Source organism: Capra hircus, chromosome 20 (assembly GCF_001704415.2).
Source record: "Capra hircus breed San Clemente chromosome 20, ASM170441v1, whole genome shotgun sequence".
Lineage (NCBI taxonomy): Eukaryota > Metazoa > Chordata > Mammalia > Artiodactyla > Bovidae > Capra > Capra hircus.
This window is the reverse complement of record NC_030827.1, coordinates 27,437,597-27,581,775: the sequence shown is the minus strand read 5'-3', so window position 1 is coordinate 27,581,775 and position 144,179 is coordinate 27,437,597.

Below are 144,179 nucleotides of genomic sequence, written 5' to 3'. Positions count from 1 at the left end.
ATTTATTCCATCCCTGACATATTTGTTTGTGCAGATCCAAATTTCTGGTTGGAAATTTGGAAATGGAAATTTTCTGTGCCTGCAGAACTTTTGATGTTTCTTGCAAGGCAGATCTGCAAGCAAGAAAGTGTCTACATTTTTATAAGTTTTCAATTACAGTTTATATTTTTACCCTGAAACTGGCTCCCTCAGAAGTTCCTATTCCTGGGCTTCTTCATCAAGCAGTTTGCCTTGTGACTTCAATTCTCTGATGAATTTAAGAAAAGTTTGGAATTTATTCAACTTTTTCTCTTGTAAGGACAGAAGTGATGACTTCAAAGATTTCCTTATATATAGAATTGGAAGCCAGATGTTCAATTAAGTAATTTTCCTTAATATGTAGGGTTAGCAGGTGGTTTTGAATTGAATCTTCTTTATATTTAAGAAGGAACATTTTTCCTACTTTTTCTAAACACACAGTCTTTCTTACGACCTGGATGTAATGCTGTATTATAATTTCAGTGAGTTTTGCCACAGTTTATTGTACTTTATGACTTTGCTGAAATCAATTTTCCAACTATCAAACCTCATATGTGTACATAGTGTATACATAATTGTAGCAAAAATCAATTTTGTACTTCAGATTTCTTGGCACAAATTTTGTTTCAGTGGCAAATCAGTAATATGCCATATAATTGGGTAGAGAGTAAGAAACAAAAGTTTAGTGGTTTGGACTCCACACTATTAAAGTTTCAAGAATAAAAAGGAATTGTGTTTTAATTTACCTGTTTATCCCTGGGTTGATTTCTTTACTTCTCTCAATTTCAATTTATTACCTCAAAAATGGGAATAATAAAATCTAACTTGAAGTTTCCTTGAAGATTAGATGAGATGATATGTACAGGGATAACTATGATGTTCAGCAAATAAATGGCTCTCAAGGGATTATTATTGTTCTGCATTGATGTGGAGGAATTTGGGGACCAGTGGGAGATGGATCCCAGAGCAGGGTATGGAAAATTATCACATGTTGCCATTCTGTAGTGGCATGGACTGCTGAAAGGGCTACTAGCTTTTTGTTCCTGGCAATATTTAAGTTAAGGAAAGATATTCTCCCTTTAGGGATGTAGGAAAAGAGATTTTGGGTTGGATGAGAGTTAGCTAGATGACCTATAAGAGCTCATACAATTTTAAATGATTTAATTTTAAAAAGCCATTGTTAATGTTCTATTTATATTTGAGTTGTCAAATTTAATTACTGGTTTCAAGAACCATTTTTTAACTTTATTAAGGCTATTAGTTAGTGCTTACCATGCTATCAGGGAATATTAATTGATTTGAATTTTACAAGTAGTATCTCTAGACTCATAACATCATTAGCTGGCCTATCCATTTCTTTAAAATATAGAATTCTTCTGAATCAGATGTGTCAGGAATGTAATTTTGCCTGTAAGGATTTTTTTCTTTCTTTAAATGTAAGTTATTTGAAGCTTTTAAGAAGCATCAGTGTAAGCATGTAGAATTGATACTGCTAAATTTAATTGGTTGGGATGGAGTGTCAGTGGTTCTCTGGATAGAATTTGTGTTCTCCAAATAGCCACAGTCCCTACCACTCCCTAATGTTCCACGTAGAGCCTCTGTTCATTTGTGTTATTTGTGTTAATCATTTTCTTAACTATTTTAGTTTTTAACTTCTGCTCATATTTATTTGTCCCATCAATTTCTTCCACCTACTCAAATTGATTCCCCAATGTTTGAACTCAGTATGTATGTTCAGAAGAGGGAAAAAGGGGGTTACAATCAAAAGTTGCTGAATTTCTAGTTGTGTGTTTTGACATAACTTTTTAAAGAATGATGAGATAAAAAGAGTAGTGGGCCTACATGTTCCAAGAGTGAAAGCTGGCAATTGTGAAGTAGGAAGGATCTAGAAGAAGGAAAATATAAGTAGTATGATATATATATAGTATGAGTCAACAATAACCAAGAGAAAGTTTAAAAAGAGTATAAATAGCCTAAAAAGTCAAATCTATCATTAAGTATGGAATTCCCAGGTGGTGCTAGTGCTAAAGAACTTGCTTGCCAATGCAGGAGATGTAAGAGACTTGGGTTCGATCCCTGGGCTGGGAGGATCTCCTGGAGGAGGGCAAGGCAACCGACTCCAGTATTCTTGCCTAGAGAATCCCGTGGACAGAGGAGCCTGGTGGGCTACAGTCCCTAGGATTGCAAAGAGTTGGACAAGACTGAAGGAAATTGGCATGCATGCATGCATCATTAATTATACACATCAAGGTGGCAGAATTTGGCATCAAAATGATTTGACAGAGGAGAAATATATTTACGAGTGCTGTCAATTAAATTCATGGATGTGAATGTGAATAAAGTTTAAAATAGTAGATTTAGCACAGAAACATCTGCCTTTGAGGATTAGGTTTCAAATTAAGCAAACTAATTGCACATTTAGAAAATGTCTTTAAAAACATATTTAGTTGCATGCCTTAAAAACAAAACAATACAGATATGGAAGAAAGTCTTGTTTAAAAAAACCAATATGGTAAAATGTATCTACCTTGCATGTTTTAAATTTGTTAACATTCCATAATGTCATCTACTATTCTTTGTTCAATTCATGTGACATTTGGACTAATTAATAGTGAACTCAATTATTAATTTTATATTCTTGGCTCAAAGCATGATACTCACTAATTTTGAATATTCATTTTCTTATTTGTATAAACATATCTTTCAAAAAAGAGCAGATTTCTCAGTAACAGATAAACATTTACATTAAATACAAGTATTTGAAATACTGATGAAAATCTGGAATACTGTTTTAACTCTTAAATTCTCTGGAAGGGGGTTGACTTATGGTTCATGGAAGTAAATTTTACATAAAACATACATAGGATATGAAATGATGCAAATATGTTTGTGCTACAGTAAGAACTATATTTTTTATTACTACATGTTATGCTATCAATACTCACATTAAATCCTATTTTAAGAGGCTAGTTCTAGTGTATGTACCTATTTTAAATGTAACTTCTTAAAACTTTATAGGCAAAGTCCTTCAATGAGCAATGAAAAGATGATTAAAAAAAGACGGTTGAATAGAAAAACAGCCGGCAACAGTAATTCATTTTGGATACAGTTTTACTTTTTATGAATAAGTCTGCACAATATCAACATAAAGAGTATATTTTTTTCTTTAAATGAATACAGCCTTAATACTGAAAGCCAGTTCAAATAGTGAACATTTAAAAATTCTTATGACATGGGATTACACCCTTGTGGTTCATGTAGCACATGGTGCATTGGTTTTGATTTTACAACTCAAATCAGGGGAGAGTAGAAGGTAAATAATTTAGTTTCTTTGAAAAGACCCTATGTAATTTTATTTTTCTGTGCTAGTTAGGAAATGATGAGGGTATTGCCATACAAAAGTGGTATCTGTCTTTATGAGCATTCCAAATTTCATGTGTATTAAAATATCATTGTCATTAAATGCTCACATTATAGGAGGTACTATCCAGAACCACTAGAAAGCATAATGCTTGACAACAAAGAACTTTGTTATTAATGCAGGAATAATATAAGGAATATTGACTAGCTCATGTAAACATTTTACCAGCTTATTATGCCTCATGGGACTAAAGTGAAAAGAATCAGCTTTTGTTACTGCTGCCAAGTATAGTGAATATAAGGGAGGTAAGCAAATGTTTTGTTTCCTGTAGCTTGAGAAAATGAGAAAATAGAACAAACAAATTAAATACATCAGACTTTTGCCTTCTTTCTTACATCCTCAGGCCAAGGAACCAGGGCTTGGTGGAGAATCCTTCTTTATACTGTCAATTAGTCAAACAAACATGCATTCTAAGACAAGCAAACAAAAAAGCCTTCAAGATATATCCTGCAGTGCCTGCTGTAAAGAAGTTCCAGAGCCATTACTGACACCAGGAAAGAGTAAAAAGACATAGAATGTGTTGCCAAAGGAAAATGAGTTCCAAAGTATAGGTATTTGGGTAAATAAGTAAGATTTCACCAAATGAAAATCATAGTAATAAGCTTGTTGAAGCCAAACTTAAACAGTTGTAGCTATACAAGTTGTATAGCTGGAATCATTACTAAATTCTTATTAAATTTTTGGTTTAGACTATAATGACACAAGAGAAAATGTATTGATGTTTATTAAAAACTAAATTTAATTATATTAGTGAAGTGGTACAGGGGAAATTCTTTACTGAGAGAGAGCAAATTCTGATTGTATTTTTAAGAATATTTAAATTTGATAAATAACAGTTCAAAATTGCATAGTCTTAGTTGTAATAGGCAGTGCTTTCTTGTGTAATTCTTATTTCCAAAATGTATTTGAATTAAGGCCAGGCATAATAAGCTTCAGTAAATAGCTTACGTAAATATGGTCAAAAGACTCACTTAAAATAATGGCACAGTGGGATTTAATTTGTCTCTTATTTGTGGCTTTACAAAAAATATTATCTATAAATTATAGTAAGTGAATTAAAAAATACAAAAAAAAATGGACAGAATTTGAGATTACTTGCAATTTCAACCTCTAGAAAGATGTTTTATTAGTATTTTAGTGTGTTCTTTTCCATTATTTTAAAGAAGCTTGCTTGTGCTCATTCTCAGTTGCTGCCTTGCAACCCTATGGACTGCAGCCCACAAGGCTCCTCTGTCCATGGGATTTCCCAAACAAGAATACTGGAGTGGGTTTTCATTTCCTTCTCCAGGGCTCTTTCCTACCCAGGAACTGAACATGCGTCACCTCCATTGGCAGGCTAGTTCTTTACCACTAAGTCACCAGCAAAGCCTATTTTAAAGAATATATTTATATAAACAAACATGTCATATGCCACTTTTTTCCCTTTTCTTAAAAACTCTATTTTTATCTTCTTTAATTTTAAAATGATGATGTATGCATTACAGAAACTTGTAAATATTCTTAGAAGTTTAGTAAATAGAAAGTATTTAAAAAGTTTTTAGTTGGGCCATAAAGAAGGCTGAATGCTGAAATATTGATGCTTTTGAACTGTGGTGTTGGAGAAGACTCTTGAGAGTATCTTGGACAGCAGAGATCAAACCAATCAATGCTAAAGGAAATCAGCCCTGAATATTCATTGGAAGGTTTCATGCTGAAGCTGAAGCTCCAATACTTGGGCCACCTGATACAAAGAGCTTACTCATTGGAGAAGACTCTGATGCGGGGAAAAATTGAAGGCAGGAGGAGAAGAGATGAGACAGAGGATGAGATAGTTGGATGGCATCACTGACTTGATGTACATGAGTTTGAGCAAGCTCTGGGGGTTGGTGAAGGACAGGGAAGGCTGATATTCTGCAGTCCATGGGATCACAGAGAGTCGGACACAACTGAGACACTGAACTGAGCTGAACTGATTGGAGTACAGTTGATTTACCATGTTGTATTAGTTTCACGTGTATATCAAAGTGAAGTGGTGGGGAGGCATGAACTAGGTGATTGAGACTGACATACATTCACTACTGTATATAAAATAGATAACTAATAAGGACCTAGTGTAAAGCACAAGCAACTCTACTCAGTACTCTGTAATGATCTATATGGGAAAGAATGTATATGGGAAAAAAGAGTAGATATATGTATATGTATAATTGATTCACATTGCTGTACACCTGAAACTATTAAGACTGAAGTCATGCTGCATTAATAGCATTGTTGTAAACATTGTCTCATAAATATTTGTTTAAGCATAGTTTTGATGGTTCCATGATATTTTTATATTTTGGATGAATTTTTATTCATTCTTCCATTTAAGAACATTAATGTTGGGTTCTCTCCATTACAACTAGCTCTACCTAAAATGAATATTCTTAAACATAAACTCTTGACTAAATCTTTGGCAATAATTTTGGGGAAAAAAGGGGGTTATTGGGTAAAACAGTGTGACAATGTCAAATGTCTTGATCCGTATTTCCAAATTGTTGCCCAGAAAGTTTGCTACATCTAGTAGATATCCAAAGTATGTGAAACTGTCTATTCCATTTCACTTTCACCAAAATCAAGTAGCATCAATTTAGTCTTTATCTTTTAAAAAGGCTAATAAAAGATAATTAGTTAACATTTTCCCATGCATTTAATATTTATTTTTGTGAATTTTTCAATTTCTTTGTGTTTCGGCTAATTTTTCTATAGAATTGTTAGTTATTTTAATGGACTTAAAGGCATCTTTATATTTTTGGGATATTAGAACTTTGCCATATATGTAACAATATTAAAAGTAAGTTTGTAGTGTACTTTTAATTTTGTCAATAATGGTGGTTTTTTTTATGCACAAATTTTCAAATGCAGAACAAACACATTTTTTACTTTTAATTTCTTCTATTTCTTCATATTTAGAAATTTCATCCCCTAATGTAAAACAGAATAACTACTTTTAAATTATAGCTGCAAATTGACCAGAAAATGTTTAGAAAAAAGATTAAGAAAGAGAATGTACGTTATATCAGAACCTAAAGCAATATACTACTGATTTTAAAATTTCTATTATAATTCTATATTCTGCTACATTATAAATATTAGATATTTAATACATTTGGAATTTATCTTCATATATTATATTGTGTTTACCATAGTTATTTCTCCAAGCAAGAATAGTCAAGTGGGTAGCCATTCCCTTCTCCAAGGGACCTTTCCAGGTCCCTTGAACCCAGGTCTCCTGCACTGCAGGCAGATTCCTTACCACCTGAGCCACCGTATGCAGGACAAGAAGCAATAGTTAGAATTGGACATGGAATAACAGACTGGTTCAAAATTGGGAAAGAGGTGCGACAAGGCTGTATAGTGTCACCCTGCTTACTTAACATATGCAGAGTGCATCATGTGAAATGCTGGGCTAGAAGAATCCCAAGCTGGAATTAAGATTGCAGGGAGAAATATCAACAACCTCAAATATGCAGATGATACACTCTAATGGCAAAAAGTGAAGAGGAACTCAAGAGCCTCTTGATGAGGGTGAAAGAGGAGAGTGAAAAAGCTGGCTTGAAACTCAATATTCAAAAAACTAAGATCATGGAATCTGGTCTCATCACTTCATGGCAAAAGAGAAGGTGAAAAAGTGGAAACGGTGGCAGATTTTATTTTCTTGGGCTTCAAAGTCACTATGGATGGTGATCGTATCTAGGAAATTAAAAGACACTTGCTCCTTAGAAGAAAAGCTATGACAAATCTAGACAGCATGTTAAAAAGCAGAGACATTACCTTGTCGACAAAGGTTCATATAGTCAAAGCTATAGTTTCTCCAATAGTCATTTATGGATGTGAGAGCTGGACCATAAAGAAAGCTGAGTGCTAAAGAAGTGATGTTTTCAAATTGTGGTGCTGGAGAAGACTCTTGAGAGTCCCTCTGACACCAAGGAGATCAAACCAGTCATTTCTAAAGGAAATCAAACTTGAATACTCATTAGAAGGACTGATGCTAAAGCTCTAATACTTTGGCCACCTGATGGGAAGAGCCAATTGATTGGAAAACACCCTGATGCTGGGAAAGATTGAGGACAGAAAGAGAAGTAAGTGACAGAGGATGAGATGGTTGGATAGCATCACCAACTCAATAGACATGAATTTGCACAAACTCTGGGAATAGTGAAGGACAGGAAAGCCTGGCATGCTGCAGTTTATGGGGTCGCAAAGAGTCAGACAGGACTTAGCAACTGAAGAATTATGTTACGTGGGAAACCTTTTTAATGCAACAACTCATTAATGTCAGGAATTAATTTAAGTTCTGAGGATGGAGCTGTGACTAAAATCAACAAAAATCTTAACCTTGGTAGTATTTATTTTCTAGTAACATCTAAGTTTTAAATCACAGACTTCACTAAAATTTCCAGCATTAATTTTACCAACTTTCTTTCTGCATTCATTTCAATGATTATTTCTAAATTGTTATAAGAAATAAGATCTAATTCTGGGTAACATTTTCCTTCCATTATCTGACTATTTGGGCTTCCCAGTGGCACTAGTGGTAAAGAAACTGCCTGCCAATGCAGGGGACATAAGACATCCCTGGGTCATGATGATCCCTTGGAGGAGGGCATGGCAACCCATTCCAGTATTCTTGCCTGAGAATCCCCTGGACAGAGGAGCCTGGTGGGCTATGACTGCAGACATGAAATTGAAAGATGCTTGCTCCTTGGAAGGAAAGCTATGACAAACTTAGACAACAGTTGATTACAGAGATCAAACTGCTAACATTCATTGGATCATAGGAAAGTAAGGAAATTCCAGAAAAACATCTTCACTGACTACTCAAAAGCATTTGACTGTGTGGACAGATGAACTGTGGAAAACTCTTAAGGAGTTGAGGATACCTGTCTCCTGAGAAACCTGTATGCAGGTCATCAAGAAGCAACGGTTAGAACTTTACATGGAGCAATGAACTGGTTCAAAATTGAGAAAGGAGTATGACAGGGTTGTGTATTGTCACTCTGGTTATTAATTTATATGTAGAGTACCTCATGCAAAATGCCAGGCTGGATGAATCACAAGCTGGATTCATTTTGCTGGGGAAAATATCAACAACTTTAGATATGCAGATGATACCACTCTAATGGCAGAAAGTGAAGAGGAACTAAAGAAAATCTTGATGAGGGTGAAAGAGGAGAATGGAAAAGGTGGCTTAAAACTCAGCTTTCACAAAGCTAAGATCATGGAATCTAGTCCTATCACTTCAAGGCAAATAGAACGGGAAAAAGTGAAAGTAGTGGCAAATTTTATTTTATTGGGCTCCAGAATCACTGTGGATGGTGACTGCTTCCAGGAAATGAAAAGTCTTGCTCCTTGGAAGAGAAGCTATAACAAACCCAGTTGTTCAATTGCTCAGTCACGTATGACTCTTTGCAACCCCATGGTCTAAAGCATGCCAGGCTTCCCTGTCCATCACCAACTCCCAGAGCTTACTCAAACTCATGTCCATAGAGTCAGTGATGCCATCTAACTATCTCATCCTCTGTCATCCCCTTCTCCTCCCACCTTCAATCTTTCCCAGCATCAGGGTCTTTTCCAATGAGTCAATTCTTTGCATCTGGTGGCCAAATTATTGGAGCTCCAGCTTCAGCATCAGTCCTTCTAATGAATATTCAGGATTGATTTCCTTTAGGATTGACTGATTCAGTCTCCTTGCTGTCCAAGGGACTCACTTGTTTCATCTGTTTGTCGTAGCTTTTGTTCCAAGGAGCAAGTGTCTTTTAATTTCATTGCTGTAGTCACCATTGATTTTGGAACCCAAGAAAATAAAGTCTCTCACTGTTTCCATTGTTTCCCCATTTATTCATCATGAAGTGATTGGATTGGATGCCATGATCTTAGTTTTTTGAATGACAAACCTAGATAACGTATTAAAAGCAGAGACATCACTTTGCAGAGTAATGTCCATATAGTCAAAGCTATGGTTTTTCCAGTGGGTATGTATGGATGTGAGAATTGGACCATAAAGAAGGCTAAGTGACAAAAAAGTGATGCTTTTGAATTGTGCTGGAGAAGACTCTTGAAAGTCCCTTGGACATCAAGGACATCAAACTAGTCAATCCTAGAGGAAACCAACACTGAATATTTATTGGAAGTACTTATGCTGAAGCTGAAGTCAATAGTTTGACTACCTAATGGGAAGAGCCAACTCATTGGCAGAGAACCTGATGCCGATAAAGATTAAAGGCAAAGGAGAAGAGAGTGGCAGAAGATCAGATGGTTAGGTAGTATCACCAACTCAATGGACATGAATTTGAGCAAACTTAGGGAGATAGACAATGGTACCCCACTCCAGTACTCTTGCCTGGGAAATCCCATGGATGGAGGAGCCTGGTAGGCTGCAGTCCATGGGATCGCTAACAGTCGGACACGACTGAGCGACTTCACTTTCAATTTTCACTTTCATGCATTGGAGAAGGAAATGGCAATCCACTCCAGTGTCCTTGCCTGGAGAATCCCAGGGATGGAGGAGCCTGTTGGGCTGCCGTCTTTGGGGTCGCACAGAGTTGGACATGGCTGAAGCGACTTAGCAGCAGCAGCAGGGAGATAGTGGAGAACAGGGAAACCTGACGTGCTGCCGTCTATGGGGTTGCAAAGAATTAGACATGACTTGGCAACTGAACGACAACATGATATATTTATGGACTTTCTAAGTGACTCTGGGCAAAGAATCTGCCTACAATGAAGGAGACTCAGAAGACTCGGGTTTGGTCTTTGGGTCAGGAAGATCCCTTGGAGGAGGGCATGACAACCCACCCCAGTATTCTTGCCTGGAGAATCCCATGGACAGAGGAGCTTGGCGGGCTACAGTCCATAGGTCACCAAGAGTTGGACGTTACTGAAGTGACTGAGCAAGCAGGTATGCAATAGTATATTTATAGTACATTTATAGTACATTTAAATTTCTGATACAGCATATGTTGCCTTCCTCAATCTTACTTCCTTAAAAAGTTTTCTGAGCTATTCAGAGCCATTTTTTCCCCTAAATATAATTTAAAATTACTAAATTCTACAAATACTAAAATGCTGAAATTTGAATTAAAATTATATAGATTACCTTGAAAGTATTGACATCATTGGTTCTTCTCAACCAGAAACTTGTAAAGTTTTTCTTATATTGACATCTCCGTTTACAGTTCTTAGTAAATTTTTAATGACTTTCTTTTTTTAAGTTTTGTATACTGGTTTCTGAAGTTTTACCTTTTATATGCTTATTACCATGATTAGAGCATTTTATATAAATTTAACTATTTATTGTTACAATAGATAAAAGACTTTTTCTTTATGCTGTGTCTTGTCAGTTTACTAACCCACCTTACTAGTTCTAAGTTTTCAATTCAATTTGTAGTATTACATTTTTCTATATAGATATTTTTGTATTAGCAAATAAATGTCTTTCTTCTTTCCTGTAGTTATGTTCCTTTTTTGTACTTATATATAATATTGACTAAAATGTCTACATTTTGAATATCCAGTCTCTTTCATAGACTTATTTTTCAAAGTCTTTTATGTTTTGCCATGAACCATGAGGCCAGCTATAAGCTTAGGCTAAGTGTTCTTGATTATGGAAAGGAAATAGCTATTTTGCCCAATGGTTATTAAGAGTTTTAGTTGTTGTTGTTGTTCTTGGGAAGAAATTAAGGTAAATAAATATTTTTTCTTTTAATGTTTGTTGATTTTTCTGCTTTGAATAATTGACAGGTTATATGAATAAATTTTCTTCCAGTTTTGTTGCAAGTTCTATTTAGCTATTCTGAGTGAATTAAAATATTTACTCTCAATATTTTCTTTAGGAATTTCTGTATATATAGGCAATAAGTTAAAGTATCTGTAATATTCTTTACCTGTTCATGTATGTCATATTTTGGATTTATAACTACCATTCAGTTAATTTGAAGGCTCTTAAATGTGTGTGCTGTAGAATTATTTTTATTATAGCATAAAACATATTCAAATGCCAAAGAATGTTTAAACTACTGCACAATTGTACTCATCTCACACGCTAGCAAAGTAATGCTCAAACTTCTCTAAGCCAGCCTTCAACAGTATGTGAACCATGAACTTCAAGATGTTGAAGCTGGATTTAGAAAAGACAGAGCCAGAGATCAAATTGCCAACATCCGTTGGATCATCAAAAAAGCAAGAGAATGCCAGAAAAACATCTATTTCTGTTTTATTGACTATGCCAAAGCCTTTGACTGTGTGGATCACAATAAACTGTGGAAAATTCTGAAAGAGATGGGAATACCAGACCACCTGACCTGCCTCCTGAGAAGTCTGTATGTAAGTCAAGAAGCAACAGTTAGAACTGAACATGGAACAACAGACTTGTTCCAAATTAGGAAATGAGTACATCAAGGTGTATATTGTCACCCTACTTATTTAACTTCTATGCAGAGTAGTACATCATGAGAAATGCTGGACTGGATGAAGCACAGCCTGGAATCAAGATTGCTGGGAGAAATATCAATAACCTCAGATATGCAGATGACACCACCTTTATGGCAGAAAGCGAAGGACTAAAGAGCCTCCTGAAAGTGAAAGAGGAGAGTGAAAAAGTTGGCTTAAAACAACATTCAGAAAACTAAGATCATGACATCGGGTCCCATCACTTCATGACAAATAGAAGGGGAAACAATGGAAACGGTCAGAGACTTTATTTATTTTTTTGCTCCATAATCACTGCAGATGGTGACTGCAGCCATGAAATTAAAAGACAGTTGCTACTTGGAAGAAAAGTTACAACCAACCTACACAGCATATTAAAAAGCAAAGACATTACTTTTCCAATAAAGGTCTGTCTAGTCAAAGCTATGGTTTTTCCAGTAGTCATGTGAAGATGTGAGAGTTGGACTATAAAGAAAGCTGAGTGCCCTTCATTAGAGAAATGCAAATCAAAACTACAATGAGTTACCATTTCATGCTGGTAAGATTGGCTGCTATCAAAGTCTACAAACAATAAATGCTGGAGAGGGTATGGAGAAAAGGGAACCCTCTTACACTGTTGGTGGGAATGCAAACTAGTACAGCCACTATGGAGAACAGTGTGGAGATTCCTTAAAAAACTGGAAATAGAACTGCCACACAACCAAGCAATCCCACTTCTGGGCATACACACCCAGGAAACCAGAATTGAAAGAGAGACATGTACCACAATATTCATCGCAGCACTGTTTACAATAACCAGGACATGGAAGCAACCTAGATGTCCATTGGCAGACTAATGGATAAAAAAGGTGGTACATATACACAATGGAGTATTACTCAGCCATTAAAAAAATGCATTTGAATCAGTTCTAATGAAGTGGATGAAACTGGAGCCTATTATATAGAGTGAAGTAAGTTAAAAAGAAAAACAGAAATACAATATATTGACACATATATATGGAATTTAGAAAGATGATAATGATGACCCTGTATGCGAGACAGCAAAAGAGACACAGAGATAAAGAACAGACTTCTGGACTCTGTGGGATAAGGTGAGGATGGGATGATTTGAGAGAATAGCATTGAATAATGTATATTATCATATGTGAAAGAGATCGCCAGTCTAGGTTCGATGCATGAGACAGGGTCCTCAGGGCTGGTGCACTGGGATGACCCTGAGGGATGGGATGGGTAGGGAGTTGGGAGGGAACTTCAGAATGGGGTACACATGTACACCCATGGCTGATTCATGTCAATGTATGGCAAAAACCACTACAATATTGTAAAGTTATTAGCCTCCAATTAAAATAAATTAAGTAATTTTTAAAAAAGGAAGCTGAGTGCTGAAGAATTGATGATTTTGAACTGTGGTGTTAGAGAAGACTCTTGAGAGTCCCTTGGACTGCAAGGAGATCCAACCAGTTCATCCTAAAGGAGACCAGTCCTGAATATCCATTGAAAGGACTGATGCTGAAGCTGAAACTTCAGTACTTTGGCCACCTAATGCAAAGAACTGACTCATTTGAAAAGACCCTGGGAATAATTGATGGCAGGAGGAGAAGGGGATGATAGAGGATGAGATTGTTGGATGGCATCACTCACTCAATGGACATGAGTTTGAGTAAGCTCCGGGAGTTGATGATGGACAGGGAAGCCTGGTGTACTGCAGTCGACGGGGTCAGACACAACTGAGAGACTTTGAACTGAACTGAACTGAACTGAAAACATTGCTGATTACCAAAGTTTGGGAAAATGTCTTCTGTAAGTCTGCTTTGTCAAAATCTTGTTGGAAGGTGGTTCTTTGACAACTTTTCCTTTTCTTTTCTGGGTTTGTTATACTCTAGCTGATGCTTGTTGGTAAAATCAGTGAGACTATCTTCAACAAGTAAGTGAAAGGATTGAAGAACTCAAGGATCCTTTCTCTGAAATTATTTCAGTAATTATATCTCAAATGCTGGCCAACTGGGTTAGGTAAGCTCTTCCAGTACTTTTAAAAATTATATCTTACATTGGCAATCAGAGAAGAACACAGACAACAATTAACTCCATGGCCAAGAACTCGAACTAGGTAGGTAGATTTTAATAAAGATCTTGCCTGGAGAATCCCAGGGACAGGGGAGCCTGGTGGGCTGCTGTCTATGGGGTCACACAGAGTCGGACACGACTGAAGCGACTTAGCAGCAGCAGCATAGACAGTGAGAACATGAAGCTGTACTTTTTTTTTTTACTGGCAGTGTAGTTAAGTGCAGAGCTAATTTGTGGGCCTGCTAAAGTAAAATGAGGCCAGTGAGTAACTGAAAAAAAAAAAAAAAAAATGGGACGGATCACCAAAGAAAGCACTTGGGTGATATCCAAGAACAACTTTCCAATTATGGCTTGTTTATATTTATCATTTAATTCATGTTCATTATGTGTTCTCTCCTCCCTCTTTCCTTCAACATCATCCTCATCCTTCTCAACATATTATCATGGCAATTTACTATAGCATCACAGTTCATGTATGTTAATTAATGTGTCATAAATTTAAACAACTACTTACTATGCAAGGCATTATGAAGAATAGCAAGGAAAATGATAATCACAATAACATAATATAAAGTATATTATAGTTCATTAGATTCATCCATTATTGAATTACAATTTGGAATTGGGTTAAGCAATACATCCTGAGAGCATGCATGTCACTGTGAGCTGGTGAGGCCCAGCAAGGCACCACAGAGGAAGCAGAATGGAAACACACCTCTGAAATGCAGCATCCCATGAGGAAGAAAATATTTTGCTTTGACTCTAGTGTATCATTGAAAGACATGGGATAAGAGAGTGTCATGATCAAATTAATGTTCAGGACTATTCAACAAGAAGTCATGTGTAGAGTGAAATATAAAAGGAGGAGATCACAGAAAGACAACCTACTTGAGAAGCTACTTTAGCAATCTAGGTAAATAGTTCAGTGTCTAAAATATAAAAGTTATGTGATAGGGTAGACAAATCACTGTTCTGGTGAGTTAGAATATCTGAAAAGTTCTGAAATATCTACTCTATAGGAAATGTAGAGTTTGGATTATCTAGAAACTATTTTCCATATCTAAGACATGGTGATAATATGATTCAACTTTCAGTCTTTCCCTTCATCTTCAACTGGAAAACAACGGAGGAAAACAGTTAATTTTAGCCTTTTTGCTGCTGTGGGTTTTGAGCTAGACTTTTGGTCTTAGTCTCTGTGAACAAGATGTCAAAGCTTTCAGTTATTACCTTCAGCTCAGTAAGAACCCCAGGCAGTAGCAGTCATACGGAGTGGCCAGAAGTCTATTTATGATCCAACTGGTTATGAGGTTTAACATCGTAAAGAGGAAGTCTCAAACACTTCTGAGTACTGCAAAAAAATATTATATGAGGATTTTTACTTTTAGATTCCTAAAGTTTTTATTCCTATCTCAGACATTAACAAGTATTTAGGCAATAAGTATTTGGATTTTAGGAACTAAAAGTAGACAGGAACTAAATAGTATTTTAAAAACAATTTTCAATTTGCTCCTCATTCCACTAGGAACTCTACCCCTCACCCCTACTTCAGGTGGCCATAGCAATTAAGAAACAAATAAAAGCAGTAGGGGATGATAACCTTATTTTCCTGGAAATAGATACAAATAAGATACATTATAAAAAGAATGACTGAAGAGAAAGAAAGATGTTACATTAAACTATTTTTATTCCCCTTCCTAGACTCCCTTGTCTCTTGCTTTTACATCACAATTATTATATTTTTCACTCAAACCACAAGAAATATTTCCATAATGAAAACATAAATCAATTTTTGAAGACCTTTTAACAATTAAACTGCATGCGACCTATGAGAGACAGAAGGAATGACACGGATTTCCAGGAACAACAAGAAAGTTCCAGGAATATTATAAATTGTGAGCAGAATTATCAGGTCATACTCTTTAGAAAGAAAGGGGGTTATTGCTCGTGGAAATTAGAAGAAAGGAAATGTTTGCAGTAGACAGACTGGTCAGAAAATATCAAGAATACTTTTTTGAGCTGAAATAAAATTTCAAGCTAAATTGTCCTCTTTTATTTTTTTTAACCCTGACTTGTAACCATTTCTCCCCTGAGACTTGGCAGAACCAACACTCATAGTTGTCCTTAATTGAGAGATGTTCCAGAACCTGAATGTAGCTGGGTGCAGTGAAGTGCATAGTTTCACTGATACAGAGATGTAATAAAGATTTGAAGGTAGCAGCTGGTTCCTTGGGAAAAAAATAGACCTCAGGCAAAGAATTGTAGGGCAAGTGTTCTTATGGCAAAAGAATGATGGTAGACTTCCAGTTATACAAAGGAATATTTTATAGGAGGCTTTTATGTAGACAATTATATGTGGGGGAGGTTAACTTTAAAGAAAGGCAGACTTAGAGACAATGATAAAATACAATTAATTATGACAGGTTTTGTCACACTGTTTTTCTAAAGGTTAAACTTAATCGAAAAATGCCACACCTGATGTTTTGAAATTCTTTTCGCCTCAAAATCAACAATACATTATAAGTCAAGATATGCAAAATTACTAATTTACACTATTTCCTTGCCTTAGATTATCAATAGAGTTGGCTCACTGCTCCACACAAGAAATATGTCAGTACTTACATGTTGCTAGATGCAAGATTTGATGCCCTTTCGACAAACATTTGAGCTTATTTTAAAAGAAGGCATTTGTATACTGTGAAATTCACTCTTTTTCTGAATCGGTGTTAGTTCAAAGGCTTTAGGAAAACCATAGCGGTCTTTGAAGTGGTTTGAAAGATTTTAAAAAACATCTTTTGCAAACAAATATGTTTTTTACAGACTGCCCTGCTCATTGACACACCAAGACACCACTTCAGATGTTACAGCTGAGTTGAGGACAGGCAGGCAGCATCTGCAGCCACCAGGGCAGTTTAGACACATAAGCTGCGATTCAGGGAGAGAGACTTGAAAAAAAAAAAAAATCTCAAGAATCTCTCAGACCGGAGGTGGAAGTCATTCACAAAACACACCAGGTTCTGTAACCAGAGCCTGTAAGTCCAAACCTTGTGTCACAGAGAGTGTGAAAGACACTGCTGGACACTCCTGAACTGCTTGGGTCCTCAAAGCAGAGCATGAACTCTTGCCATGCTGTCTTTGAACTTGAACATTAGCAATAGCTTTGCTCATCAGTAAACATCTATTTTCAGGAATATTGTCTGCATCGACAGTATGAACTTTGAATAAGTGATTCAAGCTTTCCAAATAAAAAGAGCTCTTCTTAAAATAATAATTTAAAAGATCTCATTTGATTCTGAGAAGTTCATAGCACCTATTGAGAAAATATATTAAAGACAAAACTGTGAAGAATGTATAACATCGTCAGTAAATTTCAGTTTTATTAGTCATGAGGGTATTTACAGTCCTTTGATGCATACATGATAGAATTATAGTTTTGGTCAAGCATTGCTTAGTGCAATGGACCTCTTGCAATGACTCTGAGATCCATAGTATGAGAACAACTACATAAGTCTTTATTTTCTAGAATTTTCTTTTTGGCTCTTTTACCAAAATTCTACTTGGAATTTTCAACTGGGGATATGATTCAATTTACAAGTTTCTGCACAGTGGTTTTAAAAATAAAGTAAGTTAAGTTCAACTGCAAGGGGAGAGTTTGATACCAGCAACTTTCCATGTAAAACCTTTGGAAAACGAAGACTTACTTTGTATTTCCAATGGTTGGCATATTGTATATTTGGTAACAGATGACTTAAAAGTTGGTCTGTATATGGAGACATTAAACAGTAAGAATTTTTAGAAAGACCTTTAAATTGGTAATAATTGATTGTATGGTTAGGAGGGTATATGATGAAATGATCAAAGATTAAATGCCAGTTTAGATATTTTTACCATGCCTGTAAGTACCTATTTGAAAAAAATTATCCTAACATTTAGGATAAAAAGATTGGGGATCAGAAGTAAAGATTAGGTTACAGAACTGGTTCTCCTTCAGAGGAGAGGATATGAAATATATTAACAACTAAAAGAAGTGGATGAGAAAGGATTGGCAAAGTTTGTATTTGTATATCTGAGTCACATAACAGGTAGGGAGAGTTTGGTTTTAAATTATCCAATTATGATATCTAGTTTTAGGGTCATGGAGATCTTTACAGTCAAAACTCTCCATATTATTGAATACATGAATAAGAATGACAAATCTTGGTATAAAAATTTGTCTGCCCTCCTAAAAATCTACAAAGACTATAAACCTACTTACTGAAAACTTGTTTAGTTGACTCATTGACATTGTGAAATATTTTGCAACTTAAAAACTAAGTGATATGAAATATAAAAATTTAACCCTTAAAAATCAGAAAACAAAATTTTGTTACATCAGTAGAAATATAACTATCAACTGTAACCATCAAAACTGAAGCTAAGAACTAATATTGACTTTAAAACTTAGGGGAATGGTAAACAAAGGAATATTGAATATTACATGGTATAAAGATGAATCCTTTATAATATTTATATCCAGAGTATGAAATCTTTCTTTCTTGGTGTTAATTTTTAAAATGCTATTACAGTTCTTGGATGTAAAAGAGCTGTAGAAATATCTGTAAGCATCTTATGATTTCTTATAATAGTGAATTAAATAAAATGTGTCTTAATCATCCTCAGTTGCTACTTATTGTATTCCTAAAAATACATTTGCCTTCAAGTCTTTTGATAAAGGATATCAATATATTATGAACATTAAATAAATCACTAACTAGAATACAGTACGCTATGTTTCTATACTAGATTGCTTTTTTGTGTTTTTTCTCCTACAAATACACACATTACCCACTCCAGTGTTCTTGCCTGGAGAATCCCAGGGACGGGGGAGCCTGGTGGGCTGCCATCTATGGGGTCACACAGAGTCGGACACGACTGAAGTGACTTAGCAGCAGCAACAGCAGCAATATACACATTAAGGTTCACGTAATCTCTATTTAACTTTCTTGATATTTCATCTTTTGTTATCCAAACTAGAACTGTAGAGGAGAAAGATAAAGTGCTATGGGATGATAGTTTAGGCACCCACTAGGTATTAAGAGTACTCCAACTACTTATTTTCAAAGAGAGATGTCAAAGATTTAGTTTTTTTTTTTTAATTAAGAGGCTCAGTTAAACAAAATATCTGACTTTTTATGTTATGAATTATTTGATTTTTATACTTTCCAATGGGAATGGAATAACTTAGTTAATATAGAAGCTGTTGCTTACAAGCTCTTGTCTTCCTAGGAGTTGATTGTTTTTTCCCACATTTATTACTAATAATGGCTATCAGAAAAGACTCAGCCTTTGTGACTCTGAAAAAAAGATTTTTGTTTGTTTTGGTTTCTAAAGACTGGGGCAAAAGCATACATGTCTATAAACAGCAAAGACTCAAGTTGAACTTGGGATCTTGGGTGAAATTTACACTGAGCATCACAATAGAGGGGCAAATAGGAAAAAAAAAATTGTGAGGAAGAAGCAGGAAACTTTTTATATTGCTGACAATATACATAGAGTTCTCTATGAGAAGATTTGGCTTATAAGGAAAAGTCTGGGAAAAATTTCAGGATTTAAGAGAATACCAATAAAGTGAAGATTGACATTAACCAGACCAGGCTATAAATACCACACAAAGAGACCAAACAAGTCCTCCCCTGACAGGTCTGGCCACCTCTCTCCTTCAGAAACAAACCTATAATGAACAACACTGGAATGAGACCTGTTGTTCTTTTAGGATCAACGAAACTTAATATGTTGGTTAGAGCACTTTTGTTTTTGGATGAGTTCACATTTGTGTACTTACCTGATTAGTCTGTTAAGTATAGATTAAGCCAGGCAGCATAACGGTGCAGTCAGGTCTCTACAAGTGTCATCATTTAATCATCTCTCCTGTCTTTCTTGCCTTATCACTCAAACTAATATGGCTTCTTTTCTCTCAACATCTTTTTGATGTGAAAGAGGAAACCACTTTCATGTTTAAGAAAAACTTCTAATTACCTGTACTGAGAAAAAGGAAAATATTAACATGGAAGTAAACACAACTTTTTCTCTGCTCCATCCTATACTCTTGGAAAATAGTACTGCACAGTTTTTTATATATTAATAGCACTGACATATATTTTTATTTCCCTTTAATCTTTTGAAACATGCATTATGTGACTATTATGTGACTATTATATTCTTATAGGGATACCATATTCTGCAACTGTCTGTTACAAATGTTAACTAATTAGCTAACTATGTGTTATATAATAATAATCATAGGTTTTTTTTTATCTTCTGTTCAATATTTCAAAAATTGTTTTAGTGGTACAATTTCTGAGAGAATGCTTCATCATTTATATCCTTCAAGATGCTAGTTATCTATAAACAATCAAGATATATGAGCAATATATGAAGTGCTGATTATTTCAATGTCATTTACAACTAATTATGATCTAAAATAGATATTGCTTAAAATGTCACTCGATTTGATGAGGAAATATTCAACAAATGTTAAATTGAAGAATTGCTGTGTAAGACCAATAGGCAAAGAACTGAAGTTCTCATGTGGTCAGAAAACAAAAGTGACGTGCTTATATGTAACTTTCCAATTAAAATAACTATTCTCCGACATGAATGTTTGTAAGTAACAGATTAATGAATACATCTATTTTCCTAGTGGCTCGAACTGCAAATGTTGCTTCCTAAAGAAAATAAAATGATATATCCATCTGAATGCAAAGTTCCAAAGAATAGCAAGGAGAGACAAGAAAGCCTTCCAAAGTCATCAACTCAAAGAAATAGAGGAAAACAATAGAATGGGAAAGACTAGAGATCTCTCCAAAAAATTAGAGTTACCAAGGGAAACTTTCATGAAAAAAATGCGCACAATAAAGGACAGAAACAGTATGGACCTAACAGAAGCAGAAGGTATTAAGAAGTGGCAAGAATACACATTAAGAATGATACAAAAAAGATCTTCATGATCCAGATAACCACTATGGTGTGATCACTCACCTAGAGCTAGACATCCTGGAGTGTGAAGTCAAGTGAGCCTTAGGAAGCATCACTATGAACAAAGATAGTGGAATTTCAGCTGAGCTATTTCAAATCCTAAAAGTAGATGCTGTGAAAGTGCTGCACTCAATATGCCAGCAAATTTGGAAAACTCAGCAGTGGTCACAGGACTGGATAAGGTCAGCTTTCATTCCAATCCCAAAGAAAGTCAATGCCAAAGAATGTTCAAGCTACCACACAACTGCACTCATCTTATATGCTAGCAAAATAATGCTGAAAATTCTCCAAGCTAGGCTTCAATAGTACATGAACCAAGAACTCCCAGATGTTCAAATTGGATTTAGAAAAGGCAGAGGAACCAAAGATCAAAAGCAACAGAATTCCAGAAAAACATCTACTTCTGCTTCATTGACTATGCAAAAATCTTTGACTGTGTGGATCACAACAAACTGGAAAATTCTGAAAGAGATGGGAAAACCAGACCACCTGACCTGCCTCCTGAGAAGTCTGTATGCAGGTCAAGAAACAACAGTTAGAACTGGATGTGGAACAACAGACTGGTTCCAAATTGGGAAAGGAGTATGTCAAGGCTGTATATTGTCTTCTTGCTTATTTAACTTATATGCAGAGGAAATCATGTGAAATGCCAGGGTGGATGAAGCACAAGCTGGAATCAAGATTGCCGGGAGAAATATCAATAACCTCAGAAATGTAGATGACACCACCCTTATGGCAAAAAGCAAAGAACTAAAGAGCCTCTTGATGCAAATAAAAGAGGAGAGTGAAAAGGCTGGCTTAAAACTCAACATTCAAAAAATGAAGATCATGGCATCCGGTCCCATCACTTCATGGCAAATAGATGGGTAAACAGTGAAAACATTGACAGACTTTATTTTCTTGGGCTCCAAAATCACTGCAGATGGTGATCGCAGCCATGAAATTAAAAGACATTTGCTCCTTGTCTTGCTATGACAAGAACCTAGAAGAAAAGCTATGACCAACCTAGAGAGCATATTCAAAAGCAGAGAGATTAATTTGTTGACAAAGGTCCATCTAGTCAAAGCTATGATTTTTCCAGTAGTCATGCATGGATGTGAGAGTTGGACCATAAAGAAGGCTGAGCATTAAAGAACTGATGCTTTTGAACTGTGTTGTTGGAGAAGACTCTTGAGGGTCCCTTGGACTGCAAGGACATCAAACCAGTCAATCCTAAAGGAAATCAGTCCTGCATATTCATTGGAATGTTTGAGGCTGAAGCTGAAGCTCCAATACTTTGGCCAAGAACTTTTGCGAAGAACTGACTCACTGGGAAAGACCCTGATGCTGGGAAAGATTGAAGGCAGGAGGAGAAGGGGATGACAGAAGGTGACATGGTTGGATGGCATCCCTGACTCAATGGACATGAGTTTGAGCAAGCTCCAGGGGTTGGTGGTGGAAAAGCAAGCCTGACGTGCTGCAGTTCATGGGGAAAGAGTCAGACTTACAAAGAGTCCAACTTACAAAGAGTCAGATACTACTTAGCACAAAAGTGAACTGAGAGAAAAAACCCTTCTTTATAGATAGTTGCTTAATACAATGAAAATTATCTATGAAGTATGATGTCTGCTTGATATCCATGTAAAATAGATGAGAGAGTTCAAGCGAGGTGTAAGTGAAATGATAGATTTAAAGCAGTGATTTTCTAATTGTTCCATAGATTCCTAGAGGTTTTTAGAATGTTGTTTGAGATGGGAAAGAGGTATAGGCAGGAGGGATATCCATTAGAAGATCTAATTTGCATATTGGCTTTGGTAATTTTCTCTGAAGAGCAAGCTGTGCTTTGAAAGAAAGATATGGAAAATCCTTTTTGATAATTTATGAAGATAGTTCACAGGTTGCACATGCACTTTATTTAAATTAAAATCCTCAAGATGAGAGCTGAGGCTGTTCTTTTTTGTTGCCTGTTTTATCTCTGTTAGGAAGCACAATCATAGCACATGATAGGTGCTCAAAAAATATATTTATTTTTATCAGTGCTGACTATGACAAGTTGGCCAATATTCTATATATACACAATGTCATTTATCCCTAATAAGCTCAGATAGTGATAGTACAAAACTTACTTTTAGATTTTACTTGTCTCTTTTCTATGTTTGAGTTAAAGTTGGTATGCTTTTGCATTCAATTTGAATTTTAAAATTTTACATGGATTCAAAGTAAAGTGAAATTGTATTATTTGAAACTATATATTTTAAAGGAGAAGTTTAAAACAAGAAATAAAATAATCAATTTGATTAGATAGTTTTGGTTGAAAAATGAAGTAACTAGTGAGACCATATTTATACATATCAACTAAATACACAGCTATTAGAATCTATACTCACCAGCATCCAACTAAGCAATGTTCTAAAAACTCACGCAAAATAAACTGAAGACACAAAAGTCTCCATAGGGTCATTTTTTAATGGAGGATAACATTTTACAAAATTGCTTTATGTTTCCAGTTAAATCATTTTAAAGTATAAACAAGCATAAAATAATAGTGTCAATTTAAGAATATGTTGAACATAATACTAAAAAAGTTTATGCAACAAAGTTTAACAACATCCATTGAAATGTATCATGGATTTTTTTTCAAAAGAACTTAATTCATTATATGTAAAGTAGAATCACACGCTATTAGGAAAAGTGTTCATCAAGCCTCCACTATAGATATTGCAATACCCATGAGGGTAGACAGGCGATGATGAAAATATAGTTGGTACTATTGTCTCATGATATAATCTAGGGCCAATCCTAGAGTGCACATCCAAGATATTAGTAAACAGAAGTCTAATAGCACATGAAATCTTAACAATATAACTAGGTAAGAGGAGGGAATATTGCAGATTTTCCATTAAGTTTTGTACAATTTATAGCAAAGTATAATATAAAGTATTTAACTTATACAACATTGGAAAAGTATATAAATATATAAAGAATAAAGTTTTGTCACAACATTAAATACATTGACAAAGATCTAATGATGGCTGTAGTGACAGAAGATAAGGAATTTAGGAATAGTGGGTTTTCTAAGAGATGTTGCAGGAAAATGTATTTATTTATTTATTTTGTCAGGTCACATGGCTTGTGGGATCTTACTGCAGTTGGCAGTGAGAGTGCAGATGGATTCCTAACCACTGGATTGCCAAGGAATTCCCATATTTAGGGTTTTTTTTTTTAATCTTCATTTAATACACAGATAAATCTAGTAGTTTTTAAGATGCATCACTTTTCATAACATAAATGTCATAAAAATTAGTATATTTAAGATTTGATCTTTCAATTGCAGATTTTCCAGAGCTATTTCTAGTGATACAGCAATATTTTAAAACTTTCATTTTTATAAAAATGGAAATTGACTATTCCATGGCAAGGTGTTAGTGCAAATATTTCAAATGAGACAAGAAATAATACTGTTTTCTAGCAAAGAAACTTCAGTAACTAAATCAGCTCAAATATGGCACGCCTTCCTGATCATGTATATCTTTCTAATATTTAGGGTAAGCCGAAGAAGCTCCATTTAGCCATATATCAATGTCATTGTACATACTGAAAATTGAAGACAAAGTATAAGCAATCAAAACAGATTTTTAACGTTTTTATTAGAAATTAAAACTATATATTTATATATACATGCATATTGAAACTTTGATAGAATCATTTGATTAGCTTTAGAAACTGTGGATAACAGATACACTTGAAAATTATTTTCCCAAGAATGATAATTTAAAACGAATAAGCAACTGCCATTAACTAATTTCAACTTGAAAATTTTGCAGTTAAACATTGAGAGCAAAAAAAAAAAAAAAAAGATTGAGAGCAGATGTTGGATAATTTTAATGATTTAATATTGAAACAATTTTCTACTATCCTTTTTAGTCTTCCACATGAATTAAATTGAAGAATACCACAAAGCTTCAGGATGAGTTGTTGAAAAACTGTTGCAATTTGCAACTGTTTGTGTGACACAAGATTGTTTTTATGTGATGCAATCCAAAATAAAACACAGTAATTAGATGTTAAAGCTGATATAAGCAGTTCCTAGTTACATGTGCAATCTCTGCAGTGCGTGCATGCATGCTAAGTCACTTTAGTCATGTCTGACTCTTTGTGATCTGATGGACTGTAACCCACCAGGCTCCTCTGTCCATGGAATTCTAAAGTCAAGAATCCTGGAGTGGGTTGCCATGCCCTCCTCCAGGAGATCTTCCCCACCTAGGGATTGAACTCCCATCTCTTATGTCTCCTACATTGGCAGATAGCTTCTTTACCACTAGCACCACAATCTCTACTTGCAAATTTTTGTGTTGAAGATAACCTTAATATTCTCATTGATTGACTATACATATTAAAACTTAAGAAAAATGCTTACATATAAATTATGTTCTCATGTATTTGTTGCTTATGGTCCTATGTTAATTTTCATCTGGAAGAAAAAGTTCATCTGCTTAAAGTGTTTGAAAAGTAGGTTCTAAATGTCCTATTCAAGTATTGCTGTAAGAATTCACCACTAATTTTCTCAGTTAAAATATGGGTGATCATAATACTTAACTGCCGGAGTTGTTGTAAGATAATATGTGAAACGTTTACAGATAATTTATGAAGCAAAATTTAAGCACTCAGCACAGTGTCTATCCTGGAATAATCATGGTATAAATTTTGCTATTTTTATTACTCAAGGAGATATGCTCTTTGTGAATGAAAGAAAAAAATTCCTTGAGAGCACACTAGATGGTCCAGGAATTTCTGGCCTCCATATCACAGCTTAGCTGCTAATATTTCTTAACTTGGATTCTGTGATAGTTCCTTTTGAAAATCTGACAGAGATTCTACACTTGTTTCCACTAATATAAATTTTGTACTTTTCCAGTCATCACAGATTTCCTATATGATAAAGTCTATTCAGAGTCCAGATTAAGGCTGTTTTCTCAGGGATGCTTAGAGATTGTAGTAACACCATTAATTCATCAATAAAATAAACCCATGAAATTTTCTCTCAGGTATATATCTATGTATCTATCTATATAGCTCTCCATATAGATGTATTATCTATATATAAAACAATTACATAACTGTAGAGTTCAGGATTCACCTTACTGATGTGTCACTTTGTTGTTTGTAAAGAACATTATTATGGCCACTAAAGTGGCTTCTCATGGATCCAGGTTCAGAGTTTTGCATGGTCCCTGGCCTTAGAATGGAGAAGATAGCTGTAAAAAAAAAAATAACTGACTGACTTTTCTTTCATAATAAGCCTGTCATTTTGAAATATGCTTTCCTCAAGCTAAGAACTGATTTTCATAAAAATAGAAACATGTATCATTGATAAAAGCTAAAGAAATAATGCAATGATGAGCTGAAATGCTGTAATTTAGATGACTAATTTCTTCTCACCAAAATTATAAATTTAGTTAAGTGGGCCACAGGGAATGTAACTCACTCCTTTTATATTTGAATATTTTTTAAAGGTTTCTTTTTCTTTTTTTGGATTAAAAGCAAAAGAATTCCCCCTTTCCTTTCTTTTAAAGAAATAAAAGATGTGGCTGATTAGGGTTACAGTACATCGGTTAGTGTCTCTGTTCTCTTCATAATAGATCATATGTCAAAACTTCTCTCTTTAGAATAACAAAAATGACCTTTTGGTGCCATAAGCTCTGGCTGACCTTTTAGTAGCCATAACAGTGGCAGAGAAACAATAAAGATACATCAAGCAAGAGTTCCTTCTTGCCACTGGGGTACTCAGGGCATGAACCAGAACGCTATATGGAATTTGCGCTCCTAAATTTGTAAGTAAAAATTAACAAAAGAACTTTCTATTATGAGAATCAACTTCATGACCTTGAAGTGGTATTTAAGTATTTCAGTTAACATAAAGTTTACAGCAGTCTGCACTTTAGAGAAAGTGCCATTTTCAGAAAATACTTTAGTGAGTGATATAAATATCAACACCGTGAAAGCTACATCTATAACTTAACGTAAATTTATTAATGGAAAATATAGTTTAAACATAAGTGTAATGTGACTTAATTTAGAAAAATTTAATAGAGAATAATTGTTTTTTATTGTACTTCTTCCCATTAATTAAAATGTTAACATCAGCTTGTCACAGAGAAACTCTTTCTTTTCAAAGGACTTGGAACCACACACTGGCTGATGTTTGAAATCTTGTATCTATATGATTTATCTGTAGGGCACCATTTGAACATTTATTATCATTGCTGTCCAGAAGTTCTAATTTTGTTTATGTTTTTCTTGAAGTGTGGAATCGCAATTATGAATCTATATAAACCCAAGCTCAGTACTTAAATAAGATGAAAGGCCTGTACTACTTCAGTACATTCCAGTGTGTGCAAATTGGGATTCTGGTTACAATGAAGCGCCAGCTTCTAGTTAAGTTGTTTCGGGGGCAGGAAGCGGAGAGGAAGGAGGATGAGTTCATGAAAAGAACTGGGTCTGTGTAAGGGAATTTGGCTTGTTCAAGAACAATGAGTTCGGCTTTCAAATAAGGCTTTAGTAACTCTTGTTTGCATGGTTATTTGCTTGTTGATACACATCTCTGATCATTTTTCTTTTGGTTAGTTTTGCTATAACTTTTTAATTTTTAAAAAAGATTATCTGGGTTTAAAAAATATCCAATCTTAAAGGGAATAGCAAAATAATTTGGAGTCTCTCTCAAAAATAATGGAATAATTCTTCAATTCGCTCTTGAACATTAGGGCTTCCCTAAGTGGGCCTTAGAAAGCATCACTATGAACAAAGCTAGTGGAGGTGATGGAATTCCAATTGAGCTGTTTCAAATCCTGAAAGATGATGCTGTGAAAGTGCTGCACTTAATATGCCAGCAAATCTGGAAAACTCAGCAGTGGCCACAGGACTGGAAAAGGTCAGTTTTCATTCCAATTCCAAAGAAAGGCAATGCAAAAGAATGCTCAAACTACCTCACAATTGCACTCATCTCACATGCTAGTAAAGTAATGCTCAAAATTCTCCAAGCCAGGCTTCAGCAATACGTGAACCGTGAACTCCCTGATGTTCAAGCTGGTTTTAGAAAAGGCAGAATAACCAGAGATCAAATTGCCAACATCTGCTGGATCAAGGAAAAAGCAAGAGAGTTCCAGAAAAACATCTATTTCTGCTTTATTGACTATGCCAAAGCCTTTGACTCTGTGGATCACAGTAAACTGTGGAAAATTCTGAAAGAGATGGAATACCAGACCACCTGACCTGACTCTTGAGAAATCTGTATGCAGGTCAGGAAGCAACAGTTAGAACTGGACATGGAACAACAGACTGGTTCCAAATAGGAAAAGGAGGACGTCAAGGCTGTATATTATCACCCTGCTGATTTAACTTCTATGCAGAGTACATCATGAGAAACATTGCACTGGAAGAATCACAAGCTGGAATCAAGATTGCCGGGAGAAATATCAATAACCTCAGATATGCAGATGACACCACCCTTATGGCAGAAAGTGAAGAGGACCTAAAAAGCCTCTTGATGAAAGTGAAAGAGGAGAGCGAAAAAGTTGGCCTAAAGCTCAACATTCAGAAAACGAAGATCATGGCATCCAGTCCCATCACTTCATGGGAAATAGATGGGGAAACAGTGGAAACAGTGTCAGACTTTATTTTGGGGGGCTCCAAAATCACTGCAGATGGTGACTGCAGTCATGAAATTAAAAGACGCTTACTCCTTGGAAGAAAAGTTATGCCCAACCTAGATAGCATATTCAAAAGCAGAGACATTTCTTTGCCGACTAACTTCCGTCTAGTCAAGGCTATGGTTTTTCCTGTGGTCATGTATGGATGTGAGAGTTGGACTGTGAAGAAGGCTGAGCACCGAAGAATTGATGCTTTTGAACTGTGGTGTTGGAGAAGACTCTTGAGAGTCCCTTGGACTGCAAGGAGATCCAACCAGTCCATTCTGAAGGAGATCAGCCCTGGGATTTCTTTGGAAGGAATGATGCTAAAGCTGAAACTCCAGTACTTTGGCCACCTCATGAGAAGAGTTGACTCATTGGAAAAGACTCTGATGCTGGGAGGGATTGAGGGCAGGAGGAGAAGGGGACGGCCGAGGATGAGATGGCTGGATGGCATCACCGACTCCATGGACGTGAGTCTGAGTGAACTCCGGGAGTTGGTGATGAACAGGGAGGCCTGGCATGCTGCGATTCGTGGGGTCGCAAAGAGTCGGACACAACTGAGCGACTGAACTCAAGTGAACTGAAGTGGCTCAGATCTGAAGGAGAGCATGGCAACCTCCTCCAGTATCCTTGCCTGGAGAATCCCCATGAACAGAGGAGCCTGGCGGGCTACAGTCCAGAGGGTAACAAAGAATTGGACATGACTGAGCAACTAAGCACAGTGGCTCAGATGGTGAAGAATCTGTCTGCAATGCAGCAGACCTGGGTTCAATTCCTGGGTTGGGAAGAACCCCTGGAGAAGGGAAGGGGCAACCCACTTCAGTATTCTTGCCTGGAAAATTCCATGGACAGAGGAACCTGGTAGACTACAGTCCATAGGATCACAAAGAGCTGGACGCTGCTAGGCGACTGACACTTTCACTTTCTCTTGAATATTATTTGTATTTAAAGAAGCTTTTAAGGCAATATGTTCTTATTCACAGATATTTCCTTATATACTTGAAATTTGGTTTTAAGTTTATAGTAATTTTCATTATGAAACTTCTTGTCAATAACTCTTGGCTTTATTCATTTATTCAAAGGGCGTTCTGTTAAACATCTGCCATGCACTAGGCTCTATATTCTAAGCTTTCGGAAACAAAAATGAGTTTTAAAAAGAAAAGTGCTCAGAAAGAACAAATCTTGTTGAATTTTTGTTGCATCTTTGTTGCATCTTTGTTTCCTCTCCAGTTCAGCTGCCTCATGTTAAAACAACTGATGGATCTCACATCACACACACACACACACACACACACAAACACACACACACACACAGAGATTCTTTCAAACACAGCATCTGTAAGAGGGTAATGGGGAATGAGAAAGAAAACAGTGTAAAGCAGTATATTCAGCAGTTTTGAATAGAAACAACTTTAAAGGTGTCGCTAGGCTTCCCTGTCAGACTGCCTCTTCTTGCTATTACCCTTTTTCTTCTTCTTTTGTCTTCCTTTCAAGGTCTTGGGGAGATGACCTCTCCCAAGCAGCAGCCTTTTCTCCAGTCCTTAGTCTACATGTGGAAGCTTCTAAAGAACTTGTTGCCATTATCACTCACCCATTTGATAGATAATATCAAGAATTATCTTTATTTAGTATTTGTCCTAAGTTTTTGATTATGTTTAATTCTGCAAGGAAGTAGCCTTTTCTTCTGGAGTTTTGCATTCTCCATGAGGTGCCCTAAGCATATGGACCACTTAGGAAGTGATCGTGATGACAGTTTTTTATTATATGAAGCCAAATGCATTGGGTTTCCCAGGTGGTGCTAGTGGTAAAGGACCCATGTGCCAATGCAGGAGGCATAAGAGATATGAGTTCAGTCCCTGGGTTGGGAAGATCTCTTGGACGAAGGCATGGCGATCGACTCCAGTATTCTTGCCTGGAGAATTCCATAGACAGAGGAGCCTGGCGGGCTACAGTCCATAGGATCGCAGAGCTGGACATGAGTGAAGAGGCAGCATGCACACACTCAGACAAATACATCACCTCATTTATTGCTGACTATTAACAAGTATTATGTTATCCTAATGAGTAATACACATGATCATTAGAGGGAGTGAAATTAGTAAATATCAAAATCTCAGGAAGTCTCAAGTGACAAAAATAATGATAGATTCTACCTTTCAGGAATCACTGAAGGAATGACACAGGGAGTAAAGTAATAAATTGCTGGATAAGAAATTTTAAGTGGCATTCAAATTAGAAACTGTTTTTCCTACAATTATTTAGGCAGGCTTCAGAAACCCATCATGCTACAGTTGCAGAAGTCCCAAGTTATGTCTTGCTAATCTGTTTTCCAAATGGTAACCCCTTTAAGGCAGAAATCTGAGACTCATGCTTCTGCTTAAAAATCATTTTTTGACCCACCTTGAACTCACTATGAAGCCAAAACTCCTTAATATACCATATACAAGACAATTCATAATTATTTCCTGACCAACTTTGGGTTTCATTTCAGTATTTTTTCTCCATAATGAATTATTAGCTCCCTGTAAGATCGTGTATCTTTTCTTTTGAGCCTTTATAGGTGTGCTTTCTTTTGGAATAGCCTTCCTCTTTTCTCTTTTTGGATAGATAATTTCTTAGGTCTTTTGGGAAGCCTTCTCTTCCCTGCTACTAGTTGCCCTCTGTATCCTCACAGCACCCTATGCAAAAAATATGCTCAGTATGACTCAGTTACCCAACTTCAGGGTTATGAATGAAATTTTAATCTATTCAAATTGTACTGTGGGAAGCCACCCACCTAGAATAAACTGTCAATTTTATACAACTCTGAGGTCATGTCTGTGTCATAGTTCTCACCTACTGCATGCCTTCTGTCTTGTTTCTAGCTTCCATACCACCTATCCTGAGATCAGGCTTCCTAGGTGGCTCAGTGGTAAAGAATCCACCCTTCAGTGCCGGAGCTGCAGGAAATACAAGTTCAGTCCCTGGGTTGGGAAGATTTTCTGAAGGGGGAAATGGCAACCCACTCTAATATTCTTGCTGGGATAAGCCTATGAATAGAAGGACCCTGACCTGCTACAGCCCATGCCTTCACAAAGAGTCAGACACAACTGAGAAGGCAGTTTTTCTAGAAGGGCTGAGACCAGTGTGTCTAGAAGGTCTTGGGGTGCCATATAGGTGTACTTATAAAACCTGAGGACTGTCTGAATTGGCCCTATAAACTCAGAGTTGCTAGTCATGGGGTCTGGATACCTTGTTTTTTAAGAATGTTTCTCAAGATATTTGTTTGCCACTTAGAGTCTGATAACTATGTCAAACTCCTTGAAGGTACCAACTGTGTCCTAGTTGCCTTCCTATCCCCAGGACATATTCTGGAATACAGAATCATTTAGTATATTTTAAGTGAATATGTATTCTAACTATGGAAATAACCATGTATTTTGCAAACTTTCTATAATTGCTTGTTAGTTACAGGAGATTATTTTTTGTCAGTCCTTTGAGATTTTCTACATGCATGGTCATGGCATCTGGGAACATGGTTTTATTTCTTCCATCCCAGTCTGTATACTTTTTTTGTCACGTTACCTTGGCTAGGACTTTCAGTGCGATGTTAAATAGAAGTAGTTAGAGGGGAAATCCTTGCCTCAATCTTAGGGTGAGGTATCTCATTTTTCATCATTAAGTATGATGGTAACTGTATGTTGGTTTCTCGTAGATAATCTTTGTCAAGTTGAGAAAAATTTCCTCTATTCTTAGTTTGCTGAGTTTTTTAAAAAAAATCCCAAATGAGTGTTGAATTATGTCAAATGCTTTTTATGCTTCTGCCAATAGGATCACATGATTTTTGTTCCTTAGAATGTTGGTGTGGAGGATTACATTAAGTTATTTTCATTGTTGTATCAGTTTTGTATGCATAGCATATACCCCATTTGGTCCTGGTGTGTAATTACTTTTACACACTGTTTGCAAATTTGCTAATATTTGCTAATATTTTCTGAAGGATTTTTTTATGTCCATATTCATACGGCATATGCATCTGTAGTCTTCCTTTCTTTTAATGTCTCCACTTGATTTTGGTATTAGGACAATATTGGTCTCAGAATGATTTAGGAAATATTTCCTCTGCTTCTATTTTCTGGAGCAGATTGTACAGAATTGGCGTCATTATCCCACTAACATTTGGTCAAATTCACCAGTGAACTAATCTGTGCATGATGCTTTCTTTGTCAAGGTTATTAACTATTGATTCACTTCTATTAAAAGATATAGACATTCAGATTACCTATTTTTTCTTTGTGCAAATTTTGATAAATTGTGTCTTCAGGGAAGTGGTATATTTCATTTAGGTTTTCAAATTGATAGCCATGAAGTTATTGGTAATATTCTTTTTAAAGGGCTTCCCTGGTGGCTCAGATGGTAAAAGAATCTTCCTGCAGTGCAGGAGACCTGAGTTCAATCCCTGGGTCAGGGAAGATTCCCTGGGTCAGGGAGGATCCGCTAGAGAAGGGTATGGTTAACCAATCCAGTATTCTTGCCTGAAGAATTCCACGGACAGAGGAGCCTGGAGGGCTACAGTCCATGGGGTCACAAAGAATTGGACATAAGTCAGTGATTAACACACACACAATTTTAACATCCATGGGATCGGTAATAATGACACCTTTATAGTTTCTGATACTTGCAATTTGTCTTCTCTTTTCCTTGGTTAGCTTGGCTATGATTTTATCAGTTTTCTTTAAGAAAAACTAGCTTTTGGTTTCACTGATTTTCTATAATTGATTTCCTTTCTTCAATTTCATTGATTCCTGTCAATTTTAATTATTTATTTTCTTCTGTTTACTTTGTTTTACTTTACTCTTTTACCCTAGCTTATTAAGATAGATGCTATAATTCTCACTGTCACAAAATTTGATAAGGTGTTTTTTATTTACCTAAAAAATATTTTAACATTTAAAAATATTACCTCAGTTCAGTTCAGTTCAGTCGCTCAGTCGTGTCCGACTCCTTGCAACCCCATGAATCGCAGCATGCCGGGCTTCCCTGTCCATCACCAACTCCCAGAGTTCACTCAGATTCATGTCCATCGAGTCCGTGATGCCATCCAGCCATCTCATCCTCTGTCGTCCCTTTCTCCTCCTGCCCCAAATCCCTCCCAGCATCACAGTCTTTTCCAATGAGTCAACTCTTCTCATGAGGTGGCCAAAGTACTGGAGTTTCAGCTTTAGCATCATTCCTTCCAAAGAAATCCCAGGGCTGATCTCCTTCAGAATGGACTGGTTGGATCTCCTTGCAGTCCAAGGGACTCTCAAGAGTCTTCTCCAACACCACAGTTCAAAAACATCAATTCTTTGGCGCTCAGCTTTCTTCACAGTCCAATTCTCACATCCATACATGACCACAGGAAAAACCATAGCCTTGACTAGATGGACCTTTTTTGGCAAGGTAATGTCTCTGCTTTTAAATATGCTATCTAAAAATATTTTAATATTTATTTGCCTAAAAATATTTTAACATTTCTTTTCAGCCTTCGTTTCTCCATGTATCACTCAGAACTGTGATATTTAATCTCATAATATTTGGGGATCTTCCAGCTATCTTTTTGCTATTGATTTCTACCTTAATTTCATTCTGGTCTGAAAGTAAATATTGTATGATTTCTAGTCTTTGAAATTTGTTAAGATGTGCTTTATGGCCTTGAATATAGTCTATCTTAGTAAATGCTCATTATGAACTTGAGAAGAATGTGTATTCTACTATTATTGGATGGAGTATCCTGAGTATTCATTGGAAAGACTGATGCTGAAACTGAAGCTCCAATACTTTGGCCACTTGATGGAAAGAGCTGACTCATTAGAAAAGACCCTGATGCTGGGAAAGATTGAAGGCAGGAGGAGAAGGGGATGACAAAGGATGAAATGGTTGGATGGCATCACTGACTCAATGGACATTAGTTTGAACAACCTCTGGGAGATGGTGAAGAACAGGGAAGCCTGGCATGCTTCAGTCCATGGGGTCGAAAAGAGTCAGACATGACTCAGCAACTGAGCAACAACAATTCTATAACTGTCATTTAGATCCAGCTGATTGGTGATGCTGTTCCTTTCAACTAAATCCTTACTGATTTTCTGCCTGCTAGATTTGTCAATTACTAATTGAATAGTGTCAAAGTCTCCAACTATATAAGTGAATCTGACTATTTCTCTTCTCACTTCTATAAGCTTTTGCCTCATGTATTTTGATATTCTCTTCTTAGGTGCTTACTTATTAAGGATCATGATGTCTTCTTGGAGAAAATTCTACATTGTCAAAAATGTTATAGCGATTCCAGCTTTCTTTTGATTAGCATTGATCCAGCTTTCTTTTGATTAATGTTGATCTATCTTTCTCTATTGCTCTACTTATAATCTTTCTTTGTCTTTATATTTAAAGTAAGTTTCTTGTAGACAACATAAGTTAGTCCTGTTTTTATCCACTCTCTGAAAATCTCTATCTTTTAACTGGCATATTTAGACAATTCATATAATTTATATCTACTGTATTTCAAATTGTTTTCTATTCGTTGTCCTGTTTTTCTTTTGTCTTTCATGCTTTTTTCCCCATCATCTCTGGTTTTAATTATTTTATATAATTCCATTTTCTCTCTTCTATTATCAAATAAATTGTGCTTCCTTTTAAGACTTCTTTGAATTGTTGCTTTTGAGTTTTCCATATACATTTGTAACTAATCTAAGTCCGCTTTGAACTAACAGTATGCCACTTCATGAGCGGTGCTGCTGTTCCCATTTCCTTCCTTTCATCCTTTGTTATATTACTGTCCTTTCATTTATCCATAGTTATAATAAGTCACTAAATTGTTGCTATTATTATTTTGATCAAACCATATTAATTAGATCAAATAAGAGTAAGTGCTATCAAAGATTAATTTTATCTTCATTTATTCTTTCTGTGATGCTCTTTCTTTATGTAGTTTTGAATTTCTTATCTATATCATTTTCCTTCTCTCTGGGAAAAAAACCTTTCTTTCAAGGCAGCTATGCTAATGACAAATTTCCTCAATTACTGTTTGCCTGATAAATAATAATTTATTTCTCCTTCATTTCTGAAGAATAATTTCTTTGGATTTCTAGGTTGGAATAATAATTTCTAGGTTGGAAAATTTTCACCTTTAAGATTTTAAATATTTCCATCTACTCTCCTCTTGCTTGCATGGTTTCTGAAAAAAAGATATGATTCTATTCTTGGTAATGTTTTCCCCTCCTTTCACTTTTTTCAAGATTTCTCTTTGTCTTTAATTTTCTACATAGCATATGATGATATACCTAGATGTAGAAATTTGGTTATTTTTTCTGCTTGGTGTTTTCTGAACTTCTTGGATCTGTGCTTTCATGCCTGTCATTAATTTTGAAGCATTCTCAGCCATTTTTTATTTGAAATATTTAAAATATTTCTGTTCCCCTTTCTCTTCTCCATTTGCTGTTCCCATTATGCTTATATTAGGACTTTTATAGTTGTCCCACACTTTAAGGGTGTTGAATTACCTATCAATATATCTTCAAGGTCGCTGATTCTTACCTTAAACATGTACAGTTTACTAGTGAGTCCATCAAAGGTATTCATTTTTGTTGCAGTGCTTTTTATTTGTATCATTTTCTTTTGAATCTTTTAGTTTCCATCTTTCTGCTTACATCACACATCTCTCTTTGCATGTTGTCCACTTTTTCCATTAGCTTTCTTGGTGTATTAAGCATAGTTATTTTAAAATTCCTGGTCTGATAATTCCAAAATACCTACTGTATCTGAATCTAATGCTTGTTTTGTATTTTATGACTTTATTTATTTATTTATTTATTTTTTGCCTTTAAGCATGCATTGAACATTTTGTTCTAAGCCAGACATAATAAGTTGAGTGAAAGAAACTGATGGAGATAAGCCTTTGGTATGAGGTTTTATGTTTATCTGGCTAGGAATTAGACTGTATATACTGTTTGCTGTACTTTGGTTTTGGATTTGAAAATTTTCTCTAGCATCATTGTTTTTGTCTCTTTTCTTGACTTTGATTTTTCTAGAGACTCTCTTGTTTTAGGATTGGAGACCTGCAGTTCTTTCAGCTATAAAGCCATTACTACACTAGAGCTTCACTGATGAAGTCAGATTCATAGAAACAGAATGTATTCTCGATGCTGGCATGAGAGGAGTTGAGGAGTGATGACTAACGGGTATAGGAATTTTGAAGAGGTGATTAAAATGATCTGAAATTAGAGGTGATGATTGTACAGCTTTGTGAATGTACTAATAATAAATGAATTGTATACTCTAAAAGGGTGAATTTTATGCTAAATTTTATGCTATTTATCTCAATAAAGTTGTTTAACAGAGACCCGTGAAAAAGAAAACATGGATAAACATACTAGATGACGATAAGGGAAATTCAGACTTTTTTATAGTAAATGTTGCTTTCAACATTAAGGATAGTTGGGGAAAACTGGAATACCTTAAAGCATGCTTTATTCAAACTAGGAAGTTTTATGCAATCATTAAAAATTACATTACCAAAGATGGCAAAAATTAAGTGAAAAATCAAGATAAAATTAGGTGCAAAATATATTTCAAGTTTTATAAAATAAAAAATATTTATATCTCTCTATATATTTCTAGATATGGCTTTAACTTTATGTTTTAATAGGAAAAATAACAGTTCATTTTAATGTCAATGGTGGTTATTATGAATGCTAGTGTTACGGATGATGATATTCTAGTATTTTTCTTTACAAATTTAAAAATTTTCCAAATTTTCTATAATAAGCATTCATTAATTTTATACTCATAAAACACACATCATTGAAAATCACATCATATTTTTAACTTTGATTTTTAAATCCGTGGTGTATAATGTAAATTGAAACTCTCATATAATATCTTTCTGAATAATAATAATAATTGCTGATTAATCAATACCTATATCCAGTTCTCACTCTCCTTATAATCATAGTCAGTGGTTTTGCCAGTGCTGATGTAACATTCAAGCAAATGAACATAATGACTCAAGCAACACAGTCTATGTTGTAAAAATCCATTTTAAGGAAAGAATTGGATAAATGTACTGCATAGTAAAGCAAGGCAATTTATAGCACACTCTTTAAGCCAGAGTTAATTATCTAAACATTTATGAGGTAATTTTTATAGAGTTCTATGAACTCCATTTATAATTTAAAAATGTATTCATAAAGTCCCTTTAGTGACCAACTACAAGATAGAGGAAGTAAAGCAAAATTCATTTAAGGAAAATACAAGAGTTGAAAATTTATGGCAATTTCTGAATGAAGTTCATAATTTTATCCATTACTCATAATGATTACACAAAAAGCCAGAACAGGAAGAAATTGGACTTATTAAAAAGAAGCATTAAACAAAGCACTAAACAATCTGGGCTTGCAAACTACTGTATCTAGAAGCCATGTTCCCTTGTGGATCTGCCAGGAAAACACATAAAAGACTAAGAAATGTTGATGATATGAACTTAGAAACAAAATATCCCACCTGGAGCAGTTTTCTCAAGCTATTTAGACTTTGCTACTCTGTTTAAAAGCAATTCAAACTATACTATTAGGTCCAAGCAAACATTTTAGATTACACTGCACATGATATCCACGTTGGAACAGAGGCTGAACAATTTTCAAGTAATTAGTTTTCCTGACTTCCTATTTTTGTTTTCTTTCGATGATCAGAGTCTGAGTTGCATAATTTTGCAGAACTTCAACTTAACTGAACCATATTCAGCGCTTTATTATATTTTAGAGAGCAGTTACATACTGCTCTCTTTCTGTTTCTTATTTGAACTGAAGCTCCTCCAAGGAAAGAACTGTGTATTCCATTTATTATATATATTTTCATAAGGACACAGGTCTGTACTGGGCAATAGTTAATAATAAATACATGATCTAATTTTGCTAGTGTAAGATCTTATCAAAGAACCTCAGTTTAACTGGACTCAGATTCAGAATGCTTTCAGTAATTATGCACTTATGCTATTTCCTGTCTATCTTTTATATGCTCATATATTTATCCATTCACATATTTAACAATCTGTATTCAAACTGAATTTATTCTCTCTAGTCCAGGCCTTGGAAAACTTTTATTTCAGAGGTCCAGAAGGTAAATATTTTAGGCTTTGTGAGCCATATGGTCTCTGTTGCACTCAACTCTGCCACTGTAGCATGAAAGCAGCCAAGGCAATACATTAGTGAATGAATGTGGCAGGGTTCCAATAAAACTTTATTCACAAAAACCAGCCATGGGCTGGATATGGCCACTGGCCATAGTTGCAGATTCTTGCTCTAGTTCTGCTCCCTACGCACTTAGAAATTCTCTGTAGATGGATTCCAATCACTAGGAGACAGAATCTTCTAGAGATCACACCACTCCATTGCTGAGAAATCTTGATGCCTGGTTTTTGAAAACTCATTTCTGCTTTCTAACATCCCTAAACACCTACAACTATAACTAAACTTGTTGGTTCCCCAGAGTCCAGAAGATACCATGAGCCTTCAGAGAACATATTTATACAGCTCATTTTATTGTTGGCAAATTGCCACTGTACTTATTTCCTGAAGAACCATTTCCCCTCTTAAACTTTCAAAAACTACTCTTTCTCTGACTAACTTAGCAGAAAGCTGCCTAGCTATGATAATTTGTCTAAATCATTTTTATCATCTATCATTTCCTCTCTGTTTACATCTTATCTTTCATTAACCATACCTGTTGTTTAACTTCTGTTTTTTTGAAGTTTATAATACATGTTTCTAATTAGAATAAAACTCATGAAGGGAAACAGCTATTTTATAATTATAAATGCCCCACACTATCTGCATAGCAACCAACAAATATTACACAGCACCCTTTTCATCCATTATGCAGAGCTAGACCTAGATAAGAGACAGGATGTGACTTGGATAATCTGAGCTGGGACATGAATCTTCTCCTCAGGCTGGAGCTTTATCATCAGACCTTTTGGATCTCCAGTTTGCTGCCTGAAGATCTTGGCGTTTCTCAGCTTCCATTATCACATGACCAATTCCTTTTAATAAGTTTCAATAATGTAATACCTATCTGATGCTCTCTTTCCTTCTGCCCTCAGTCTTTCCCAGCATCAGGGACTGTCCCAGTGAGTCAGCTGTTCATATCACGTGACAAAATATTGGAGCTTTAGCTTCAGCATCAGTCCTTCCAATGAGTATCTAGTATTGATTCCCTTTAAGATTGATTTGGTCTTCTTGTTGTCCAAGGGACTCTCAAGCATCTTCTTGAGGATCACAGTTAGAAGGCATCAATTCTTCAGTGCTCTGCCTTCTTTAACGGTCCAGCTCTCACAACTGTATCTGACCACTGGAACGACCATAGCCTTGACTATATGGAACTTTGTTGGCAAAGTGATACCTCTACTTTTTAATATGCTATCTAAGTTTATTATAGCTTTCCTGCCAAGAGGCAGACATCTAATTTCATGGCTGCAGTCACCATCTGCAGTGGTTTTAGAGCCCAAGAAGAGGAAATCTTCCACCTTTTCCCCTTCTGCTTCCAAAGTGATGGAGCCAGATGCCTTGATCTTAGTCTTTCTAATGTTTAATTTTAAGTCAGCTTTTTCACTCTCCTCCTCCACCCTCATCAAGAGGTTCTTTAGTTCATCTTCACTTTCTGCCATTGGAGTGGTATAATCCACATATCTGAGGTTGTTGATGTTTTTCCTGCCTGTCTTGATTCCAGCTTGTAACTCATCCAGTCTGGCATTTCTCATAATGTGCTCAGCATATAAGTTAAGTAAACAGGGTGATAACAAACAGCCTTGTTGTACTCCTTTCTCAATCCTGAACCAGTCAGTTGTTCCATACAAGGTTCTAACTGTTGCTTCTTGACCTGCATATAGGTTTCTCAGGAAACAGGTAAGATCGCCTGGTATTCCCATCTCTTTAAGAGTTTTCCACGGTTTGTTATGATCCACATAGTCAAAGGCTTTAGTGTAGTCAAGGAAACAGAGGTAGATGTTTTTCTCTAATTCCCTTGCTTTTTCTATGATTCAGCGAGTGTTAGTAATTTGATCTTTGGTTCCTCTGCCTTTTCTAAACCCAGCTTGGATGTCTAAAATTTCTTGGTTCACATAATGCTGAAGCCTAGCATGCAGGATTTTGAGCATGACCTTACTAGCATGGATGATGAGTATGATTGTCTGATGGTTTGAACCTTCTTTAGTACTGCCCTTCTTTGGAACTGGAATGAGGATTGACCTTTTCCAGTCGGTAGCCAGTGTTGAGTTATCCAGATTTGCTGACTTATTGAGTGCAGCCCTTTGATAGCATCATTTTTAAAGATTTTAAATAGCTCTACTGGAATTCCATCATATCCACGAGCTTTATTGACAGCAGTGGCTCCTAAGCCCACTTGACTTCACACTCTAGAATGTCTGACTCTGGGTGTCTGATCACACCATCGTGGTTATCCGGGTCATTAAGATCTTTTTTGTACAGGTCTTCTGTGTTTTCTTTCCATCTCTTCTTGATCTCTTCTGCTTCTACTAGGACTCTACTGCTTCTGTCCTTATTGTGCCCATCCTTCGGTGAAATATTCCCTTGATATTTCCAGTTTCCCTAGAGAGATATCTAGTCTCTTCCCTTCTGTTGTTTTCCTTTAATTCTTTGCATTGTTTACTGAAGAAGGCCTTCTTGTCTCCCCTTGCTATTCTCTGGAACTCTGCATTTAGTTGGGTGTACTTTCTCTTTCTCTCAGTGCTAGAGACACTGGATAGAGTGAGGATGAGATGACTGGATGACATCACTGATGCAGTGAACCTGAACTTGGGAAAACTCTGGGAGATGGTAAGAGATAGGGAGGCCTGGTGTGCTGCAGTCCATGGGGTCACAAAGAGTCAGACATGGCTGGGCAACCGAACAACAGCAATATCTATCTGTCCTACTGGTTCTGCTTCTCTAAAGAACCCTGACTAATACCCCAGACTTAGCTTCATCTAAGACTCTATTCTGAGGACTTCCTGTGTCATCCCTACAAGCTGTTTGGTGCTTGTCCTACATGTTTGCCAAGTCATCATGTGTGTCTTTGCAAACACATGATTTTAGTGAGTCTTTCTTCAATATAGCCCCCATAGTGGCTCAGATGATAAGAATCTGCCTGCAATGCAGGATACTGGGTTCAATCCCCGGGTTTGGGAGATCCCCTGGAGAAGAAATGGCAACCCACTCCAATATTCTTGCTGGAGAATCCCATGCACAGAGGATCCTGGTGGTCTGTAGTCCATGGGATCTCAAAGAGTTGGACACAACTGAGTGACTAACACTTTCTTTTTTTTTCTTAAAATATATAGTAAGCACCTAGAAAGACAGGAAGGTACTATTTTCATCTTGCCTAGTGCATTCCCTGACATTTACTAATGACTCAGGTTTTACTAGACTCATAAATGCATATGAAAAGAAAAAGAGATTGGATTTTCTTAATTAGCATATTCCAAATTCTTTTGGTATATTTCTGAAAATCAAATCTATATTCAAAGGACAAACAGAAGCAGAGAAAAGCATACTGATGATTCCCTAGCAGATAAGTATAAATTATTTCTGATGAGTCAAGTTAAAGCAATACATTTTGAATGATCAATAAATTGCAGATATCTCTCTTTGGACTCTGGTATTTATGTTAGAAATAAGATCTGTGAATACAGTCCTTGCCCAATCATAAGTTTATTTTAATGTTTGCAACTCTTTTTGTAGTAGAGAACATTTCTATAGACAATCCATTTATATATAAAATCCATATTCTGAAATATTCATAAATGACCAAAAATATCTCATAAGAAACATCAAATTGGTTAACTAAGTGGGCACAGAAATGACTTCAGGTAAGAAATAATGAATTTAACAAAAGATATCTAGAGAATGAAAGAAAATAATGGAGTATGAGAAACCAGAACAGATGAAGGAGCCTAATTTTGGATAGCTCTAGACAGATAGTGGAAAGGCTTATGATGTCTGGCATGGTTAGGGCTACTGGGATAAGAAATTTAGCAGTCAAGATGTCTTCACAAAAGGTAGAATTGACTGAGGCTTTAGCAGAAACGAGGATCAGAAAAATATCGAAGGTATTGCTGAGCTGTCCTGGGTTGAGAAAATTTGAGTCTAAAAATCCAGGTCAAACTTAAAGGTTATTAAAATACAACTCAAGATAATCAATGTCTCTGTTAAGAGAATAGAGTCTATTTGGTGATGAATCACAAGTGAGGAGCAAAGTGCCAGGCTCATAGAATGAGCTGAACAAATAATTACTGGCCCAAATAAATTAAATTAAATTTTCAACTACTGGAAAGAAGTATATTAATCACTGAAAATACTGATAAAAATGGGGAATTTGGGTGCTTTTATTGGCGAAAAGATCAGCACCATTTTGAATGTGATTAGTTTGAAAACCGAAAATATAGATGCATTCTCAGTTCTAACACAATCCTTGGTACATAGTATACAATTCAAAACATGTTTGAGAAATTAATTAATGAGTAAAGTTGTTAATATATCTACAAAAATCTGGAATCGTCTATCTATCTGTTTTGATAAGAAAAATGACAGGACCGAGAAAGCACTGGATAGGCTGAAGTAGTTTGTTTCAGATGAACAATGCCACTGAAAACAACTAGAAACACTGGATTAAAAATATAAATAAAATATTAAAAGTTTTAAGAGAGGTGTGAAAGCAACAGGAATTAGGGGGAATAATATTCCAGGCAGGGGAGACATCAGAAATGTGCTGATAATTTGCAATTGCTTTTCTCCTGGAGTATTTGGTTCTGTCATGCAAGCAAGAGGTTAAAAAACTTAGGCTTTATTTAGACACAGAGACACTCTGAGGGACAGAGAAGTCTTCTGGGGATAGAGAAGATGCTCTAGTCACTTGTGAGGAGGATGACAATGATGAGGGGGGGAAGGAGATTTAAAAGGTCGTAAGTATATGGCCTTTTTAAAAATTTTTTTGCATTTCTTTTCCATGGGGATGGTCTTGATCCCTTTCTCCTGTACAATGTCACGAACCTCATTCCATAGTTCATCAGGCACTCTATCTATCAGATCTAGGCCCTTAAATCTATTTCTCACTTCCACTGTATAATCATAAGGGATTTGATTTAGGTCATACCTGAATGGTCTAGTGGTTTTCCCTACTTTCTACAATTTAAGTCTGAATTTTGGAATAAGGAGTTCATGATCTGAGCCACAGTCAGCTCCTGGTCTTGTTTTTGTTGACGGTATAGAGCTTCTCCATCTTTGGCTGCAAAGAATATAATCAATCTGATTTCAGTGTTGACCATCTGGTGATGTCCATGCGTAGAGTCTTCTCTTGTGTTGTTGGAAGAGGGTGTTTGCTATGACCAGTGCATTTTCTTGGCAAAACTCTATTAGTCTTTGCCTTGGTTCATTTTTTACTCCAAGGCCAAGTTTGCCTGTTACTCCAGGTGTTTCTTGACTTCCTACTTTTGCATTCCAGTCCCCTATAGTGAAAAGGACATCTTTTTTGGGTGTTAGTTCTAAAAGGTCTTGTGGTCTTTATAAAACCGTTCAACTTCAGTTTCTTCAGCGTTACTGGTTGGGGCATAGACTTGGATAACTGTGATATTGAATGGTTTTCCTTGGAGACAAACAGAGGTCATTCTGTCGTTTTTGAGATTGCATCCAAGTACTGCATTTTGGACTCCTGTTGATCATGATGGCTACTCCATTTCTTCTGAGGGATTCCTGCCCGCAGTAGTAGATATAATGGTCATCTGAGTTAAATTCACACATTCCAGTTCATTTTAGTTCGCTGATTCCCAGAATGTCGATGTTCACCCTTGCCATCTCCTGTTTGACCACTTCCAATTTGCCTTGATTCATGGACCTGACATGCCAGGTTCCTATGCAATATTGCTCTTTACAGCATCGGCTCTTGCTTCTATCACCAGTCACATCCACAACTGAGTATTGTTTTTGCTTTGGCTCCATCCCTTCATTCTTTCTGGAGTTATTTCTCCACTGATCTCTAGTAGCATATTGGGCACCTAATGACCTGGGGAGTTCCTCTTCTGGTATCCTATCAAAAAGCCTTTTCATACTGTTCATCGGGTTCTCAAGGCAAGAATACTGTTCATGGGGTTCTCAAGGCAAGAATACAGAAGTGGCTTGCCATTCCCTTCTCCAGTGGACCACGAAGAACTGTACAAAAAAGATCTTCACAACCCAAATAATCATGATGATGTGATCACTAATCTAGAGCCAGACATCTTGGAATGTGAAGTCAAGTGGGCTTTAGAAAGTATCACTACGAACAAAGCTAGTGGAGGTGATGGAATTCCAGTTGAGCTGTTTCAAATCCTGAAAGATGATGCTGTGAAAGTGCTGCACTCAATATGCCAGCAAGTTTAGAAAACTCAGCAGTGGCCACAGGACTGGAAAAGGTCAGTTTTCATTCCAGTTCCAAAGAAAGGCAATGCAAAAGAATGCTCAAACTACCACACAATTGCACTCATCTCACATGCTAGTAAAGTAATGCTCAAAATTCTCCAAGCCAGGCTTCAGCAGTACGTGAACCGTGGACTCCCTGATGTTCAAGCTGGTTTTAGAAAAGGCAGAGGAACCAGAGATCAAATTGCCAACATCCGCTGGATCATGGAAAAAGCAAGAGAGTTCCAGAAAAACATCTATTTTTGCTTTATTAACTATGCCAAAGCCTTTGACTGTGTGGATCACAATAAACTGTGGAAAATTCTGAAAGAGATGGGAATACCAGACCACCTAACCTGCCTCTTGAGAAATCTGTATGCAGGTCAGGAAGCACCAGTTAGAACTGGACATGGAACAACAGACTGGTTCCAAATAGGAAAAGGAATATGTCAAGGCTGTATATTGTCACCCTGCTTATTTAACTTCTATGCAGAGTACATCATGAGAAACACTGGGCTGGAAGAAACACACACTGGAATCAAGATTGCTGGGAGAAATATCAATAACCTCAGATATGCAGATGACACCACCCTTATGGCAGAAAGTGAAGAGGAGCTAAAAAGTCTCTTGATGAAAGTAAAAGAGGAGAGCGAGAACATTGGCTTAAAGCTCAACATTCAGAAAACGAAGATCATGGCATCTGGTCCCATCACTTCATGGGAAATATTTGGGGAAACAGTAGAAACAGTGTCAGACTTCATTTTGGGGGGCTCCAAAATCACTGCAGATGGTGATTGCAGCCATGAAATTAAAAGACGCTTACTCCTTGGAAGAAGTTATGACCAACCTAGATAGTCTATTCAAAAGCAGAGACATTACTTTGCCGACTAAGGTCCATCTAGTCAAGGCTATGGTTTTTCCTGTGGTCATGTATGGATGTGAGAATTGGACTGTGAAGAAGGCTGAGCACTGGAGAATTGATGCTTTTGAACTGTGGTGTTGGAGAAGACTCTTGAGAGTCCCTTGGACTGCAAGGAGATCCAACCAGTCCATTCTGAAGGAGATCAGCCCTGGGATTTCTTTGCAAGGAATGATGCTAAAGCTGAAGCTCCAGTACTTTGGGCACCTCATGCAAAGAGTTGACTCATTGGAAAAGACCCTGATGCTGGGAGGGATTGGGGGCAGGAGGAGAAGGGGACGACCGAGGATGAGATGGCTGGATGGCATCACAGACTCAATGGACGTGAGTCTGAGTGAACTCTGGGAGTTGGTGATGGACAGGGAGGCCTGGCGTGCTGCAATTCATGGGGTCGCAAAGAGTCGGACACGACTGAGCGACTGAACTGAACTGAAGTATATGGCTGGTTTACCTCTCAAGAAAGTTGAATTGTGAAATTTTGCAGAGCAAGAGACAAAAAAGAAAAAAAAATCCCTAAATCTCTGAAATAAAGAACAGAGGCAGAGTAGATGTTATTTTTGTTTGTTTGTTAACAGCCTTTCAGTGCTCAGAAGACAAGGATTGGCCATCAGGCCTTACCGTAGGTTTGGAACCTGAATGTCATACAGGGTCCAAGGAAGAGTCACATGTCAATGGAGCCTTGCAAAAATTATAGTCTAGCCTCCATTCAGGTTCCTTCCTGGTTGGCTTGGAAATGTTTGTTACTCTCCCAATGGTTTCCAAAAAGGCTTGGTGTACTTGACTTGCAGCTGAGTCTCTGTAGTCTCTGTGTCCATCATCACGTGGCCTTCACTTCATATGTCATTACACCTTCAAATCTCTCTATCCTTGCAAGGACACTTCACTGAATCCAAGGCATTGAATTCAGGGCCCATGTTAATCCTGTACAACTCAAATTGCTTACACCTTCAAGTACTGTATTTCCAAATAAGGTCACATTCACAGGTACTGGTGGTTAGTACTTGAGCGTATCTTTGGGAGGACACAAGACAATAGGAGGGAAGGTGAAAAGCCAGTGGGCAGGTGTGATATCTAGAGGGGTTTAGCTCTGACTCAGCTCAGCAAATTGTTGCATCTGGGTTTGTTGGCTGGTGTTACCGCATAGGAGCTCTGGGCTGCCAGCTTGCATATTTTGCTTTCACAAAAGGATTTGCCTTCAGGTTGGGTGCTGAAAAATAATAGACACAATCCTTTCTGAGCACAGAGCGTCTAGTTTTACATGGCTTTGCGTGTGTGTGTTAAGTCACTTTAGTCATGTCCGACTCTGCGATCCTGTGAACTATGGCCCACCAGGTTCCTCTGTCCATTGGATTCTCCAAGCAAGAATGTTGGAGTGGATTGCCATGCCCTCCTCCAGAGGATCTTCCTGACCTAGGGATAAAACCAATGTCTCTGACGCCTCCTGCATTTTAGCAGGCTTTTTTTTTTTTTTTAAACCACTAGCATGACCTGGAAAGCTCTTTACATGGCTTTGAAAACAGTAAATACTTTCTGATGTGTAATAGAAGAAAAGTTCTGAAGAATGTCAAGATGGCAGAAATAATATGGTCTTGGAATGTCAAAGAGCTCTGTCATAAACATTTGAGGACATCACTCAAAGTAACATATTTTCTGTATATATAAACGACCCAATCAAAAAATGGGCCAAAGAACTAAATAGACATTTCTCCAAAGAAGATATACAGACAAACACATGAAAACATGCTCAACATCACTCATTATCAGAGAAATGCAAATCAAAACCACAAAGAGGTACCATTTCTCACCAGTCAGAATGTCTGCGATCCAAAAGACTACAAGCAATAAATGCTGGAGAGGTTGTGAATAAAAGGGAACCCTCTTACGTTGTTGGTGGGAATGCAAACTAGTACAGCCAGTATGGAGAACAGTGTGGAGATTCCTTAAAAACTGGAAATAGAACTGCCTTATGACCCAGCAATCCCACTTGTGGACATACACACCGAGGAAACCAGAATTGAAAGAGACACGTGTACCCCAATGTTCATCCCAGTACTGTTTATAATAGCCAGGACATGGAAACAACCTAGATGTCCATCAGCAGATGAATGGATAAGAAAGCTGTGGTACATATACACAATGGAGTATTACTCAGCCATTAAAAAGAATACATTTGAATCAGTTCTAATGAGGTGGATGACACTGGAGCCGATTATACAGAGTGAAGTAAGCCAGAAAGAAAAACACCAATACAGTATACTAACGCATATATATGGAATTTAGAAAGATGGTAACGATAACCCTGTATGTGAGACAGCAAAAGAGACACAGATGTATAGAACAGTCTTTTGGACTCTGTGGGAGAGGGAGAGGGTGGGATGATTTGAGAGAATGGCATTGAAACATGTATAATATCATATATAAAATGAATCACCAGTCCAGGTTTGATGCATGATACTGAATGCTTGGGGCTGGTGCACTGGGATGACCCATAGGGATGGTACGGGGAGGGAGAAGGGAGGGGGACTCAGGATGGGGACCACGTGTATACCTGTGGCAGATTCATGTTGATGTATGGCAAAAGCAATACAGTATTGTAAAGTAATTAACCTCTAATTAAAATAAATAAATTTATATATAAAAAAGAAAAAGTCTAAAAAAAACTTAAAATAAAAACAAAAAAGTAACATATAAAAGATGTAACGAGCATAGACGTATAACACTATGATCAAGATTTCCTAGCAAGTTTTCACTTTCGTGTGCCTTAATCCATAGTTACTGGATCTAGTTCCTTCTTTCTGCACACATTTATGAACTTGACAAGGTGGCTTCATTATGATTTTGTTTAAATGAAGTCTTCGAAGGCATGGGATGGGACTGCAACCTGTTTAGACTTAGAACTATTAGAATGGTGTCAAAAATGTGTCCCTTGTTGAAAACTGCATGTTAGTAGTTCTTACTGTGAAAATTTTCTCTCCTGATGAATACCTTCCTTGCCTATAAGTAGAAGAGATTCCACAGTTACACAACTGTGAGAATATGTTTTCTGTTGGCAGTGAAAGTGGTTGAAGCCTAGAGAGACTGCCAGTGAAATCAGAATTTATATCTGAGGTTCACAGTGTCAATTCAGTTTAGTTCAGTCGCTCAGTTATGTCCAACTCTTTGTGACCCCATCAACTACAGCATGGCAGCCTTCCCTGTCCATTACCAACTCCCAGAGTTTACTCAAACTCATGTCCATTGAGTTGGTGATGCCATCCAACAATCTCATTCTTCTCCTCCTGCCTTCAATCTCTCCCAGCATTGGGGTCTTTTCCAATGAGTCAGTTCTTTGCATCAGGTGGCCAAAGTATTGGAGTTTCAGCTTCAGCATCAGTCCTTCCAATGAATATTCAGGACTGTTTTACTTTAGGATGGACTGGTTAGATCTCCTTGCAGTCCAAGGGACTCTCGAGAGTCTTCTCCAACACCACAATTCAAAAGCTTCAATTCTTTGGCGCTCAGCTTTCTTTATAGTCCAACTCTCACATCCATACATGACCACTGGAAAAACCATAGCTTTGCCTAGATGGGCCTTTGTTGGCAAAGTAATGTCTCTGCTTTTTAATATGCTGTCTAGGTTGTTCAGAGTTTTCTTCCAAGGAGCAAGCATTTTTTAGTTTCATGGCTGCAGTCACCATCTGCAGTGATTTTGGAGACCCCAAAAATAAAGTCAACCCCTGTTTCCACTGTTTCCCCATCTATTTGCCATGAAGTCACAGTGTCATCAGGAACTAAATGAGCAAGCTCCAATCCAACTGTCTCTGCTTGAAGTCAGTTATAAATAACTCCTTTTTGTGTAGTAGACATTTCTTGAAGTCTTATATTTCTAAGCTCTATTGAGTTTTTTCCTTCCTAGATATACCAGGGCTGTACACAGATAATTTATACCTTACTATTTTCTACTGGCACAGATAATTTATACCTTGAAGTGAAGTGAAAGTCATTCAAGTTGTGTCTGATTCTTTGAGACCCCATGGACTGTAGCCTGCCAGGCTCCTCTGTCTGTGGGGATTCTCCAGGCAAGAATACTGGAGTGGGGTAGCCATTCCCTTCTCCAGGGGATCTTCCCAATCCACTGGTCGAACTGAATTCTGCACTGCAGGCAGATTCTTTAACATCTGAGTAGCCAGGGAAGCCCAAATTTATACCTTAGTATTATTTTTTTCAGAAGCATGGGGCACTTAACCAAGGACTCTTGATAGAACAAAATTTAAGCCTTTTTAGTGGACTTCTGTGCTTTCCTGGTCTAACCAAGGATAGACTCTATTGCCCACAGCCCAGCTGTGAGAGCATTTATTTGCCACGGTGCAGCTCAAACGTTTTAATGTATAGCTCCCGCTTTGACTAATTCCACACACAATTTTAGCAATTATCTTTACCATCATCTTTGCTTGCTCCCTTCTATTATTTCCATGTTTGCCCACCATTAGATTGTAAATTCTTTTGAGGGCAATGAAGCCTTTTTCTTCCTCTTGCTTCCCTTGTTAATATGATTTCATCTACTGTTCAATTAGTAAATATTACTAGGAGAGCTCCACAACACTAGGTTGTAAGTTGAAATAATTCAGTTTCTTCACTATAAAACTGTTAATACAAAAGACAGTTTTAAGCCAGGACCACCCAGTACAGTTAACTCATTCATTATTAATCACCTAGTGAACCCCAAAGTCAGGCCAGTGAATTATTTTAGCCTAGGGTAAATTTTATATTATGGATTCTCCACGATGTCCCATGATAGAGACATGTTTATTAATTGAAAATACTCCCTATGGCTTTACTAAGCACTACAATGAGTTTACTTTGAATTTTAGGGACAATTTTTCCTACCTTAAGCAGTGAAATAAATTTGTTTTACTTATATTATGAAAGAAAAAAAATGCAGTCTCTGAAAAGATTAGCTCTTTGGGGATTGCAGTATTTCAATTAATGACACTCTTTAAATCTCTTAAATCCTGTTTTTTTTTTCCTCTCAAAATTCTATTATCATAAATTTATTCTCTTGTGCTAGTACAAGTCTAAACTAGCAAAGTAAGGAGGCAAATGGAGCCAATTATTCAGATAATTGAAGTGAAATACCTTTTCCTCATTACTGTGTATTTCAGATAAAATCTTTTTTAAAAAATCTGATTTTATATAGAATTACTCCAGTTTCCTGCCAATAATATAGGTAGTGAGATCGTATTATTTAAGTTTCTGATTCTTATAAACTTTCCAACTTTGAGCTTGGTCTATGTAGGTAAATAACTCCATTAGCAAGGCTAAAATATGTCTGGGGAATTGAGCTACATGTAAAATGTTACGTTTCAGTTAAGGAGTTTAAGGCATTAGAAAGTTTACCCAAATAGGTGTATTAAACTCTCCTCTCTGAAGTCTGGATCCATGTAAAAACACTAAAATGAAGAACCAAAGTAATTATCTCAGTAAATAAAATCCTAAATTGATCTCTTATATGATTCCCTGGTGGCTCAGAGGGTAAAGCATCTGCCTGCAATACAGGAGATCCGGGTTCAATCCCTGGGTTGGGAAGATCCCCTGGAGAAGGAAATGGCAACCCACTCCAGTATTCTTGCCTGGAGAATCCCATGGACAGAGGAGCCTGGCGGGCTACAGTCACGGGGTCGCAAAGAGTCGGACAGGACTGAGCGACTGACTTCACTCACTCAGTGCAATATATGGGATGCAATTCAAGTCTGCCCTTTACCTTGCATTTGTCATTTATATTTTATCACTTTTATCATTAAAATAACTCATTTTTTAAACCAATTTTCTTCATTTAAAACTAAGATGTGATGATCTTCTGTGGAATGATATAAAGTAGAAAAGAGATTAGCATTTGCTCCTTAGGAAAATAATTATCCAACTAATAACTGAGTTTAGAAACTACATTCCCTTTTTTAATTGCTAAGATCATCCTCGCATGTTAGCTTCACTTTTGCTTTTAAACATTTATGAATTGTCTATTTTTCTATTTCATTATGCTATTAAAACATTAATTTAAAGCAGTGAATATGACGATTTAGGGACAGCAAACTCACTGTGCAAGAAAAATGAATTTGTTGACCGTATTAAAAGGCATGCTTTAGGAAAATTTAAAAACTTAAAAATGAAAAGTAAAACTATAGGGAATTAGGACTTAAAAGACATTCCATAAAATAAGAATGAGTAATTTAACACATCAAAATTAAGGATTTTATTCAAAAAAGGGCAGCATTGAGAATTTGAGTAACAGGCTAGTATTGTTCCAAAAACCTATCAGGCATTGTTCTAAAACTGACAAAGATTTAATATCTAAAATACAACCCATGGAAATCAGTAAAGAAAAAAGTTAAGAAATTGAGTATATTACCTGTAAAAGAAGAAAGAGAATTCAAATGGCTCACAAATATATGAAAAAATGATTATTGCACAACTAATTAGGTAAATGTAAATAACACAGTAATTAGATATTTATATGCATTTGATTATTGAAAGTTAGAAAGTCAGTACCAATACTGGCCACAATATGAGAGAAGACAATTTCTTTTGCATTGAATATGACATTGTAAGCAGGTATAACTCTTCATGAGATACATTTTACAGGTTGTTATGGACTTCAGCATGCAAACGATCTACTGTCCAAAGAGTCCCCGACTAGTTATTTATCTGAGGAGAATTTCTGCTTAGCTAATTGCTACACTTTTGTGTTTTAAAAAGAATGCAGAGGCAAAATTGAAGTCTATCACTATGGGACTGGATAAGTAAAAAGAAAGTAAATACAAACAATGTGGTGTCATAACAGAGTTACAATCAATGAACTAGACATACATGCAGCAAAATGAATAGATCATATAGTGCGGGATAAAAAAAGAAAAAGAACATGTGAAATTAAAGCACACACACATACAAAACAGCATTGTGTTATTTAATGTTGACAAATTTATAACGTGATAGTAAATTCATCTATCAATTTTGCTAAGCCCTGATACCTAGCCAAACACCTCTCCAGATGTTGTCTGAAAGTATTTTTTAGATGTGATTCACATTTAAATCAGAGGATTTTGAATAAAACATTAATTTTCATAATGGGGTTGGGCCTCATCCAATCAGCTGAAGGTCTTAAGAGGAAAGACTGAGGTCCTCCAAGAAGAAGGAATTCCACTTCCAGACTGCCTTCAGACTAAAACACCAACACGTACCTGGGTTTCCAGCTTGCTGAACTCCCCTACAGATTTCAGACTTCCCAGGTCCCACACTGTGTGAATAAACTTCTTGGATAAAACCCCTTCCTGTATATTTATACATCCTGTTGGACACATTCCTCTGGAGAACTCTAATACATCTAACACTACTGAGAAAGGAGAAGAGCTAATTACTTTCCAATATTAGGAAAGAAACAGATGCTATCACTACAGACTTCTGGTAGCCAAAGCATAATAAGGAAATACTATAAATAAGACAATAAGGAGTTCATGATCTGAGCCACAGTCAGCCTGCGGTCTTGTTTTTGCTGACTGTATAGAGCTTCTCCATCTTTGGCTGCAAAGAATATAATCAATCTGATTTCAGTGTTGACCATCTGGTGATGTTTATGTGTAGAGTCTTCTCTTGTGTTGTTGGAAGAGGGCGTTTGCTATGACCAGTGCATTCTCTTGGCAAAACTCTATTAGCCTTGCCCTGCTTCTGTACTCCAGGGCCAAATTTGCCTGTAACTCCAGATGTTTCTTGACTTCCTACTTTTGCATTCCAGTCCCTACAATGAAAAGGACATCTGTTTTTGGTATTAGTTCTAAAAGTTCTTGTAAGTCTTCATAGAACCGTTCAACTTCAGCTTCTTCAGCATTACTGGTTGGGGCATAGACTTGGATTACCGTAATATTGAATGGTTTGCCTTGGAAACGAACAGAGATCACTCTGTCATTTTTGAGATTGCATCCAAGTACTGCATTTCAGACTCTTTTGTTGACCATGATGGCTACTCCATTTCTCCTAAGGGATCCTGCCCATAGTAGTAGATATAATGGTCATCTGAGTTAAATTCACTCATTCCAGTCCATTTTAGATCACTGATTCCCAGAATGTCGATATTCACTCTTGCTATCTCCTGTTTGACCACTCCCAATTTGCCTTGATTCATGGACCTGACATTCCAGGTTCCTATGCAATATTGCTCTTTACAGCATCGGACCTTGCTTCTATCACCAGTCACATCTACAACTGGGTATTGTTTTTGCTTTGACTCCATCCCTTCATTCTTCTGGAGTTATTTCTCCACTGATCTCCAGTAGCATATTGGGCACTTAAACGACCTGGGGAGTTCCTCTTTCAGTATCCTATCAATTTGCCTTTTCATACTGTTCATGGGATTCTCAAGGCAAGAACACTGAAGTGCTTTGCCATTCCCTTCTCCAGTGGACCACATTGTGTCAGACCTCTCCACCATGACTGGCCTGTCTTGGGTGGCCCCACACGGCATGGCTTAGTTTCACTGAGTTAGATAGGCTGTTGTCCATGTGATCAGATTGGCTAGTTTTCTGTGATTATGATTTCAGTGTGTCTGCCCTCTGATGCCCTCTCGTAACACCTACCTTCTTATCTGGGTTGCAGCCGCTGCTCCTTATCTTGGACGAGGGGTGTCTCCTCACAGCCACCCCTCCTGACCTTGAAGGTGGAGTAGTTCCTCTCGGACCTTCCGCGCCCGCGCAGCCACCGCTCCTTGGACGTGGGGTTGCTCCTCTCGGCGGTTCCTGCCCCGTCGCAGCCTGGCACTCTCAGTCACTGCCCATGACCTTGGGCGAGGGGTTGCTTCTCTCAGCCACGCAGCTCCTTATTGCCAAATTCAGATTTAAATTGAAGAAAGTAGGAAAAACCATATGACCTAAATCAAATCCCTTATGATTATACAGTGGAAGTGAGAAATAGATTTAAGGGACTAGATCTGATAGACAGAGTGCCTGATGAACTATGGATGGAGGTTCCTTACATTGTACCGGAGACAGGGATCAAGACCATCCCCAAGAAAAAGAAATGCAAAAAAGCAAACTGGCTGTCTGAGGGGCCTTAAAAATAGCTGTGAAAAGAAGAGAAGCGAAAAGCAAAAGAGAAAAGGGAAGATATAAGCATCTGAATGCAGAGTTCCAAAGAATAGCAAGAAGAGATAAGAAAGCCTTCCTCAGCGATCAATGCAAAGAAATAGAGGAAAACAACAGAATGGGAAAGACTATAAATCTCTTCAAGAAAATTAGAGATACCAAGGGAACATTTCATGGAAAGATGGGCTCGATAAAGGACAGAAATGGCATAGACCCAACAGAAGCAGAAGATATTAAGAAGAGATGGCAAGAATAAACAGAAGAACTGTACAAAAAAGATCTTCACGACCCAGATAATCATGATGATGTGATCACTCGCCTGGAGCCAGACATCCTGGAATGTGAAGTCAAGTGGGCCTTAGAAAGCATCACTACGAACAAAGCTAGTGGAGGTGATGGAATTCCAGTTGAGCTGTTTCAAATCCTGAAAGGTGATGCTGTGAAAGTGCTGCACTCAATATGCCAGCAAAGTTGGAAAACTCAGCAGTGGCCGCAGGACTGGAAAAGGTCAGTTTTCATTCCAATCCCAAAGAAAGGCAATGCCAAAGAATGCTCAAACTACCGCACAATTGCACTCATCTCACATGCTAGTAAAGTAATGCTCAAAATTCTCCAAGCCAGGCTTCAGCAATATGTGAACTATGAACTTCCAGATGTTCAAGCTGGTTTTAGAAAAGGCAGAGGAACCAGAGATCAAATTGCCAACATCCGCTGGATCATGGAAAAAGCACGAGAGTTCCAGAAAGACATCTACTTCTGCTTTATTGACTCTGCCAAAGCCTTTGTGGATCACAATAAACTGTGGAAAATTCTGAAAGAGATGGAATACCAGACCACCTAGCCTGCCTCTTGAGAAATCTGTATGCAGGTCAGGAAGCAACAGTTAGAACTGGACATGAAACAACAGACTGGTTCCAAATAGGAAAAGGAATACATCAAGGCTGTATACTTTCACCCTGCTTATTTAACTTCTATGCAGAGTACATCATGAGAAACACTGGACTGGAAGAAGCACAAGCTGGAATCAAGATTGCCGGGAGAAATGTCAATAATCTCAGCTATGCAGATGACACTACTCTTATGGCAGAAACTGAAGAACTAAGAAGCCTCTTGTTGAATGTGAAGGAGGAGAGTGAAAAACTTGTCTTAAAGCTCAATATTCAGAAAACAAAGATCATGACATCTGGTCCCATCACTTCATGGGAAATAGATGGGGAAACAGTGGAAACAGTGTCAGATTTTATTTTGGGGGGCTCCAAAATCACTGCAGATGGTGACTGCATCCATGAAATTAAAAGACGCTTACTCCTTGGAAGGAAAGATATGACCAACCTAGATAGCATATTCAAAAGCAGAAACATTACTTTGCCTACAAAGGTCCGTCTAGTCAAGGCTATGGTTTTTCCTGTGGTTGTGTATGGATGTGGGAGTTGGACTGTGAAGAAGGCTGAGCACTGGAGAACTGATGCTTTTGAGCTGTGGCATTGGAGAAGACTCTTGAGAGTCCCTTGGACTGCAAGGAGATCCAACCAGTCCATCTAAAGGAGATCAGTCCTGGGTGTTTATTGGAAGAGACTGATGCTAAAGTTAAAACTTCAATACTTTGGCCACCTGATGCGAAGAGTTGACTCATTGGAAAAGACCCTGATGCTGGGAGGGATTGGGGGCAGGAGGAGAAGGGGATGACAGAGGATGAGATGGCTGGAATACATCACTGACTCGCTGGACATGAGTTTGAGTAAATTCGGGGAGTTGGTGATGGACAGGGAGGCCTGGCATGCTGCGATTCATGGGGTCTCAAAGAGTCGGACACGACTGAGCGACTGAACTGAACTGATAAATAGGACACACATAAATTTCGTAACGTAGATAAAATAGGCTAGTTCCTTGAAATGTAAGACCTATCACAACTGACCCAGTATGAATTGAATAAGTATCATTTGTATAACTCTATAACTATCAAGTTAATTGAATTCATAATTTTAAAACTCATGAAAAAGAAATCTCCAGGCCAAGATGATTTCATGAGACAAATCTACCAAAAACTTAAAGAAGAATTAACATTAATCCTACACATTGTTTCCAGAATATAGAAGGGGAGGGAACACTTCCAGATTCATATTATGAAGCCAGTATTACTCTGATCATGTGGCTATAAAGGATAGCATGAAGGAGCTATTCATAGTGATGGCATTGTCCTTTATCTTGATTTTGATTGTGGTTACAGCAATCTTTACATGTTGTAAAATAGCATAGAACCATACATACAAATTGTTCAAATATTAGTTTCCCTTTTTTGATATTACAGAAAAGTTATATAGTCTACAGGGGAAACTGTGTGAATGGATCTTTTATGCTATCTTTACAGGTTCCTGTGAAAGTTATTGTTTCAAACTAAAAATTAGAAGAAAATCCTAAAACTTAATAAGCTATTTCATATAAGCAAGGTGAAAAGAAAGCCCCTGAAAAGGGAGAAAATAATAACAAATGGAACAACTGACAGAAAAAATTAATCTCCAAAATAAAAAAGCAGCCCAGATAGCTCAATACCAGAAAAATGAACAACCAAATTAAAAAGTGAGCAAAGGACCTAAGCAGACATTTCTCTAGAGAAGACATACAGATGTCTAATAGAGACATGAAGCTCAGTATCACTCAGTATTAGAGAAATGCAAATCGAAACCACAATGAGGTATCATTTCTCAATGGTCAGAATGGCCATCATCAAAATGTCTACAAACGATGCTGAAGAGGGTTTGGAGAAAGGGAGCCCTCTTACACTGTTGGTGGGATTGCAAACTTGTACAGCTACTGTGGAGAACAGTGTGGAGATTCTTTAAAAACCGGAAATAGAGCTGCCAAATGACCCAGCAATCCCACTTCTGGTCATACACCCCAAGGAAACCAGAAATGAAAGAGACACATGTAACCCAATGTTCATTGTAACACTATTTGCAATAGCTAAGACATGGAAGTAACCTAGATATCCATCAGCAGATGAGTGGATAGAAGTTGTGGTACATATCCACAATGGAGTATTACTCAGCTCTAAAAATGAGCACATTTGAGTCAGTTCTAATGAGGTGAATGAACATGGAGCCTTTTATACAGAGTGAAGTAAGTCAGAAATAGAAAGACAGATACTGCATGTTAGTGCATATCAGTAGAATTTGAAAAGATGGTACCAATGATCCTACATGCAGGGCAGCAAAGGAAACACAGATGTAAAGAACAAACTTTTGGATTCAGTGGGAGAAGGCGAGGGTGGGATGATTTGAGAGAATAGCACTGAACCACGTACACTATCATATGTAAAATAGATGACCAGTGCTGGTTGAACACAAAAAGCAGGGCACCCACAGCCGGTGCTCTGTGACAACTCAGAGAGGGATGGGGTGGGGAGAGAGGTGGGATGGCGTTCAGAATGAGGGGAGACACATGTATACCTCTATGATTCATGCTGGCAAAAACAACACTATGTTGCAAAGTAATTATTCTCCAATTAAAACAAATTAATTATTAAAAAATAAAATATTAGTATATAAAATAAAATTTGGCTCATTTGTAATATGATTAGGAAACTAGAATTACCTAGGATTGCATGTCTTTGAATCCTGTGAAATATAATGACAACTCTAGGAAGCAGGATGAAAGTAAAACTTGCAAAAGCATTTAACGTGGTGCCTGATTGATTGTATGTGCATACCAAGATATTAAGCAATCTTAATAGTTTATAAGAACCAGTCTGTTGTTCTATGTCCAGTTAGTTCTAACTGTTGCTCCCTGACCTGCATACAGATTTCTCAGGAGGCACTTCAGGTGGTCTGGTATTCCCATGTCTTGAAAAATTTCCCACAGTTTGCTGTGATCCACACAGTCAAAAGCTTTGGAGTAGTCAATAAAGCAGAAGTAATGTTTTCCTGGAACTCTCTTGCTTTTTCAATGATCCAGGGGATGTTGGCAATTTGATCTCTGGTTCCTCTGCCTTTTCTAAATCCAGATTGAACATCTGGAAGTTCATGATTCATGTACTGTCGAAGTCTGGCTTGGAGAATTTTGAGCATTACTTTGCTGGTGTGTGAGATGAGTGCAATTGTGTGGTAGTTTGAACATTCTTTGGCATTGCCTTTCTTTGGGATTGGAGTGAAAATTGACCTTTTCCAGTCCTGTGGCCACTGCTGAGTTTTCCAAATTTGTTGACATACTAGTGCAGCCCTTTCACAGTACCATCTTTTAGAATTTGAAATAGCTCCACTAGAATTCCATCACCTCCCCTAGCTTTGTTAGTAGTGATTCTTCCTGAGGCCCACTTGGCTTCACATTCCAGGATGTCTGGCTCTAGATGAGTGATCACACCATCGTGGTTATCTGGGTCATGAATTTTTTCTTGTTTAGTTCTTCTGTGTATTCTTGCCACCTCTTCTTAATATCTTCTGCTTCTGTTGGGTCCATACCATTTCTGTCCTTTATTATGCCCATTTTTACATGAAATATTCCCTTGGTCTCTCTCATTCTCTTGAAGAGATCTCAAGTCTTTCCCATTCTATTGTTTTCCTCTACTTCTTTGCATTAATTACTTAGGAGGGCTTTCTTATCTCTCCTTGCTATTCTTTGGAACTCTGCATTCAGATGCTTGTATCTTTCCTTTTTACCTTTGCTGTTAGGTTGTTTTCTTTTCTCAGCTATGTGTAAGGCTTCTGCAGAAAACCATTTTGCCTTTTTGCATTTCATTTTATTGGGGATGGTCTTGATCACTGCCTCCTGCACAATGTCACAAGCCTATGTCCAAAGTTCTTCAGGCACTCTGTCTATCAGATCTAATCTCTTGAATCTGTTTGTAACTTCCACTGTATAATCATAAGGGATTTGATTTAGCTCATACCTGAATAATCTAGTGGTTTTCCCTACTTTCTTCAATTTAATTCTGAATTTTGGAATAAGGAGTTCATGATCTGAGCCACAGTCAGCTCCTTGTCTTGTTTTTGCTGACTATACAGAGCTTCCCCATCTTTGGCTGCAAAGAATATAATCAGTCTGATTTTGGTATTGACCGTCTGGTGATGTCCATGTGTAGAGTCTTCTTTTGTGTTGTTGAAAGAGGATGTTTGCTGTGACCAGAGTGTTCTCTTGGCAAAATTCTGTTAGCATTTTTCCTGCTTCATTTTGTACTCTGAATCAGGAAAGGAGTACGTCAAGGCTGTATATTGTCCCCCTGCTCATTTAACTTCTATGCAGAGTACTTCATGTGGAATGCTGGACTGGATGAAGCACAAGCTGGAATCAAGATTGCCAGGAGAAATATCAGTAACCTTAGGTATGCAGAGGATACCACCTTTATGGCAGAAAGTGAAGAACAACTAAGGAGCCTCTTGATGAAAGTGAAAGAGGAGAGTGAAAAAGTTGGCTTAAAACTCAACATTCAGAAAACTAAGATCATGGCATCTAGTCCCATCACTGCATGGCAACTAGTTGGGGAAACAGTGACAGGCTTTATTTTCTTGGCCTCCAAAATCACTGCGGATAGTGACTGCAGCCATGAATTTAAAAAACACATGCTCTTTGGAAGAAAAACTATGACCAACTTTGAAAGCATATTAAACAGAGACATGACTTTGCCAAAAAAGGTCCGTCTAGACAAAGCTATTGTTTTTTCCAGTAGTCATGTAAGGATGTGAGAGTCCGACTATAAAGGAAGCTGAGCACCAAAGAATTGATGCTTTTGAACTGTGGTGTTGGAAAAGACTCCTGAGAGTCCCTTGGACTGCAGGGACATTAAACCAGTCAATCCTAAAGGAGATCAGTCCTGAGTATTCACTGGAAAGACTGATGCTGAAGCTGAAACTCCAATACTTCGGCCACCTGATGTGAAGAACTGACTCATTTGAAAAGACCCTGATGCTGGGAAAGATTGAAGGTGGTAGGAGAAAGGGACGACAGAGGGTGAAATGGTTGAATGGCATCACCGGGTTATGAACATGAGTTTGAGTAAGCTCTGGGAGTTGGTGATGTATAGCGAAGTCTGGCAGTCTAACAAAAATAACTCAGGGAATTTACAAAATAAAAAGTAATGGGCAAGGTTTCCCTGGAATATATATGACTGACTTAACTTTCTTGTTAATCTTTGAGTGATATATTCTCTCATCAAAATATTATCCAGTTGTACTGTCACCTTGCTTTGACCCCTGGACACTCTTCAAACTAATCTTCCCCATTGTCTAGTGCTTCTTAAAATGATGGACATAAAAATTTTTATCAATTGTTGTCTACTGTAGGTATTATCTACCTAAAAGTATGTTATTTTCTTATTTTGCTTAAGCTCAGAGCAGCTCCAAGATGTAAGAATGATAATTACATATGTGTGGAAATCTTTAGTAAAGACATGAAAAGAACTAATAAACATATGGCTAGTGAGAGATTTTTTTTTGCAGGCTAAGTGTGATTTTATGTCTATAGTCTAGAGAAGGAATAATAGTACATGTAATCATCCTTATAGGGCTTCCCAAGGTTCTAGTGGTAAAGAATCTGCCCCCAGTGCAGGAGATGCAGGAGATGTGGGTTCGGTCCCTGGGTGGGGAAGATCCCCTGGAGGAGGAAATGGCACCCCACTCCAGTATTCTTGCCTGGAGAATTCCATGGTCAGAGGAGCCTGGTGGGCTATAGTCCATGCGGTTGCAAAGAGTAGGACACCACTGAGCGACTGAACACTAAAGGTCCTTAAACAAGGAAGGGCTGCACCTCTGGAACTGGTTAATCTACAGTTTGTTCCGATACTCCCACAAGTTCTTAGGACTAGAGCACGCAATTATGCCGTCACAGTTATAGAAAAACTGACATTCTGTTGCAATAACAAACTGATGATATAACATCTTAATGTGTCCCTTACATAAAAAATATTATAATGTCATCCATCCTTTCATGCTCAGAAATTTTAAGTGTCAAATGCAATTTTGGTCCAAACATTTTAAACACATGTTGAAGTGGAAATCCATAAAAATGCTAAAATTAGAAAAACACCATCTATGTGAATGAAAAACGGAGGTAGTACTCTGTACTTCATAAAGAGGAGGATAACGGGAGATCTTCTCCTACATTCATGGAGAAAACCGGTGACAATTACTTGACTGGAGAAGCAAAGGGCATGGAGCCTATAGGTGCAATATTTGAAACCGTCACCTCTGGAGATTTGAGCAAAGAAGGAGTCTGAAATTTGGTCTTCCTTTAGGCTAAGCACTGCTGTCAGATCATTTCTTAAGTTTTCTTTCAGAATTATGACTTTTTAAAAAAATGGACTGAACTGAGGTTTCGTAATATGCACCATTACTTTAATTAAAACAGAAAATCCCTGTGTGTCTCTAGGAACTGCCCTGTTTGACTTCATCTCTTTCATAATCTTAATTACCTTTTTAATTAAAGAATTACCTTAATGATCAGTTTTAAGATAGTTGAAACTTGGTGTTAGAGTGCTTAACTTGAACTCGTTAGGAAAAGTCAGGGTCCAAGGTTAGGTTAGACAATGTGGTACATTTTTCTTTCAGGTTTCCAGGTATCATTTTGTTGTTGGATCTCAGGACACACAACATGTACATTGTTCTGTCCCTATCCAATCTACTGATGGCCGCATAGTTGACTAAAGAGAAGTCCCAAGTTAAAGAATATTGCTCCACAAATGTGTGGAAGAAGTTTTTTATTCACTTGCTGAAGATTGAGGCTAAGTTGGTGTTTGTGAAGTGAAAGTCACTCAGTCATGTCCGACTTTTTGTGACCCCATGGGCTATACAGTCTATGGGATTCTCCAGGCCATAATACTGGAGTGGATAGCCTTTCCCTTCCTCAGGGCATCTTCCCAACCCAGGGATCAAACCCAGGTCTCCTGCATCGCAGACTGATTCTTTAGCAGCTGGGCCACCAGGGAAGCCCAAGAATACTAGAGTGGGTAGCCTATCCCTTCTCCAGCTGATCTTCTGGAGCCAGGAATCGAACCAGGGGCTTCTACATTGCAGGCAGATTCTTTACCAACTAGGCTATTAGGAAAGCCCATTGCTATTTAAATCATTAATTTTATCAATTTTAAAAGTGTTCCCTTACCACAAACATAAGTTTAGCATGTGAACAAGTTTTGTTGTTGCTATTGTTAAAAGCATGATCAAGTGTATACTACTGAAGAAACCTTAAAACTAGATTCTTGAAAATCTGACTACTGCAAATAAAAACTGTATATAGAGAAATAGGTGGAAAGATTTACTCAGTATTACAGAGTCAAAAATTCCAAGGGGATTTCTGATTTTTCTAGTAGTGTAAATGTTATTTAGGAAGCAAAGCTATATTGGTCTTTAGAATATAAGCAAAAGACTGTGAGATATTGGAAAGAGCACAAATTTAAAGTCAAGAAAACCAGAATCAAATCTCAGATCTGCTTGTATTAATAGACAAGTCAATCTCTCCTTGTCTCATTTTCCCTATTCGTAAACTTGAAATGATATCCATTTATGATAAAATATATTATTAAGTCTCACTACTGAATGGCTCTTGCTTTCACTGGGTAAGAAGGAGGTTTTAAGACTTGTATTTATGCTATATTTTTCCTTACTTAAATGTGAATAGTTGTCTTACAACAACAACAAAAAGTGGGAATATGCCTTAATATAACATTAGGTGTGGTCTTCAGCACTGGTCACTGTTAATATATCAATCACTGAAAATTTTCTAAGTTTCAGGCTGCTCTATAGATAAGCTAATACCTGCAAGCCCTCACATGGACCTGTATTTGCACACAGATGCACCCACCTCTCAAAGTAATGATTTTCTAACAAAGTATTGTTTATATGTTTCATACAAATTGGTTTGAAGTGTTGCTTAGACAATCTTATTATATTTAGGAATAAAAACTTCCATCAAGAAATTGTACAAAGGAAAATGGACACACCAGCTGGGTAAATCTATCATTTGCAGCAGGGTGGGGTGCTGGGGGGGACTTTTAATTAGTTGAGTGAATGCAGTTAGCTGAACACAGAAAGCACAGCCTTAGTCATATTAAAATGTGCCTAATTTTCTGTGAAAAAGTCCCATCTGAACAGGCCTGACCACAGTCAATCATACTAAAAGCCACTGGTGCTTAATTTGATTTACCAATATAAAATGCAAATTAGGTTATTAAGTGGAGTGGCAGACTGAGTAGGGCCCCTTTCAAACCATCAAGTTAAATGCAAGCAGACAGCAAACTGGCTGTGCAAAGAAAATTTTAGCATATTCGTTTGATTAGTGCTACAAAAATTTAATTAGGTTGGCTAATTACTTGACAAATTGCTCTACACAGGAGAAAAGGCAGAGGAGGTTTTTTTTTCCCCCTTTTTCATTGCAAATATCCTGTGTGTCTTTTAGTCCAAATGCTATCTGCCAATTTGCAAAAGCATTATTAAATGAATGGAAGATGGTCCCCAACAATAGTAAATCATATAATGCACATAATTAGACAACACCCACACAACTATATCCATATGTCCATACTCCCTCATGACTGAAAATATTTAACACAGTATTTCCACATAACTACTGTCAAAACAGATTATTACAAATCAGTCACTTGTTCTGAAGAAAGAAAATATTGTGCACAATATAGAAAAGAGACATTTGTGAAATTTCTACCTCCCAGAGGAGGTTGTTTGGTAACTATTAAATGAAATAATGGTGACATGCTAAGTTTTATCACCACAGAATGGACCCATCAGGCAAAACACGGCAGATTGAGGCCAAGGCTGCAACAGAGTGCAGAAAATTGTCTCCTCCTGATATTCTCATAATTTAAACTGTTAACTAATTCCCAGTTAAAATGTACTAGCACAGAACAAATTTCATTTTTTTTTTTTTTTGGAATCTATATTAGTCTTTGTTCGTCCCTCCATCTTTCCCCGGTCACTACATAAGAAATATCATACTTCAAACACTTATTTTTAGGAAAAGCTTGTAAATTGTATAACCACAGAATGAAAGAAGAATTTCAGCCCAAGTCAATATTTTATTAAGAAATTTAGAATGAACTTAAGTAAAAAAAAATGTCTTTTTCCATTCAAAGGAAAATTTGCTTTCCCTAGAGAATGTACATGTTTATAACAATATTCAAGAAAACAGCACAGGAGATTTCATAAAAGATTCCCAATTATTTTCAAGTACTTTATTTGATTTTCATTGATTTTCTACAGAATTAGTGAGCCTGCTCTAACTCAATCATCATGATTTTACACATAGATAACCATTTTTCCTGTTCAAGTGGAAAAAATAGGTATCATATTTTATAAACATAAGGCTTAGGAATTAGTAACTAGATACTATATTTAATCTGTTCTAAAGTAACATCTTAGAAAACCACAAATGACAGGAAATGAATTTTGTAATTACCATATTCTAATTTAAGTTTAGAACATAAATATAAGTTCATTGCACAGTGCAGATGCAGCAAGCTTATTATTTTATGTAACACCTTTATTGTTACTACCATTTTACCGTCACTTACCACGTTTACTCTTTAGATTTACAATTATCGCCAAAGGAAGTATAGATTACCTGTAGGATATGGATTATGTAGACAATGTTTCTAATATAGAATAAAGTTCTGGGATAAAGTTGTGTCCTCCAGAGCAATCATCTGACCATAAGTTGCTGACATTACATTTATAAATTATAAGGGTGTCATTTTTGATAAAGCCTCCATCTTCATATGTGAAGGTAGATTCTACAAAACATTAAGATAGAAAGCATAAAATTTAGTGGCAGGTCAATTTTTGTAATAATCCTTGAAGTTTTTTAATTCAAGATTTTGACTGATTTTCTTTACTCTTTCCCTTTATAATATTTATTTTTTAATTTGATAAGGTGACTGATATTTTAAAAAATGTGAGATGTGATCTAATAAAAGAGTTGAAGTCTGTGATATTTTATAAAGAGTATGGGTATAAAATAGTAAAGTTAGTGACACAAATATATGTTGTGTTACTACTGAATGTGCTTAATTTTGAATATGAATGTATAATGCTAACTGTACTTGACCGTCTAATGGATTTTGGCATATGAATTGCAGAAGAGGTGATCATCTTTTTGATTATAGTTTTTAATGTGATGCTTGGAACAAATTACATGCATGTATAATAATAGTTGTTATCTTCTATTGAGCCCTGATCATATGAAGGCACAGTTTGATGTTTACAGATGTTTCATTATTTAATTCTTCTAATGAACATAATATATAAGTACTGTTGTTGCCATTTTACAGATTATGAGATTGAGGCTAAAGTAGTTTAAGGATCTCAAATTAAAGAACTAGCAACTGATAAACCTAGAATTTAAACTGAAATCTGCCTGAATTATAACATCAAGTTCTTTCCGTAAGCCAAGAGTAGTTTTTCAACACATATTTTTTCTCTGATTTTATCTATGTCTGTATATACACATGTTATATGTGATGTTGATGGAAAATAATGTTGATGTTTGTGAATAATTTGAGGTTTATGAAGCTACTGTGATTTGCACACATGAAGTTCATATATTTCACAACTCCATATCAACTATGGTAATTCAGGTTGACAAGAACCTTTGGAAACAATATATCCTTTAAAGTTGTGCAAAGTTGGAGATAGTAGAAGAAACACACAAAAAGAAGATAGGTTCAGGATTGGATTAGAAAAAAGTGAAGGTTCCATTATATGACATGAATGTTTTGGGGAGGAATACACCAGGGCATAGAGACTTAAAGTCATGGAGTTTAAAATCAACTTTAGTCTATTTAAAGGCTTCCTTTTCTTCCAATACTGCTATGCTGTGAATAAAAAAAAAATCCTGGTTCCAGATAGGATATATATTTTTCTTTATCAACATTTAAGAGTTTAAATTTAAGAAGGCTATTTAAGACACAATCTTATCTATGAGTAGCAAAGAGATTAGTTTCTGAACGCTTTTCTACATGTTATTGATATTCCTGAGTATTTTTCTTCAAATATTTGATAGCTACTAAATAATTTTTCAATTGACATATCAATTCTCTTGAGGTAGAGTTGGATTAATGGTAAAAATTCCAATAACATTTCAATTTGAAAATATTTCTTCAGATTTTGCACTAATTGATAAAATAGATGAATCTAGGATACACCGGGTTGTTATTACTAATTCACTACATTTTGGAATACATCATACTATGAACTGAAAAGTGAAAGTGTTAGTTGCACATTCATATCTGACTCTTTGTGACCCCATGGACTGTGGCCTACCAGACTCCTCTGTGTATAGGATTCTTTAGGCAAGAGTACTGGCGTGGGTAGCCATTCCCTTTTCCAGGGAATCTTCCCAACCTAGGAATCAAACCCAGGTCTGCTTCATTGCAGGCAGATTCTTCACTGTCTAGCCACCAGGGAAGCCCCATACTATGAACTGCATGGTGTGAATTCAATCATTGATATATAATAAATAATAATTCCTTCAATAACAAACTCATATTGATAACCTAGAAGAAAAACCTCTTCATTTAAGTTGAAACTTAGGCGAGACAGACCATGCAAAATTTTAGAATTAAAACAATGACAGTATTTTGGATCAAATCATTTCTTAGTGTCTACTTGTCTTAGTCAAATGCCTTGACTTTGTCAAAGAAAACAAATGACCTGTTATATGGAGATTTCCTGTTATAATGAAGAGAGACTAGCAAAGAGTTAACAATATCATCTGAAGGGTCCAAGGAGCACTTCCTCTCCCACTCTGGGAACTTTGTTCATGTAAAGTGAACATTTGTGTTTCGATGTTTTTCTGTGTTCACAAAGGAGAAGTTCAACCTATGACCTATAGTTTCTTGTTACCATGTATTATTCATATTACCTGTGGTACAAAATACAAATGTAAAAGCTGCCATGTAGCTAGAGTAATAGATGAATATATTTATTAAGTTGAGAAGATATCAGGGGAAAAAATCATTATCTTATCTGGTTATTCACAACCAGAAAAAAAAAAATTCCCTGATATTTAAATATGTAAATAAAAAGAAAAATAATTGTGCTAGGTAAAGGCAAAATTTAAATGTCACAAAAAGACAATACATTTAGGATTAATTTATCTGCATTAATGAATTTTAAAAAGTACTCCGATGAGGCAGAAAAATACTATGAAGAAGTAACACAATTCAACTTCAAATCTTTGAGGTTTGAAAATTTTCACCTCTTATCACATAAAGTTAGAAAGGATGCTATTTATTATTTATTTGCAGAAGAATTCATAGTTCATTATATGATAAGGGACTATCTCTATCTCAATATTTGTGTAAAATTATACAATTATTTTGCAGATGGTGGAGTAGGTTAGATAGTATGCAGGTGAGTGGTAGCTAAAGCGTAGAAACAAAGACAATTAGTTCTCAGGTCCTTTAGCTGTTTGGCTTAAAATAGTTTTCTGTATCAGGGAACTTTATTTTAACCCTTTGACTTAATTTAAAGAAACCTGAACTTTGTACAATAAAAGCCATGTGATTCACAGAAGTTCTTTGTTAAGTAGGCAATAACTATGCTTGAGCTGTGAATTTCTGCAGTGGCTTTTCCATTTGGCATTGCTAATCAGGGCTAGAAAAGCAGGTATAATAATAACAAAGAAAACTAAGCAATCTAATCACATGGACCACAGCCTTATCTAACTCAGTGAAACTATGAGCCATGCTTGTAGGGTCACCCAAGACGGATGGGTCTTGGTGGAGAGTTCTGATGAAATGTGGTCCACTGGAGAAGGGAATGGCAAACCACTTCAGTATTCCTGCCTTGAGAACCCCATGATCAATAAGAAAAGGCAAAAAGATAAGATACTGAAAGATGAATTCCCTAGGTCAGTAGATGCCCAATATGCTACTGGAGATCACTGGAGAAATAACTCCAGAAAGAATGAAGAGACAGAGCCAAAGCAAAAACAACACCCAGTTGTGGATGTAACTGGTGATGAAAGCAAGGTCTGATGTTGTAAAGAGCAATATTGCATAGGAATTAGGCCCATGAATCAAGGCAAATTGGAACTGGTCAAACAGGAGAGAGCAAGAGTGAACATTAACATTTTAGGAATCAGTGAACTAAAATGGACTGGAATGGGTGAATTTATCTTAGATGATCATTATATCTACTACTGTGGGCAAGAATCCCTTAGAAGAAATGGAGTAGCCATGATAGTCAACAAGAGTCTGAAATGGAGTATTGGATGCAATCTCAAAAACGACAGAATGATCTCTGTTCGTTTCCAAGGCAAAACATTCAACATCAGGGTAATCGGGATCTATGCCATGACCAGTAATGCTGAAGAAGCTGAAGCTGAACGGTTCTATGAAGACCTACAAGATGTTTTAGAACTAACACCCCCAAAAGATGTCCTTTTCATTATAGGGGACTGGAATGCAAAAGTAGGAACTCAAGAAACACTTGGAGTAACAGGCAAATTTGGCCTTGGAGTACAGAATGAAGCAGGGCAAAGGCTAATAGAGTTCTGCTGAGAGAATCCTTTGGTCATAGCAAACACCCTCTTCCAACAAAACAAGAGGAGACTCTACACATGGACATCACCAGATGGTCAACACTGAAATCAGATTGATTATACTCTTTGCAGCCAAAGGTGGAGAAAATATATAGTCAGCAAAAACGAGACAAGAAGTGGACTGTGGCTCAGGTCATGAACTCCTTATTGCAAAATTCAGACTTAAATTGAATAAAGTAGGGAAAATCACGAGACCATTCAGGTATGACCTAAATCAAATCCCTAACGATTATACAATAGAAGTGAGAAATAGATTTAAGGGACTAGATCTGATAGAAAGAGTGCCTGATGAACTATGGACGAAGGTTCGTGACATTGTACAGAAGACAGGAAGCAAGACCATCCCAAGAAAAAGAAATGCAAAAAGGCTGTCTGGGGAGGCCTTACAAATAGCTGAGAAAAAAAAGAGAAGACAAAAGCAAAGGAGAAAAGGAAAGATATACCCATTTGAATACAAAGTTCCAAAGAATAGCAAGTAGAGATAAGAAAAACTTCCTCAAAGATCACTGCAAAGAAATAGAGGAAAACAACAGAATGGGAAAGACTATAAATCTCTTCAAGAAAATTAGAGATACCAAGTGGAACATTTCATGCAAAGATGGGCTCAATAAAGGACAGAAATGGTATGGACCTAACAGAAGCAGAAGATATTAAGAAGAGGTGGCAAGAATAAACAGAAGAACTGTACTAAAAAGATCTTCACAACTCGAATAATCATGACAGTGTGTTCACTCACCTGGTGCCAGACATCCTGGAATGTGAAGTCAAGTGGGCCTTAGAAACCATCACTAGGAACAAAGCTAGTGGAGGTGATGGAATTCCAGTTGAGCTATATCAAATCCTAAAAGATGATGCTGTGAAAGTGCTGCACTCAATATGCCAGCAAATTTGGAAAACTCAGCAGTGGCCACAGGACTGGAAAAGGTCAGTTTTCATTCCAATCCCTAAGAAAGGCAATGCCAAAGAATGCTCAAACTACCGCACAATTGCACTCATCTCACACGCTAGCAAAGTAATGCTGAAAATTTTCCAAGCCAGGCTTCAAAATACATAAATCGTGAACTTCCAAATGTTCAAGCTGGTTTTAGAAAAGGCAGAGGAACCAGAGATCAAATTGCCAACATATGTTGGATCATTGAAAAAGCAAGAGAGTTCCAGAAAACCATCTATTTCTGCTTTATTGACTATGCCAAAGCCTTTGATTGTGTGAATTACAATAAACTGTGGAAAATTCTTTAAGAGATGGGAATACTGGACCATCTGATCTGCCTTTTGAGAAATCTGTATGCAGGTCAGGAAACACCAGTTAGAACTGGACATGGAACAACAGACTGGTTCCAAATAGGAAAAGGAGTACATCTAGGCTGTATATTGTTACACTGCTTATTTAACTTATATGCAAAGTACATCATGAGAAACGCTGGACTGGATGAAGCACAAGCTGGAATCAAGATCACTGGGAGAAATATCAATAACCTCAGACATGCAGATGACATCATCTTTATGGCAGAAAGTGAAGAAGAACTAAAGAGCCTCTTGATGAAAGTAAAAGAGGAGAGTGAAAAAGTTGGCTTAAAGCTCAACATTCAGAAAACAAAGATCATGGCATCTGGTCCTGTCACTTCATGGCAAATAGATGGAGAAATAGTGGAAACAGTGGCAGACTTTTTATTTTCTTGAGCTCCAAAATCACCGCAGATAGTGACTGCAGCCATGAAATTAAGAGATGCTTGCTCTTTTGAAGAAAAACTATGACCAACTTAGAAAGAATATAAAAAGCAGAGACATTACTTTGTCAACAAAGGTTCATCTAGTCAAGGCTATGGTTTTTCCAGTAGTTATTTATGGATGTGAACATTGGGCTATAAAGAAGGCCGCACACCAAAGAATTGATGCTTTTGAGCTGTGGTGTCGGAGAAGACTCTTGAGAGTCCCTTGGACTGCCAGGAGATCCAACCAGTCCATCCTAAAGGAAATTAGTCCGAATATTTATTGGAAGGACTGATGTTGAAGCTGAAACTCCAATACTTTGGCCACCTGATGCCAATAGCTGACTAATTTGAAAAGACCCTGATGCTGGGAAAGATTGAGGGCAGGAGGAGAAGGGGACGATGGAGGATGAGATGGCTGGATGGCATCTGCAACTCTATGGACATGAGTCTATGCCAGCTCGACAAAGGATGAGATGATTGAATGGCATCACCGACTCAATGGACATGAGTTTGAGTACACTTTGGGAGTTGGTGATAGACAGGGAGGCCTGGCATCCTGCAATCCATGGGGTCACAGAGCCAGACACAACTGAGCAATTGAACTGAACTGAATAATAACAAAAAATAACAACTGTTGAAAGATCAAAACATTGATTTGAATCAATTGTAGTTTTAGAAGGCAGTCTTAGTTTGGCTTATTTGCTATCACATGATCCTTATATTTCAAATTTAGAGGATTTTTATCTCCTGTAAGTCATTTTCTGAAAGTATTTGCAACCATTGTGTAAAACTTAGTATATTCTAATTCTGGGTAATAAGAGTTACTTCCCTTAGCTCCTAACCCTATTTATTACTTGAGAGTGACTTATAAGAACAAAAGCCACTAAACTGAATTGTCCAAGTTCAGTCTCTAACAGTGTCTCTTCCCCACTGATTATCTTCTTGGTAATGATAACCACGTTTTAAGTTGTGCTTGGTGCTGAGTATGTTGCCCTGAAAAGCTAAGGCATTTGAAATGTTTAAATCAACTTAACATTATGGCTGCCCAGTATTAAGTCCACAGAGATCAAACCAGTCAGTCCTAAAGAAAATCAACCCTGACTACTCATTGAAAGTACTGACGCTGAAGCTGAAGTTCCAGTGCTTTGGCCTCCTGATGCAAAGAGCCGACTCATTGCGAAAGATTGAAAGCAAAAGGAGAAGGTGAAGGCAGAGGATGAAATAGTTAGCATCACCAACTCAGTGAACACTAATTTGAACAAACTCCTGGAGATAGTGAAGGACGGAGGAGCCTGGTGTGCTTCAGTCCATGGGGTCACAAAGAGTTGGACATGACTTAGCGACTGCAAAAACACACAAAAACACAATTATTACTAAATATTAATTCATGATATGATCAAACTGATAAAAATGGTTTTGGGGGACAAAAGCTAAATTATAGCTTTCTATTAAAACCATAAGTGTAGTACAATCTTTGTTGCAAATGAAATGTTTTGCTATTTTTTTCCTTCACTTCCCATTAGTAAGCAATCATTTTTCAATAGTAATTGTTTTCTTTCTTTTTATTGATGCAGGGGAAATTATTGTGGAAGATAATACAGTCTGTTTATCTGAGAGTATTTTTTTCCTTTCTACAGTTCCAATTACCTTTGGGCTTCAGCAGAATTTATCAATTCCCTAGAGGATTTTTTTTTTTTTTTTTTCTGCTTTAAGGCTTGTTTTGTCTTTGTTTCTCCCAAGAGTTAAAAATAGTTGGTGTGAGTCACATTAACAAAGACTCACCTGTACGGATATTCTAAAGCAAAATCCAGCTAGATTTACTGCTATCATATAGGACACGAATTAATCAGCAGGATCTGTCACTTACCTGAGAAAACAGCTTTTTCCTCAAAGGTGTAGTTAAGGACAGAATTATCTTAACGCAACTCTATAAGAATGGCTTCCATAAGGTAAAATATTCACAATAAAACAGCAAATTGTCTTTTTTTCCCTTATATGTATACCACTAATGAGGATTTATGAAAATAACATTTTATACACAATGAGCCTTCTATAACTGCTCACTTTTTCACTTATAAAAGTCTTGAGCTGTCTCCATGCCTGATAAGATACTGACGTCTTCTATTTCCCAATATTCTCCAAAGTATTGGTTACACATATGTGAAACATTTCTTCGTTTATCATGATCCTAGATGTCTAACATTACAAGCTGTGAGTATATTTTAGATACCTGAGAAAATAGATACTAGGTTCAGAATAACCATTTGACCATCTTGGTTCCTCTATGGTTTCTTTGCAAAGGCATAAAAACATTGAATCTCTCTGCAGAATGCTACTGATCTTCCTTTGTTTATGCAGAAAAATGGTATTGACTGTGAAAAAGAAAAACCATTAGCAAACAACACAGATATTTTGAAAGGCCATCTTCCATAACTTGTGAAAATGTAAAATTATTTTATTCAGAAGCTATTTTCAAAAGTTGTAATCAAGCTGCTTTGGCATTGATTGAATACAGAAGCCAAATTCTTTTTTTCTTTTTTTCCTACTGAGCGGACAAAAATTATTGTAAATACTAGGATGTTCAAAGTCTAAGACAATATCCTAAACTTTGATGTTACTTGCATTTAATTTCTAGATAAAGGTGAGAAGACCTTTAAGTATAAGAAAAATCATAATTATAGAGAAGTTTTCTTTGTAGACTCCTTTAAATCATTTGAACATTTTACATTTCTTTCTCCTCCAAGGACAATTTCTGTCTTTATTTATATCTAATTATATAATATTCTTGTCTTTGACTATGATGTATGACCAATAAACACAAATCTAGATGTCTAAGCTTACTATATTTTACCTAATGTATTTCCAGCAAATCAGTTTTTAGATAAATGCTTTTGATAAAGTCTTTTGATAACCAAATGTGTAACTACAGTAGAATCAAAGGGGAACTATATACGACCAAAATTGTTTTAAATTATCTTAAGATAAAAACTTTGCATTTTTAAATATTTGCCTTTCATACATTTCCCCATCTAAAAATAATCTTTATGAGGGAGATTTGTGTACACATATTCATTGAAAAATGGGTTTGAGGTTGGTATTAACAGTCATTTAGCTGAACAGGTGAGTGCTGTGTAAACATTAATAAAGGTTATTCCTTTAAATATATCAGTTTCAAAATTTTCCTAAAAACTACTTTTCCCTCCACTGGAGATACTAGTGTTATTTGCAAAAGTTCACTTCTAGAGGAAAAAAATGATCACTAAATCTAATACTTTTTTCTTCCCTTCAAATATAAGTATCTAGAAATATTTTGAACTGTGGTGTTGGAGAAGACTCTTGAGAGTCCCTTGGACTGCAAGGGGATCCAACCAGTCCATCCTAAAGGAGATCAATCCTGGGTGTTCATTGAAAGGACTGATGTTGAAGCTGAAACTCCAATAATTTGGCCACCTGATGCAAAAAGCTGACTCATTTGAAAAGACCCTGATGTTGGGAAAGATTGGGGGCAGGAGGAGAAGGGGACGACAGAGGATGAGATGGCTGGATGGCATCACCAACTCAATGGACATGAGTTTGGGTGAACTCTGGGAGTTGGTGATGGACAGGGAGGCCTGGTATGCTGTGATTCATGCTGCTGCAAAGAGTTGGACACGACTGACTGACTGAACTGAACTGAACTGAATAATAGAGCAATTACCGTATTTATTATTTTTAAAGTCATTGAATGGAGGGTATTTTTTCTATCTTATATTATTTGAAAGTCCCCATTCATTCATCATTAATTTCTTCATTCATTTATTCCACAAACTTTATTCATGGATTCATTTACTACACAAAGTTTTATTGAGTATTTGAGGAAAAGCAACAGGAAGCTGTGTTAATGAATATAATTATGAAATAGAAAGAAAAATGAATATACACAGGTTTAGATTATTCCAAATATTTGAGAGTAACAAAAAATAGATAATACAAAAAAGCAGATCAAGAAATTCAACTCTGTATGTTATCTATCTATTCAAAATTATGGACCTATTACACTGTACTCAACAGGGAATGCATAAGCAATACAAGCCTCACTCATACAATCAAGGAAATGATATAACATTTTATTTTTTATCTTGGAAGTGTGAATTGTTGATGACGACATTGCTGAGAGTAAGGAAATTCCCTTCTTGAAGAAAACCAAGAGAGATTGAAACCAGTCCCGAAAGACTTAACAAACTGGGTCAGAAAGTTTTCAGGTTTGCTTTTCTCAGGGACCTTTTTCTCTCAAATACTCCTTGATCCCTTTTTGTACTGAAGATAGACATTTTTCTCAGACGGAAACATAATTATTCCCTTAAAACTTCCCTGAAGCAGGGGAAGGGTATAAGCATTAAACTTCAAATAATTTCTCTGCATGCAAGCAATTGAGTTGTCAACAAATCTATGGTTAACAATATTTTATATGAAAATTCATGGAAAATAACTAGATACACTTAAGAATACTAAAGAAGAGAGTATTATTTCTTAAACATGATTAATTACACATGATCATGGATTAAAAGAAAATATTTTGGACAACTTGTTGAATAATAGTTAAGAAATCTAATTTTGCCTGAGGACACTTGTGATGAAAATAATGAATAAAGAGGTTGATTTTGGTTTAGGAGGTTTTTCTAAAGAGAAAGAAAGAGAGAGGGAGAAAAAGAAAGAATTGAAATATATTTAGTTAGTATATAGCCTTGTTTCTTCTGTAGAGAACACACAACAAAGTTAAAAAACCAGGAAATCAGAACTGTGATATTTCCAAATAGAATGAGAATATATCATGTGAAACTTTAACTTACTAGTATCATAGAATCTATTAGCCACTTTCCTAATTGTGATTGTTTTGCAAGCTTCAGCCACAACAACAATTCTTTTTTTCTACTTTATGTTTATTTTAGTATATTTTTCTCTTACCTTTTCCTTCTTCATTTTTAATAGCTGATAGGAAATAAAGATGCTTATAACACATATTTGGGGAAAAAAACCCACGTGCACTAACTTGGTAGTTTTCAAATCCACCATTCCCTTTCTTTGACAGTATGGAAATAGTACATAGGCATCTGAACATATTATTCTTTTAAAGAGACATACACCATTCTTCTTGGGAATTACTCATTACGGAACTCCAGTATCTGTGAGCTTCCCTTGTGGCTCAGCTCATAAGAATCCACCTGCAATGTGGGAGACCTGGGTTGGGAAGATACCCTGGAGAAGGGAAAGTCTACCCACTCCAGTATTCTGGCCTGAAGAATTCTGAGTCAGACACGACTGAGTGACTTTCATTTTGACTTTGCTATTTTCTATTCTCTTAGTACCCCATACATCTTTCTCAGTACCTTCATTTGGAGCATTCTCCAGTTTTCTGAGGATTTTGTTTCAGCAGCAACAAGTGAATCATAATTCCTAGCAGGTAAATGTTGCCATTTCTAGGTCAACTGATCAACTGCCTTGAGTTGCCTTCTGATCAACTGAATTTGCACAGTGGAGCTCTAAATATTCAGCTGTTCTGTTACAGAACTTCACTTTTTGTTTCTTTGTTATTTACATACTTCTATAAACATTAAAACAGAAAAATGATGTTTTCTGAGAGAAAAATAGGAGTTTTTTTCATTAAACCTCCTATTATGTCTCTAAATATTTATATACATTATTCTGATTTGTAATAGTTTTATTTTTTTTAGATTTTCAAAATAGTAAGTATTTCATTATACAAAGGCTGAAAATAGAAAAAAATCTTAGGGAGGAAATCGAAATAAACAAATGGTTCCACACAGATAGATTGTTAACAAACATTTGCAGACATTTTTTTTCATAGGGGTATATATGTGTGCATCTCCTCTCTTATTTTTATAATAGTTAGACTATCATATATATTTGTATGTATATATATGTCTGTGTGTATGCATTATACACTGATTCTTTTGAATTTTATCATGAGCATTTTCCATGTTATCAAATATTATTTGAAAGCATGATTACAAATGATAGCATGATATTACAATCTGTGAAATATAATTTGCTTAGATTTTTTTCAGTGTTTCATTTTACAACTATAGTGAATTATTGCATGCATTTCTGGATTTTCTTCCAAAATAATTTTTATTAAAGATATAATACATGCTTATGGTTATAAAACAAACCAACAAAAAAATTACACACACAGTACAAAGTTTAAAGTAAATAGATGTTTTCTTCCCACTAAATTCCTGATCTCAATTGCAGACATTACTGTCATTAACAGTTCCTTAGGAAGCCTTCCAAAATTAAAAAAAGAGGCCTTTTATACATATTTTATCTTTTTTTAAATTTCTCGAAGGATCTCGTGGTTTTTCCACATCTGAGCATAAAGAGATAATTTATTTCTAGTAATATTTTCATTGTATCATGTGCATCGTCAGTGCTATAATGAATTTATTTCCCTCAGATATTCATTTAAGTTCTTTCCATTTTTTTCTATTAAACGATGCTACAAAAATATTTTAATTCATCTATCTTTCAGCATGGTTACTAGTATGTTTGAGAGAAATTCTTGAAATATAAGGAACTTAGTTAAAAACATTTGAATACGTTTATTTTTTTTAATTTTTATTTTTACTTTATTTTACTTTACAATACTGTATTGGTTTTGCCATAAAGTGACATGAATCCACCATGGGTGTACATGCGTTCCCAAACATGAACCCCCCTCCCATACCCTTCCCCATAACATCTCTCTGGGTCATCCCCGTGCACCAGCCCCAAGCATGCTGTATCCTGCATCGGACATAGACTGGCAATTCGATCCTTACATGATAGTATACATGTTTCAATGTCATTCTCCCAAATCATCCCACCCTCTCCCTCTCCCTCTGAGTCCAAAAGTCCACTATACACGTCTGTGTCTTTTTTGCTGTCTTGCATACAGGGTCATCATTACCATCTTTCTAAATTCCATATATATGTGTTAGTATACTGTATTGGTGTTTTTCTTTCTGGCTTACTTCACTCTGTATAATCAGCTCCAGTTTCATCCATCTCATCAGAACTGATTCAAATGTATTCTTTTTAACGGCTGAGTAATGCTCCATCGTGTATATGTACCACTGCTTTCTTATCCATTCATCTGCTGATGGACATCTAGGTTGTTTCCATGTCCTGGCTATTGTAAACAGTGCTGCGATGAACATTGGGGTACATGTGTCTCTTTCAATTCTGGTTTCCTCAGTGTGTATGCCCACAGGTGGGATTGCTGGGTCATAAGGTAGTTCTATTTCCAGTTTTTAAGGAATCTCCACACTGTTCTCCATAGTGGCTGTACTAGTTTGCATTCCCACCAACAGTGTAGGAGGGTTCCCTTTTCTCCACACCCTCTCCAGCATTTATTGCTTGCAGATTTTTGGATCGTAGACATTATGACTGGTGTGAAGTGGTACCTCATTGTGGTTTTGATTTGCATTTCTCTAATAATGAGTGATGTTGAGCATGTTTTCATGTGCTTGTTAGCCATCCATATGTCTTCTTTGGAGAAATGTCTATTTAGTTCTTTGGCCCATTTTTTGATTGGGTCGTTAATTTTTCTGGAATTGAGCTGCAGAAGTTGCTTGTATATTTTTGAGATTAGTTGTTTGTCAGTTGTTTCATTTGCTATTATTTTCTCCCATTCAGAATGCTGTCTTTTCACCTTGCTTCTATTTTCCTTTGTTGTGCAGAAGCTTTTAATTTTAATTAGATCCCATTTGTTTATTTTTGCTTTTATTTCCAGAATTCTGGGAGGTGGATCATAGAGGATCCTGCTGTGATTTATGTCGGAGAGTGTTTTGCCTATGTTCTCCTCTAGGAGTTTTACAGTTTCTGGTCTTACATTTAGATCTTTAATCCATTTTGAGTTTATTTTTGTGTATGGTGTTGGTGTTAGAAAGTGATCTAGTTTCATTCTTTTACAAGTGGTTGACCAATTTTCCCAGCACCACTTGTTAAAGAGATTGTCTTTACTCCATTGTGTATATCATCAAGACAGTATGGTACTGGCTCAAAGACAGAAATATAGATCAATGGAACAAAATAGAAAGCCCAGAGTTAAATCCACACATGCATGGACACCTTACCTTTGACAAAGGAAGCATGAATACATTTAATTTTGAAAGCTATTTTCACATTTTGTTTCTAAAATTTTTACCAAACTACATCTCCGAAATGAAGAATGAGAGTATTTCTTTCCTACTTTTCCATTTTTGCTATCTGATACATGTTATTTGTATTTTGCACTGCTTTAATAATCAGCAAAGCTAAGCATTTATTTTATGTTTTATTTAGCTATCTTTCTTTTCTTTCCTTTTTCCTTTCTTCCCTTCTCTTTCCCTTTTTCCTTTCTTCCTTCTTCCCTCCATCTCCCTCTCTCCCCCTTTCCTTCCTTCCTTCCATGAAACTCCAGGTAACATCTTTTATCCATAAGGCCCTGATTAATTTGTAAGTGCTTTCACACACAGACACGTGTGTGTGAGAGTATATATGTTGCTGCTGCTGCTTAGTCGCTGTCATGTCCGACTCTGTGAGACCCTATGGACTGTAGCCCACCAGGCTCCTCTGTGCATGGGATTCTCCAGGTAAGAACACTAGAGTGGGTTGCCGTGCCCTTCTGCACTAAGGCTCCACAGTTATAGCCAATCTATTGTCACATATGCAGACAAGTTTAGTTTATTAAATATGGAAGATTGGTGGATGGGCTGGGATTTACCATATCCCTTCCATTTGGTATTGGGTATTAACATACAATTGGGGAGTTTCTAAATTAAAATAGGGAATACATCCATGTTTACTAAGTTGCTTCAGTCATGTCTGACTCTGTGTGACCCTATGGACTATAAGCCCACCATCTCCTCTGTCCATAGGATTCTCCAGACAAAGAATACTGGAGTGGGTTGCCATGCCCTCCTCCAGGGGATCTTCCCTACCCAGGGATCAAACCCGGGTTTCCTGCATTGCAGGCAGATTCTTTACCACTGAGCCACCAGGAAAGCCCAAGTATATGTATCACTACTTACAAATTAATAAAAAACCTTCTGTATAACAAACTATTAAAAAGAGAGCAAGAGACTAATTGATTTCTCTTTTTAAGAGTTTGTTTTATACAGTTATAAATAAAATTTATATGTGGTCAAATTTATTAGGCTTTTCTTTTATGATATTAAGGTTTCAGTTCATACTTAGAAAAGCTGTTTCTTCTCCAAGATTATTTTTTAAAGTTTATATTTTTAACTGCATAGGTATTTGGACAGATGCCCCTTATGAAAATGATTAAATATGGTAAAACTGTTCTTAAAAGTATTCTTAAAATACAAACAAAAGCCCAGGTCCAGACGGCTTCACAGCTGAATTCTACCAAAAATTTCGAGAAGAGCTAACACCTATCCTCCTCAAACTCTTCCAGAAAATTGCAGAGGAAGGTAAACTTCCAAACTCATTCTATGAGGCCACCATCACCCTAATACCAAAACCTGACAAAGATGTCACAAAAAAGGAAAACTACAGGCCAATATCACTGATGAACATAGATGCAAAAATCCTCAACAAAATTCTAGCAATCAGAATCCAACAACACATTAAAAAGATCATACACCATGACCAAGTGGGCTTTATCCCAGGGATGCAAGGATTCTTCAATATCCGCAAATCAATCAATGTAATTCACCACATTAACAAATTGAAAAATAAAAACCATATGATTATCTCAATAGATGCAGAGAAGGCCTTTGACAAAATTCAACATCCATTTATGATAAAAACTCTCCAGAAAGCAGGAATAGAAGGAACATACCTCAACATAATAAAAGCTATATATGACAAACCCACAGCAAACATTATCCTCAATGGTGAAAAATTGAAAGCATTTCCCCTAAAGTCAGGAACAAGACAAGGGTGTCCACTTTCACCGCTACTATTCAACATAGTTCTGGAAGTTTTGGCCACAGCAATCAGAGCAGAAAAAGAAATCAAAGGAATCCAAATTGGAAAAGAAGAAGTAAAACTCTCACTGTTTGCAGATGACATGATCCTCTACATGGAAAACCCTAAAGACTCCACCAGAAAATTACTAGAGCTAATCAATGAATATAGTAAAGTTGCAGGATATAAAATCAACACACAGAAATCCCTTGCATTCCTATACACGAATAATGAGAAAGTAGAAAAAGAAATTAAGGAAACAATTCCATTCACCATTGCAACGAAAAGAATAACATACTTAGGAATATATCTACCAAAAGAAACTAAAGACCTATATATAGAAAACTATAAAACACTGATGAAAGAAATCAAAGAGGACACTAATAGATGGAGAAATATACCATGTTCATGGATCGGAAGAATCAATTTAGTGAAAATGAGTATACTACCCAAAGCAATTTACAAATTCAATGCAATCCCTATCAAGCTACCAGCCACATTTTTCACAGAACTAGAACAAATAATTTCAAGATTTGTATGGAAATACAAAAAACCTCGAATAGCCAAAGCAATCTTGAGAAAGAAGAATGGAACTGGAGGAATCAACTTGCCTGACTTCAGGCTCTACTACAAAGCCACAGTCATCAAGACAGTATGGTACTGGCACAAAGACAGACATATAGATCAATGGAACAAAATAGAAAGCCCAGAGATAAATCCACACACATATGGACACCTTATCTTTGACAAAGGAGGCAAGAATATACAATGGAGTAAAGACAATCTCTTTAAGAAGTGGTGCTGGGAAAACTGGTCAACCACTTGTAAAAGAATGAAACTAGATCACTTTCTATCACCGTACACAAAAATAAACTCAAAATGGATTAAAGATCTAAATGTAAGATCAGAAACTATAAAAATCCTAGAGGAGAACATAGGCAAAACACTCTCAGACATAAATCACAGCAGGATCCTCTATGATCCACCTCCCAGAATTCTGGAAATAAAAGCAAAAATAAACAAATGGGATCTAATTAAAATTAAAAGCTTCTGCACAACAAAGGAAAATAGAAGCAAGGTGAAAAGACAGCATTCTGAATGGGAGAAAATAATAGCAACTGAAATAACTGACAAACAACTAATCTCAAAAATATACAAGCAACTTCTGCAGCTCAATTCCAGAAAAATAAATGACCCAATCAAAAAATGGGCCAAAGAACTAAGTAGACATTTCTCCAAAGAAGACATACGGATGGCTAACAAACACATGAAAAGATGCTCAACATCACTCATTATTAGAGAAATGCAAATCAAAACCACAATGAGGTACCACTTCACACCAGTCAGAATGGCTGCGATCCAAAAATCTGCAAGCAATAAATGCTGGAGAGGGTGTGGAGAAAAGGGAACCCTCCTACACTGTTGGTGGGAATGCAAACTAGTACAGCCACTATGGAGAACAGTGTGGAGATTCCTTAAAAACTGGAAATAGAACTACCTTATGACCCAGCAATCCCACCTGTGGGCATACACACTGAGGAAACCAGAATTGAAAGAGACACATGTACCCCAATGTTCATCGCAGCACTGTTTACAATAGCCAGGACATGGAAACAACCTAGATGTCCATCAGCAGATGAATGGATAAGAAAGCAGTGGTACATATACACAATGGAGTATTACTCAGCCGTTAAAAAGAATTCATTTGAATCAGTTCTGATGAGATGGGTGAAACTGGAGCCAATTATACAGAGTGAAGTAAGCCAGAAAGAAAAACACCAATACAGTATACTAACACATATATATGGAATTTAGGAAGATGGCAATGACGACCCTGTATGCAAGACAGGAAAAAAGACACAGATGTGTATACCAGACTTTTGGACTCAGAGGGAGAGGGAGAGGGTGGGATGATTTGGGAGAATGGGAATTATAACATGTATACTGTCATGTAAGAATTGAATCGCCAGTCCATGTCTGACATAGGGTGCAGCTTGCCTGGGGCTGGTGCATGGGGATGACCCAGAGAGATGTTGTGGGGAGGGAGGTGGGAGGGGGGTTCATGTTTGGGAACGCATGTAAGAATTAAAGATTTTAAAATTTAAAAAAAACAAAAAATTAAAAAAAAAATACAATGAACATAGCAGTCTGAAATGATGAAGCCAAAATCTTCATGCAGGAGGGAATTCATAGGTGTAGGAGGAAAACTGAATGTTTTTCTGTTCTTGGTGGTGTTTGTGGAGCCAGGGAAACAAGGATCCAGTTCCCAAGGCCATGTGGGAGAGGAAAACAAAACAACAAAAGCTTGGGCTTTATCCTTGGCCCAGATTATTTTGTAAAGTAACTGAGTAGCTCAAAGTAAAAAAATAAACACAAAACAAAATAAAGTGAAACAGCAACAACAACAAGAAAAAACTCTAAACTCAGACCCAGTAGAAATGAGACTACCCTAAGCAACGGTGCAAAGCTCTCAGATATGGGCATTATTAGAGAGAGATGACGCAAATTATAAAATAACTGTGTTTATTAAAAATTAAAAAAACAAACCAGAAAATATATCTAGGGATCAGGAAACTGAAATAATCACTCAGAAATTTGAAAGCAATCCAACAGAATCTTAGAAATAACAGAAATGAGATCAATAAAACTAAAGAATATAATGATGATGTATGTGTTTAACAGATTAGATATAGCTAGAACATCCTGAATTACAGGTTAGTAGAAACCAATCAGAATGCAGCACAGAAAAGTAGAGATGGTAAATATAAAGAGGTTAATAGATGAGGAAGATAGAGTGAGACATTGTAACACTTACCTAACCTGAGTTCCAAAGAAGAGAATGTGACAGAGTTATATCCAGAGAGATATTAACTCAGAATATTGTACACTATATAAACTAAAAAACTTAACAAGTCTTAAGGAAGAAATTTTAAAAAGATCAATCTATACTTGGATTCATCAAAGACACTGAACAATACAAAAGATAGAGATATTAAAAGCAGTCAGAGAAGACAAATTAACTTCAAAGAAGAAGATGACATCTGACTTCTCCCCCACCTCAGATGAAAAATAAATGTCAGTCTCAACAACAAGCAAGTTGTTTTAAGAACAAGGGTAAAATCAAAAGTAGACCACCAATGTGTTTTCCTGAGGGAAATTCTCAACAATATACTTTAAGCATAAGAAATATGAATCTAGATAAAAGTGTGATATGGAAGAATTAAAGAGCAAAATAAGTGATATATACCCTAGTAAACCTGAACATATAAAATAATAATCTACTGAAGGGTTAAAATAATATTAATGTGCATACCAATAACTAACAAGTAGGTATTCAGATGGAAAATAATGAAATTGTGTCCTGGTCACATAATATACTAAATAATCAATTACTAGTGGATTATAAACATAAATGTGAAGGCCAAAGTTATCATACTTTAGGAAATAATTTGGTAGAATAGTTCTTTCATCTTATGATGGTAAGGAATTTCTGAAAACATGATGGAAAATCTTTATAAGTTAAAAAATTCTACTCATGAAAGTTTTCCATAAAAAATTAAAAATATAAGTTCTGAAATGGAAGGTGACTTTTTGTAAAACATACATAGAAGAAAACATTAGTATTTATAATAAATATCTAAGCATATGGCATGATGTTTGAAAAGCCATAAATCCACTTTTAAAAAGGGAAAATCAGTTATATGAGCATTTACAAAGAAAAAAAAAGGGAAAATCTGAAGAGATCAACCTCAGTGATAATCTTCTCAGAAACAAAAGTTTAAACCATAATGAAATACCATTACAAATTCTACCTATTAGCTAAAAAATAAATACCTAATAGTACCAAGTATTAGTGATGACATGGCACAACAGCAATTCTTTTATTATTGGTAAGAGTGTAGATTAGTAAATATCTTTGGATAACAGTTTGGTAATATTTACTAATTTTATTCCTTCCTCTACATCCTAGAGAGATTTTGCTAGTGTGGACCACTAGAATATTCACAGCAGCACTGTTCATTGTAGCCAGAACCTAGAAAAATTGAAATGTCAACTAAGGCAGAGTAGGTACAGAATTCGAGGTACATTCATGTGGGCTAAGTTGCTTCAGTCTTGTCTGACTCTGACCCTGTGGACTGTTGCCCGCCAGGCTCCTCTGCCCATGGGACTCTCCAGTCAAGAATACTGAACTGGGTTGCCACACCTTCCTCCGGGGGATCTTCCTGACCCAGATATCAAACCTTCATCACCTGCAGCTCCTGCATTACAGGCAGATTCTCTATTGTGCCACTGGGGAAGCCCAGTATGTTCATAGTAAGGAATGTTATGTGGCAAATTTTGAACATGAAAATGAAGGAATTAGAGCTGTGTGTAACAGCAGATGCATTCCATAAATGTATTGTGTGAAAGAGGAAAGGTACAAATGAATATGCTATATGATACTATTTGCATATAGAGTAAAACCAGGCAAGGTGACATTATCTCTTTCAGGGTCACTGTGACCACTGCAGTTGAGAGCAGACGTGATTCCTATTAACACTTCGGAGCTTATTGTTAAATTTTCATAAGTTTGTTAACAATTGGTAACTTGAATTTGCCATTATTTACAATAGGAAAGTCAGAAAATGCTAGAAATAAAATCTTTGGAGGCCATTTTTTCTCTGAAGACCAAGTTGTCAAGCATTTATCTGCATACTCTTGAGTCAGGGTCAAAAGGGATTTTGGCATAATGACCAGTATCTGTTTCTATACTGGATGATGATTAAATATGTATTCACTCTCCAGTTGGACATTAAACTCTCATGCATTTTTATGTTCTCTTGTATATGTATGATATCATACAACAAAAACAATAAAAGCGAAATATATTTCTGTTAGTAATTTCATGCTGTTAGATTTTATGTCTAAATCTTTGACATTTCTGAAATGTATTTTGGTAATCAGAATGAAATATGAGATCTAGCCTCATGGCTTTCAAAACTGGTCAGTGGCCAAACCTGGATCGGATACATGATTTTCCAGTTCAAAGCCTATGTTTTTTGCTGTCCTGGAAACTGCCTCAGTATGTCCTATGGTTTTCTCATCTGTCTCTTTGTGGTGTCCTGTTGGAGAGTCTCAAGGAGGTAAGTTACTGGTATGAATTAGCTTTTGCAGCAGTGTGAATTCAAAGAAATGAAATTATTTCATCAATCAAGTAGTAGAGTTGATTCCAAGATGATTCCAAGACCATTCCTCTTAATTTAAATAAACTTAAATCTCAATAACAGTCAAGAGACTGGGAATGTATATACAACTGGTCACACGGTCTCATAACACACAATCACTAGATTGTGTTTTCTTAATGTCTTCTTTTAAGATTTCTGGAAAGATTTCTCAGAGTCAGAAACATCTTAGATTACTATAACTTTCACTTTTAGCATGAGACATTAAAAATGATTCATTAGAAACAGGTACAATATAAATATGTCACTCTCATTGATAATTTAGTTTTTATTCACTGTCAAATCATATATCATAATTGTAGTACCTGGATTTTTCCTCCATGATTTTATGTCTAAGCAGATCTGTTTTCACCAAAAAACACCTTTTGAGTACTGTAGAAGTATGTCTTAGTAACAAAATAAAACTGAAACAGCTAATTAAAAACTTGGTATTAATACTACTAGTTATGACACCATATAATTTATAGCCCTGTAATTCCCCTTGATGGAATACAATCTTTCTTTGCTTTCTTTTATGGAAAGATCATGCTATATTAAACAGAGTTCTGATACTGTCACGCTCTTATCATGTTACAGAAAGCACTAATCCTTAGGCCATTCATTTGACTCCATATTTCTGAAATAATCCATGTTGGGTCTTGGGCTGCTCCCTTGGGAATTTGCCTTTTTTGAGGATGCTGAGATCACCCTTATTGTGCAAAGTGATCTTGGTTTTATGTAAAAGATGTCTTGATTCCAGGTACTTATTAAGAGTTTCATTATTTTTCACTGGAACGTGTTAACTATGAGTTTATATTCATTACTTCTCTTTCATCCAGTGTCCTCTACTAGAGGGCAATGTGTAAGAGAGGAGTTCTTTTTGTGACTTTGGGATATTGAGTGGAGATAGTAGGATAACAAATAAGGAAGAATAAGAGAGAACAGAATAAGAGATGTCTTAAACTTGATTTCATTCATTGGTATTGTATCCAACCAATTCCTACATACTTCAAAATTAAGTATATTCTACACTTGGTCTTTTCTGTCATCATGAGGAAATATTTGTAGCTGAGGGATATTCATTCTTTTCTTAGAATAAGGATTGAATATTTCTAATAAAGATAAGGTTTTGTTTTGTTTTGGTGGGGGAAATCAAGTAACAGAAATTTGAAGGATTTGGATGGAGTAAGATGCCTACAAATGTAGTTTTAAAATGATTTAATGAATGTCTCCATTACTGAAAATAGGACTTTTATAACCATTTCTTTGGAAAATATTCCTAGGAGACTGATCTGCAGTTGCTGGGCTAAGAGCAAACAGAGAATAGATTTTGAAAGACTAAAGTAAATAAACTGTGTTCTATAGAACACATTGATTCATAAGGTGTTAAAAAAAGAGAGCCATTCTATGATAAAATAAATTTTAGAAAATATATAAAATAAGTTGAATTGATTTTGTTTTTGTAATACCTCTTCTTATCTATATTATAAGAGTAAGCAGAATTTTTTTTGACCAAGGAACAAGTGATCTCTCTCTCTGACTGCATATAATATGATATAATATAAATCACCTGGAGAAGGAAATGGCAACCCACTCCAGTATTATTGCCTGGGAAATCCTATGGACAGAGAAGCCTGGCAGGTTATAGTCCATAGGGTTGCAAAAGAGTCAGACACAACTTAGTGACTAAACAACAACAACCCAAAACAAGCTACGTATTATGTGCATATTTATAATCTTGAAATATTTATTCACATCTTATACAAGAAAAGATTCTAAGAACAATGCTATATTGTTCAGATAGATGTATTTGTCAGGCACTTGGGAAGAATGCATGGAGATTTTTGAAGTTAGTGAGAATGAAAGTGAAAGTGAAATTCTCTCAGTCATGTCCGACTCTTTGTGATCCCATGGACTATAGAGTCCATGGAATTTTCCAGGCCAGAATACTGGACTGGATAGAGTTTCCCTTCTCCAGGAGATCTTCCTGACCCAGGGATCGAACCCAAGTCTCCTGCAGTGCAGGTGGATTCTTTACCAGCTGAGCCACAAGGGAAGCCCAGTGAGGATAGTGGATTGAGTTATATTATAAAGAAATATAGAAACTGAAAGCTTGAAAACAAAACTGTAAGCAAACTTTATGCATAGAGGCAAGGGGAATAGTCAAAGACGTTGAAGAAGGTTGTATCGGTGCCAGGAAAGAAGAGGGAAAGTCTCATCACTTCTGTCACATGTCATGGTGGGTGAAGGAGGAACATATTGCCCTGATGCTCTTGAACTTGGTAGGAAGATGCCAGTGCTGATCTACAAGAGAGCACCTTTGGACAAATGATGAAAACAAATTCAGACAGCAAATGGTGGTTGAGTGAAAGTGTAGTTAGAAAAGCAGCCAATATTCTGAATATGAGAACAAAGAGGCAGCGGGAAGTTGTGAGTGCCGCTCTTAGTGTAAGAGAATGAACACAAAGTGAAGGAGGAGAAGAAAGGAGACAGAAGTGAAGATTAAACCTAGAAAGGAGGAAAGCCGCATATTCTAAGACTAAAATTAGGTGAGAAGCACAGGCTGAAGGGCTTTAGGGATAGTCTGATTTCCTTTTGTAGATTCTTAGCGTAGAAATTCAGGAGCTATCTCACAAGTAAAATAGCACTTACTGCAGAATCTCTTCTCATGAATATTGAAATATAACATTTAACTAAAAGTTTTCTTTTCATCATTTGTCAATTTGAGTAATAGAATTCAACTTTTATTTATTAAGGGTTGAGAGATACATAAAGTGACTCATTTAATCTTGATGCCATTGAGTTTGTAATTTAGAATTAAGTTCAAAATAAATTAGAATATTTCAGATAATTAAAAAACAACAATAAAGAAATTTTCACTGTCTTTAGACAATCACAGTTGAATTCCTAATCTATATAACATGGATTATATATATGATCTATATATAGTATATATATATATACATATATATAGTATATATATGTATATATAGATTATATACATGATAGTCCTGGTTCTACCACTTTTTAGTTCTATAAGGAGATGTTAATTCACTCAGTGTTGATATTTTATAACTGTTATCAATATTTTGGTATATCTCACATGGAAAAAAAATTAACATAAGACCTGGATTTCAAACTTGTTTTATGAGCCACAAATGTGTTTATTTCAAAGAAATCTATTTATATTAAAAACCTGTAAACCTTTTATTTCTTGGGGGTTTGACTGAGCTTTAATCAGACATAATTTTTCATGGATATGTTTAGATAATTGTTAAAGATGTGATGTTTTAAGTATTTTGATTGAATGATGGTCTATTTTGGGAACAATGAATACTTTATAAAGGGTCTCTGCAGCAACCACTAATTAGCTTCATTTTAGCCCATAGTTAATTCCCAAGAATAACTTATGTAAATGAGTAAACTCTAGTAGTTCTCCTGAATTTAATAACAATGAGATTTTTGTGGCAAATTTCTGACAGCAGGTACATGTCTTTGTTGCCTTTTGAGAAAGGAATAATCCAAATACTAGAATTTATTTGGCTGTGGAGGTTTTTCCTTTCCAAAAGCTTTGAAAGTATGAACTGAGAAAAGCAGGCTAAAAAGAGCTTCAAGTTTGATTTACATCTTAAGAACAAAGAAACAAATGAAAATGGGACTATTGTCTTTATCTTCACGGTTATTGTGTGCAGTATCCTTCTATAATCTTTTCTGGTAATGAGACTTAATAGCTGCCTTTGAGATATTAATGGAAATTGTCACAGACAAGGGAGATATTACTGCATCTAATGAACTAAAGTAAGACTAAAAGGAAAGGAAAAGGAACAATAAGTAAAATCTGAACAAATAAAAAGAATTTAACTAGTTTCTAAAATTTAACCCTGTAGTCGACTGTGATATAAAGTCCAATAATAGAAATGCATTACTAGTCAGTTTTCTAAACTATCATTTGTCAAGCACAACTGGCAGCCTTCTTCTTTTATTATTTTGCATTTATATGATATTTAAAAACCTCTTGACAGCAATATTACACAATACCTAAAAGCGGAAATTTTGTATGGCCCCGAGGGCAAATCGGATCATTAGGTTTGAATCAGCAAACAAAAGGACAGATTCCAAGGCAAACTCCAAACATTCAAACAAAATAATGGTTTAATAGTAGAAAGAACAATGAAATAATTTCAATTGAATTCATGTGTATATTTGAACAGATATTTGAAAAAGCTCAAATTTAAATCAGTTTTTTATAGTAATTATATTATTGATTTTACCTCTTTCAATGCTCACCTTTGGGCTACACTAATTTTTCAAAAAGCTGATGTTTAGTTATTGCAATTAAATGTACTCTCTTTCTCTTATTTCTTGAAAGTTGAGTGGTTTGTGGCTGCTACGTAAGCGGTAGTGTGTAGCCATCTTAATTAGATGAAAGATGCACAACTGAACTGTCGGAGAATTATGAGGTTAGTACATGAGTTATGATGACAACCAGGCTTTTTTTTTTTTTAAGGACATTCCCTGAGGAACCCATTGTAAATAGCTCCATCCAAACTTCCTAAGAAAAAGACGCATGCCAGGTTTCTGCCAGGATAACAGTTGATGTCTAATTGAGCCCAGGATTGTTAAAATGTCTCCTTTTTATAGTACTGAATAATGTAGAGCTAATGAACAGATTCCATTTCAATTCTGAAACCCAATTCTTTAGCAAAGATTCTTTTATGATTTGGCTTACTTTATTAAAAAATTTAAAACATAGAGACTGTTTTTAGCACAACCTTGTCTACATATATTGCTAAATTTTCGTTAAAAATTACCTGTAAATTTTAATGAAATTTTTTACAGCACATATACAGCTATTCTAATAAGGTCTGACTGGTGAATTGATTGGTCTTGAAAACTGCATTCCATTTTAATCATATATTTTGGTTCAAGAGTGAAAAAAACTGATTCCTTGTCCATTGCTGTCTTCTTTTTTCTCTGATTTTCAGACATGTAGAACATTCCCGAAATTTTTAGACAGCTAATGCTTATCCCATGCTTAAGAAGAAATACTTATTTTTCCCCTTCAACTGTGGATATTACAAACAGAGATTAGTGGCCTCTCACTTCAGAGCTGTCAGTGTTGAAGTGGCGTGAGCTATTAACATTCTGTTGTAAGTGGTCAGAAGCTTCCTTGGGCATTCCTGTCAAAAGGCCACTAAACCCTCTGGTTTGTGCTGTTTTCACTAAGGTAATCCATTCCTGTCCTTTCTGATTGGTTGGTGCCATTCAATATGCCATTATTTACTAATGATCCCATGCATTTGCTGAATTTTTTTTTTCTTAAAAAAAGAAATAAATGGGTAAGTCTTAAGCTATTCTCCTATTGATTTTTTGATTTGACTTCAACAGAAGTATTTTACTCCAGGAAAATAAAATGAATAAATTTTGTGCTATTATTTTTTAGTCAAATAAAACTAAATATTATGCTGGTTGGGTGTCAGAACGACTACCAAAAATATCAGGTCACTCATGTAACTGTTAAGACAGATATACAGAGTACCAAGAGATGTTCAAAAGTTAGACCCCATCCTTTGCTGGCTCTGTGTGCTTCCTCTGAATTGCAGTCTTTATAACAGTTCTGTCCTGGCACTTGCTTATTAAAGGAATAAGGATAGCATTACACACTGGTTAGAAGACTGTACATACATATCCTCAGTCACCTTGTTTAGTTAATTTATGAAATATCATGTATTTTTCCCATGTGTCCTAAATCTTATCACCATATCTTGCTAGGGAATCAAAAGATAGTCTGAGTTTTAATATTATGAGTATATGTCTGTCTCATGACATCACTCTTATGAAACAATTGATAATGTATTTTCTAATCAATTAGTTAATTATTTCTTTCAATAGCTCTTTGTCCTGTGCCTATTTAGAATAGGCACAGTGGTAGACACTTTAGCTAAAACAGTAAATACGTTGAACAAGAAATCCCTAGCCTATAGGATTTGCACTGCAGAGACAGAAAATAGAACATAAAGAGATAAATATGGTGTATTAAATGAATTAGTGCAATGAATACATATAAACTATGAGGGGGGATTAAAAGGGTCCACATGAGCAGGAAGAGTAGTGATGAAATATTAAGGTTTACAAACCTGAGGAATCAATTCTGAGAATTTCTTTTTATGATTTGCCCATATTTATCAAACTTTTAAATTAGAATGAGATTGATTATTTAGATTTGAGGAATTTAGTTGTGCTATTATTGCCAACTTAAATTTGACATATTTTTCTTCACTTTATTTTCAAGCTCTGATCTAAACCCTCGCCCTTTTACATGTTGCTAACACATTTCTATGAGTTAGCAAATGGCATTCTGTAATCTCCTTCAGGGAAGTTCTTTTGAAAACAGATAAATAATTACCTGGGTTTTATTTAGATTTAGTCCTCTCTTCAGTCACATTGATCCCTAAATCTCCCTCAATTTTGTTAGTCTAGTATGCATTCCATCTTCCAAATAGGTAAATAGATGACAGACAGAAGGCAAGAAAAAGGGAAAAAAAAAGGTATTTTGATCACTATAACTACAATCTTTCATATACTAAAATTCTAATGCAAAATGCAATTCCTCATAAATAAAACTCTCTATTTGGTACTGCCTTCATTGCCAGTGATCCTGATAAAAGAAATTTCATTTTAATATTAGTTTTATTGGGATCAGAAAAGATTGGATTTGTGCACTTTGAGGAGTCATCTAGACTCAGCTAGAACAGGATGTTTTGCTTTTATTAAATGATATCTAAGGTTAATGTCACAGGACATAGACCAACCTCTGCCCTCCACTTGGCTTCAATAAGGCTAGAATTAGTGTACAAAGTATGAATGTGGCCCCACGAATCTAACAGACAGTGGAATACCTAGACTACTCTTCTAGAATCTAGTGATTGTTTTTAAAAAATTGATTAATCTGTTTGAAAGAAGCCATACCTCCCCTTTTTTGGAGTGACTTTCCCTTGAAGAACAAATAACCTCTAATTCCCATACACAATTCTATCAATATTAGCCTATATAATAGGATATTTAGAAATTTTTACACAAAAGAAATAAACCTCAATTTTCTTATGATGTGTGCTAATTTTTAATTTATATTTATTGAATCTTAATATTTAGAATTATTTAATTCACAATTTTATTAGACTCTAATTTGTAAGAGAAATATTTATTTTATTGCTAAATAAGCTTTCTAAAATAATTCAATAATTAAAATAGATTTGCTAAATAATTAACCATCATTCACAATATATAAATGTATTTTTTTTCTTTCCGTTCTTTTGAGGAGAAAACTGCTACATAAAATAAAATTTTCTCCACATTATAACTAATTACATACAAGAGGTTATAAGATAATAAAATCAATAATGTGCTGAGATTATGGAACTTCATAGTTATATGTAGCTTACATATTTCTGTTCATTTCCACAGATAGTTATCTCAAATCATCAACAAATTGTAAGTCACCTCATACGAAATAGATAACTTTTCTATTATGGAGAAACACTCTAGTCTGTGAAGAAAAGTGAAATAGAATCTATTTGTACTTAAAAATAGACTACTCAGATATTTACTTGAATCTCTGACAGTGCTTGTTCAAATACTTTCACATGTGTCCTCATATAAAATGAAAATAAAAACAATCATATTTAATTCAAATATCTTGATAAATTAAACTAGGCTTATTAATGCAGATGCATTGATTTGAATAGAAAAATAACCATACACACCAAAGACATTTATTACTTGACTGATAGTGTTTACTTAAAATATCCCCCCTTTCTTGTGGTAAATAAAATATATTTAGATACAAAAAGATTTAATGTAGATGCTTTAACAAATTAAGATTCAATTTTATCCATTCCTGGATTCCACAAGCATTTACAGAATGATCTCTGTGCTCAGATGTGGGCTAAGAACCTGTATGAAGAGTTTAACATCCAATGAGAAAGACATGCAATGAAATCATAAAGGATATAATGGAATTGTGCAAAAGCATGCTGCAGTCCATAGGGTTGCAAAAAGTCGGACATGACTGGGAGACTGCAACAGAAATATGTACAACATGATATGAGAATTTAATAAATGGTGCAACGTTGCATAGTGCGTCAAAGAATGTTTGCGAGGGGAGATGATAAATTAACTATGCCTTGAGAAGCTCACCAGAAGCCCCCCAGGTTGAAAGTTGGGGAAATGTTGTATATGGGAGACACACAAACAAGGGAAATCAGGATCTAGAGGAGCAGGTGAGGATGACATATTCAGGGAGCCCAGAGTAGTCTTTTGTACAGTGGGCCCCTGAACAACCTGAGTTTGAACTGGGCAAGTCCACTTATATATGGAATTTTTTCAGTTGTAAGTATTTCAGTGATTCATGATCTATGGTTGGCTGAATCTGTGGATGCAGAACTGTGGATACAGAAGAACTGCAGATATGGAGAGCTGACTATAAGTTATATGTGGGATTAGGTCCCCCCAAACTCCGTGTTTTCAAGGGTCAACTGTAATTAGAGGGATCAGGAGCAGGCTAGATCATGACGAAGTTTCATTTATTTATTTTTTATTAATTTAGTCATTCTAAAAAACGGGTAGAGGATCTAGTAAGTAAGTAAGTAAGTGTTAGTCTCTCAGTTGTGCCTGACTCTTTGGGATCCCCTGGACTGCAGCCCACCAGGCTCCTCTGTCCATGAGATTTTACAAGCAAGTATACTGGAGGGGGTTGCCATTTCTTTCTCCAGGGGATCTTCCCCGACCCAGGGATCAAACCCAGGTCTCTGGCACTGCAGGCAGATTCCTTACCAACTGAGATACAAGGAAAGCCCTCAGAGGATGTAGGTAGGTTCTTAAGTCCTGTGTTCTTCATTAAAGTTGTCTTTTGTCCCTCAAAATTATACCAAAACATGAAAAAACCATTCTTGAGGTTGCAACTTTCAGGTAGAAAAGATAAATGTGTACATTTGTGTATGTTAGTCACTCAGCCATGTCTGACTGTTTGCAACCCCATGGACTGTTCCTCTATCCATGGGATTCTCTCCAGGCAAGAATCCTGGAGTGGGGTGCCATTTCCTTCTCCAGGGGATCTTCCCAATCCAGGGATCAAACCCAGGTTTCCTGAACTGCAGATAGTTTCCTTTACCTCCTGAGTCACCAATGTGTAGACTTATACTCAAATGATAAGAAAATCAAGCACATTTATGTTGATTTCTTTAAACACTTAAAAGTAAAAACATTGTATTCTTTGCTTGTTGCCTTGCTTTCTTGCAGTGTATTCTGTATTGATGAAAGGAATATGCAATCATCTAGAACAATTAGTTCAAGTTGACAAAAGCTATGTAATCAGTCTTTGAAGGAGAGCACACAACAAATTCTAATGGATTCAGTAAATACTGGTTGAGTGCCCTCTAAGTGCTGGAGGTCAGGGCAACACATATGGATGAGATGCTCTTCTTGTCTTTGAGGATTTTACGATCTCCCAAAGCAGTAAGAGAAATAAACGTATTTTCAAAACACAGAAGTAAATTATAAGAAAGTAACAAGCCATGTAGGATACCTGGGAGCAAAGTATCTTCCCAGGAATTTAAGCAAGACATCTTGGAGGAGGGAGAGCTTAGCTCAGTAGAGAAGAACAGGTGGTGAGTATCCTTCAGCAGAATGAGACTGAATAAGCAAAAGGCAGGAATTTCTGTGGTGTTTGCAGGAACACAGAGAGTTTGAAATTGTTGGAGTGTCAAGTCTGAAGTGATGACTGAGCCTAGAAACTTGAAGCTATGGAGCTAGACAGGGACCAGTGAGGACAGAGGGGTTTTCTTATCCATTTAACTGGGTTTGAAGTTAGTGCTCTAGGTCAGGGGTCCCCCGTCTTTTTGACAGCAGAGACAGGTTTTGTGGAAGACAATTTTCCCACAGACTGGGCGGTGGGGTGGGGATGGTTTCAGAAAAATTCAAGTGCATTATTGTTATATTTGTTATACATTTTATTTTTATTATTATTACATGGTGATATATAATGAAATAATTATACAACTAACCATAATGCAGAATCAGCAGTAATGTGAGTGATGAGGAGAAGCTGTAAATAGCAATGAAGCTTTGCTGTTTGACCCCCGACTTACCTCCTGTTGTGTGGACCAGTTCCTAATAAGCCATGGACCAAAACTACTTTGTGGTCCAGGGATTGGGGACCCCTGTTCTAAGTAACAAGACATTAAATCATTTTCAGTAGGGAGAGAGCACAATTATATTTCTACTTCAAATTAGTATAGAGCTGCAGGTGCTGCTGTTTTGTGGGAGTGATGGGGAGAAGTTTCCAGGTTCCAGGACCACAGAACGGTATCCATCTCACTCACTACTCATCACAATCACATGCAAACGAGGCAGGTGCTCCATACATTTTTGTTGAATAAATAAACAAACCTTTCCGTGGTTATTGATGAAGGAGACAAGCCTAAATCAGGACAGCACTGATAGAGAGTGGAGAAAAAGGAAAGGGTACAAATACAGGAAAAAAATTATAGCAATTAAGATTAACAAAATATGGTGAAGTGTTCTTAGAGGGAGAAAGAGAAATTTAGAATGATACAGGGTATGGAGAAAAGGAACATTTTGTTGTGTTGATTTTAAAAAAAAATCCCCATGAGATACACATGTTTGCTTCCTAAAGGTGTATTTATATTTTTGGTTGTTTTAAATCAGTATTAGTAGGACTCCCAAGCAGTTATTACTTGTTACTTTTTTGGTGGCTATGCATAATACACACACAAAAAGACTATAAGATTTCAATGAGCAGAAACTGTCTAACACCTCTGAAAGGTAATGCACATTACAGGCTTTTGTTAAGAATCTATTAATTAATTGGCATTATTTTTTGAATTTAAGTCAAAACCTCAAATATTACATTTTTAAAAACCATAGTTTCATTGTAGATGTGATATGCAAAAAGCAGTCTAAAATACTGTATCTTCACCATCCATCCTCCAGGAACTATGTATATCTGAAACTCTCTTATAATTTGCTCCATTTGTTATTTTGGTACCTCAGCCTCATTGATTTGGTATTTTAGTCTACCTTGGGTAGAATACTTTTATAATAAACTCTGACCTACAGGAATGAGAACAGATGTGTTTCCCTGGCCGTGAATTTCTGGTTCCAGTTGGTGCATGGACACGAATTTCAGAACTAGATCCACTCTTCCGGTTTTCTAACTTACCCCTGTGATCTGACAGTTCTACTAGGCTCTCTGTCTTATTTCAAGATGGTATTGTATAATGTACATGAAATACATATTACAGAGCTGATAATTATAGAAATAGCCTTTTTTTTTTTCCTTTAAGAGAATGAAGAAAAAATGTAATTCAGGAAAAATGGACTTTATATTCTTTGTGAAGGGTGTGTTGTTTTTAGTGTAAAGGGCCAATTTAAATCTAGTTACACTTATACATTTTATGAAAGCATTTGCATATGTTGAGAGGAATTTTAAAGACAGAAAGTAATATAATTTACATTCATGAATTTATATTATACTAGCCTTGCACTGTTTTTACTAGTAGAAACTGCAATGATAAACATGTAAAGAAGTAAAAGCAATATAACTATTTCATGCTTAAATTTGCTTATAGCACCAGAAATTTATTGCTGTAAGTATGGATAACTTAGTGCAGTCTTATATTTGCCAATGTCCATAGGCAAAAATTCTGATGGAAATAAATAAACTCGCCTTGAATGGGAAGCTTCTAATATCACAAAATCAATAGAATCAATAGTAAGTTATAGTCCCATAATAATAACTAATTCAATGTGTTTCACTTGGGTGAGTTATTTAAAGCAACAATATCTTTTTTGTCAGTCCCATTAAATGGAAAATGCATCTATATTTAAATCTTGCTAGTAGAGGTTGCTGATAAACATATACTGAATTAGTATATAAATAATTTCTCACTTCCAAAACAATTAAAATTCAATGGTGGAGGTGGGAAGGATATAAACCCTAAATATTTTTTGAATGATTGAATCAACAAGTGAAAAAATAATTAGATGTGGTCAGTGCATATTCTGACTTTGCTGGTGGCTCATATGGCAAAAACTCTGCCTGTAATGAGGGAGACCTGGGTTCGATCCCTGGGTTGGGAAGACCCACTGGAGAAGGGAAAGGCTACGCACTCCAGTATTTCTGCCTAGAGAATTCCATGAACTGTATATCAATGGGGTCACAAAGAGTGGGACACGACTGAGCGGTTTTCACTTTTACTTTCACTCACTCCAGTATACTTGCCTGAAGAATTTCTTGGACAGAGGAGCCTGGCAGGCTACAGTCCATGGGATCACAAAGGATCAGACATGACTGAGGTATTAACATATACTTTCACTTTTCAATGCATATTATAAATATACATAAAAATTTAAGATTTCTATTTGTTATAAAAGTTGAAAGCATTGAAACACACCTTCTAATTTTATAGATGTATATAGCTATAAGAAAATCTGCTGATATTTGTAATTTTTTCCAAAACTCTGCTTGATTCTAGAAAATTTCCTTCATGACTTAAAATGTGCATCACAGAATAATTTCTATAATCTATGAACATTGTAAGTAAGAAAAGCATTATAACTTAATACAACAAAGAGTAATTTATGTGGACTCTCAAAATCAGATTTGTTCTTTATATAGCAAGAAGGGGAACAAGTGGATTAAGTATGAGTAGTATCTTTTCAGCCTGGAAAATTGTGTGGTCATGGAGTCATATATTTCTAATTGTGTAACTTGGCTCTGTGTTCAGGAGAACATCACTTAGATGTCCTTGTCCTGAGTATTTTGATTTTTTATAAATATATGAGTCTCCTTTAAAAGCTTTCAGGCATGAGCCTTGAGGTAGTAAATCAAGTTTACCTGAGTATGCATTATAACTATCTAATCCATGAAAGTGATACTCTCATTTGTTTTGTGATATTTGACTCCCTGTTAAATACTTTAAAATGGAGGTGCCTCTCTGTCCCTGTGATGTGAGGGTACTTAATATCTAAGAGGATTCAGTTGTCATGAATATATTTAGAGGGTCTTAAAATACTCTGTTAGATTGGAATCATTTTGAAGAGTAGTCTATTCATTACCCATCTCTAAAAACTAAAAGTTGGCAATTATGTCATAAAAGAGTGTGTTTTTCTATGTCTGTCTACTTCAAGTTGGAAAGTGCACTAAAATGGTGGTAGAAGAGGATGTTAGGGAAAAAAATAGGCTTATATATTATCTACTCGTTTCTAGGATTCAGCTCAAACTGGAAGTAATTGAAATTGACATACTCATTAGATTTCCCAGAATTATTTCATTAGGCAGAATGCATTCATTTCAAGCTATTCCTTAAATATATATGCTATAAAGAGATTTTTCTTTTTCCATTAAAAATATCAATATGTAATATTGATATGGTAAAATAAAATTTACCTGTAAATAGAAATAAAACCTAAAGCAAAGTGACAGCCTGGATAAGAGTGGAATTTTGGGTAGAACCGATACATGTATATATATGGCTGAGTCCCTTTGCTGTCCACCTGAAATGATTGCAACATTGCTAATTGGCTATACTCCATTCTAAAATACAAAGTTGAAAAAAAAAAAAAAACTAAGCAAAGACAAACTTAAAGCTATATGGACCTTTAAAACATTTACAATTTGTTTCCAAATGGTAAGAGACTATACTAAATTAAAACTGAGCTCACACATGATAGAAATTTTTCAAATACTCTCATTAAACTTGAAACTTAGGTTTGTGGAAAATCAATACTTCTGACTATTTTGATTTTGCTCTTTGAATTAGGCTTTACATTTCTATGTTTGTTTTCAGCATACATTCAATAATGGATCACAATAATTATTCAACAGGAATTTATTCATTGCCTCTCAAATAGTGGTTTCCTTTCTAGGTACGAGTTATATAGTGTTGAACAAGACCTTTATTTATTCAAAAATAGTTATGAAGTACCCATTATATGTCTGATATTGTTTTAGGACCTAGAGGTACAGAAGCAGGGGAAAAGACTAAAGTTTCAATCCTAGTAGTTTGTGTGAATGTGTTGTGAGGCGGAAAATTTTAAAAAAATAGATACAATAATAAATAAAATATAAAATGTTGGTAATCAGTGCTAAGGGAGGAAACAAAACAAGGAAGGCAAATAGGAGGCGTGTGGTGGTTGTAGTGGCAGAGTTGGCAATTTTTGACAGGGTTATTAGAGACGTCCTCACAGAGGATGTGACATTTGAGTAAAAGTCTGAGAGGAGATGTGATAAGGAGGGAGCAACGGGGCTGCATGAAGTGTACGCAGGAAGAAGAAACAGCAAAAGCAAGGGCCTCCAAACAGGCATCAAGATGGTGCTGGTGTCACAAAGGAGAATGAGCATTGTCAAATGTCCTAGGGGCTCATCGGAGGATGGGGGTAAATGGCGGGGGCAGCTGACTCCTCTGATCTTTGTAGACAGTGTAAGGGCTTAGCTTTCATTCAGAGAGAAATAAAAAGGCATGGAAAGGCTTTGAGTGGTGGAGGGACAGGATCCGTGTTTTATTTTAATGAGATAATTCTGGCTACTGGGTTAAAAATAGATTAAAAAGCATATGACCAATGTCCTTATGAGAGGAGGAAACTTGGACCCAGAAATGTGCAGACAGGCGCTGATATGAAGATATATGAAGAAAGAACTATCTATAAACCAAGGAGAGAGGATTCAGAATAAATAATCTTGGCAACACCTTGATCCCAGACTTTCAGCCTCTGAAATTGTGAAAAAATTAGTTTCTGTTCTTAAGCCATCCAGTCTTTAGTACTTTGTTGTAGCAGCCATAGTCTACTAGTACAATGTTCAAACAAGTTTTCCAAATGATGACTTTAGAAATGAAAACAAAGAAAGATAAAAATGAATTTATTTACAAAACAGAAAGAGACTCACAGACAGAGAAAATAAATTTATGGTTACCAAAGGGGGAAGGGGGCTGAGGAATAAATTAGGAGTTAGGGATAAACATATACACACTACTAGTATATAAAATAGATAACCAACCAGGACCTACTACACAGCACAGAGGACTATACTCAATATTTTGCAATAACTTGTAAGGAGAAAGAACCTGAAAAGGAAATGAATCCCTGTACTGTACACGTGAAAGTAACATGACATTTTATTTTTTAACAAATGAAAAACAATTTTATACATTTAACATTTTTTCCTGTTGTGTCCAAGTTAATAACTTACCAAGAATACTGGAGTGGGTAACCATTCCCTTCTCCAGGGGATCTTCCAAACCCAGAGATCAAATCCAGGTCTCCACATTGCAGTCAGACTCTTTACTGTCTGAGCAACCAGGGAAGCCCATATGCTTTTCTGTCTATTTTAATTTCTATAATGTTAAAAAGAACATGTTTTCTCAATGCAAATGCTCAGTATAGAATGAAAGAGAACACAATACATTAAAAGGACCAAGAATATTTTCCTAAGTTATTGATGTAAAAGAAATCTCAAAAATTACAGAAATATTTTTCATATTAGAATGCATTTACTCATCTCACACGCTAGTGAAGTAATACTTAAAATTCTCCAAGCCAGGCTTTAGCAATATGTGAACTGTGAACTTCCAGATGTTCAAGCTGATTTTAGAAAAGGCAGAGGAACCAGAGATCAAATTGCCAACATCTGCTGGATCATCGAAAAAGCAAGAGAGTTCCAGAAAAACATCTATTTCTGCTTTATTGACTATGCCAAAGCCTTGACTGTGTGGATCACAATAAACTGTGGCAAATTCTGAAAGAGATGGGAATACCAGACCACCTGATCTGCCTCTTGAGAAACCTGTATACAAGTCAGGAAGCAATAGTTAGAACTGGACATGGAACAACAGACTGGTTCCAAATAGGAAAAGGAGTACGTCAAGGCTATATATTGTCACCCTGCTTATTTAACTTCAGAGTACATCATGAGAAATGCTGGGCTGGAGGAAGCACAAGCTGGAATCAAGATTGCCAGGAGAAATATCAATAACCTTAGATATGCAAATGACACCACCCTTATGGTAGAAAGTGAAGAACTAAAGGGCTTCTTGATGAAAGTGAAAGAGGAGAGTAAAAGAGTTGGCTTAAAGCTCAACATTCAGAAAACTGAGATCATGGCATCCAGTCCCATCGCTTCATGGCAAATAGATGGGGAAACAGTGGAAACAGTGGCTGACTTTACTATTTTTTTGGCTCCAAAATCACTGCAGATGGTGACTGCAGCCATGGAGTTAAAAGATGCTTACTCCTTGGAAGGAAAGTTATGACCAATCTAGACAGCATATTCAAAAGCAGAGACATTACTTTGCCAACAAAGGTCCATCTAGTCAAGGCTATGGTTTTTCTAGTGGTCATGTATGGATGTGAGAGTTGGACTGTGAAGAAAGTTGAGTGCTGAAGAATTGATGCTTTTGAACTGAGGTGTTGGATAGGACTCTTGAGAGTCCCTTGGACTGCAAGGAGATCCAGCCAGTCCATCCTAAAGGAGATTAGTCCTGGGTATTCATTGGTAGCACTGATGTTGAAGCTGAAACTCCAATACTTTGGCCCTCTGATGCGAAGAGCTGACTCATTTGAAATGACCCTGATGCTGGGAAAGATTGAGGGCAGGAGGAGAAGGGGACGACAGAGGATGAGATGGCTGAATGGCATCACCGACTCGATGGACATGGGTTTGGGCAGACTCTGGGAGTTGGTGATGGACAGGGAGGCCTGGCGTGCTGCAATTCATGGGGTCACAAAGAATTGGACACTATTGAGTGACTGAACTGAATTTCAAAAATATTTTTTTCTAATTTGAAAACAAAGTCAACTTTTAGTATATTCTATTAGCTATATAACCAGCATGATATTTTACATCAATTATATTTCAGTAACCAGCATGATATTTTACATCAATTATATTTCAATTAGAATGACTGTTATAAAAAAGAGAAGAGATTAAAAAGAGAATGGTGAAAGCAGGGAGTCGATTTAGGAGGCTATTTTAAAATTCACAGGGAAAGACTGGTGGAGCAGACCATTTGGAAGAGAAGAGGTTAGGTGTAAGATACATATATTTAGAAGATAAAGCATCAACTGAACTTGATGACCACTGGGCTGTAAGATTTTATAGAAACAGAAGAGAGAGGGATGATTCCAAAGATCTTGGCCTGAACAACAGAATACATAAATTTATCATTTTCCTAGATGAGGAATTCATGCGTGGATGTAGTCAGGTGTGGTTATGAGAGTTGGATGATAAAGAAGGCTGAGTGCCAAAGAACTGATGCTTTCAGATTGTTGTGTTGGAGAAGACTCTTGAGAGTCCTTGGACAGCAAGATTAAACCAATCAATCCTAAAGGGAATCAACCCTGACTATTCATTGGAAGAAATAAATATTACAAAATAAAGCCTGTCACTGTAGCCAACTGACTCATTAGAATATTAGACTCTAATTCTGGGAAAAATTGAAGGTAGGGGGAGACAGGGATGACAGAGAATGAGATGGTTGGATGACATCACCAACTGGATGAACATGAGTTTGAGCAAGCTCCAGTGGCTCAGTGGTAAAGAATCCATCTGCCAAGCTGGAGCCATCGGTCCGATCCCTGGGTAGGGATGATTCTCTGAAGAGGGAAATGGCAGCCTACTCCAGTATTCTTGCCTGGGAAATCCCATGGAGAGAGGAGCCTGGTGGGCCCCAATTGCAAAAGAATTGAACATGACTTAGCGGCTCAATGTCAATAACAAGTATTAACTGGCATTCATTGAATATATCCTGATTTCTGAGTATTGCAGTAAGCATTTTTTAAACAATATTTTATTTATTTTCACACTATTCTTACTTTATAGAGTTGTTGTTGCTCTGTCACTCGGTCGTGTCTGACTGAGACCCCATGGACTGCAGCATGCCAGGCTTCCCTGTCCTTCACCGTCACCTGGAGTTTCCTCAAACTCACGTTCACTGGGTTGTAGATGCCATCCAATCATCTCATCTTCTGTCATCCCCTTCTCCTGCCTTCAATCTTTCCCAGCCTCAGTGTCTTTTCTAATGAGTTGGCTCTTTGAATCAGGTGGCCAAAGTATTAGAGCTTCGACTTCAGCATCAGTCCTTCCAGTGAATATTCAGGATTGATTTCCTTCAGGGTTGACTGGTTTGATCTCCTTGCAGTCCAAGGGACTCTCAAGAGTCTTCTCCAACACCACAATTCAAAAGCATCAATTCATTGGCGCTCAGCCTTCTTTATGGTCCAACTCTCATATCCATACAGGACTACTGGAAAAACTTAGCTTTGATTATACTGACCTTTGTTGGCAATGTCTGTGTTTTTAAATATGCTGTCCAGGTTTGTCATGCTTTTCTTCCAACGAGCAAGAATCTTAATTTCATGGCTGCAGTCACCATCCACAGTGATTTTGGAGCCTGCAAAAATAAAGCCTGTCTCTGTTTCCATTATTTTCCCATCTATTTGCCACGAAATGATGGAACCAGATGCTATGATCATAGTTTTTTGAATGTTGAGTTTTAAGCCAGTTTTTTCACTCTTTTTCATCTTCATGAAGAAAGCTTTTCGTTCTTCTTTGCTTTCTGCCATAATGGTGGTGTCATCTGCATATGTGCGGTTGTTGATATTTCTCCCAGAAATCTTGATTCTGACTTGTACTTCATCTAGCCCAGCATTTCACATGATGTGCTCTGCAAATAAGTTAAATAAGCAGGGTGACAATATACAGCCTTGATGTACTTCTTTCCCAATTACTGTGAAACAGTAATTATTCTTATTTTACAGATGAGACAATTGAATTTCAGAGATGTGTTTTAGCTTGTTTAGATACACACAGTTAACATATATTGGGTGGAGCTGGGTCTCTAGTCTAGTCGGCTTATTCCATAGTGCTCTTTATTGCCCTCTCAGATGACTATATTTTATTTTCCAGCCTGTGGCAAGATAATAAGCTACATTTTAGACCTCACAGCAATACTATTCCTCAGTTCCAGATAGTCCTTAAAACCTGTGATAAGTCAAAAGGAGGCAAAGCCTTGGCTTCCCTATTGAAGACTAGAAGACTTCCAAAATAAAATCCAACAAATATCTTTACAAGTTCATGTTTCCCAAACTACATATTATTTCTGTTGACATAGATTTTTCATAATACAGTAATACATATAAGTATTATTATTGAAATTTTTGAATCTTATAAGCACATGTACATATTAGAAACAAATAATTCAGTCCTAATTTACTCTAAAATATTTGGTTTTGCTTTTAAAAAACTATCATTAGAGTATAATTGATTTAAAATAGGGTGTTAATTTCTGTTGTACAGCAAAGTGAATCAGTTATATATATATATATACATATATATATATATGTATATATACATACATCCACCTTCTTTTAGATTCTTTTCCCATATAGGTCATTAGAGTGTTTTGAGCAGAGTTCCATGTGCTATACAGTAGGCCCTGTATTAGTTACCTACTTTATTCATAGTAGTGTGTATATGTTAAAGATTCCACATATAAGCAACAGTGTATTTGTCTTTGACTTACTTCACTCAGTATGACAATTTCTAGGTCCATACATGTTGCTGCAAATTACATTATTTTGTGTTTTTTTTTTATTTTATGGCTGAGTAATATTCTGTTGCTAATATACTCTTAAATTTATTCCTATTCCCATCCCTGAAGGTAAAATTGCTGATATATTAGTGTACAGCCTGTTTACATTCAATGTATTTAAGCATACATGTAATTATGTAGGGCTTCCCAGGTGGTGCAGTGGTGAAGAATTCACCTGCCAGTGAAGGAGATGTGGGTTCAATCCCTGGGTCTGTAAAATCTCCTGGAGGAGAAAATGGCAACCCACTCCAATATTCTTCCCTGGAGAATTCCATGAACAGAGGAGCCTGGTGGGCTACAGTCCATGGGGTTGCAAAGAGTCAGACGCAACTGAAAGACTAACTCATTCTTGCACTTTCTTTCTTTTCAAGGGATGACTTACATCTGACAATTGCCCTGGGACTGAATGGGCAACTTATATTCTTTAGTTCATTAATGGCACTCACCTCTATTTTACAGATAAGGAGACCAAGGGCTATTGAGAATAAGTGGGTTAATAAGGGTCACACAGCTCATAAGTGGCCAAGATTTGAATCAAACCACTGGGACTCTGTACTCATATATAACCACAGGTTTTACTTCCTATCCTTTAGCTCCCTTCCTTCTGCTATTTTGGGACAGTTTTCAAAGTCTCCATTCATTGAAAGAAGATTAAGCGTGGTACCTTAATGTAAGATTATCCTTTCAAAAGTTATTTTTCTTTTATAATTTCTCCCATGATTGGGAGACTGAGTCACTTTTAAACAACAGGCTGCCTACTAGACTGTACCATAAACTAGTGTTCCAAGCTAAATATGGAAATTAATACTCTACAATGATCCTTACTTATTCTCAAATGAAGGAAATACCTATAGAAAGTCAGGCCTGGTGCACTGGGATGACCCTGAGAGATGGGATGGGGAGGGAGGTGAAAGGGAGGGTCAGGATACCGAACACATGTACACCCATGGCTGATTCATGTGAATGTATGGCAAAAACCACCACAATATTGTAAAGTAATTAGCCTCCAATTAAAATTTTTTAAAAAGTCTTTTAAGTTTAAGCTGTAAACCACTATATAAGTGAATTTTAAAATAAAGATGACAATTAAAAAAAACTAGTATTTTTGGAAACATGAAGGCAAGTTTGTTTGAAGGTTATTTGCAATTTTATAAATAGAAAAGGCATGAGCAGAAGGTCAGCGCTTGTATTTTCCCTCTGATCGTGTATATGAAGGAAGCTGAAAATGGTTTTGTGTGGGAGAAAATTAATTCCTTACATCTTCATTCTCATAAATACATTAGGAAAAAAACCCAGCAAAATAGTCAATGCAATTTAACTTATTACATTTTTTTCCTCTTCTATCCCATGCTTTTCACCTTAACAGCTATACGTTTATACTAATTTGAAATTGATCTTCCTTGAATGAGTCATTATCTCAATAAGCCAGGCATTCCTAACTGATTAGCATGTGGTCAAATATATGGCCACAGTTTTGAGAGTGTGATATTACCATACCTAGTCATATTACGAAAAAAAAAAAATAGTTTCGCTATACCAAATGACTTACTAACAATTCTCATAAGTTTTGCCTGCAAAAACTTTGACCTGAAAATATTTGTCCCTTGGTGAAGTCTTCATTTCCATAGTATGTATAGTCTTTTCTCTCTGATTTTCTGCCTTAGTGGTCTGAAGATCACTGCAAAATTTTTGGGAAATGCAAGATTTTCATAATGAGGAAAATCCATAGATGTGGATTTGAGTTTAATACAGTAGCTAAAAGAAGGGGAACTGTTTCTTTATGAGCCTCAGAAGACTACTTTGCATAGTGGTTGAGAGAACATATTCAGAACGGCGCTGCCTTAATTTGAATCTCCACTCTGTGGTTTACTGGTTGTGTGATTTTGGGAGAGTTGCTTACCTCAGTCTTCTCACCTATAAAATGAGGATTATAGTAATACTGATTTCATAGAGTTGTTATGGAGATTCAATAAGTTAAGAATAATAAAGTAATTAGAGGGTTTCCTAGGTGGTGCCAGTTGTAAAGAACCTGCTTGCCAATGCAGGAGACATAAGAGAGGTGGGTTCGATCCCTAGGTTGGAAAGATCCCCTGGAGGAGGATATGGTAACCCACTCCAGTATTCTTGCCTATAGAATTCCATGGACAGAGGAGTCTGTGTAATCATAGGATTACACAGAGTTGGACACAACTGAAGTGACTTAGCATGCATGCAAAGTACTTAGAAGAGTATCTGGCCCTTAGTAAGTCCTTTGTGTTTACTGAATAATTCATTTTTAATCATGACATTATGGCCTATGGATAATTGGTAACTTTGGGTCAAATAGTGATTCTTCTTCTATTTAGAAATTTTTGAAGTAGAGGTTCAATCATCCAGATCTATAGATCATTTTAGATGCTTGCTAAAGCATTCAGAGAACAGTTCTGCTAACCAAAAGGATCTGAAAATCTTTATTTGAACGAGATCTTCAAATTCAGTTAGTCCAAACCTCACTTTTCATAGATGTAACATCTCAATCAGGTAGAAAACCACACAGCTGGTCAGTACTAGAGTACCAGAACTCAGATTTCTTAACATCCAATCCATTTTCAAATAAACATTGAAATGATTTTTAATATGATGATCTGATCTCCAGTTAGGACTTTGATACAAATTCATTCCTAGTAACACAAATGTTCACAATTCTGTGATGATATCTTTACCATCATGACCTTGACTCTGGTTTATGATTATTTTTGAAGTGCAGCAAAGTGTATTTTGGGACTGATATAATACGAGAACCCATCATTTTATTGACCTGACACTCCATTGTCTCAGATTTTGCCCCATTTACACAAAGAAAGTTTCAAGTCTTTAAAACACAGTGTATAAAAAAGGTAAGCATTCAGAGAGGCATATTGTATTTGATAAGTATTAATCAATGAGAACTGTCTCTTGAACTTGAATTCAGTTATTCTAAACAGTGACACTCTGGTGGATCATGGGGAACTAAGAGAAAATAACCCTATATAGTAAGAAACTTAGACTCATTGCTAAGGAGACACTATAGGCTGAACATAGAATAATTTGAAAACATTTCAATATATTTATGCCCAAGAGTTCTATGATAGATATAAGAAAAGAAATAAAGATGGATTTTGGAGCCATATAAAATAGTTAAAATTGATTGCAAGAAAGATTAAATCCCTTTCTGTAATAAAATTACGGTAGGCAACCATGTCTAGAATGCTGCCTGAAAGCCAGACACTGTGTGAATTGTTTCATCAGTGACTTTTATGACACTTAGTTCAGTTCAGTTGTTCAGTCGTGTCTGACTCTTTGCGACACCATGAACCGCAGCATGCCAGGCCTCCCTGTCCATCACCAACACCTGGAGTCCACCCAAACTCATGTCCATCAAGGCGGTGATGCCATCCAACCGTCTCATCCTCTGTTGTTCCTTCTCCTCCTGCCTTCAATCTTTCCCAGCATCAGAGTCTTCTCTTCACATCAGGTGGCCAAAGTACTGAAGTTTCAGCTTCAGCATCAGTCCTACCAATGAACACCCAGGACTGATCTCCTTTAGGATGGACTGGTTGGATCTCCTTGCAGTCCAAGGGACTCTCAAGAGTCTTCTCCAACACCACAGTTCAAAAGCATCAATTCTTCAGCACTCAGCTTTCTTCACAGTCCAACTCTCACATCCATACATGACCACTGGATAAACAAAAGCCTTGACTGTGAAGTGAAGTTGCTCAGTCGTGTCTGACTCTTTGCGACCCCATGGACTGTAGCCTATCAGGCTCCTCCATCCATGGGATTTTCCAGGCAAGAGTGCTGGAGTGGATTGCCATTTCCTTCTCCAGGGGATCTTGCTGACCCAGAGATTGAACCTGGGTTTCCAGCATTGCAGGCAGACGCTTTACTGTCTGAGCCACCAGGGAAGATTTGACTAGATGGACCTTTGTTGGCAAAGCAATGTCTCTGCTTTTGAATATGCTGTCTAGGTTGGTCATAACTTTCTTTGCAAGGAGTAAACGTCTTTTAATTTCATGGCTGCAATCACCATCTGCAGTGATTTTGGAGCCCCCCCAAAATAAAGTCAGCCACTGTTTCCACTGTTTCCCCATCTATTTGCCATGAAGTGATGGGACCAGATGCCATGATCTTAGTTTTCTGAATGTTGAGCTTTAAGCCAACTTTTTCACTCTCCTCTTTCACTTTCATCAAGAGGCTCTTTAGTTTTTCACTTTCTGCCATAAGGGTGGTGTCATCTGCATATCTGAGGTTATTGATATTTCTCCCGGCAATCTTGATTCCAGCTTGTGCTTCTTCCAGTCCAGCGTTTCTCATGATGTACTCTGCATATAAGCTAAATAAGCAGGGTGACAATATACAGCTTTGACGTATGACACTTAACCCCCGCAATAAGTCTGTATGGAAGGTGTAAGGATGAGATGCAGGGGGCATAGTAGCATTCAATGAATAATGTTGCTGTCTAATATGTGGAGGAACTGGCTTCCCAACCCTTGATGTCTGACTTGGAAAGGCCAAATTCTTTAATCTTCATGGTTTTCTGTGCCAGCAGTTTGTCAGAGCCAGAACACTGGATGATACATGGATTGGCCACTGTGTTAAAATTTTAAGTCGACTCCTATGTGTCTGTAAGTGAATGGTCCAGAAAACTCAAAGAACTTTTAAGAGCACATCCTATTATTACCAAGTACGTTTAGTTCTAATGTACTTAAGAAAGAGAAATGAAATTGAAAAACTATATTCTAAAGTTAAAATTCAAAAAGATTTAACATAGTATGATGCTTTGTATATTGCATAATACCTTCTAGTGTCTGTAATTATAGGCACTAGAAATAGGTTTTAAACCTATTTTAAGTATTAGATATTTTAAATATCTAATAATTTGCTGATAAACATCTAGTTTAAGTATTTCAAAGTGGAGAAAATGTTAGAAAGTTATCAAAAGACACTTTAGGTATCAAATTGTTTTGTATAGAACTGAGTTCAACAAATTGATTTGTATTGTGAATGCTGAGAAAAATCTAAAATGCTTTTATATCATTCAGGATAATTGTCCTCATTACTTGTAGTCATTTCTTTAACTGAAATCCAAACAGATATTGATTAGAAGTTCTAGATATAGTTCAATTAATGTTTTTATCTTTATTGAAAGGTGAATAGATCATATTTATCAAAAGAAACAATTTTCTTCAGAAGGTATTATTTCTATGTTCTTATTTTAAACAGAAATATTGTAATAGATCTCTTGTATTGATATACATGTCTTACAATTCCTACACAACAGTGACTATTATGAAATATTCAGTAAAAGTAAGTTAAATTATATGCTGAATAAGCACAGTACTTCTGTTGTCACACTTTTCATAAGATAAACTTCCCAGCAGGCAGTCAAGTCATTACATTTTACAAAGACTTTCGCCTCATATTTTATTTATTTATCACACAGATTTAGTCCTCTGTTGTTACATATATATAACAAACTTTTGTTTTCCATTTTACTGTACCTTAGTTTTTACTGTGAAATGTTCATTAAGAATATATATAAGCACTTATTTAAAGAAACATCGCAAAGTGTCATTTGAGGGCTAAACTAGGTATTGATCCCCATCAACAAGACCATTCCATGCAAAAATGGTACTAAGGAACCATTACCTAAGGTAATCTGAAAGTGCAATATATAACCTGTAATAAAACTAGTTCAATCATGTCTATATGATGACAGACATGGTTAGAGAAATGCACATATCAATATTCATTTTATTATGGTCAATTAAAATGATTGTATTTTTAATGTGAAAGACATTTGAACCAAGATGGCCCTTAATGACAAAATAAAACTAGGGAGAATGTTTTAAAGTGTAAACCTACTCAGCATTTATTCATTTGATATTACTTTACAGTTTTTTAAAAGGATCTATTTCAATTACAGTTTATGATTTTGGTTGTGCTGTGCATGGCCTGTGGCATCTCTGTCCATGGGGATTCTCCAGGCAAGAATACTAGAGTGGGTTGCCATGCCCTCCTCCAGGGGATATTCCCAACCCAGGGATCGAACACAGGTTGCCTGCATTGCAGGTGGATTCATTACTGTCTGTGCCACCAAGGAAGCTCATCACCAGATGGTCACTACCAAAATCAGACTGATTAAATTTTTTGCAGCCAAAGATGGAGAAGCTCATACAGTCATCAAAAAACAAGACCAGGAGCTGACTCTGGCTCAGATCATGAACTCCTTATTGCAAAATTAAGACTTAAATTGAAGAAAGTAGGGAAAACCATTAGACCATTCAGGTGTGACCTAAATCAAGTGCGTTATGATTATACAATGGAAGTGACAGATAGATTCAAGGGATTAGATCTGATAGATAGAGTGCCTGAAGAACTATGGATGGATGTTCATGACTTCGTACAGGAGGCAGTGATCAAAACCATCCCCAAGAAAAAAGAAATGCAAAAAGGAAAAATGGTTTTCTGAGGAGGGCTTACAAATAGCTGAGAAAAGAAGAGAAACAAAATGTATAGGAGAAAAGGAAAGATATATCCATCTGAATGCAGAGTTCCAAAGAATAGCAAGGAGAGATAAGAAAGCCCTCCTAAGTGATCAATGCAGAGAAATAGAGGAAAACAATAAAATGGGAAAAACTAGAGATCTCTTCAAGAAAATTAGAGATACAAAGGGAACATTTCATGCAAAGATGGGCACAATAAAGTACAGAAATATTATGGACCTAATATTTCAGAAGATATGAAGAGGTGACAAAAATACACAGACGATCTATACAAAAAAGATCTCCATGGCCCAGATAACCATGATGGTGTGACCACTCACCTAGAGCCTGACATCCTGGAATGTGAAGTCAAGTGGTCCTTAGGAAGCATCACTCTGAACAGAGCTAGTGAAGGTGATGGAATTCCAGTTGAGCTATTTCAAATCCTAAAAGATGATGCTGTGAAAGTGCTGCACTCAATATACCAGCAAATTTAAAAAACTCAGCAGTGGCCACAGGACTGGAAAAGGTCAGGTTTCATTCCAGTTCCAAAAAAAGGCAATGCCAAAAAATGTTCAAACTACCACACAATTGCACTCATCCCACACGCTAGCAAAGTAAAGCTCAAAATTCTCCAAGCTAGGCTTTAACACTACATGAACCAAGAACTTATAGATGTTCAAGTTAGATTTAGAAAAGGCAGAGGAAAGACCAGACACCAGAGATCAAACTGCCAACATCCACTGGATCATCGAAAAAGCAAGAGAGTCCCAGAAAAACATCTTTCTGCTTCATTGACTGCACCAAAGCTTTTGACTGTGTGGATCACAACAAACTGTGGAAAATTCTTAAAGAGATGGGACTATCATACCACCTTACCTGCCTCCTGAGAAATCTGTATACAGTTTAAGAAACAACAGTTAGAACTAGACATGGAACAACAGACTGGTTCCAAATTGAGAAAGGAGTATGTCAAGGCTGTATATTCTCACCCTATTTGTTTAACTTATATGCAGAGTACGTCATGTGAAATGCCAGGCTAGATGATGCACAAGCTGGAATCAAGTTGCAGGGATAAATATCAGTCACCTCAGATATGCAGATGACACCACCATTACAGTAGAAATCAAAGAGGAACTAAAGACCTCTTGATGAAAATGAAAGAGGAGAGTGAAAAAAATGGCTTAAAACTCAACATTCAAAAAACTAAGATCATGTCACCCAGTCCCATTACTTCATGGCAAAGATGGGGAAACAATGGAAACAGTAACAGACTTTATTTTCTTGGGCTCCAAAATCACTACAGATGGTGACTGCAGCCATGAAATTAAAAGATGCTTGCTCCTTGGAAGCAAATCTATGACCAACCTAGACAGCATATTAAAAAGCAGAGACATTTCTTTATCAACAAAGGTTCATCTATTCAAAGCTGTGGTTTTTCCAGTAGTCATGTATGGATGTGAGAGTTGGACCATAAAGAAACCTGAGCGCCCAAGAATTGATGCTTTTGAATTGTGGTGATGGAGAAGACTCTTGAGAGTCCCTTGGACTGCCAGGAGATCAAACCAGTCAATCCTAAAGGAAATCAGTTCTGAATATTCATTGGAAGGACTGATGCTGAAGTTGAAGCTCCAATGCTTTGGCCACCTGATGCAAAAAACTGACTGAAGGCAGGAGGAGTCTTTTTAAAATGTTACAGATTGGATTATGGTATATAATCACAATATATACTCTTCTCAACTTACCTCTTAACACTTTATAATATATTTTGGCTATTTTCCATTTTAATACATATAACATTATTTTAAACTATGGCTTAGAAACCCATTTATGGATGTACCTTGGTTTAATCAGTTTTCTATAGATGATTAATCTTATCTTAAACTTCTCATTTTTATTGAAATATATCTTTTTGTGTAGCACTGGGGAACATAGTCACAGAACTAATTTTAGAATAAGAACCTGGGTCAAAAATTTTAAATATTTCAAGTTTGGGTATTGACAAAATATCTTCCACCAGAGATTTTACCATTGACTAAGGTAGTATGAATGCCTATTATATTCCTATTCCTTTACAGAATTTTAATCAATGTGATAGATAAAAAGAGCATTGCATTTCTGATATGAATTTCTTTAATTATGAAAGCTCATCAGTATCTTTTCTTTTCCATAAGTCTACTGTTCTAAAACTGTACTTTTGAATTATACATCCTTTTTAAAAAAAAAAAAATATTGAGCTTCCTAGTGGCTCAGCTGGTAAAGAATCTGCTCGCAATGTGGGAGAGTTGGGTTTGTTTCCTGGGTTGGGAAGATCCCCTGGGGAAGGTAAAGCCTACCCACTCCAGTATTCTGAGCTGGAGAATTACATGGACTAAATAGTCCATGAAGTCGCAGAGTTGGACATGACTGAGCCACTTTCACTTTTTTAATATTAGGATAATAGAACTTTGCCTAACATGAGTTGAAAATATTATTTCCTGAACATAATTTGGATTCTTACTTTGTTTATGACATTTTTATTGTACAGAATTAAAAAATAAATTGTAGTCTATTTTAAATTGTTTCCATTGTATCTTCTTGTAAAAGCCTTGCCATCCAAGATTATTAAAAAATTAAATATAACAATTTTTTTTTTTTTTCACTTTAAACAAACAGACTCCAGTATAGTTGCTTGGGAAATGCCATACACAGAAAAGCCTGGTGGACTATAGCCTATGGGGTCACAAAAGAGTCAGACACAACTTAGTGAATAAAAACAACAGCAACAAAAGGTAATGGTGAAGTCAATTCAATGGGGAAATGTACTTCACATCTAACTGTATCATTGTGTCTCTATGCAAATCATTTATGCAATATTTTCTTTATTTATAAGTTTATTTGCCTACAATATTCCAAATTGCAATTGTGTAATACTTACCTAATATCTCTGTCCACAAAAGAATATTTATACTGAAAACCAGAAGCTTCAAATATAAATAACTGCTTATTGCTAGTAAAATGGTTTCAGCTGGAAAGGATGTGTTAATATGAACCTTCCTTGGGCATACCATTGGACCTTGCAGAGTTAACAATCACCAATACAGGCTTTCCCAAAATAGTATGAGAATTGACAGATGTAACAGAGTGATTTCTGTCAAGTTTCTTATCTTTTAATTAAAGATAAGCCAACCACGATTTAGTACTTTGGGGGAGTTATCTGTAAGCTCTGTGGGATACTACTACAACCTGTGCTGAAAATGTGGACCATGATTTGTGTGTATAGTGTGAGTACCTAAAAGTTGTCTGGCTCTAGGCCCAGCTTTTCAACCAGTTCTTCCCAGTGCAGTAACTATTAGGTATTATAATTCACTTGGCTCTTCTTCTCTGTTGTTCCTGGCTGTAAGTCCCAATTCAAGTTAAAGTGGTGATGTATAAATTTCCAAAGATTTGTAGGTTTGGATAAAACCCCAATGAGATCAGACCCTTATCTAAAGTTCATACTAACTGGTATGAAGATTCTGTATCTAATTTCACTTAAAGATCAGGGGAAAAAAGGTTATGAACAATTGATTTGGAAAGAAATGTGATTTTTTTCCTTACCTTGGGAAGCTAGGCAGAATATTATTACTACTACATTGAAATAGATATATTTATGATATTTCTTCTTCTCTGACTTGCTTCACCCAGTATGACATTCCTTGTATGGAGAATATAAAAAGAAATTATACAAATGAACTTACTTACAAAACAGAAAGAGACTCACAGACTTAGGAGAATGAACTTATGGTTGTCAGTGGGGAAGGTTGAGAGGACGTGATAGTTAGGGAGTTTGGGGTAGACATGTACACACTGCTATATTTAAAATGCATAATCAACAAGGACCTACTGTATAGCACATAGAACTCTGCTCAGTGTTATGTGACAGCTTGAATGGGAGGAGAGTTTGGAGGAGAATAGTATGTATATGGCTGAGTTCCTTCACTGTTTACCTGAAACTATCACAACATTGTTATTTCGCTCTACCCCAATACAAAACAAAATGTTAAAAAAGGGGGTATATTTGCAAATATTTAAAGGATTTTCTATTTTCTTGTGGTGACAATTCACAGCTAAACCAAAATATACATTGACTGATTATAGTATTTTATGACTCATGCCTACAAGATGGAGATATTTCACAAAATATTTCTAAATTTAACTAAAATTACCAGAGATGAATCAGATTTGAAAAGGTTTCAGGTATTTGTCTGACAACTAACAATCATAGCATGAAGTATTACATTTCCCAAGGCTCTGAGCAGGAGATTCTTGTCACACAAACTGCTGCTTCTTGGTTTTTAAATTGAAACAGCTTCACCTGCTGTGAGGGCTTCCTAGGTGGCTCAGTGGTAAAAATCTGCCTACAGGGCAAGGAGACAGGGGTTTAAGCCCTGGATCGGGAAGATCTCCTGGAGAAGCAGTGCCTACCCACTCCAATATTCTTCCCTGGGAAATCCCATTGACAGAGGAGCCTGGTGGGCTACAGTCCATGGGGTCGCAAAAGAGTCAGGTACAACTCAGTGACTAAACACTACCACCACCTCTTTGAGCCATCTAGAAGTGGAGCTGTCTCAGACTGATCTTATAAATGAAATCAAGTGAGACTTTTTGAGTGATGGTCAAAAGTATGAATCTCAAGATCAAAACCTCCAGTGGATTTATTATGGATGTACTATGGTACACAATCTGAAGACTACATGTGAGATCTTATAAGGTGAAAAAGTTGTGATCAACCTAGATAGCATATTGAAAAGCAGAGACATTACTTTGCCAACAAAGGTCCGTCTAGTCAAGGCTATGGTTTTTCCAGTAGTCGTGTATGGATGTGAGAGTTGGACTGTGAAGAAACCTGAGCACCGAAGAATTGATGCTTTTGAACTGTGGTGTTGGAGAAGACTCTTGAGAGTCCCTTGGACTGCAAGGAGATCCAACCAGTCCACTCTGAAGGAGATCAGCCCTGGGATTTCTTTGGAAGGAATGATGCTGAAGTTGAAACTCCAGTACTTTGGCCACCTCATGCAAAGAGTTGACTCACTGGAAAAGATTCTGATGCTGGGAGGGATTGGGGGAAGGAGGAGAAAGGGACGACAGAGGATGAGATGGCTGGATGGCATCACGGACTCGATGGACGTGAGTCTGCGTGAACTCTGGGAGTTGGTGATGGACAGGGAGGCCTGGCATGCCGCGATTCATGAGGTCGCAAAGAGCCGGACAGGACTGAGCGACTGAACTGAACTGACTGAAACATTAACCAGACATTCTAGTTCTGTTTAATATGCTCTGAGAGAATATGTTTAAAGGAAATTTGCTAGTTGGAGAGAAGCCACATTTTCTCCAACTGCATTATTGAGCTCTCTGCTTGCTCCTGGCAATGGTTCTCATTTTAGGACCACATGCCATTATTGGAATACCACTTCTGTTATTCACAGTGAAAGCCAAACTAAAATGTCCTAGACAAAGATATACACTTTTTGATTTGAAAAACATATGCAAGATTAGTTTTGACTTGGAAGAGTCCTGTAAATGAAGTGTTGATTAGCATGCATGAATACAATATTTTAAACAAAATAGACTGGTGTATTTTCTTGTCATGAGGCCTTGGGGATGGACCATAGAGTGAATCAGGAGCTTCTACTATTTGGCTATGGAGATGATTATGGAATCCAGAAATTTCAATAGTAATTAGGAGAAAACTAATTACCTTTTCAGGATCCTTTGCTTCTGTTTAATGTTTTTCAAATATTGTACCATATAATAGTATGTAAATCATCTAGAACTTTTGAAATGACTTTAAATTTTTCTACAGTTGTGAAATAGAAATTTTTTCCCCTCTCCACCAAAATTACTAGAACTTTGATTAGGACAGATTTTCACATAGATAGAAAAAGAAAATCTTAATCTCTGTTACATTTCAATAAACTCATAAAATATTAAGCTTCTCTTGTGAAATCTTGAGAATGTGGCCTTCCACATTTAAGTTATAGCCTTCTATAATATTCAAGTTATTGAGTATAACTTGAAGGTATATTTTGACTTTTAATCATGCTAGCACAGTGAGTTGAGATGAACGATGGAAAACTTTTCATCTGTCCTCTCTCCTTGTAACTGAGGTATATTTGGTATATTCACACTACATTAAAGACTAGTTTGATTTTCTGAAACTCATCTATTAAAAATTTGCTGGTGAGGAATGACTTGCAGTTCCTAATATCATCCTCCACTCCCTGCAATGGCAAAGTAATTCCAAAGTCACCAATAATGACCATAAGCGTAGAAGTTCTGAGTTTATGACTCTTTGCAACCCCATGGCCTATACATTCCATGGGATTCTCCAGGCCAGAATTCTGGAGTGGGTTGCCATGCCCTTCTCCAGGGGATCTTCCCAACCCAGGGACTGATCCCTAGTCCTCCCCATTGCAGGTGGATTCTTTACCAGCTGAGCCACCAAGGAAGCCCAAAGAAGCTCTAAAGGATAATTAACTCATCACCACTGTTTTCTCTAGTACTCAGCTCTTCCTTTGCTCTTTACATACTATCCTTTGCTGACCCATGGTCTCATTCAGAATATCATATTAATTTTACTTGTCATGTTTCCTTAGGCTCCTCTACACTGTGACAGGGTTTCAGATTCCTTGCTTTTGATAACCTTGACAGTCTTGCTAAGTACTGGTCAGATATTTTATAGAATCTCTTTCAGTGCTGGTTGTCAACTGTTTTTCTCATGATTAGGGAAGAATTTGGGGGTTTGGGGGAGGAAGACTACAGAGATAAAGTGTCATTTTTCATCATATCATATCAAGAGTATACAGATTATTAGCATGGCATCACCATTGACCATCTATCTGGGTTGGGTAGTGTTTGTTGAATTTCTTTACTATAAAATTTATCTTTTTTCTCACTTGCCATGCTGTACTCTTTGGATAGAAGTCACTGTGCACAACTCACATTAAGAGGTTAGGGAGTCATGCTTAGCCTCTTTAAAAGGGAAGATCTACATAAATTATTTAGACATTTTTTTTCTGTTACAAATTTGCCCATTTTCCCCCATTCTTTTATTTATTTATATCAATATGAACTTATGAATATTTTTATAGTGTTCCAGTTTTAGCCATTATGGGGCTTCCCTGATAACTCAGCTGGTAAAGCATCCACTCACAATGGAGGAGACCCTGGTTTGATTCCTGGGTTGGGAAGATCTATAGGAGAAGGGATAGGCTTCCCTGGTGGCTCAGCTGGTAAAGAATCAGCCTACGATGTGGGAGACCTGGGTTTGATCCTGGGTTGGGAAGATCCCCTGGAGGAGGTCATGGCAACCCACCCCCATGTTCTGGCCTGGAGAACTCCATGGACTACATGTAGCCCATGTGGTCGCAATGAGTCGGACACGACTGAGTGACTTTCACTTTCACTTCAGCCAAGCTCTCTCAGTTGGTTCGTGTATTCCTTTAACATAACTCCCCTTGTTGGATTTGTACCTTTTTTCCCTCGGTAATTTCTTGCCTTTTTTTGCAACAAAATGTTTCTGGTTCCTTTTGTATACTCCCTGTCCCCAGTTTAGTTTCAGGTGTTTCTCCAAGGAGGCCTACTTCCTTTAATTGGAAAATGGTATTTGAAACTGAAATGTGGGTGCTGGGTGAACTACTTGCTCACAGGTCTGCTCAGCTGACAGAGCAAGGAGATCTAAGTATGTGTACATACTAATTCCTGTATTTACAGTCTATAAATCCTTCTCTCTTTAATTATCTTTGTTATACTAAACGTAGTTCATTATGATGTCTCCTACTATCATCCTACATAGCCATATGGATCATTCTAGCCTGGTTTATCTGTACCTTCCCATTCCCATAGTGAGAAAATATGGCTTCCACCACTCTCCGTTTATTTTCTTACTTGGTAAGTTCCATATAGTCATGGTGGTTACTAAACTGTTAATTTGTATGCCTGTGGGAAACAACTTTATCAAGTGGGATACAGATTTTTGTACAGTTCCTTTTGCCTTTAGCCTGACAATCTCCACTCCTCTCCAAAGATCGGCTACTTTTCCCCCACACCTTCCAATGAGGTTATATGTTAGCAGTATTGTTAGAGTCTTTTATTCCATTCTGTAGTCGATATTGATATCCTTTGATGTCCTAAATGATTGGGTTTTTTAAAAGCTTGCATACATTAAGTTTGATGTTTTGTGTTGTACAATTCTATGGGCACTGAAAATTGCAGTGTCGTGTGTACCTCATTACAGCAATAAACAAATAATTTGGCGAAAAATAATTTCACCACCTTACAAAATCATCTGTGCTTCATCCATTTGCTATTTCTCAAATCTGTGTCAAACACTTTTCTGTTTACAGACTCTATAGATTTGCTTTATCACCCCAGAAAATTGAATAAATGGAAGAGTAGAACAAATAACATTTTTGGACTGACTCTTTTCATTTAGCAACTTCAGTTTAAAATTCATCCATGTTTTGCCTGGTTTGTGAGTCCATACATTTGTTTTGTTTCTAAATTTTATTCATTTATTTTAATTGGAGGATAACTACTTCACAATATTGTGATGTCTTCTGCCAGACATCAACATGAATCGACCACAGGCATACATGTATCACCCCCATCCTGAATCCACTTCCCACTTTTTCTACCAGCCCATCACTCCAGGTTGTCCTGGTGCCCTGTTTCATATATTCAACTTGCACTGGTCATCCAATCTACATATAATGTACAGGCTATTCTCTCAAATCATCCCACTCTTTTATTCTCCCATTGAGTCCAGAAACCTGTTCTTTATGTCTACATCTCCTTTGCTGCATGTGGAATCATCAGTTCCATCCTTCTAGATTCCATATATATGTGTTAATATACAGTATGTGTCTTTTTCTTTCTGACTTACTTCATTCTGTATAATAAGCTCTAGGTTAATCCACCTCATTAGAACTGACTCAAATGTGTTCCTTTTTATAGCTGAGTAGTATTCCATTGTGTGTATGTACCGCAATTTTCTTATCCATTCACCTACCAATGGACATTTAGGTTGCTTCCATGTCCTAGCTATTGTAAATAGTGCTACAAAGAAAAGAAAACTATAGAACACTGATGAAAGAAATCAAAGATGACATAAATAGCTAGAGAAATATACCATGCTCTTGGATGGGAAGAAAGAATATTGTGAAAATGAGTATAGCATCGAAAGCAATCTATAGATTCAAAAATCCTTATCAAACTATCAATGGTATTTTTCACAGAACTACAACAAATAACTTCACAGTTTGTATGGAAATACAAAAGACCCAGAATAGTCAAAGCAACCTTGAGAAAGAAGAACGGAACTGGAGGAATCAACCTCTTAAGATTATACAACAAAGTTACAGTCATCAAGATAGTATGATACTTGCAAAAGACAGAAATACAGAGCAATAGAACAAAATAGAAAGTCCAGAGATAAATCCATCCACCTATGGACAAAGGAGGAAAAAATATACAATGTAGAATAAACAATCTATTCAACAAGTGGTGTTGGGAAAACTGGTCAACTAGAAACTAGAACACTTTCTAATACCATACACAGTAATAAACTCAAAATGGATTAAAGATTTAAATGTAAGGCCAGAAACTATGAAACTCTTAGAGGAAAAGATAGGCAGAACATGCTTTGACATAAATTACAGCAAGACCCACCTCCCAGAGTAATGGAAATAAAGCAAAAATAAACAAATGGGACCTAATTAAATTTAAATGCTTTTGCACAACAAAAGAAATTATAAGTAAAGTGAGAAGACAACCCTCAGAATGGGAGAAAATAATAGCAAATGAAACAACTGACAAAGAATTAATCTCCAGAATATACAAGCAACTCATGTAGCTCAATACCAAAAAAATGAACAACCCAATCAAAAAGTGGGCAAAAGACTGAAACAGACATTTCTCCGATGAAGACAGGTAGATGGCTAATAAACACATGAAAAGATGCTCAACATCACTCATTATAAGAGAAATACAAATCAAAACCATAATAAAATATTAATCTCATATTCATCAGAATGGCCATCATTAAAAAGCCTATAAACAATAAAGGCTGGAGAGGGTGTGGAGAAAGGGAACCCTCTTATACTGTTGGTGGGAATGCAAACTGGTACAGTCACTGTGGAGAACAGTGTGGAGATTCCATAAAAAACTAGGAACAGAACTGCCATATGACCTAGAAATTCCACTGCTCAACCTATATACCGAGGAAACCAAAATTGAAAGAGACACGAGTCCATACATTTTTATCACTGAATATCATTCCATTGTATGAATGTTTCATGGTGTGGTTGTAGATTCATCTGCTGAAAGACTTGGGGCTCCCTAGTGTCTCAGATAGTAAAGAATCTACCTGCAATGCAGGAGACCCAGGTTCGAGCCCTGGGTTGGGGAGATCCCCTGGAGAAAGGCATGGCAACTCACTCCAGTATCCTTGTCTGAAGAATCCCATGGACAGAGGGTCCCAGGGGACTATAGTCCATATGGTTGCACAGAGTCGGACACAACTGAAGTGACTTAGCAGCGCTGAAGGACATTTTCACTGCTTTCAGCTTTTGAATAAGCTGCTGTAAACATGTGTGTGCAAACTTTTGAGTGGACATAAGTTTCAAATCAGTTAGATAATTACCTATGGCCAAAATCGCTGGATTGCATAGATGAGATGGTTGGATGGCATAACTGAGGCCATGGACATGAATTTGAACAAACTCTGGGAGATACTGAGGACAGGGGAGCCTGGCATACTGCAGTCCATGAGGTTGCAAAGAGTCAGACATGACTTAGTAACTGAACAACAGCAGGAAAAACATGGTAAACCTTTGTTCATCTTTGCGTATGTTTTTATGTGGACATAAGCTCTACAATTTTATTTTTCAAAGTTTTTATACTGTTTTGCTTTATGCACATCATTGTATGGGTGTTCCAGTTCTGCATTTTTTTCCCAGCATTTGGTTTTCAGCTTTTATATATTTTATCTTAGCCATTCTAATAGGTATGTTTGATATCTTGTTTCTTACTTTCATTTTTGTGATAAACTAATGAATCAGCACCATTTGATGTGTTGATGTGTTTGTCATTGGTATATATTCTTTGGCAAAAGGTCTCTTAAAATCTTTTGCTAGTTTTTTAGTTGGAATGTTTTCTTATTATAAAATTTGAGAGTTATTTATATATTTTGCATACAAGTCCTTTGTTCAGAATTTTTTGGTAGCTTTATTATGCTATAATTTATTCATTCTAAGTGTACATTAATGATTTTAATCATTAAATGATTATTAGTAAATTTCTAGAATTGGATGATTATTATTAGTTTGTAGTTTAGGAACATCAAGCTCATTTTAAAGATATTTATAGATACTAATATGTAACTCTCCATTCATTCAAATTAAAAATTTTGCATATTTTAATGTCTACCTCTTCTCTCTGTATCATCTAAATTTTTTATCTGAATCTAAACAGTGATATCGTATCTTTATATCTAAATATTTTTACTATCCTTTTTAAGAAATTGTTTTTATATGACCTTATGTTTTATGACCTTAAAATGATTAATTTCATATATCATTCAACTTATTTCAATTTATAATGTTTTCAGTGTTCTTATTTTGGTGAATTTGCAAATAGCTAATAGCTGTTATTAAAGATGGAGTAAAGATGGAATAAAGGGAAATTTAATCATGCATACAAGTGTAACTTCATCCAATTATGATTAAAAATTTACTTCTATCTGTATTGGAATGTATTCTTTATGCTAGTTGACTATATGTCAGTGGAAATATCCAATAGTAAGTTGGTTAAGGTAGTCTAAGATTTATCTTACTATTAGTGATAATTACTACTATATAGTAACCATCTATAGTAGTCTAAGATTAACTCGCCAATTTAGTGATTGGAATACTGAGGTGAAGATTCTCACTGCATTGCACACAGATGGGAAGCACCCGAGAGTGCTGGGTTCAGTTTTATTTGCCATCCTAGAAAACAGACATTGACAAATTGGACCTAATACATAGGGCAACCAAGATAGTAAAAGGGCTAGACATGGTGTCACATAAGGAATGTTTAGAAAAAACTGGAATGTTTAGTCTGCAAAAGGAAAGAATGATGGGGCTGTGGATTGGTTGGAGGAACATGATAACCATCTATTTTTAAACATTTACAGGACCAACAAAATAAAGAGGAGTATTTTTTTTTGTATACAAAAAGACTCACTAGTAATGGTAAAGTTCAAAGAAGACAAGGCGTGAGCTATAAAAATGAGAGTTTCAACTTCTTTAAATTTACAAATTCGAAATGGAATAGGTTTTCTGATTTAAATGCAAGCTTAGCCAAAAAAAAAGAAATCCGAGATCAGAAGCATGCAGGAATCCTATATTTATATTCTTGAAGTTTGCTAACTTTGTAAATCTATACTCCATCAAGCAATATTTTATATGATAATTGATCAATATATGATTCTGAAAGTGATAGCAAGCCTTCTGTTGTCCTAAACATGGAATATAAATTATGCTGAGAGAATGGTTAATGGATGATAAAATTAGAATTTTAAACATGGACAGCTTTTGAACAAGCAGAAATTCAACTATTTTAATTGGAGAATGTACACCTAAGAGTATACAAAAAAAATTGCAAGCAAATACATCATTTTCATAGGACATTGAGTATGCAAATTGGACTGAAAAGGAACTATTTTAAATGCTTACAAAACAGTTGTTTGGAAAAAAGATTGAGTTGGTCATTAATGGCCTCCAGGGATATCCACAGTATAAATGAAATAATCAGTTTATAGTCTTCATTTTACTTGACCTCTCAGCCTGATCACTCTTTCCTCTGAAACAAATTCATCACTTGGCTTCCATGACTCTAAACATGTACGATCCTTATTCTTCTTTTTTGGATGCTCTTTTTAAATTTTTTAAATGATTTCCTATACATATTTCAGAAGTACTATAATTTCAGTTACATAGCTTTCTATGCTATAAATGAATATCTCCCAAATAAATTTCCATCTTCTACTTCCCTGAATTTCACATTCAGTTATTAGCTGTCTACTTGCTATCACTTCCTATATATTTAATAAAGCATATAAAATTGAATGGGCTTCCTTTGTGGCCCAGGGGTAAATCCACTTGCAATGCAGGAGACGAGGGTTTAATTCCTGGGTGGGGAAGATAGATCCCTTGTAGTAGGAAATGGCAACCCACTCCAGTATTCTTGCCTGGGAAATCCCATGAACAGAGGAGCCTTGCAGGTTGCAGTCTGTGGGGTCACAAAAGACTGGGAGACTTTCACTGTAACTGTAAACAATGGGAGGTAAAAGAGATAGCAGAAGCATTTGGGGACATATTTGATTGCTGTTTAGTTGCCAAGTCGTGTCTGACTCTTTGTGAGCCCATGGACTATACAGTCCATTGTATTCTCCAGGCCAGAATACTGAAGAATACTTTCCCTTCTCCAGGGATTTTCCAACCCAGGGATCGAATCCAGGTCTCACACATTGTGGGAAGATTGTTTACCAGCTGAGCCACCAGGGAAGCCCAATAATACTGGAGTGGGTAGCCTATCTCGTCTCCAGACGATCTTCCCGATCTAGGAATGAACCCAGGTCTCCTGCACTGCAGGCGGATTCTTTACCAGCTGAGCTACCAGGGAAGACTTACCTCCCATTACCACCACCTTTTCCTTTGCAGGATTCTTCATTTCGTTAAATTATAGCTCTATTCTTATAGTTGTGCAGGGAATTGGATTCATTCTTGATTTCCACTTCCGCTCATTGCCATACAGATGGACTGAAATCTATCAGTAAATCTTGTTGGGTCTACCTTTAAAATGAACTCAGAATGTTACCACTTCTCATCTCCTTTACAATGTTACCACTTCTCATCTCCTTTACAACTGCTATCCTTATTCCAGCTACCATGATCTCTTTCCTGGGTTCCCATAGCCTCCCACCTCACACTTCCACTTTTCAGTGCTTTCTCAGCAAAGTAGCTTTTAAAATGAAAGTCAGATCATGTTACAATTCTGCTCAAAATCTTTCAATGACTTTCTTCTTACTAGAGTAAAATCTAAATTCTTTACAATGAACCACAAAGTCCTACTGATCAAGCATCCCTCTGACCTTATATCTTAGTACTTATCCCCTCACTCATTTTTCTCCCATATCATTCTTTTTCTTCTTCTTTTCTATTTTTTGAATAACATGAAGATAAGGTCCTTCATGAGGATCCTGGCAATTGTTGTCCCCTGAAGATATCTATATGACACATACTCTTTGTCAGGACATTACTCAGTAGTTACCATTTCAGCCAATTTTATGCTTTATAAAATCGTATCCCTACATCTCAATACTTAATACCCCTTTTGCTGCTTTATCTTTCTTCCTTAGTACTTCTCACTACAAATACTGTATAATTTTATTAATTTATTTGGTTTACATCTCTTCAATTGATGTAATTCATATTACATAAATGTTGCTGGGCTCCAGTGCCTAGAAGAGCTCCCATCATGTGGCTGCTGCTCAGTACTGATTCATAAAACAAATTTTAAAATGTTTTTTGAAAGCCCTGAGCATTAGGCCAAAGACTTAGAATTGTGTTTGCTTGGCTTTGGAACAGTATGGAAGCTTTTTGACAGTAAAGATTACACTGAAGTTGTGTTGTAGGAAGATTAATTTCCCAAATTAGGGTTTGAATACACAGAATTCTCAAAAGCTGCAAAGGTTTAAGAAAAGAAGACCACTTCAGAGTATATTACAGTAATTTACAACATCTTGTGGACAAATGGAATGCAGCAAAGAAGAGACTAATTACAAACAAAGAATTAATATCCAAGGGCTGGTTACTGGATAAGAGGGAAAGAAATCAAAATAAATTTGAGTGTGAGATTAGTTATACAGGGGATCAAGGGTCCATTGGAGTAAATAAAGATATTAAGAGAAAGAACTGTCTTTATGGGGAAAAGACAAAAGCATTTATAATATCAAGTAACAATTATAACATCAAGTAACACTAACAGTAATAGTAAGAAAAGAACATTCATTTTTACTTCTAAAATAACATTGGTTTGCTATTTTTAAACTGTCTTAGTGTTTACTTTGAAATAATGGAGAAAAACATTCAAGTAAAATATGTTTGGGGATAAAAGAATCACTTGAAGATGTGGACAAATTGGAGATACTGATTTGATGTACTCTACATGTACTCTTAAGAACTGAGACAGTAAGGTGATGAATTTTCTGACAGAAATATTACAAAGAGCAAGAGAACAAGTTAGCAATCAGGGTAGGAAGAAAATTCATTTAGTGTGGAAAGCAAGGGAGGAGAATTTTTCAAGATCTAGTTGGTCACTTTTATAGACTTAGAAATGCTGACTGTTGAAAAAGAAAATCATCAACGAAGATTGAATTTTTTTTTTTTTTTTTTTACAAAGCTGAGTACTGAGTAAAGAAATCAGGTTGCAAAGGATTAAAATAAAAGCAGTGTAGTGGATGGTGGATTATACTACACTAACCCCCATTCTGGACTGAAATTCTCATTCCTCTAGCTACTGGTAATGCTGGGGCTGACACCTCTTAGCTGAGTCTCTCCCAGTATTGCTCTTGAAGAATGCTCACTCACCCAAGGTCATGGCCCCTCTTCTGGAGGCAGACTGCATCCAAGATGGGTCAATGAACTGGTATAAAAGCCAAGTCTCTTGCCTTGAGGGGAGACAAGGCTGGGGATCAGCTCCAGAATCCCCAGTGGTATCCAATGAGGTCTTCATTGTAATGGCGTTGCAGATCAACTACTTCTCTCCACTCTAACTTCACTCTCTGCTGTTGCTCTTGAAGGCTCTTTTCACAAACTTCCTGTACACGACCCTCCTCCCAGGAAACCGAACTTAAGACAAATAGATACAGTAGACATCTGAGAAACACTGAAGAAAATATGTGTTAAAAAGTTGGGAACTAATAACGTTCATGTTTATGATAAATAAAGAAGTTTATTGCATACATTCTTAAGTTCAGCTGAAGTCATTTCAATTCAGTATGGATTTATTAAACATCCAGTGTTTATACTATTTGCTATTGGGAGCATAATAAGAGCAAGATGGTCCTTGTCTTTAAACTTCACGATAAATACATTAAACTTACAAAAGATCATTGATTCTGACTGAGGCTTGAATCCTCCCAGATTACAACCAAGCTCATGATTAACAGCCTGCAGATGTGCATAAACTTGTGAAAATGCAGTGTGACTGGGAAGGATGTGAGATGATACTAGTCAATGTTTACAAGACGTTTTTCCAGAGATACTCTATGCATCTGTAGAGTATTTAGAATTTAACTACCTTCTTAGTTCCTTAAACAGGTGTGCATCTGTAGTTTTAAGAACACAAAAAGAATATAAATTGGCCTTCAGCCATATCATCTCGTAATGTTATCCTTTCTGATCTTGGATTAAGGCAGTATATTGATGGGCAGTTCTTAAGGAAATGCTGAGAAATTTGGTTAATAGTCCAAAGATAACTAATTGCCAGAATTTTTAGGAAATATAATCTGTGGTTTCTAATACTAGGAACACTCACCCGACGCTATTAGCCGAGCCTTTTATCTTTGAAAATGTTCTAGAAAACAGTCCATTTCCCACTTCCCTCTAACCCATTGAGCAAAACCAGCAAGAACTCAGTGTCTGAAATGTCAGTGTTTCCACTTTCTCACACACGGATATTTCGAGTAATCTGTGTCATTGGATAGCTTAAAAACTCTGTAAATTTGTATTGCAATAAACATAAAAGATTTTTTAAAATGCACTAGCTTCTAGGTTGAGAGGACTTGCAACAAAGAGAGAAATCAGAGGATAACATAACAATAAAAGTGGCATTCACAGGGAAGGATGTTGTAAAAATACTTAGTACAAAAAGCTATCCACGATGTACTTAAATACTTCTAAGGAAGGAAAGCCTGAGTTTTTTCAGAAACAGAATTTAACATTTTTTTTACCATCAATCTTAAATAAACTCCTCTATGATATTTGAGGTCCATTTATTGATATTGTATCTTTCATGATCTCAGTAATCCATATAGCAGCTTATAAAAAATTTCATCATCCTAACTGAGAAGTCATTGAAACTGCTGTGTTTTCTGTCACCTTACATTTGGTGTGGATGGTCTAGTTTGATCTTGTCATCCAGAATACGCATAAGTCATTCTGATCTGTATTGTTTTCATAGTTCTTCTCCTGAAAAATCTTACATCAATGTTGAAATCATAACCAAAATTTGTGCATCAGTATGGCACAATGATAGGAGTTATTTTCAAGTTGAAGACATCTATTCCAAAGAGATGCTATATTATTCTACCCCTAACACATTCCTAAATGTCTTCCTACTTACTTCTAAATTAAAAATATGAAGGAAGTGTAAAAATAACCTGCATAGAGAAAGCATCCCTAATGACAATGCTTGCTTTACTCCTAATTTTTTAAATGAATATCTCATCTATTTTTTAAAACTGATTTGTTCACTATTGCTTGTGTCTGGAAATAAATGAGGTGCTTCTGTATCCTGCCTGGCTATCTCATGTTAGTAATGTTTACACAATTTGTAGGGAATGGGCTGTTAACAATTTCTGGATTAAATTTTTATTTACAAAGAGTCCTGCTCTGGGAATAAGATTGAATCACAGAGTTTCCTTGGTGAATAAGCTTACATGGCTTATTCCTACCCATGCATAGCTTTCAGATAGTACATTATCTTAATCAGTATACATTGTGTTTGACACTGTAGAGTGATATAGAGAAATTCTGCTTTTCTGTGTAGACCTTTATTGACCATGACATTTAAGCAAGGCAGATGCTTCCTTTACAAAGAGGATTAAGAATTGGGTTTACCATGACAAGTGTAAATGTTTAGCCCAAGTATTAATTAATAACTTTTTCTTGTGTTTATCTAGGAAAACAACATGATTGTGCTGGCAAACATCTAATGGGATATCAAAAATGTGATTAATTCAACTCCATCTGGGACCCTTTGTATAATCTCATTTTTTCCAGAAATATTTTACAACAAAGCCAAGGCAGCTGTAGAATCCTTTGCAAAGTCTGTCCAACTATTTGTCTATCTGCCTATCTGTTTGCTTGCCCAAATGTCTTTGGTTAGAGAATAACATGTATTTCTTTATAAGTCTGTTTCCATAGCTCAGGAAGTAAAGGGATTTAAATGGTAGCAGTATTGCTTACTGCACATCATCAAAGTTTGGAATCACAAATGGTTCACAAAATGTACTATATATCCTATATAAATTGCATTACTCTCTTGCCAGGAAAATCCCATGAACAGAGGAGCCTGGCGAGCTACAGTCCATACAGTCACAAAGAGTAAGAGCCAACTGAAGTGACTGAGCATGCATGCAAGCTGTGAAATAATACAAAAAGTGAAACATGGAAAAAAAATATTGACAAGATACTCTATTAAGCTGGAAACAAGCAAGGTGCCCAATATGTACAATACATATACATATATTATGATACAAGTATGTATGTATATATATAATATACACATATATATGTATAATATACGCATATATATGTATTTTACTTTGTATGAACCATACATTTAAAAATTAATCAGACAGAATGCAGACAAAAATATTGGGTGATTACTTTTCAGGAGAGAAACAAGATAGGGTGCAGGTTGATGATAATAGTGCCACTAATCTTCATAATTCCTTAGTATTTAAATTGTTTTTTAATATAAACATATATTAATATTATTATATATCATTTATTAATATACAATTATAAATATATAATATATTGATATAAATATAAAATATATTTTATAAAATATAAAATTCTTAACAAGTATAAAATTGTTTTTATAACTTAAATTATATCTAAGAATGAGGTACATGATTTTGCTGTTCAGGAAATGAGGAAACAGGCATTCTTCTATGCAGACATATTAGCTAAAAGTCAGTTTGAAGGATCTTTATGTGTAATCCATCGTTTTGTTCTGGTTTTGTTACTATAACTTCTAAATTGTTTTCCTAGGTATCAAAGTCAAAAGTACAAAATTTTGTATTTTTTTATTGAAGCAAAAGAGATCAGTGCCAATGTCTATAAATTTTGAAATTGCCTTTTTTTTAAGGGAAAGTTTTAAGAAATTTCCCAACAAGGAAACTAAATACAGTCTAAAATCATCAGAAAACTCATGTAGAAAATAAAATTTTGCTGAATTAGATATAAATGTTCTCTAAGTTATATAAAAATAACATCAACTACAAGTGAGACACAATTATTGAAGCACTGACAGCCACAGCCCATAAAATTCTATGAATTTTTTATAACACCATGTGTGAACATTATGAGGTCAGAAAGAGCTTCATTTAAAATTGACAATGTACTGTTAATAAACCAATAAAAAATCTATTATCTCCTCTTGGCCACTTTCACTTTCTTTAGGGTAGCATTTTTTTCTTTATGAAAATCCTTTGTTTCTAATTCTGTATGTAATTCTTCTGTCTTGATGGTAGCATGTGATTGGTAAGATCCTGGTGATTGAAGCAATGACTTTCTCAAAGCAGGTTCAGTTATAGACATTCTGAAAACTGGCCCAAAGGCTCCATGATTTCCCTTTCATGATAATTAGAAAGGACACAGTTGGCTTTAATGGTGCTGATAATTATTCTATAGTTTTAGATCTGGTACAGCTTGCTTCAAAGTCTCTGAAGAGGATAAATAGAAAATAGAACCTTGGAGATTATCACAACTGGATACATGGGACACCTCTTAAAATCCCGTGAAGACTAGTCCTCAAATTGAAAGACATTGCCATCTTGGTAGAAAGCCATAAAGAGCTAACAATTAACCATATGATAAAGCATTACATAATATATATGTATGCATTTATGTTTATACATGTTTTATATATGATTATGTATGTATGTGTGTATATATACGTGTATATGTATTTCCAGATTCTACTATTGATAAAAGAAACTTAAGAAAAAAAAGTTAGGATAAAATTTACATTTGAGATAATTCTTGCAATGACATTTTTCCATTTATTGAACAAAAATCAAGTTTGTTTAGTTTGTGCAATCATAAAATCTTGGTGTTCTGACAAGGAATAGTTTGAGAATCTTGCATAAGGTGTTCTTTTGTTAATTTTTCACTCATCAGTACTGAGCTCTACATTTGTATATTCAACGGCCTACTTGACAATGTCACTTAGAAGTTTAGAAGGCAGTTAAAATTAAGTGCAGCAAAAACATAAAAAACAAAAAGACCTTGATTCGATCCCAGCCTTTCTCTCCTCATCATCTCCTCAGTAAACAACAACACAATTCACTTAGTAACTCAAGTCAAAAATCCTAGCAGTGATCTTAGATCCTTTTCTTTCTGTTATCTAATATACCTTGTACATTACTTCCAAAACCAATAAACTCTCTTCGAGTTTATTTTTGTGTATGGTATTAGGGAGTGTTCTAATTCCATTCGTTTACGTGTTGCTATCCAGATTTCCCAGGACCACTTATTTTATTGAAAAGACTGTGTTGTCTCCATTGTATATTCTTGCCTCATTTGTCATAGATTTTGTGGTTGGAGGTGCATGGTTTTATCTCTGGGCTTTGACATAAATCAAAGCAGGATATCTTTTGACCCACCTCCTAAAATAATGAAAATAAAAGCAAAAATAAACAATTAGGACCTAATTAAAACCTTTTGCACAGCAAAGGAAACCATAAACAAGATGAAAAGACAGCTTTCAGGATGGAAGAAATATTTACAAATGAAGCAACAAATAAAGGATTAATCTCCAAAATATACAGTTTATGGAGCTCAATACAAAAAAGAAAAAACCCAAATAATCCAATCAAGAAATGGGCAGACGACCTAATTAGACATCTTTCTTAAGAAAACCTACAGATGGCCATGAAACACATTTTTTAAAATGCTCACTAATTATTAAAGAAATGAAAATCAAAACTGCAAGGAGTTATCACCTCATACCAGTCAATTGGACAAGTAGCATTGACATATATATACTACCGTGTATAAAACAGCTAGCTAGTGGCAAGCTGCCTTATAACATAGGGAGCTCAACTGGCTGCTCTGTGATGACCTAGATGGGTGTGATGACCTGGATGGCTGGAAAGGGAGGTTGGGAGACAGGCTCAAGAGGGAGGGGATATATGCATTCATAAGGCTGATTCACAATGTTGTACAGCAGAAGCTCTACAGAGTTTCTGTGTTAGCAGAAACTAACACAACACTATTAAGCAATAATATCCCCCCAAAAAAACCCAAAACAACAGCAAACAAACAAACAAAACTGATTAACTTTCCTTCATATACTCTGCTGCTCTCCTAGTCCTACTTACTAGTATCTCTTGGCTTCATTTTTTTAGGAACTTCCTAACAAACTTCCTAACTTCATGTTCCTTTTAAAGCCTATTCTCCATGCAGCAGCCAGTATGATCATGGAAAAAAAAAAATCAGATTCTATCTCCCCCTTCTTGAAACTGACAATGCCTAGAATAATAAAATGCAGACTTCTTATCTTTGCCTGTAACAACACAGTATGATTGTTTCCTGGTCTGTCCCATCTCCTGCCACCTCAGCTTTATTGTCTCCTCTCTAGTTATGCTGGCTTTCTTTCAATCACTAAAGCACATTGAACTCATGCCTGGACCATAGTTCGTAGGGACTGTTTGGGATGAATGACGTACTTCATCTGTGGAACACAAAGATGACAAACAAATAGATTCTAGTCTCCAGGAACTTACCAAGTAGAAATTGATGCACCAGTAAACAAACAAGAGCAATAAATACTTCAGGCAGTATGGAAAACTATTTACAGGGGCTATATGGCTACAAAGGGGAGTCATCAAATTTACTTGATGTTGGTTGAGTTAAGTTTCAAAAGATAACTTGGGAGATATTGGCCAGGATGTCCCAAATTGGGAAGACACTGGAGTCAGATGGTGTCCTTCCTGAGGTTCACAGAAGACAGAAGTCTCAATAAGAGGAGGGGGACACACAATCACTCAGCCTGGCTTGACCAAAGCATTAGACCTAAATAAGGTCTATTGTTACACTTTATTATGAAAAATATGGAAAAGTAAAAAAAACAAAAACAAAAACTTCACGGATATCGTCAGGTTCAGTTCAGTTCAGTCGCTCAGTCGTGTCCGACTCTTTGTGACCCCATGAATCATAGTATGCCAGGCCTCCCTTTCCATGACCAACTCCCGGAGCTCACTCAAACTCATGTCCATCGAGTCAGTGATGTCATCCTGCCATCTCATCCTCTGTCATCCCCTTCTCCTTCTGCCCCCAATCCCTCCCAGCATCAGAGTCTTTTCCAATGAGTCAACTCTTCACATGAGGTGGCCAAAGTACTGAAGTTTCAGCTTTAGCATCAGTCCTTCCAATGAACACCCAGGACTGATCTCCTTTAGAATGGACTGGTTGGATCTCCTTGCAGTCCAAGGGACTCTCAAGAATCTTCTCCAACACCACAGTTCAAAAGCATCAATTCTTCGGTGCTCAGCCTTCTTCACAGTCCAATTCTCATATCCATACATGACCACAGGAAAAACCATAGCCTTGACTAGACGGACCTTAGTCGGCAAAGTAATGTCTCCGCTTTTGAATATACTGTCTAGGTTGGTCATAACTTTTCTTCCAAGGAGTAAGCGTCTTTTAATTTCATGGCTGCAGTCACCATCTGCAGTGATTTTGGAGCCCCCCAAAATAAAGCTGACACTTTCCACTGTTTCCTCATCTATTTCCCATGAAGTAATGGGACTGGATGCCATGATCTTTGTTTTCTGAATGTTGAATTTAAGCCAACTTTTTCACTCTTCTCTTTCATCAAGAGGCTTTTTAGCTCCTCTTCACTTTCTGCCATAAGGGTGGTGTCATCTGCATATCTGAGGTTATTGATATTTCTCCCAGCAATCTTGATTCCAGCTTGTGCTTCTTCCAGCCCAGCGTTTCTCATGATGTCCTCTGCATATCAGTTAAATAAGCAGGGTGACAATATACAGCCTTGACGTACTTCTTTTCCTATTTGGAACCAGTCTGTTGTTCCATGTCCAGTCCTAACTGTTGCTTCCTGACCTGCATACAGAGTTCTCAAGAGGCAGGTCAGGTGGTCTGGTATTCCCATCTCTTGAAGAATTTGCCAGTTTATTGTGATCCACACAGTCAAAGGCTTTGGCATAGACAATAAAGCGGAAATAGATGTTTTTCTGGAACTCTCTTGCTTTTTCCATGACCCAGCGGATGTTGGCAATTTGATCTCTGATTCCTCTGCCTTTTTTAAAACCAGCTTGAACATCTGGAAGTTCACAGTTCACGTACTGCTGAAGCCTGCCTTGGAGAATTTTGAGCATGACTTTACTAGCATGTGAGATGAGTGCAATTGTGCGGTAGTTTGAACATTCTTTGGCATGCCTTTCTTTGGGATTGGGCTTTCCCGGTAGCTCAGAAGGTAAAGCATCTGCCTACAATGCGGGAGACCCAGGTTCAATCCCTGGGTTGGAAAGATCCCCTGGAGAAGGAAAAGACAACCCACTCTAGTATTCTTGCCTGGAAAATCCCATGGACTGAGGAGTCTGGTAGGCTTCAGTCCATGGGGTCGCAAAGAGTCAGACATGACTAAGCAACTTCACTTTCACTTTCTTCTTTGGGATTGGAATGAAAACTGACCATTTGCAGTCCTGTGGCCACTGCTGAGTTTTCCAAATTTGCTGGCATATTGAGTGCAGTACTTTCACAGCGTCATCTTTCAGGATTTGAAATAGCTCAACTGGAATTCTATCACCTCCACTAGCTTTGTTTGTAGTGATGCTGTCTAAGGCCCACTTGACTTCACATTGCAGGATGTCTGGCTAGGTGAGTGATCACATCATCGTGTATTTCTTATGCCCAGACCAGACTCACCAGGTCCACTTGAACAATTTATTTTATTGTGTGAAAATGAAAGTGAGATCACTCAGTTGCGTTCAGCTCTTTGCGACCCCATGGACTGTACAGCCCACCATACGTCTCTGTCAGTGGGATTTTCCAGGCAAGAATACTGAAGTGGGTTGCTATTTCCTTCTCCAGAGGATCTTCCTGGCTCAGGGATGGAACTCAGGTCTCTGGCATTGCAGGCAGATTCTTTATCATCTGAGCCACCAGGGAATCATTCTTTTGTTTAATAAACAGATATTTATATTATCTACACTGTATCCTTGATGCTGTTCTGACTGCTGGAGATGAAGGATTGAGCGTAACAGGCTAAGTCCCTGCTCTTATAGTTTTACAGTTTAGTGTGGGAGACAGGTCAAAAACAAGCAGATAAATGATCCATGTTATGATCAATGATCAAGATGATGATGGAAAGAAAGGTAAAGGAATAGATAACAGTAGGGAAGAGGAATTACTGTATTACTTGAAGTGATCATGGAAGGGCTCATGCAAGAGGTGAAAATTTGAGTAAAAATCCAAAGATTCTGAAAGAGGAAGATGCAGCTATCTGCAAGAAGAATATTCTTGACTGGCAAAATGGCAATAACAGAAGCCTTGAAGCACATACGTGGCTGGTTTACTAGAAGAAGAGCAAGAGGCAAGTGTTCCTGGAACTTGGTGACCCAGTGGGAATGTTGGAGCATTTGAGTTGGAGATAGACCTGTTGGCATTATTGAACTTTCACCTTTATTAAGAATTTAAAAGGCAGAGTCAGACATGATTTAGTGACTGAACAACAACAAAATTGAATTAGCAAGTAGAAGTCTACATATTGAACCTGGAATGTAAGAAAGGGGAATCTCATAGTTTTATGACATTTTTCATTAGGAAAAGCATTAATTTCCAGTCCAGCTTCAGCACCAAATATTCTAAACTTTCCTAGTGTTAAACATATTGAATTTATGTTGTCATTGTTCAATTGCTAAGTCATGTCTGACTCTTTGCAAGCCCATGGACTTCAGCACACCGTTCTCCACTGTCTGTCCTTCACTGGTACCAGACTTTGCTCAAATTCATGTCCATTGGGTTGGTGATGCTATCTAGCCATCTCCTCTGTCACCCCCTTGTCCTTTTGCTATCAATCTTTCCCAGTATCAGAGCCTTTTCCAAAAAGTCAACATGCCAGGCTTCTTGTGTATAGGATTCTTCAGGCTAGAATATGGAGTGGGTTGTCATGCCCTATTCCAGGGGATCTTCCTGACCCAGGGACCAAACCCATGTCTCCTATGTCTCCTGCATTGCAGGCAGATTCTTTACTGCTGAGCCACCAGGGAGGCCCTTGACTACTCATTAATTACCAAAAAAAAAAAAAAAAAAGTGCAGCTAGACCTCCCAGTGGTGAATTCTATGTGGTTTTCACTCTATATTTATTTCTACATTCGTTTATTTAGGATAATGTGAAACAAGCAAACAGGAAAAAAAATCAAATGAATACTCTTTTATTGCTTAGATATTAAAGAGATTTTAAACTCATAGCAATGCAAAAAGAAACATCTTAGGAATGCAACTAGAATGTGATTTTTCTTGAATTTTAGTGGAATTTTAATTAAAAATAACTTCCTAATGCAATCATTTTACTAGCTGAATATTTCTTCATTCTGTCTAAATTATTATCTTATGAATTAAAAGGAAAGAAATTGAAGATGATTTCAAAAAATAAAACCGTAATAGATATGACCTTGGAGTTTTATCCCTTTCTGTTTAATGAATACAATTAATGTCTGTAGGGGTAATTTATCTGAAACTACTGTACTCATTATGTTAAATTATCTCTAATTATTATTTTCAGGCAATTTGACACAAATAGACTAAGTTCAAAATTACAATCCTCTCAGAATCTATGGTGTTTGATAAACAGAAAGTTATAACTTTATGTATATAATCATGATGTCAAATCAGCAGCCAATTGAATGGAACTGGATGGAGCCAGGGTTTCTGCTAGGTGAAATACTGAAAAGGGATCCAGTAGCTGTGCATTTTATTCCCACCTGGCCCTTTTGTGATACTATACAAAAACGCTCTCCTAAATGGAAGTGAGTCATGCTGCTTTACTCATATAACTACTAAGATTAGATTCAGTTTTGAACTCATTAACTTAAAGGAGGCATTTTATTGTTGTAGTATAATATAATTGGGTTCAGAACTGGAAAAAAGAAACCCAGCCAATGATACAGATATGTTTTGGTAGTGATCAGTCCCATTAGTAACTCTAGCCAGCACTGAACTTTCAGAGGAGGAAAAAAAAAAATTTCTCATTGACTACAAAAGCTCTGGTTTGTCTCCTTGCTTCACACTTGAATTCATTCTTTTTCTCAGAAGCTGTGAGCTACTCACACTGACAGTAGGAACAAGGAGGCTGATAAAACAGACCTCCGAAAAGAAGCCTTGCTTTCTTAATGCTGAAGAGCATCCCAATCCTCTGAAAAGTCTTTCTATAATGCGAGCTAGCCCAACAAATGCTTTCTGCCCTAGGGGCCTGTCTTACAAATAGTGATTCAAAATTAGCACAGGGAACTCACTGACAGGAGGGGAAAGAAATGTGGTTAGGTTCAACAAAGGTTATGTTTAGCTAAAGAAAAGAAAAAATACTGGTTTAAGAATTTCCTAAAATGCACTAGAATCTCAAAATGCTGTAATCAAAAGCAATTGTAAAAATTTACTTTGACATTTGTTTTACATTGTGTAATCTTGTGGAAATCGCATCTCAACCTTTTTTTTTTATTTGAGTACACTTTAACAAAATCTCTGAGGAATGAATATTAAAGACATATCACTAGAAAGTCCAAAGGTATACAAGGAATATTTTGATAAAATCAGAATGAAATCTATTGCTGTAAATCACTGAAATCAGAAAACCTCCATAGTTCATGATTTCTTACAAAGAATCTAGATAAATAACACCACGTAAACATCTATAGCTGAATTCTAGAAAACATATATATGGGACCAAATAGAATTTCATTCCAAAATATTCACTCTTATCCTGTGTGAAAGTTGGACTATAAAGAAAGCTAAGAGCTGAAGAATTGATGCTTTTGAACTGTGGTCTTGGAGAAAACTCTTGAGAGTCTCTTGGACTGCAAGGAGATCCAACCAGTCAATCGTAAAGGAAATCAGTCCTGAATATTCATTGGAAGGACTGATGCTGAAGCTGAAACTCCAATACTTTGGCCACCTGATGCGAAGAACTGACTCATTGGAAAAGACCCTGATGGTGGGAAAGATTGAAGGCGGGAGGAGAAAGGGATGACAGAGGATGAGACGGTTGGATGACATCACCCACTCGATGGACATGAGTTTGAGTAAGCTCCGGGAGTTGGTGATGAACAGGGAGGCCTGGCATGCTGTGGTCCATCGAGTCACAGAGTTGGACATGACTGAGCGACTGAACTAAGTGTCCTGCATGTGTGTGTGCTAAGTCACTCAGTGTCTGACTCTTTGTGACTGTAGCCCACCAGGCTCGCTTTCCATTAGGATTCTTCAGGCAAGAATCCTAAGTGGGTTGCCATTTTCTTCTCCAGGTAATCTTTCCGACCCAAGTATAGAACTTGAGTCTTCTGTGTCTCCAACATTGCAGATGAATTGCAGATGACATTACCACTGAGCCACTGGGGAAGCCCCTCTTATCCTCCAAAGCTGCTGGAAATGTTGGCATTTTACATCAATCCCCATCTTGTGTAAAATGCAGACACAGTTCTGCAGTCACTTTGCAAGTCAGACATGGTCTAATAATTATATTTAAATTAGTTTCTGTTCATAGCCTGGCTAAACATTCCGAAGATTCAACTTCCTTTGTAAAGCTTCAGTCTAGGGCTGCCAGATTTTGGAGACTTCTCAGGACTAGGTTTGTAATTTAACACCTCTTGTGCAATCATTTCACTGAAGCCTTTGTTTTATCTCCCCAACAATCCTCAGTTTGGCCCGGATCTCAGGAACATTTATGATGGCCATGTTGCCCTCGCCCACCTGTGTTAGGTTTCTCCTCCTCCCTTTATCTGTCTTTTCCACACAAGAGGACAATCCAAAGTGTGTGTCATTTAGGTGTCACCAGTTCTGTGAGACGTGAAAAGCTCAGCCAGTTAACATAAAACAAAATCCTGGCAGTTTCATGGAATCACATTTCCCTGCTGCAAAGAAAGTTGAGAAGAGGGGCAAGGTAGCTTAGAGTGGAAGTTTGAATGAGGACACTTTGTCCATGAATGGAAACTCTACATTCTTTGTTATTTTAACAGGCTGTGTCTGTTCTCCTTGAAAGAAATTGTATGAGAGAAGATTGGATTAAGTAGTTTTTATTTTATTTCAAAGCACTTGTACACTTTTCCAAAGATCAACTTACTTAGCCAAGTAATAAACTCTTGTTTTACAATAATACTAGTGTATATTATATCACTCTAGCTTACTACAAAATACAGAATTAGAGTTGGGAAACAAAACATTTGTTTCTTTGGTGAATGAGGCATATATTATTACCTATTCACTCTGCCAGATATAACTTGAACCTTTTAAGCTATTCAAAGGAAAACCCAACTAGTTAATCTGCCTTAGGAGGAAAGAAAAATACCTCTGCACCTACTCAGCCTTTTTTGTATTTTTAAAAAATCTTAGCCTTTTTCAGTCCAAAGAAAGTCTAAGTTTATATTATCTTTGCATGTGTATCTTTTGAAAAGTTAAAAAATATGATTTGCATGTTTTCCAGTTTTGCTTTCACGTTTTTTAGAGGATTGTAGTTTCATAGTGGATGAATGAGTTCATTAAACCAAATATTCATTTGGCTTTTTATTTCTCATCACACAGAAACCAGAGTGTGCAAATCATAAATAACTTTGATTACAATACAGTTTACTTTTCATTCCTCAGACCACCCACACTTATGATTATGATTTGCCCATTTTTAAACTGTAGTATTACACTTTGCATTGTTACATATACTTCTAAAACTTTTCTTTTAAAAAGGTCCCTATCATTATGAATTTAATAGTTGTTTCCACACTGCTATATGAAGACAGAATCATTTTTCTATTCTCTATTCAATTAACTTAATTTTTTTGTGTTTTGTTCACATTGCTTAGCACTCTGTATTTTACTACAGGAAAAGAATTAGTTTCCATAGTTTTTCTAAAGTGTGACTTTGAAAAAAATTCATGTATTTCCAATTAATGTCATTAAAAAAAAATTCTATTAACCTGCTTACTATCTCTTTGTGGATTTGTAGTCTATGGTGGTCACTATTGCTTTGTTGAAAAAACAGAGAAAAAAGTTGTGGGTGGTCTCAGCAGATACATGTTAACCACTTGATTTCTATTTCCACTAAATGCTTCAGGTTAAGTGATTATTTCCATCCGAAATGACGCTTTCAGACATGTTACTACAGGTGAAGGGACCGAACCGAACATCACGTTGTCATCTCCACACATTGCTTGCTGGATCATCAAGAGACATGACATCTGTATGAATCAAGCTGGTAATGACATGTCAGTGCTTCCTGAATGACAACAGGTGCTGGCACAAAAATGTCCCGTCATCCCAAATTGTCCCTTTTATTACATCCTCAGAAGATTTGGGGAATTCTTCGGTTTTGCAGAAAGCTGTCACTGTCAGGTCCTCATGGCTTCATCTGACCCTTAGAAGAATCTATTTCCCTGCTTGGTTCCTTGAGAAAGCATACTTTTTTTCTCTTTACCCTCTAAAGTGACTTGGTGCATCTTTACACAGGAAAAATATTAGTGAAATGACCACACAGGAATACAGGTGAGAGCTTTCTCAAGTTCTGTATCAAGTCTTAGATCAACTGCATGTAATTGTGTTGTTAGTGGGCATTCAGGCAGAAACAGAGAAGTTAAGGATTCTAAGTCTGGCAATCAGATTCCAGAAGCCCCAAGTTAACATTGGTCTAGTGCCTCTTGACCTGAAAGCTGATCTTTTCAAGCTGTTGAGGTTCCTCAGAGAATAGCAGATTAGCAGTTAGTTTATAATGAAGGGGGATTCTTTCACCAGTGGACTGGAGGTAAATGGTATCATCTAGGTGAAGGGCTACCTGTTCACAGTTTAAACAGGTAAATATAGTCTTCAGCCATCTCAAGCTCTTCTCCACGATACTCTAATGAGCAGAGGTAGCTTGCCATCACTAATGTAAGGCATTTTCCGAGAAGCCCATTCTTAGATGTCCCCATGTAAAAATATGGGCACTCATAGGACTCTTTTGAGATAAACTTGAACTTTCCTCCACACTCCACCATTTGATTACAGTTATGTCAGTGATAAAATACTTCCAGAAGGTTTGGGGAAGGAGAGCTAGCCAAAAGTGAGCACTCCAGCTGCCCCTGGATTTTTTCAGAGCTAGATGATTTGTTTAGTAAGTTCACTTGCCTTTGTACAGATGCTATTTCTTATTTCCTACTAGATCCAAATCTACCTACATCAGCCTTCAAACACTGATGGATAGTATATTCAAAGACCCCAGAACGAGTCTTCTGTTCCAGCTGGACCAAACTAGTTGCCATTTTTTTCTTCTCTGAGGTTTCTGGACTCATGCCTCTCACTCCCAACTGTAAATCCAGGCTTTCTCAAAAGCCAGTAATTTGACTCTTCTGTTGGCTCTGGATTTCTCTTACATCCTTTTCCTAAGAAATGAATTTGGAAGACCCTAGCTGTGTGAGCTCTGGGAAAGGTCATGAAGTATACATAATTACAGGGAGAAATCCTGTTGGCTAATATATCAAAATATTAACCTGCCACAGTGTTTGAACTTCTTTTTGAAGAAAAGATACATGAAGGACTTGCCCAGAAAGAGGTCTCTAAGCCTTAAGGCTCTTATCAACAAAGATCCCAAAATCTCATGACATAACCTTAGCTGGCAACCAATTGTCTGTGTGTCTTCAGTTTGGCAATTCTTATGAGACACACATATTTCATTTTATTTAAATGGTGCCTCAAAGTTGTTTGATATATGTTCTCTGTATGGTCAAGTGGTAACATTTCTTAAAAGTAAATACACACTGCTTTTGACTCTTTAAGCACATAATTCAGCAACAGGTATACATGGTGGTGGTTTAGTCACTAAGTCATGTCCAACTCTTGTGACCCCATGAACAGAGGAGCCTGGCAGGCTACAGTCCATGGGATTCTTCAGGTGAGAATGCTGAAGTGGGTTGCCATTTCTTTCTCCAGCAGATCTTCCTGACCCAGAAATCAAACCTAGGTCTCCTGCATTGTAGGCAGATTCTTTACCAACTGAGCTGCAAGGGAACCCACTACAGGGATACGTAGGTTCTTGAAAATATTTTGCATGTTTTTCTCCATTGGAGTCTGCCATTAGCAGAGTGGGTGTACAAGCTGGTAAAACTTGGCATCTACTAATGACAAACATTTCCTATACTTAATACTGTCAATTGATAGATTTGTCTTGTCAATGTAAATAAGACACAATTTTATTGGAAAAATTTAAAAATTAAGATAGATTCTATGTTAAAAATATTATT